The sequence below is a fragment of the Erinaceus europaeus genome, chromosome 10 (assembly GCF_950295315.1).
Source record: "Erinaceus europaeus chromosome 10, mEriEur2.1, whole genome shotgun sequence".
Lineage (NCBI taxonomy): Eukaryota > Metazoa > Chordata > Mammalia > Eulipotyphla > Erinaceidae > Erinaceus > Erinaceus europaeus.
In genome coordinates, this window is record NC_080171.1 from 26,926,994 (window position 1) to 27,068,341 (window position 141,348).

The 141,348-nt window shown below is 50.8% G+C and overlaps 3 protein-coding genes and 2 long non-coding RNA genes across 13 annotated transcripts; 2 read left to right on the plus strand and 3 right to left on the minus strand.

The window, feature by feature from the left end:
• Positions 1-31,826: 31,826 nt before the first annotated feature.
• FAM163B (family with sequence similarity 163 member B) lies at positions 31,827-57,992 on the plus strand. Of its 2 annotated transcripts, none has more exons than XM_060199354.1 (3): positions 31,827-32,079; positions 55,301-55,438; positions 56,004-57,992. In XM_060199354.1, the coding sequence occupies exons 2-3, from the start codon at positions 55,346-55,348 to the stop codon at positions 56,430-56,432; spliced, it is 522 nt and encodes a 173-aa protein (XP_060055337.1). In that variant the 5' UTR covers positions 31,827-32,079; positions 55,301-55,345; the 3' UTR covers positions 56,433-57,992. The 2 variants fall into 2 exon arrangements, with proteins under 2 accessions (XP_060055337.1, XP_007521498.1); XM_007521436.3 differs by having other exon boundaries at positions 31,828-32,079; positions 55,323-55,438.
• LOC132540721 (uncharacterized) lies at positions 40,786-42,848 on the minus strand. The gene is made up of 2 exons (XR_009551881.1): positions 42,664-42,848; positions 40,786-40,998 (listed from the first exon to the last, which is right to left on the minus strand). It is a non-coding gene; the product is annotated as an uncharacterized LOC132540721 (long non-coding RNA).
• A 958-nt stretch (positions 57,993-58,950) lies between the features above and the next one.
• On the minus strand, positions 58,951-91,178 carry ADAMTSL2 (ADAMTS like 2). 7 transcript variants are annotated; one of them, XM_007521437.3, is made up of 19 exons: positions 90,991-91,178; positions 89,653-89,807; positions 88,986-89,125; positions 88,135-88,210; positions 87,033-87,135; positions 86,378-86,523; positions 86,111-86,234; positions 84,228-84,308; positions 81,728-81,903; positions 75,960-76,314; positions 73,693-74,059; positions 68,970-69,067; positions 65,007-65,133; positions 64,082-64,295; positions 63,848-64,003; positions 63,202-63,372; positions 62,378-62,554; positions 60,213-60,357; positions 58,951-59,548 (listed from the first exon to the last, which is right to left on the minus strand). In XM_007521437.3, exons 2-19 carry the CDS (start codon positions 89,758-89,760, stop codon positions 59,430-59,432), a joined length of 2,883 nt encoding a protein of 960 aa, XP_007521499.2. In that variant the 5' UTR covers positions 89,761-89,807; positions 90,991-91,178; the 3' UTR covers positions 58,951-59,429. The 7 variants fall into 7 exon arrangements, with proteins under 7 accessions (XP_007521499.2, XP_060055333.1, XP_060055334.1 ...); XM_060199350.1 differs by having other exon boundaries at positions 89,653-89,812; XM_060199351.1 differs by having other exon boundaries at positions 76,140-76,314; positions 89,653-89,826.
• A 7,510-nt stretch (positions 91,179-98,688) lies between these two features.
• Positions 98,689-108,850, plus strand: MYMK (myomaker, myoblast fusion factor). Of its 2 annotated transcripts, none has more exons than XM_060199355.1 (5): positions 98,689-99,123; positions 102,992-103,106; positions 103,702-103,766; positions 107,175-107,291; positions 107,688-108,850. In XM_060199355.1, the coding sequence occupies exons 1-5, from the start codon at positions 98,989-98,991 to the stop codon at positions 107,835-107,837; spliced, it is 582 nt and encodes a 193-aa protein (XP_060055338.1). In that variant the 5' UTR covers positions 98,689-98,988; the 3' UTR covers positions 107,838-108,850. The 2 variants fall into 2 exon arrangements, with proteins under 2 accessions (XP_060055338.1, XP_007521501.1); XM_007521439.2 differs by having other exon boundaries at positions 98,699-99,123; positions 103,702-103,850.
• LOC132540722 (uncharacterized) lies at positions 100,579-102,004 on the minus strand. Its single transcript, XR_009551882.1, has 3 exons — positions 101,901-102,004; positions 101,691-101,801; positions 100,579-100,783 (listed from the first exon to the last, which is right to left on the minus strand). It is a non-coding gene; the product is annotated as an uncharacterized LOC132540722 (long non-coding RNA).
• Positions 108,851-141,348: the final 32,498 nt, after the last annotated feature.

Below are 141,348 nucleotides of genomic sequence, written 5' to 3' on the forward strand. Positions count from 1 at the left end.
CTGCAACCCACAACGACCCTGGGTCCATGCTCCCAGAGGGATAGAGAATGGGAAAGCTATCAGGGGAGGGGGTGGGTTATGGGGATTGGGTGGTGGGAATTGTGTGGAGTTGTACCCCTCCTACCTTATGTTTTTGTTCATTAATCCTTTCTTAAATAAAAAATTTAAAAAAATAATAATAATAAAAAAGAAAATGAAGACACAAGCTATCAAAATATTAGGGACGCAGTTAAGGCAGTACTGAGAGGGAAGTTCATAGCTATACAAGCACATATGAGGAAACAAGAAAAAGCACATATAAACAGCCTGATTGCACATCTTAAAGACCTAGAAGAAGAAGAACAAAGGAACCCTAAAGCAACCAGAAGGACAGAAATCACTAAAGTTAGGGCAGAAATAAATAACATTGAGAATAAGAAAACCATACAAAAGATCAATGAAAGTAAATGTTGGTTCTTCGAAAGAGTGTACAAAATGGAAAAACCTTTAGCCAGACTCACAAAACAAAAAAGGAAGAAGACCCAAATAAATCAAATAGTAAATGAAAGAGGAGATATCACAACAGACACCACTGAAATTCAACATATCATGTGAGGCTTCTATGAACAACTATATGCCACCAAGCTAGAGAACCTGGAAGAAATGGATGATTTCCTAGATACCTACCAACTTCCAAAACTAAGTAAAGAGGAAGTGGATAACATGAACAGGCCCATCACAGCTAATGAAATTGAAACAGTTATCAAAAATCTCCCCAAAAATAAAAGTCCTGGACCAGATGGTCGTACAAATGAATTCTACAAAACCTTCAAAGAAGAACTAATACCTCTACTTTTAAAAATCTTCCAGAAGATTGAAGACACTGGAATACTTCCTGCCAGCTTCTATGAAGCCAACATCACTCTGATAACAAAAGCAGACAGGGATACAACCAAAAAGGAAAACTACAGACCAATATCTCTGATGAACATTGATGCTAAAATATTGAACAAAATTCTAGCCAACCCGATATAGCAGTATATTAAAAAGATTGTTCATCATGACCAAGTGGGGTTTATCCCAGGCATGCAAGGTTGATTTAATATATGTAAATCAATCAATGTGATCCACCACATCAACAAAAGCAAGAACAAAAACCACAGGGTCATATCAATAGATGCAGAGAAAGCCTTTGACAAAATACATCTGTTTATGATCAAAACACTACAAAAAATGGGGATAGACAGAAAATTCCTGGAGATAGTGGAGTCTATATATAGCAAACCTATAGCCAACATCATACTCAATGGTGAAAAACTGGAAGCATTTCCCCTCAGATCAGGTACTAGACAAGGCTGCCCACTATCACCATTACTATTCAACATAGTGTTGGAAGTTCTTGCCATAGCAATCAGGCAGGAGCAAGGAATTAAAGGGATTGGATTAAACAGATTGGAAGAGAAGAAGTCAAACTCTCCCTATTTGCAGATGACATGATAGTATACATAGAAAAACCTAAGGAATCCAGCAAGAAGCTTTTGGATATCATCAGGCAATACAGTAGGTGTCAGGCTACAAAATTAAGATTCAAAAGTCAGTGGCATTCCTCTATGCAAACACTAAGAAGAATTGAAATCCAGAAATAAATTCCTTTTACTATAGCAACAAAAACAACAAAATATCTAGGAGTAAACCTAACCAAAGAAGTGAAAGACTTGTATACTGAAAATTATGAGTCACTACTCAAGGAAATTGAAAAAGACACAAAGAAGTGGAAAGATATTCCATGTTCATGGGTTGAAAGAATAACATCATCAAAATGAATATATTACCCAGAGCCATCTACAAATTTAATGCTATCCCCATCAAGACCCCAAGCACATATTTAGGAGAATAGAACAAATGCTACAAATGTTTATCTGGAACCAGAAACGACCTAGAATTTCCAAACCAATCTTGAGAGTAAAAGAACAGAACTGGAGGCATCACACTCCCATGTTGGTATGCTTCTAATTCTGCTTCTAAAAACCCCTTCTGTTTCATTTGGTTTAATCCCCCCTGCTTAAAATTGTATTCTATTTACATAACCACTGCAGGGCATTGGTTTAATCCCCACTGGTTCATGATGTGTTTTTGCTCCGCCCCCTCTCCTTGTCACACCCTGATTTTCACCAGTCACTTTTCTCTCCACCCTCTCTACATCACGTCCTGTTTATACCCTACTTGGCAAGTATATATAAAGACAGCATTGTTAGTTTTAGTTTAGTTTAGTCTAGCTCAGCTTAGATTGTGCTGTGTCCTGCATGAATAAAGAGATACTGTCTACAGCTCAACCATGAGTCCCGGGTCATCTGTCTCCTCTCGCAAAGCCAGCCCGACACTCCCAGATCTCAGATTATATTATAGGGCCATTGTCATCATAACTGCTTGGTACTAGAACATGAATAGACATACTAACCAGCAGAATAGAATTGAGAGCCCAGAAGTAAGCCCCCCACACCTATGGACATCTAATCTTTGACAAAGGTGCCCAGACTATTCAATGGGGAAAGCAGAGTCTTCAACAAATGGTGTTGGAAACAATGGGTTGAAACATGCAGGAGAATGAAACTGAACCACTGTATTTCACCAAATACAAAAGTAAATTCCAAGTGGATCAAGGACTTGGATGTTAGACCACAAACTATCAGATACTTAGTGGAAAATATTGGCAGAACTCTTTTCCACATAGATTTTAAAGACATCTTCAATGAAACGAATCCAATTACAAAGAAGACTAAGGCAAGCATAAACCTATGGGACTACATCAAATTAAAAAATTTTGGACAGCAAAAGAAACTACTACCCAAACCAAGTGACCCTTCTTTCTCCCAGAACGGGAGAAGATCTTTACATGCCATACATCAGACAAGAGGCTAATAACCAGAATATATAAAGAACTTACAAATCTCAACAACAGGACAACAAATAACCGCATCCAAAAATGGGGGGAGGACATGGACAGAATATTCACCACAGAAGAGATCCAAAAGGCTGAGAAACACATGAAAAAATGCTCCAAGTCTCTGATTGTCAGAGAAATGCAAATCAAGACAACAATGAGATACCACTTCACTCCTGTGAGAATGTCATACATCAAAAAATATAACAGCAGCAAATCCCTCCTACACTGCTGGTGGGAATGTCAATTTGTCCAACCTCTGTGGAGAACAGTCTGGAGAACTCTCAGAAGGCTAGAAATGGACCTACCCTATGATCCTGCAATTCCTCTCCTGGAGATATATCTTAAGGAACCCAACACACCCACCCAAAAAGATCTGTGTACACATATGTTCTTGGCAGCACAATTTGTAATAGCCCAAACCTGGAAGCAATCCAGGTGTCCAACAACAGATGAGTGGCTGAGCAAGTTGTGGTATATTTTGGGGTATCTCTCTCTCTCTCTCCAGCAGGGTGTTCTCTAGGGGAAAGGTAATGGGCTGGTTCTTTCTCGCTCACGACAGGGGTGACACGAAGTAAAAGACACCAGGGGACTCTTAGCGTGCCTAGAATCTGAGTCCTAGAATCCCAGAATCCTAGAGTCCGTTTATTAGCAAAGTGGACATGAGTTAAATAGAAAAGCAATGGAGGTAATTATTGTTGAAATATGTCAGAAAATACAGGTTTCTTAACAGTCAGCATGCCCCTAAGGTAGGGGGCTGGTATGAAAGGAATTGATGAGATACAAGACAGTTATTCTCCATGACACAAGCAACTTAATTATCCAAAGGTATTTGAGAGAAGCATAGGGGTTAAACCCATAGGGTGAGATAGAGAGAAGATGAATATCAAAAAGCCATATAGTGGGGAGTCGGGCTGTAGCGCAGCGGGTTAAGCGCAGGTGGCGCAAAGCACAAGGACCGGCATAAGGATCCCGGTTTGAACCCTGGCTCCGCACCTGCAGGGGAGTCGGTTCACAGGTGGTGAAGCAGGTCTGCAGGTGTCTATCTTTCTCTCCTCCTCTCTGTCTTCCCCTCCTCTCTCCATTTCTCTCTGTCCTATCCAACAACGACAACAACAATAATAACTACAACAATAAAACAACAAGGGCAACAAAAGGGAATAAATAAAATAAATATTTTTTTTAAAAAGCCATATAGTTTGGAATTTCTCTTGTCTGAGGGGTCTGAGGTGTGTGATGAAGTGTGTGATAAGGTGTGTTCTTCTGTGATCAGAAGGTGACTTTGAATAAGTGAATCTGTGGCCATGTGGCCTGCAGTTAATGCAGGGAAGTACTGGGGTATCTGTGGGCCTGAGAGTCAAGAAGGAAAGAACCAAGTCTGAGTTTCTCCCCTTATGCTCACCTCGGTTGAGAGAGACTTACCAAGAGGTTATCTTCTCAGACCTCCATCCAAAGATGGGGGTGGGGGAGTCGGGCTGTAGCGCAGCGGGTTAAGCGCAGGTGGCGCAAAGCACAAGGACCGGCATAAGGATCCCGGTTCGAACCCCGGCTCCCCACCTGCAGGGGAGTCGCTTCACAGGCGGTGAAGCAGGTCTGCAGGTGTCTATCTTTCTCTCCTCCTCTCTGTCTTCCCCTCCTCTCTCCATTTCTCTCTGTCCTATCCAACAACAACAACAACAATAATAACTACAACAATAAAAAACAACAACAAGGGCAACAAAAGGGAATAAATAAAATAAATATTAAAGAAAAAAAAAAGAAAAACACTTAAAAAAAAAAAAAGATGGGGGTGGTTCTCCCTAAGCTCTATCAGGCTTACACATGTTCCCAACAGGTATATACACACAATGGAATACTGCTCAGCTATAAAAAATGGTACTTCACCGTTTTCAGCCGATCTTGGATGGACCTTGAAAAATTCATGTTAAGTGAAATAAGTCAGAAACAGAAGGATGAATATGGGATGATCTCACTCTCAGGCAGAAACTGAAAAACAAGATCAGAAAAGAAATCACAAGTAGAACCTGAACTAGAATTGGCGTATTGCAACAAAGTGAAAAACTCTGGGGTGGGTGGGTAGGGAGAATATAGGTCCAAGAAGGATGACAGAGGACCTAGTGGGGGTTGTATTGTTATATGGAAAACTGGGAAATGTTATGCATGTACAAACTATTGCATTTAATGTTGAATGTAAAACATTAATTCCTCAATAAAGAAATTAAAAGAAAAAAAAACCTAGGAGGATGACTGGGGTCACAGACTACAGGTCCTAAAAGCCTTTCAGCAAAACTGCCTCACTTGACAGATAGCCCCTTGCTGGGGAAGTGGGAAGTCAGGATCCAGAGGCTTCACAGAGAGGGTGTTCACTCTTCCAGATTCTTCCTGAAACTTCTCAGTGCTGCATAAGCAGGTGCCTGGTCTCCAAAACCACATAGCACTCTGGGATGAGGTGGTAGCCGCCTCTAAGGGGTTATGGGGGCCCTTCAGGTGGGAGCCAGGCTTCTCTCAACACACAGTGAGTGACACAAGTCAGCAGATGGGCTGGAAGGTAACACATCCAGTTGAGTGCACATGTTACCATGTACAAAGACCCAGGTTCAAGCCTCATGCCTTGACCTGCAGGAGGGAAAGCTTTACGAGCAGTGAAGTAGGGCTGCAGGTGTCTTTCTTTCTCTCTTCCTCTCTATCTTCCCTTCCTTTCTCAATTGCTCTCTGTTCTATCTAGTAAAATTAAAAGAAAAAAAAGGGAGGGGGACCAGGCAGTGACACACTGGGTTAGGTGTTCAGCACACATACACTAAGCAAGGACCTGCTCAAGGATCCTGGTTCGAACCCCGGCTCCCTACCTGCGGAGAAGTCACTTCACAAACATTGAAGCAGTTCTGCAGGTGTCTATCTATCTCTTTCTCTCCCCCCTCTCAATTTATCTCTGTCCTATCCAATAAAAATGTAAAAATAATGTCTGCCAAGAGTAGTGGATTTTTAGTACTGGCACCAAACCCCAGTGATGACCCTGGAGGGGGAAAAAAAAAGGAAAGAAGGACTGCTGGGAGTGATGAAGGATTCATAGTGCTGACACTGAGCCCCAGTAATAACCCTGATGGCAGTTAGAAAAAAAGAAAGAAAAAAGCCAGCAGATGGAAAGTGGTGGCAACGGGGGTCTCCAAGCAGTCTGCAGTCATGAGCAGACAGAGCAGCTTTCTGTACCCCACTGAGAAGTGCGTCTCAAAAGCCTGACAGTGCTGAGCTCAAACCCCACTCAGCCTCTGTGGCCTGCCCAGCAGGGTGTGCTTGGAGAAGAGCTTTCCAGCCCAGACTCCCCCTGCCCACCTGCAGGAGGAGGTCTGAGGCAGATGATTGAATCCTCTGGTCTCTTCAACTACATAGTTGGGGGGAGGGAGGCGGTGAAAGGAGGCAGAGGCAGGGAGTAAGGTCCTTACTGGGGTCCTGCCCTGGGAGAGCATCTCAACCCAGATCGAGTGACATCAGCTCTGCTCCTCTGAATCTAGAAAGACCCAGAGTGGTCCTAGTTCTGAGGAGTGGGCATTGGCCTGGTATACAGGTTTGTCATGCATATTAAATTAAATGTATATATTAAATTAATTATATTTCTCATTTTTATTTGTGATTAATAATGGGTTATCAGATTACAGGATATAGTTCCACGCCAGGCCCACCACCAGAACTCTGTATCCCCACCCTCCCACCTTCTAAGAACCACCAGAGTTCTCACAAGTTGTAGAAACAGTTTTACTTGCTTCTGCTTTATTTTATTTTTTTCCAAGTTCATGTGTGTCAGATTTCTAGATTCTGTATAAGTATCGCACGCTGACTGATCGAACCACTGGAGCTCCTGATCTCTAAATTCTGCAGATTAGTGAAGCCATCTGGTAGTTGTCTCTCATCTCTTTAATTATTTCGCTAAGCATAATTACCTCCAGTTCCATCTATTTTTGTCCCAAAGGACACAAGATCATCTTTTTTGATTGCAGAGTAGTATTCCATGACATATATATATATCATAACTTCTTTATCTAGTCCTCTGCTGATGGGCATTTAGGCTGCTCCCATTCTTTGGCTAAATTTGATCATTTTTGTATTTATTGCTACCAAGCTTATTGCTGGGGCTTGGTGCCTGCATAATGAATCCGCCACTCCCTAGCAGCACTTTTTATCCGTCTTTCCTTCCTCCCTCCCTTCCTTCCTTCCTCCTTTTTTATTTGTCTTTTTTCTTTTTGATAGAAAGAGAGAAATTGAGAAGGGGAGAGGGAGACGGAGAGGGAGGAGAGAGAGTTTTGCAGGTAGGGACTAGGGACTTGGACATGGGTCCTCCACATGGTAACCTATGTATTCTACTGAATGTGCTACCACCTGGCCCCTACACCCCTAACCAGGCTTGTTTTAAACAGGATTCTGAGGCATCCTTTTCTCTAGCTCAGATACAGGCTGGAGTACTGGCCTGTCCTCACATTTAACAGACAGAAATGACTCAGTGGATTTCAGAACTGACATTTAGGATTCTCAGCAACAATCCCAAAGGAAACATTGTGTCTCCACCTAGAGCTTCACCTGCTTTGTTTCACCTCAGGCTGACCCACCCTGGAAGGCCAGGTCTGGGGCTCTCCTTAGACCCCAGGTGTTGTTTTCGCTGGGCTGGCTTCACGGCGGGTAACAGACGACCAGGGACTCATGGTTGAGCTGTAGGCAGTATCTCTTTATTCATGCAGGACGCAGCACAATCTAAGACGAGCTAAGTTAAACTCAAAGTACAGTACTGTAAAACTCACAATGCTGTCTTTATATATACTTCCCAAGGAGGGTGGAAACAGGATGTGACATAGAGAGGGTGGAGAGAAAAGTGACTGGTGAAAATCAGAGTGTGACAAAGAGGGGGCAGATTAGGCGAGAATCCTATCACTAAACCACAAATGCCCTGGAGGGAAGGTGGTACTTGTTAACAGTGGTTATGTAAATAGAATGAAGTGGTTATGTAAATATAATGGTGTTAAGCAGGGGGGATTTAAACCAAATGAAACAGAAGGAGTCTCATGCATACCAACACCCAGGAGACAAAGATTCAGAGAGGTCAAGCCATGCACCCAAAGTGGCACAGCCTGTGACCACATCAAAGACCCCCAAACATGCTCTTTGTTGTGGATGGGGTTCTGCACTGGAGCCAGATCGGGGTGAGGGAAGTCAGGAAGAAGAGCACTAAATCCAACCAGTGGAGGAAGCTGCTGAGGGGACCTGGGGGCGGCCTCTGGGGTGATGTGTTCTTTCTGTCACTTGTGGATTTTCAGGCCTCCTCCGTTGTCCCTCAGCTCCACTGACCTGGTGTCCTCGAGCTAGGCCAGGCGACTGTCCCCTGGCCCTGGTACAGACCTTGGTGCTTCCCACCCGGCTGGCTCTGCTCTGGTGCAGAGGCAGGGGGTGGGCTGGGGGTGGCACTGGGGTGTCACCCCAGCTTGTCAGGAAATAAACAGTGTGCACGGCTAGGTGGCTGGCTTTCCTCCAAGGCGCTCCGACGGCTGACCTCATTTGGAACCAATTTCAGCATTTTAATAAGCCCTTTGCTGCTCGCCTCTCTGTGACGCTGTCATCCTCTGCACTGTAATCCCCATCGCCTCTGCCACGTGAGGCTGCTCCGCCAACCCCACCCCCAATCTCCAGTGCTGGGCCTGGAGCACATGGCAGGACTGCTGCTGAGCCGGAGGACTGAGCCAACCAAGCCAGGCAGATCCCCAGGTACTGTGGGCAGCTGCAGCACCATCCCTAGGCCTGGGAACCTCCTCCTAAGTGGACCAGCCCATCTGGCTGAGGAGACTGGGGGGGACACACTTTCCCCCAGGAACTGGCTGAGGTTCCCACAGGCTGGACAGCTTATGGCCCCAGCAAGCCTCCTTTAGCCTCTGGCCACGCTGCCTGAGGCCACAGGCCAGGATGCATCAGAATGTGCATTGTGCACCCCCCCAGGAGTCAACCATGGTAGGGAGGCAACCAGCTCACTTAGCTTTCACCCTTCTATGGCGGGAGACCACCGCAACCCTCTCCCTCCTCAGGTCTTCCAGCTATATGGGGAGGTCAGCACCCAGCCAAATGAATTCACAGGGGTTGGATGATCTGGAACATTCAACCACTAAGCACACCCCACAGTCAGGACCCCCAACCTGGGCCACTCAGTCACAAGTCAGGCTATGTGAGCCTGGAAGCCTGCGGTTCCTGGCTTCAGCTGAGACAGAAGGAATGACTGGAGGAGCCCACCTTCCCCCAGGCAACTCGGAATCAGCCCACCCATGAGCTGTGTTTACTGGACTGTATAGCCAACCTGCTCCCCAAATGATGAGCCTTCAGACTCCTGCTCAGATCCCAGAGGCTGCCCCTCTGAGCCTTGAGAGGCACCAACAGTCACTCTTGGCTTACTGTGCACCCAGGATAGATGTGTGCGCCTAACCCTCCTTCACTCCTTATGCCTCAGCCAGAAAACACAACTGAGTGGCATGATCAGAGTGAGCCCCGCCAGCCTCACATGTGTACACAGCACAGCCGGCTTGGAGTCAGATGGGAGATTTTGAGGGTAGAGGGTACCAGGTGGGAAATTCAGCTTCACTGGCCTCTATAGGAGGACTCTGAGGTCCCCTGGGCACAGGTGACGCAGAGCAGCTGCACAATGTCACATCTGAGGGACCTCAACTGACATTTAATGAGGACAGAGAAGGGAAGAAGCACGTCTCTAACTTCTTTGCCCCTTGTTCTTTCATCTCTCAGGAGAGCCCAGAGCCACTCTCACAGGGGACCCAGTCCTGCATTCCAGAGAGACCCAGTCAACATGGGTCCTGCTGCTGCTATTCAATCACCCACATTTTGTGCCAAGGAAAGAGAAACTCCCCAGGACACCAAACCTTGAAGCAGAACTGCTCAGCACCTAGTCTCAGAATTTCTTCTCCATTTAGAAAATAATAATAATAATAATAATTTTGCTCATTATCTGTTTGTTCATTATGTAGATTGCATAGTGTGCAATTTGCCATCTTAACCACGATCAGGTGTGCCACTGGGTGTCATTAAGCAATTTCACACTAAGCACCTGCCCATTCTGTTCCCAGCCCGCACCCACCACCCACTCTCTGCCTCTAGGACCCCTGAGGAGTAGGAATCATGTGGGATCGTGTGGGATTTGTCCTGGAATAACACAGCAGAGTGTCCTCTAGCACCTCCAGGCATGGGGGTCCTCTGCCTTTGAAGGCTGAACAAGAGCCTTCAAATGGACATGTGGTCCAGATGGCCCATGTTTCCTGGGTCAGCTCATCTGTTGAACCACATGTGGTTTTTATTCATCCCTTCCTGGTTTGTGCCCAGACAGGGAACCACTGGACCATATGGTTAGTTGGCGGTTAACTCCTAGAAGAGCCAGCCGCCTCTTTCTGGCCTCCCCACTGTGATTTTCCCACTTCTTATATGGAACATCACTATGGAGGGAACTTGCTCCTGTAAGCAGCTCAAGTATCCTCTGTGGGGCTGAGCTCTGGTTTATTTGGTCAGCTCCCTGATGCTGGCTCAATCTCTGGGTTGTTGGCTTTTTAGTTTTAACCAGCAGTGGCAGTGGCCTGGTCACTGTCATGCACATGTGTGTGCCTGCACAGAGCCTGTGATCCTATAGGATAAAACCTGGGACCACCGGCAGCTGGGTTTCCTAGTTGGAGTCAGTCCCTAGGTCCAGAGAGCCTTGATCAAGGGGAGTAGCAGCCTTTGGCTGCCTGGCTGTCCTCCATGGAACAAACAGTTTCTCCCAGGTAAGTAGGTTTTCAGCTCACTGATGGCCAAATGTGCTATTGAAGAGGGCAGCTGCCCTGTGGCTACAATCAGCTGCGTCACATGCATAAGGGCAAATCCAATCAAGCTGAAGGCTCACCATCTGCCTTTCAGAGACAAGGCTTGGGACGCAGGTCTCCTGCCTGAGGGCCTGTGACATTCACCGGCAGAGTTGGTGGGGGGCTGCACTCAGAACACCCTGATCCAATTTCTCTCCCACTGATCAGGTTAAGGAGAGACACATGGTAATAGTTCCTGGGGGGGAAAGTCCAATTAAGGCAATGGGGACAGAGACGGCTGGAGCAGGTAGGCGCTGATGCAGTGGCATGGACTGGAGTGGATTAGGACAAGGACAGCTCCCCACTGGTCGTTGACATGGTCTGGAGTCAACGGGGGTCTTTCTGGGGGCAGGCTCTGCATTGAATGACCCTGCCAAGGGCTGTCTGATCTTCCTTTGAAATCACCCAGCTGCTTGGTCACTGTAAAGGGTCCCTTCCAGGAACTGGAGAAGAACCCTATCCTGGTCTCTGGGCCCAGTCTCCTGTGAATATGATTGATGTTACTGCCCCAAACTGAACTCCTCAGTGGCCACTAAAACTCTCCCAGCTTGGGCCTGAGGTAGGGCCCTGGTAGGGCTCATACCTCACCATGAAATAACCCAGGCTTGAACCCTAGCACCATGTGGGAGTGAATCAGCACTAGGGAGAGCTCGAGTGCAGTAACATCTCTCCTTCCTTATGTCTCTATTTGAATGCAAAAGCAAGGCCGAGAACAGTATAATCACACAGGCATAAAGTTTAGAACACACACACACACACACACACACACACACACACACACACACGGCAAAAATGATCTCAGCTGGTTAACTCAATTGGTTAAACATCAACTAAGCTTCCTCACATAAGATAAAGAGGAGTTATAGGAAGGTACTTAAGGGGAAGTGGGGGAGGGGGGGCTCCAAGTAAACTGGCTTCTCAGTGAGTGAGGAAGCCACCATCCCTGCCTCAGGAAACTCCCGTGGAGTGAGCCATCACTCCACAACTTAACTGTCCTCTGTTCTGTACCCTCAAAGCCTCAAGCAAACTGCAAACTTAAGCTCTGATCTGAAAACATCATTTAAAATGCAGAGCTGTTGCTGTTTTGAGAGCCCTGGAGGAGAATCCCTGGGCAAACATTCCCCTCTGTGTGTTTTAGACCTTTCTGAGGCTTCCATCAAATGGCAAACTGAGGGCATTTCCCCATCCTAATAGGTGTCAGAAAGATGTTTTTGAAAGAAAAAAAAATGGAGGGAGGATATTTATGCCTGAGGTTCCAAGGCTCAGACAGCAGCATTACCATATAGCAGTGCTGAGCACTGCTCTTCCTCCCCCTCTCTTTCATTAAGATAAATAAATAAATATTTAAAATTTAAAAAAGAAAGAATAAATAAAGAAAAAAATCAAGGGTCAGGAGACAGCTTACCCTGTGTGCCCAGTGAAGCACAGATCTTGTGTGTAAGGTCCTAGATTCAAGCCCTGGCACCCCATATAGGAGCACCATGAGCAGCACCAATGGTTGCTTCATGGGTGGTGGAGTGGTGGTGCCGTGGTGTCTCTCTTCCCTATACCCTTTCCCCTCATAAAATAAAAGATGAAAAAAAAAAAAACTGGGCTAGGATGGCTACTCAGTAATGATATTTCAGATGTTTGAGTCCCTAGATACATTCCCCAGTGCTGCATAAAAAGAGAAAAACATAATAGAATTGCTTTTTGAGAGAAAAAGAAGGAGGAGGAGGAGAAGGAGAAGGAGAAGGAGAAGGAGAAGGAGAAGGAGAAGGAGAAGGAGAAGGAGAAGAAGAAGAAGAAGAAGAAGGAGGAGGAGGAGGAGGAGGAGGAGGGGGAGGGGGAGGGGAGGGGGAGGAGGAGGGGGAGGGGGAGGGGGAGGAGGAGGAGGAGAGGGAGGGGGAGGAGGAGGAGGAGAAGGAGAAGAACGAGAAGAAGAGTTTTAGGCCAGAGAAATAGCTCACCTGGGAAGGCATCTGCTTTCATGCCTGAAACTCAGGTTTGAGATCAGCCCCTCACCATATTGGGGGAGGTTTCAGTACAATGTTGTCTTTCTCTCTCTTTCGACTTCTTCTTTCCTTCTTCTTTTTTAATATTTAATTTTTCAAGACAAAGACAGAGACTGAGAGGGGAGGGGGAGATAGAGATGAAGAGAGAAAGAGAGACACCTGCAACCCGGCTTCACTACTCCTGCATGTGGGTAGCAGGGGACTGAACTCAGATAATGACCTGACTGTAACATGCTCATTGCAACATGGATACTACTGGGTGTGCTACTGCCCATTCTCACCTCTCTCTATCTAGAAAAGCCAGCCTGGAGCGGTGAAGTCCCAGCCACAACACCACCAAATAAAAGAACCTTTTCTAGGGGTAAGAATTCTGTAGGGATCGGGGGCTGGGAAGTAGTGCAGCGGGTTAAGCGCACGTAGTGTGAAGCACAAGGACAGGCTCAAGGATCCTGATTTGAGCCCTCAGCTCCCCACTTGCAGGGGGGTTGCTTCACAAGAGGTGAAGCAATCTTTCTCTCTCCCTCTCTGTCTTCCCTTTCCCTCGATTTCTTTCTGTCCTATCCAACAACAACAACAAGAATGGCAACAACAACAGCAACAACAACAAGGACAACGAAGTGGATAAAATGGCCTCCAGGAGCAGTGAACCCTGGAGGAAAAAAAAAATCTACAAGAATCACAGAAAGGTACAAAGAAGCAAGCTGTAGGGGACACATGCCAGCAGGTGTTCAGAAGATCTGGCAGTAGCAGCCCTAATAGGAGGCACCAAGAGAGTTGTGGGTCCCCAGATGCAGAACAGAGTGTTAGTTCACCGTGCACAGCAGTGACAGGATGTGACAGGAACCTCTGATCTTGCTGAGAGTCACCTAGTCAAGATGGGCAATCTCCCCCCTCCCAACCTGAGGCATGTGCCTACTTCTGTTCCATCAAAGGCTGAGGACAGACCTGAAGCAGTAAGACAGAGAGACAGGGAGCTATGGGAACATTGGCCACACTGTCCATGTGACCAAGTATGTGGGGAGGGGGAAGCCTGAGCGCAGAAACAGATTCACAGGCTCCAAGGAGGCAGCGAGTCAACAGGAGACTTTAAAATAAGCATAATTACTATCTTTATCAAGATAAGAGGGGTTATCTTATTCATGAAGCAAGAATGGGCTTTTATATAAAAGAACTAATTAGAGAGCTTAGAAATTTAAAATAGATGAGCAGAGAGGAAAAAGAAAGGAGACATCCGAGGAGCAAAGCAGCCAGTGGGAGGCTAAACCAGAGCCTCGAGGAACAGGCTAAAAGGGTGCCATGGTGGGGTACACTTTGAAAAGTGGGGGACCTAGGAAGATGCCCCCAAAAGATGAGGGAGGGTAGAAGGAAGAAAAGTGGCCGGTGACCATAGTCACAGAGTGACAACACTCCTTACATTTACAACTCAGCCTCCAGGGCTGATCAGAGTGAGTCACAGAGTGAATGAACACAGAGGGACATTTCTAGAACACCAGAGTCATGTTCCTAAAAAAGATAGAAAGAGCAAGACCCTGAGAGCCAGAACAAGCCAGAAAGGGAGGAAGGGGACACTAACCAGTTGGTCAACAGAAGCTAGATGTCTGTCAGTCTCCTCCTCCTTTTTTTTTTTAAAGATTTATTTATTGATGGGGGGGCAGATAGAAAGAACCAGAGCATCACTCTGGCATATGCAGTGAATTCTGGCAATCAAACTCAAGAGCTCATGCTTTAGAGTCTAACACCACTTCTACTGCATCACCACCCAACCTGAACGGTCAGTTGCCATCTTCCTATACTCCTCCTCTTCCTCCTCCATCCTATTCCTCCTCCTCCACTTCCTCCTATTCTCCTTTTAAATAAGTTATCTTTTTAAAAATATATATTTATTTTGAATGAGAGAGAGAAGTGTCCAGAGCACTGCTCAGCTCTGGCTTATGAGTGGTGCTAGAGATTGAACCTGGGACCTCAGAGCCTCAGACATGAAAAGCTTTTATAGAAGCTTTGTGCTGTCTGCCTAGTCATATGAGTGTTCTTTCAGGAAACAGGTACCTGAAAATATTTGTGTTGTTGTTTTCACCAGAGCCCACTACTGACCTATGGCTTACAGTGGTGTTGGAGGGTTGAGCCTGGAACCTCTGAACCTCAGGGATGAGAGTCTGTTGCTTTAACCATTGTGCTAACTCCTCAGCCCCATGCAAAATTCTGAAAATGCTCTTCAAGCTACCATTTCCACACCCAACATTATTGATTAAGAGCAAAGTGAAAACATTCAAACTTTCAAGAGATCTTCACATCACTGTCCTTTTGGGAAGAATTATTTAAGGGTAAGGAGCCAGGCGGTGGCACACCTGGTTGAGTGCACAAGTTACAATACATAAGGACCCAGATTTGCGTCCCCAGCCCCCACCTGCAAGGGTAAAGCTTTGCCAGCAGTGAAGCAGAGCTGCAGGTGTCTCTGTCTCTCATCCTCTCTATCTTCACCCTCCCTCTCTATTTCTCACTGTATCCAATAAATAAAGATAATTTTAAAAGAATTATTTAAGGGCATATTCTGATAAAAGAAAACAATCAATGACAACAACAAAATAAAAATAGTAATGAGGGAGATGGGGCAGAGGAAAGGATGAGTACAATGTCAAGTGAAGTCTGGGTGCTTGTATTGTCATCAGGAATAGCATCTACTTGGGAGTCAGGTGGTAGTACAGTGAGTTAAGCGCACATGACGCAAAGCACAGGGACTGGCATAAGGGAATAGCATCTACCAATAGACTGAGATATTGCAAACACTAGTAAAAGACAGAGACTGATTCTACAAGTATCATAATGTCCTGTTGGTTTTATTTAAAAAAAAAAATCCCGCAGGCTCAATTAATCCCCCTTTTACCTCTCTTCATATTGAATTGATTTTTCATCACATATCTCATTGGGTTCTGGTGATGAGTAAAAAAACATCGATTTTTAAATATGTTTATTTTGTATCTGGCGAGCTTCCTCAACTCATAATTGTCCCAATAAATCTCCGTCAGGTCTGTGTGGATTTACTGAATGGAATTTTCCAGAGTGTTGGTGAGTAGCTCAGATTCAGGCTAGTCTGCCACTGCTCTTCTCTCTCTTGCATGGGTCCGTCAGGGTGATGGCAGCTTGGCGTGTCCCTGGAACCTTGCTGTGTCACCCCCCCCAAGAGAGTGCTGCTCAGTGCCCTGTCACAGGCTTGTCAGCTTCTCTCTCTCCCTCTCCCTCTCCCTCTCCCTCTCCCTCTCCCTCTCCCTCTCCCTCTCCCTCTCCCTCTCCCTCTCCCTCTCCCTCTCCCCCTTCCCTCCCCTCCCCTCCCCTCCCTCTCCCTCTCCCTTTCCCTCTCCCCTCCCCCCCCTCTGTCCATCAGCATTGGGCACTGGCTTTGCTCAGCTGCTGCTTCAGAACTTCATGCCACGCTCCTAAGATTTCCCTCTCTGCCTGTGCCCTTCTCAAAATGACGCCAGAGCCTGAAGAGCATGTTCTGCCCTATGGCTTCACTGAATGACAAGAGATGGAAGTCTAAAGAAATAGCGAAGACAAGCACACTTTATGGCTGGGATGACAGTGAGACAATGGACAGACAATGCCAGAAAGACACCGGATCAATTGTCAACATTGGAAGGTCACCAACATGGAGGTGCTGTACAGCTAAGGGCATCTCCCAGCTTACCTGGCAACAATGTCTCCTCCCCAGGAGCCCAGCAGAGGTGGCTTCTTTTTTTTAATTCCTCTTCTTAATTTTTTAATTAGTGGTTTAATAATGACCCACAAGATTGTGAGATAAGAGGGGTAAAATTCCACACAATTCCCATCAGAAGGGTTCTGTATCCCATCCCCTCCATTGGAAGCTTCCCTAATTCTTTATTCCTCTGGGAGTATGGTGGGAAGTCTGGCTTCTGTAATTGCTTCTCCACAGGACATGGGTATTGACAGGTTGATCCATACCCCCAGCCTGTTTCTTGTGCTGCTATGAACATAGGCATACACATACCTTTTTGGATGGATGTGATTGAGTCCTTAGGATATATCCCTTAGAGAGGAATTACTGGGTATAAGGAATGTCTGTTTATAGCCTTGTGAGGGTTCTCCAGACTGCTCTCCACAGAGGGTGGACCAATTTACATTCCCAACAACAGAGCAGGATGTTTGTCCCCACAACATCTCCAGCATTTGTTGCTGCTGTCATTTCTGATGTATGACATTCTCACAGGGGTGAGGTGGTATCTCATTGTTGTCTTTATTTGGATTTCTCTGACAGTCAGTGACCTGGAGCAATTTTTCACATGTCTGTTAGGCTCTTGTATCTCTTCTGTGGTGAATATTCTCTTCATATTTTCTGTCCACTTTTGGATTAGGTCATCTGTTTTATTGTTGCTAAGTTTGGTGAGTTCTTTATATATTTTGGTTAATAGCCTCTTGTCTGATATATAACTTATAAAGATCTCCTATTCTGTGAAGAGTCTCTTTATTTTGGGTGATGGTTTCTTTTGCTATGCAGAAGCTTTTTAATTTGATTTACTCTCTTGGTTTATTTATCATTAGTAGTAGTATTGGTCTTCCTTGAAACTGGGTCTGTATCATCAAAGATGCTCTTGAGATTTAGATAGGAAAGTGTTCCACCAATATTTTCCTCTAAGCATTTGATAGTTTCTGGTCTAACAACTAGATCCTTGATCCATTGGATTTTACTTTCGTTTCTGGTGATATAAACTGGTTCAGTTTCATTCTTCTGCATATTTCAAACCGATTTTCCCAGCACCATTTATTGAAGAGAACCTTCTTCCTCCATTTAAGATTTTGGGCCTCCTTTTCAAAAATTAGATGTCCATAGGTGTGGGGGTTTATTCTAGGCTTTCAGTTTCAATTCTGTTCCACTGGTCTGTATATCCATTTTTGTTCCAGTACCAGGCAGTTGTGATTTATGATGTCTTTATAATATAGTTTGAGATCTGGGAGTGTGATACCTCCAATTCTGTTTCTTTTTCTCAAGATTGTTTTGGCAATTCTAGGTGTTTTCTGGCTCCATATAAATGACTGTAATTTTTGTTCTATTCTCTTAAAGAAAATTGGTGGGACCTTGATGAGTATCAAATTAAATTTGTATGTGGCTATGAGTAAAATATTCACTTTGATGATATTAATTCTTCTAATCCATGGACATGGGGTATCTTTCCACTTCTTTGTATCATTTTCTATTTCCTTGAATAGCAACTCATATTTTTCAGTATATAAGTCTTTCACTTATTTGGTTAGGTTTATTCCTAGATATTTTATTTATTTTGCTGCTACAGTGAATGCTTTCTGGATATCTTCTTATGACTTAGTGTTTGTGTAAAGGAATGCCACTGATTTTTTTGTATTTTGATTTTTGTAGCCTGGCACCTTTACTATATTGCTAATAATTTCCAGAAGCTTTCTGCTGGATTCTTTGGATTCATCTATGTATACTATCATATCATCTGCAAATAGTGAGAGTTTGACTTCTTCCCTTCCAATCTGTATTCCTTTGATTCCTTTCTCTTACCAGTTCTTGCTGTGGCAAGAACTTCCAATACTATGCTGAAGAGTAATGGTGGCAGTAGGCAGCCCTGTCTAGTACCGCATCTGAGGGGGATTGCTTTCAGCTTCTCCTCATTGAGTATAATGTTGGCTGTAGGTTGCTGTATATGGACTCCACTATCTTAAGGAATTTTTCATCTATTCCCATTTTTGTAGTGTTTTGATCATGAAGGGATGTTAGATTTTGTTGAAGACTTTCTCTACATCTATTGAAATAATCATATGGTTTTTGATTTTGCTTTTATTGATGTATTGAATCACATTGATTGATTTACATATTTTGAACCAGCCTTGCATTCCTGAGATAAATTCCACTTGGTCCTGATGATCAATCTTATTATTTATTTATTTATGAGTCTGGCTGAGGATTTGGCAATTTTGTTTATTTTTTCTAAGAACCAACATTTGGCTTCATTGATCTTTTGTATGGTTCTCTTATTTTTGATGTTATTTATTTCTTCCCTCATTTTAATGATTTCAGCCCTTCTGGTTTCTTTAGGTTTCTTCTAAGTCTTAAAGGTGTACAGTCAGGTTATTTATGTAAACTTTTTCTTGTTCTCTAATATATGCTTTGTATGGCTATGAGTTTCCCTCTAAGTACTGCTTTAGCTGTATCTCAAATATTTTGATAACTCTAATCTTCATTTTCATTTGATTCTAGGAACATTTGAATTTCTTTCTTGAAATGTGTTGTTGAGTTTCCACATTCTGGGACTTTTACTAATTTTCTGTTTGTTGTTAAGTGATAGCTTAATTCCATTGTGTTCTGAAAAGATGCTTGGGATGATTTCAATGCTCTTGAATTTGTTGATACTGTCTTCATGGCCTAACATATGATTTACCCTTGAGAATGTTCCATGTGGATTTGAAAAGAATGCATATTCCAATTCCTTGGGGTGTAGAACTCTGAAAATGTCCAGAAGATCTAGTCTATCCATCTTTTCAATTAATTCTTGTTTCTTTGTTGATTCTGTGCCTAGATGATCTAAGTGTGAGACTGGGGTATTGAAGTCTCCTACTATTACTGTGTTACTGTTGCTGTATCTCTGTAGCTCTTTCAGTAAGTATTAGACATATTTAGATGGGCCCTCACTGGGTACATACACGTTAATAATTATTAAGTCTTCTTGTCTGATTGATCTACTAATCAATATGTAATGTCCATGCCTATCTTTTACTACTTTATTTATTTTAAAGTCTATTGTATCAGAGATGAGAATAGCTGTACCTGCCCCTTTTTGTGGTGCATTAGCTTGTATGATAGTTTTCCATCTTTTCACTTTGAGTCTGTATTAGTCTTATTGGGTGGGGGGGTCCTGCAGTTAGCATATGGTTGGATTGTATTTTATGGCCTGTCTTCTTACTCTTTGCCTTTTAATGGGTGAATTTAGGCCACTGACATTTTAATTTTTTAAATTTCTTTATGGGGGGATTAATGGTTTACAGCAGACAGTAAGATACAATAGTTTGTAAATGTATAACATTTCTCAGTTTTCCATATAACAATTCAACTCCTTCTAGGTCCTCCTTTGCCATCATGTTGCAAGACCTGAGCTGTCCCTCCCACCCCAGAGGACACTTATTGATATTATGGATTTAAGGTATTGAAGTGCCATTACTCAACACTTTTTAGAGTTTATGTGGAGAAGTCTGCTGATAGTCTTATGGGTTTTATCTATAAGTGAATTATTGTTTTTCTCTTGCAGCCATTAGGACCATTTTTAGTTTTTTACTTCTTTTCATTGTAGCTATGATGTATCTTCATCTGGTTAATCTTGTTAATTTCTTGAACCTTGATTTATTTTCTGTTGTTTAGGCTAGGGAAGTTTTCTTCTATTATTTCCTCTAGGGTGTTTTTTTCCCTTTCCTCTCTTTCTTCCTCTGCTAGGCCAATGTATATATTACTTCTTTTGAGGTTATCCCATATGTCTCTGTTGTTGTTTTCAGAATCTCTCTCTCTCTTTCTCCCTCTTAGCTCTTTTACTTCTTTCTTAGTTTTTTCTAATTTATCTTCTAGCTAATTATGTTTTCTGCTTATGTTATTCTGCTCTCCCTTCCCTCAGCTTCATTCTTCAGTTAGGCTATTATTATTACTTTTTTTTAACCTTGTTCAGTTACAGGTTAGCTTGTTCTGCCAGTTGACCTTTTAGCTCAGCTATTTCAGCTTTCAGTTCTCTGATTACCTCATGATAATCCATGTTTTCTTTCAGGGTCTCATTTGTTATTTCCCTGTTTCTGATATATTTCCCTCCAAAGATTTCCTCACTCCTGTGACTAATGCATCAATTAATGTATGAAAGCTTTCCTCATTCTCAGTTGCTTCTGGCTTGCTTGGAATTTATTCTGGGCTCCTGTCCTGGTTCATTGTTGTAGATCTTTGTTGCTGAGGAGTTATTCTAATGCAGTCTCCGCCCCCAGGTTTTACTACGCCGAGGGAAACCCTAGCATTGCCCCCTTCAACCAATCCTGGCCCTACACGTCACCTCTGGTTGTCGCCCAATAAAAAGCCCCCTCACCCCCCCCTCTCTGGGCTCTCAGCTCTCACTCTCTGAGGTCTCGTTCCCTGCTCTCCCCCCCCCCCCCCCCCCGTGGTCGGCCATTGCTGGCTGGCTCCACGTGGTCTGAACCAACCCCCCCCATCCTATAATAAAGATTTGTGTACCCCTTTGCTCTGGACATCCGCTCTCTTCTCCGCGGTGCAGCCTGACACCAGACCACCACAACAACAGATCTTTTTGGTTTAACCATTATTCTTAGTGTCTTTTGTAGTTTGTGTCCTCACTTTTGATCATTGGGTATGGCTTGTGGTGATCTCTAGTCTGTTCCTAGACAACTGAAGCCAGTCACCTTACGGTTTGATTCAGTATTGACCATAGCTGTTCTTCTTCTTTTTTTTTTTTAATATTTATTTTATTTATTTATTCCCTTTTGTTGCCCCTGTTGTTTTATTGTTGTAGTTATTATTGTTGTTGTCGTTGCTGGATAGGACAGAGAGAAATGGAGAGAGGAGGGGAAGACAGAGAGGAGGAGAGAAAGATAGACACCTACAGACCGGCTTCACCGCCTGTGAAGCGACTCCCCTGCAGGTGGGGAGCTGGGGTTCGAACCGGGATCCTTATGCCGGTCCTTGTGCTTTGCGCCACCTGCGCTTAACCCGCTGCGCTATAGCCCGACTCCCCCATAGCTGTTATTCTAATGTGACACCACTTCCACTCATTTGGAAGATGATATGAAGTGTCTTTTGTGTTCAGATTAAAGTGGGGGAATATATGACTAAAATAGTTGTAAAATATATTAAATAAATTAATTAATAAAAAAGACATATCAAACAAACTTAAGTCCTCTTATAAAATAGAGCACAACTAATCACCAGCAACCAATACAATCAACAACAGGATCAAGTCTTGATCAAACCAGAAAGAAGGAGAAAAGAAAAAAAAAGTGAAAACAACAAACAACCTGCAATTAGTACTAAAACAGGTCAACCAAGCAGATCCCCTCCCCCCCAAAAAAAAAGAAAAAACAAAGTAAGGGCAGACTATTACAAAAACCAGTTATCAAACATAAATTCAAGAGATAGTTGGAAAGAAGAAAAGAAAGAAATCCACACCAAATCAAATGCCTACCAGAAAATAAATAAATTGCAACAAATATAGGTGACTACAACAATAGCATCAGCAAAACCAAAGATTGTTCACATCAGAAAGGAAGAAAGAAAAACATACAAATAAACCACTAAGCTCCTCTCCTAACTAAAAGCACAAACAATCACCAGGAATACAACAACAACAGCAAATCTTGGTCAATCCAGAGGGAAGGGCAAACAAAGAAACCAAACAACAACAAACAAAGAAGCAGAAAAATCAAACTATCAGCCTATAGATTAAACTATCGCAAATCAAATACACGAAATTTCCACCAGCACCCGCAAAACAAAGCAACAATACACAATTACAGAAAAGCAAGTATCAAACATAAACTCAAAAGATAGAGGGAGGAAAGAAAAAAAAAAAACGTAAAATCACTAAGTAAAACCAAACCATGATCCTCCACACAAGAAATCACAAGCACCCCTCAAGGTATACAGCAACAACAGAGGCAAGGACTGATCACATCAGCAAGAATTTATTTATTTATTCATTTTAAAGAGAGACTTATTTATTTATTTCCCCTTTTGTTGCCCTTATTGTTTTATTATTGTAGTTATTTTTGTTGTTGTTATTGATGTCATTATTGTTGGATAAGACAGAGAGAAATGGAAGGAGGAGGGGAAGACAAAGAAGGGGAGAGATAGACACCTGCAGACCTGCTTCACCTCTTGTGAAGGGACTCCCCTGCAGGTGAGGAGCTGGGGGCTCCAACCGGGATCCTTACGCCAGTCCTTGAGCTTTGAGCCACTAACTCGCTGCACTACCTCCCAACCCCAGCAAGAATTTTTTTAAATGACAATAAAAATTTAAAAAGAATCTAACAAACAAGCAGCTTGTTAGCCGACCAATTTTTTTTTTTTTTAAAGTAGCTTGGAAATTTCTTCTGTTCAAAGTCAGTAAGTTCAGATGGCTTCCAGCTGAGCTCTGACAAAAAGTTCATCTTTGGAATCTTGCTTGATGAGTTTAACTCCCCAGGAGGGCCTCTTTGTCTGCAGCAGCTTCTCTTAAACCACTAAGTCACGTCTGGCCTTGGGGTGGGGGGGCATAGGGGGCCCTGGGGGGCTGGGGGGGCTGCAGAGGAAGAAAAAAATAACTCATGGCCAACTTATTTGTCCTTTATGCAGCCTCTTACCAACTTATAAATGAGTTTTATGATGTTCCACTGTGGTTCCTTTTTGTCCGTGCCGCTATGATTTCTCTCCTACTGGCCTGGAAATCCTGCTCTTAACCTGGAATTCCCAGGTTTAAAGCAGCTTTTTCACGGAGAGTATGTCAGGTGTTGTCCTCAAGCTGCCATCTTTTGGTGGTTTATTTTTGAAGAGATGGTTATCTCTGGCAGGGGAGATAACATCATGGTTACATAAACAGACTCTAATGCCTCAGGCTCTGAGTTCTAGGTTCAAATGCCCTACCCTGAAGCCCCACCCCCCCATACCACCGTAAGCCAGAGCTGAGCAGTGCTCTGGTAAAAAAATAAAATAGGGAGTCAGGCAGTAGTGCAGCAGGTTAAGCGTAGGTGGTGCAAAGCGCAAGGACCAGCATAAAGATCCCGGTTCGAGCCCCCAGCCCCTCACCTGCAGGGGAGTCGCTTCACAAGCAGTGAAGCAGGTCTGCAGGTGTTTATCTTTCTCTCCCCCTCTCTGTCTTCCCCTCCTCTCTCCATTTCTGTCTGTCCTAACAACGACATCAACAATAATAATAACTACTACAACAACAAACAATAAGGGCAACAAAAAGATAATAAATAAATATTTTTAAAAAATAAAATAAAGTGATGATAAATAAATAAATAAATAAAGTCTGATCTTGCATGTGATTTAAAAAACTGGGGGGGGGTGTTATTACCTTTATTGATTTATTGGATAGAAATCTCCAGAAATTGAGAAGGAAGGGGATGCTAGGGAGAGGGGAGTAGATAGCATAATAGTTATGCAGAGACTCTCATGCCTGAGGCTCCATAGTCCCAGGCTCAACCCCACACTCCACCATAAGCCAGAGTTGAGCAGTGCCTTGGTAAACAGTACAAAATAAAAGTAAAAATAATAATAATAATAATTTTAAAAAGCTTCACCACATGCAAACTTTCTCCCCTTCAGGTAGGGACTGAGGGCACAAACTGGGATCCTTGCACATTGTAATATGTGCACTCAACCAGGTGTGCTACCACCCAGCCCAGTATGGGCTTTATTTACTTAAGCTCACTTATTGTTTTGAAGACAATAGATAGATAGATAGATAGATAGATAGATAGATAGATAGATAGATAGATGATTAGATAGGACAGAGAGAAATTTAGAAGGAAAAGGGAGATCAAGATGGAGATAGACATGTGGAGGCAGGTTCCAGGGTTGCCCCATCCCATTTCATGAAGTTTTTACCTGTGACATCAGGCAGATCAACAACTTAGACACTGACCTTGCCTGGAAGCTGGAGGCTGCAACACTGGAGTTGGGCTCTGCAGGGTGCGTAGGAGTTCATCAGAAGATGACGAGGACGGCCATCTCTGAAAGCCAATTTCAGGGTGTAATGGGCAGGGTACCAGCCTGCACTGACAGGGGAGACAAAGGGTCATCATGGGGTTCCTGTGGATGGGGTGGGGGGTTCCTTAGCTGTGAGCTCTGCAGACAGGTAAACTGGGCTAGGCAGTGGGTGGGGGGGGTGAAGGGTATCCAGTGGTCCCCAGGGAATGTGAGGAATAACAAGCCCTTTCTCTCCAGGGAGTCTGAGCAAGAAAGGGCTCTAAGCAAGAAATCAGTCCTTCATTCTGAACCATAGCCAACCAGTGGCCCTCACTGCCTTGATTTCCCTGCCAGTTCAACTGGAAGCCCCCCTGCCCCCGTGGCTGGCAGTCTCTGGTGGGGTGTCAGGAGCTGGAGGAAGCTGCGGTCTGCCTGAAACTCCAGGAGCCGCCCAGAAGCTCAGGTCAACACTTTATCGAATGAAGCTTATTCATTGATTCAGCAAACAGCTGCCAGCACTGGCATGGAACACAGCAGACTGAAGATGACACTCTGGCCTCGTAGCAATGAATCCATCTAAGGACTAGCACCCTAAAGGAAAGGAAAGGAAGGACACTGGCCAGATAGAGGGGACAGAAGGCCAAGGCCGAGGCCTGTCCCCCAAACTCTAGGGGTTGGGGGGTGCCAGGGTGTAGTCCAGCTTCCCTTGCACCAGGAAGGAGACTGGCCAGGGCAGCTGAGGCATTTGCCCCAGCACAAAGTCATGGCCCATGCTGCAAAGGCTGGCTCAGGCCACTCAGACAAGCAAAGTAGACCTGCTCCCCCACACTTCACCCCTGCACTCCTATTCACCTGCTACCTGTCAGCTCATGCCTGTTTTCCTTACTGAAGCCCACTGTCCCCTCCTTTCTCTAGCCCCATGTTCCTCCTCCTCCTCACCCCAAGACAAACCCACTCTCACCCCTGGGGCATCGGGTGACAATGAGTGAGAGTGACAGGGGCAGGTGGATCAGCCCAAGTTGTCCTCTGTGCCCCACAGAGGTCAAACACTGTGGGTCATTGGTGGCACAACACGTGACACCACAAAGACTCCTGAGGGAGGAGTCACCCTCCTTGGGGCCATGAAAGGGCTCAGACCTCACAGGCATATCAATGCTGTGTTGTGGTGCTCAAAAGTGTCCGTCACAGAGGACATCCATCTTCATCTGCTTATTAGGGTGGACAGCCCGCTGCACCCTCTATAACTCTGTGCCAGCAGGGGTGGAAAGGTCACAGAGAGATCACTGTAATTTGGGGTTCACACAGTCTGAAGAGACAGGCTCTCATTTCTGTCTCATCCTTTTCAGCAGGATGGATGGAAGGCCACGCCACAACAGAGGACAGGCTCATGGGGACTCAAATCAGCTGAGCTTGGTCATAGCACCGCCTTGTGTAGGCCACGAGCCTCTTCAAGTCTTAGGTCCTTTACAGTGAAATGGGTAAAATGAATAGCAGGTCTTGGTCTAACTGTGCTGCCCAGAGAGCAAAGTGGTGACAAGCTGATAAATGTTTCTCTAGGAGGACAGCCCTGGGCAGGTCCACCTGGCCAGTAGGCATCCAGAGAGGAAGAGGCTTTAGTGTTTGTTTGCTTCTGTGCCTACAGTGCATGGCACATAATATTGAAGGAAGGAGGGAAGAGGTGGGTGTAGTAAAGGATGGATGGATGTACTTTCTGGATTTACTAAACTGGGCAAGCAGTTTGATTGGAACAGAGAATATAAGATCAGGATCTCTATTAAGATTAACAAATTAATCTTAATAAGATTAATTATAAGATTAATCTATATCTAGGGTTAAAAAGATAATCTCTGAAATGGAAGAACAACAGCCTTATACCCAGGCACCTACCACATGCACACACACACACACACACACACACACACACACACACACACCACATACTTGTCAGGGTGAACCATGATTCACACAGGATCCCTGAGGGGCCCTCGACTGATTCCAGGCACCTCACTCTTCATCCATCCTCCTCCTAGATTCTTAGAGAATGAACACATCAGACTCACTGTCACAACTTTTTTTAAATGTTGCAGTAATTAAAAACCACCTGGGAGTTGGACAGTAGTACAGTGGGTTAAGCACACGTGGCTCAAAGCGCAAGGATTGGCGTGAGGATCCCGGGTTGAGCCCACCAGCAGGGGAGTCACTTCACAGGCGGTGAGAGGTGGGTCTGTAGGTGTCTGTCTTTCTCTCCCCCTCTCTGTCTTCCCCCACCTCTCTCCATTTCTCTCTGTCCTATCCAATAGCTACGTCAGTGACAACGATAATAACTACAACAATAAAACAACAAGAGCAACAAAAGGGAATAAATAAATAAATAAATATTAAAAAACACCAGAAATTTCTGCACCAGCAGCCAAAAAGCTGTCTTTTGAAATTAGGGCAATGGGAACACCCCCCCCCCCACCCACCCATGACACCCATGCACCAAGAACTCACACACACCCCTGGCACACTAAGCTGGCCAGTCTATTGCTCTCCTCCTGCACACTTACTTCCACATATTATGGCCAATATGAGGCCAAGAGGTGACACATCCCACAGAGCACACACATTACTATGTGCAAGGATCTGGGCTCAAGACCCTAGTCCCCACCTGCAGGTCGGAAGCTTCACAAGTGGTGAAGCAATACTGCAGGTGTTTCTCTCTCCCTCTCTCTCTCTGTCTTCCCCTCCCCTATCAACTTTTCTCTGGCTTTATAATAAATAAATAAATAGACAAACAAACAAATAAAATGTATAGAATGATATTTAAAACAAAGAGCAAGACACCCAATCCGAAGTCCTTGATCTAGCCTGTGAGTTCTCTGCCCGGCAAGTATCACAATAGTACTGAATCTTGTGATTTTGCCCATCTCTTGATATTGAAAAAAAAAAAAAGTTCCTTTGTTGTCTAGACGAATTTGACCTGGATGGACAACTGTGAATTGAGTAAGATACAGCTTTAATGGCACGAAAGAGCCCATTCAATTACCAACAGAATCATTCAGGAGTACAGATTGGGGAAAGGCAAATAATTCAAACAACAACAACAACAACAAAGGGAGTGGGGGGAGGACTTAATAGTGGCCAGCGGCACAGACAATTTCCACAAATAGGGTGGGAACAGCTGCTTGATCATTTGGACAAGGGCCCTTTGCGGAAAGGAGAGCTTGGAAGACTCAGTGTGTGTGAGGAGGTCCTCTTTGTGCCCTGAGGTCCTTCAGATAAAAGGCCAGAGAATAAGGCCACCTATTCTCATGGGCTATGTCTGAAGCCTCATGGATACACTCCCCACCCTAACCCCTCTCCCCCAACACACATACTGGAGACGTCCCTTCTTGGCCAGATCAACTAGAGCAGTTCCACAGCCTGTGTATGCCTGCAGGTGGTGCATTCACCATTTTTCTGGGGGTTGGAGTGAATTTTCCAGAAAACTGGAGAAGCCTCAGGGCCATTGTACTGGTGTACTTTGATGTTTCATCATCATTATTACTATTATTACTATTACTATTATTGTCCTCCAGGGTTATCACTGGGACTCAGTGCCTGTACTAGGTAGGAATCCACTGCTCCTGGAAAACATCTTTTTTCCATTGTTGCTGTTGTTGCTATTATTGTTGTTGCTGCTGCTGTTGGTGGGTAGGACGAGACAAATTGAGAGAAGAGGGGGAAATAGAGAGGGGGAGGGAAAGATAGACATCTGTAGACCTGCTTCACCACTTGTGAAGTGGCCCTCCATGTAAGTGGGGAGCTGGGGGCTCAAACCAGGATCCCTGCACTGGCCCTTGTGCTTTGCACTATGTGCACTTAACGTGGTGCACTACCACCTGACCCCTTATTTTATTTATTTCTTTTTTTTTAGTGAAAGAGAGAGATACCAGAACACTGCTCAGTTCTGGCTTATAGCAGTATTGGGGGTTGAGCCTGGGATGTCAGAGCCTCAGGCATAGGAGTCTTTCTGTATAATCACTATGCTTTCTTCTCAGCCCCGCTTTGAATCCTTTTCTGTGGGAGTAGACTAGGTCAGCAGCAGCAGCTGCCACATACCTTTGTTCCCCAGAACTGAATTCACGCCCATCCCCATGGACATACTATGTGTGTTTTACCCTACTGTGATCAGGAGGTTCTGGTCCCTCTGTGTTAAGTCTGAAAGTGTGAACTAGGCACACACATTTGCCATGTACTGAAGAGAGACAGATGTTGGTCAAGCTGTGGTCCTTCCCCAACAGGCCACCCACACTTATTCCTCCAGGCAACATGTGGATTTAAAAGGCCCATGTGTATTGCATAAAGCAGACCTCACCAAAACTCCATTTTCCCTCCCGGGAAAGTTGTAAAGTGCCAGGGATTTTCTGACGTGTTGGGTGTTTTGCAACTGACCTGGCCATCTGTTAGATGCAAGTTATGTCCATTATGCTCTGCTTTTGGAAGGGTACTGGTAACAGGACAGGCTAGCCACCACAGCTGGGGGGTTGCCGCGCAACCTAGGAGCACATTGTAGTGGAAGAGATGCCAGGAGGATGTCGCAAGACTGTTCCTCCGCCCCCAGGCCCATTTCTGGCCAACCTGAAAGAACTGTGTGTAGTTCCCAGGCTGCTCCGCATGCACTGAGAGGACTCGCTATTTACAGCAACCTGATGGAAAACTGTTCCTATAAAATCAGACCAGCTGCTTCTCCCCACCCCCCATTTTATTTTTGGAAATAACATTTTTTTTTATTTGAAGTCAGACTGCTTTGGTTGCACAATAAGCAAATTTGGCGGGTGACCATTTAAATGCACCCTGAACAGTGCAGCCACCTCCTTGCTAGAACTGGGTGAAACAGGTCAGCCACTTGACTATTCTGTCATCACCTATGAAGTATAGACATGAAAGGCATGACCTGAGATATTGAGTGGGAACAGGTGTTAGTACAGTGGTCTCAGACCACATCCCTTAGGCATCCAGAAACCACTTCTGGATTTCATGGGTGGGGGTGGGGGGGTTCCAGATGTCTGCAACTGCCCAGCCCCACAGCTGCAATGTGTGTGGCATGAGTCAGACATGAATATAAAAAGCAGGGAAGGGCATCTGAGCTCATTGGTGAAGCCAGGGGTTGGCAGAGATGCTCCTTTTTAAAATTCTTGGCACACATTTGCTGAGATATAAGCAATCCTGAAATTAAAAAAAGCAAGTTGTTCAATTGTTATCATGGGGAGGTTGATAGGGGGGGAAATGTGGATTTAAAGGATTCCTATGCCAACTCCTCTGGCCTTGATTGACTGGCTGGTGTGCATCTCTACGGGTGTTCTCTCTCTCTCCTTCTCTCTCTCTCCTTATATGGAATTCCTATTAACGTTCCCATCTTTTTTTTCTAGGCTGGGGAGAACATGGGGGATCTGGAAGGAGGGTGTTGGGAGTACATGCTTAAGAGTCAATCCCACCCAACTCTGGACTGCTTTTCTGAAACCTGAGAATGCAGGGACCTGAGCATTTATTTCATTGGGTTGTTGAAGGAGCTTAATGGGGCTGCACATGCAGAGCATTTAGCTTTGTGCCTGGAATGTAGTAAGCATATAATGAGTGATGTTTATCTTGGAATAAGTGCCTGGTAGAAGCAGGTACCATGCACAGCTAATTAATGAATTGAGCACAGCCACCTGTCCCCTGGGAAATGGAGCAGGTGATGTTTAATTATCTTGCTTGCAACACTCAGAGGGGCAATACTGGCTTTTCCCAGCGGTCAGAGGAATGGGGTGCTCATCTGCTTTATCAGGAAAAAACACTCCAGGGTCAAAATGGCTTGAGTAGCTCTGGGACTCTGGGAAGTGATCCTGTTCAGGGGAGACAGCAGGAAGGGGCAACAGGCAGGGCATGTAGAACAGGGCTGTTTGGAGGGTACATAACCTCTCGAGCCAGAGCATGGCTCAGCCTTTTGCCCTCCGCCCAGGCATAAAGTGAGAATAGACTCCAGGCAGGTCTCTTCTCTGTCAATCCTCAGTAGTCTCAGCTCTAGAATGGGAATAAAGGGATGGGCTTTTCTTGCTGGAATCTAGCTTCTTGTTTAAGGAACCCTTTGAGCAAAAATAAATGTAGTGTTTCCCATCTCCAAGTTTATTCTCCTGGTGCTTGACAGATTTGACAGAAGGCCCTTTCATTGCAGTTCTGTTTCAGTTCAGGATCCCTGCAGTCTGCAAAAACAAAAACACCCTTCTGACGTATGCACCCCTATGTTCATAGCTGCATTATTCACAATAACCAAAGTAGTCTAAATGTCCATCTACAGAGGACTGAATATATACTCCATGAAGTCCTCTTCTGCAAGCAAAAATGATGAGATTGCATCCTTTGGGACAAAATGGATGAAACTAATGGTGGTTATGCTTAACAAGGTAAGTAATTAGATGAAAGACAACCACCACATGGTTTCACTCATATGTGGCATCTAGAGAACTGATACACATAAGCTTGCAGAAAGGAAAAATAAAAAGACAGAAAGGAAAAAGCAGAAGCAAGAAAACTGTTTCTCAGGCTTGAGAGAACTATAATGGTTCTCTTTGGGAAGTAGGAGGCCGGGGACAGAACTTTGGTGGTGGGTGCGGTGTGGAGCCATACTCTGTAATCTTATAATCTCATAACCCACTATTAATCACAAATAAAAATGGATAAACAAAATGAAAGCACCCTTCTGGGGGGAGGGCCTCACATCAGTTCTCCATGGAGCACAATTCACATCTGCTCTGACATCCAGCCATCGGCCCTAACTCTGCTTTGGAGTCCGGAGGAAGAGGTCTGTGTCCTTCCCCACTGATGCTGGAGGAGACACAGAGGCATTTACAAACCTGCCAGCCCCCAATAGAGTGAGAATTAACCTGTCCCTACTTGCTGGGAGGCTGGTCAGAAAGAGAATGAAAACAAAGTGTGATAAAGACACATGTTTATTAAGCACTCCTTGTGTGCCAGCCCCCTGGACAGGGCTGAATTTCATTCTCCGTCCAGTCTTCAAGACTCTTAGTAGATACATTTTAAAGAATCAGAGAATCAGAGATTCCCCCCTCCCCCCTCCCTCTGCCCAAAGAAATAAGGGACTTGCCCCTAAGGTTGCTTGGGTGATAAGCATCCTCTTGAGCCTGACTCCAAGTCCCAAAGCTGGGGAACAGGAGTGGCTTGCAAACTGGCAGAGGGCAATGGGAAGCCCGCGGTGGGGCCCCCCAAGGCCGGCAGGCCTTCAGCACTAGGGACAGCTCCCGGGCTTCTGCCCGCAGCCCCCACGACTGCGCTCAGGAAGGGGGCTGGAGGCGCGCTCCCGACGCGTCTCGGGCACGCGCCCTCCCCACCAGCGCGCGCCCCCGAGCCCGCCCGCCTGGGACTGGGCTGCAGCGCGCGTGCAGCTCGCAGGGAGCAGCCTGGGAGTCCGGAGCCGCGGCCGCCGAGCTAACAGGGGGCTTCCGCCAGCCCCATAGCTGCCTCCCTCCCAGGGCCTCTCCCTCGCCGCCTCGCCCTCCGGCATGATCGGCCACTTCTAGCTGCGCCCTGCCCGGGACGGACGGTCACGTGCGCCAAGTCCTGGCCGGCCGGGCAGCCACGTTCCCATGGTTCAAGGTAAGGGCAGAGGGGTGCGCGGGGCACGGGGCACGGCGGCACCCCACACCTCCGGAGGCAGGCGCAGTCCTCACCTTGGCTGAACACACACCCCAGCCTGCTGGGGCCGCCCTGAGCTGGGTGCCTGCCCCACGTAGCTGCCAAAGGCTGGTGTCACCCACTAGATGCCCAGCCAGCCTCAGAGGGTGCCTCTTCAGGGGCCTGTGGATGCACAGAGGCAGACAGGCAGCACCGGCTGGAGTGGGGCCAGGATCCCCACTGTGCCAGGGGCACTCTTCAGCTCTCAGCTAGCTTGGTCATGAGGGAAATTGGGGAGGGAAAGTTTTCCCCAAGAGCCTGGACCCCATTCTCTCTGCTGCTGGCTGCAGAGACCTTCCATTTCAAACCACTCCCCTTGTGCCAAACACTTCAGACACTGGCCTCTCCCCCACCCCTGACCATTGACCTTCCTGCATGGCCCTTCATAGACCTGGTGTCCCTGAGAAAGAGGCATTGGTCTTATTTAACAGAGGGGGAAACTGAGGTGCAGAGAAGACTGGTCACTTGTCCAAGGTCACACGCCGAGCTGGGACAGAGCTGGCCCCAAACACACCAGCCTTGGTGCCTGCCACTCACCCAGCTTACACCGACCTTTGTCTGTTTGAAATCCTGGATTAAGTAGGAGTAGGGGGAGCTACAGGATGCCACTGGGGTCCTTCTACACCCCAGAAGCCCAGGTGGAGGTCGCTGTCCACCCTCCCACACACTCTGTAAATCACCCCACTCAGAGTCCTAACCCCCTCAAGGCCAGCTACTTCCTAGGCCACAGCAGTCTACACAGTTTGCCTCAAAGTGGCTTCTGGGACTTCAAGAAAGGACCCCCAAGGGCCAAGCTCACTGACCCTTCTCAGGGATAAGAGAATGCCTTAGGCTGGAGAGGGGTTGGTTGTGATCCTTTGTGCCCTGAGTACAAACTTCCAGAATGGCTTGGATGCTGGGAACTTCTGATGAGAGCATTCTGGCTCCAGAAGCCTAAACTCAGGAAAGATGGGTTTGTGTCCATTCATTCTTTCATGTGGCCAGTGCTTGCTGACTATCCAGACAGGGTGCGAGAGGTGTGACAAAGGAAGTGGGCAGGGATCCTTGTGCCCCTTGTCCTGCTAACTTCTGGCCTCCTTGTCCAGAGGGCTTCCAGAGGGCTGTCTGATTTGGATTCCCTGGTAAACTTAGAAATAACTTAATTATTTCTAAGGGCAGGACTCTCCCAGTCTCACTGGGGACACGTGAACCTCCAGGGTATAGAGTTCAAGGAGTGTTTGCTTGTTCCTCTAAAAGTGCTGACACTTTTGGAGGTGTTTCTGCACCTCATTTTTGGGTTTTTTTTTCTGTAGATGGGAAATGGCGCCCACCCCAGAATCTGTAGACAGGCACTGCTGATGCCAGGGACAGGTGGGCACAGGTGGAGGAACCATTACCTCTGTGACTGGTTCCCTCAGAGTAATTTCAGGCCAGTCATTCTGCTTCTCTTGACCTCAGCCTCACATGTGTGAAATGCAGGGCTGGGTTGTGTCTTGTCCCTAATGGGTCATTGTAAGTTTGTTCCTCTAACCCCTAAAAGGACTGGGGAAATCTGGGAGAAACCCCAGGACCAGAGGAGCGTGGAGGGAGGTAAAATCTGGCCTAAGCCCAAGCCTCTGTGATGCCCATCCCTCTATATGCCATTCAAGCAGCTGTGCCATCTTGCATGCTTGGTGGCTGGCTCAGAATTGAAACTGTGAGTTAGCTCTGGGTGGCCTGGGGACCTCTCCTGGGTGGCCTCCTGCAGAGATGCCAGGTGAAGATTAACTGTGGTGCCCAGGATGGGCAAGGAAGTAGGTGAGGCTGTGGGAGAGATTCTTTGTGTCTCAGAAAATGACAACTGACTCCAGGTTCTGGGACAGGAGGCAGGTAGAACTGCAGCAGCAGGGCCTTGTCCTGCCCTCTACACACTCAGCCAAAGCAGCAAGTCCAAGTCTGCATCAGTCAAGAGCCCTAATACAGCAGCAAGTAGATCCCAATCACTCAGCCTCATGTGCTGAACTGGGCTTGCTCCTGCCTCCTGCTGAGCAAGGCCAGCTAGAAGCCTGCAGCCCCAGACCTGGGCACCCAGCTCTGTGCCCACCGAGGCTGGGGCAGCTGAAGGCTGGCAGCCTGATGTGCTCTTTTGCTCAGGGCTGGCTCTCCTGCCAGTGGCTCAGTCCCTTTGGCTTTGCTCCAGAGGGGCCCTGATAAATGTGGCAACCTCAGCGTCTGCCAGCTTTGCTCCTGCACTGCTCAAAAGGGTCTCCTGGGTGCCTTTGCTTCTCTTTCCAAAGTTATTTGTTCCCTTTGGAACACGCACATTCTCTCTCTCTCTCTCTCTCTCTCTCTCTCTCTGGAGAATCAAGGGACCCAGTGAGCTGCATGCAGCAGGAGCCCCTCAAGTCTGATGAAAGCTTGGTTTGCAAGCCCAGCTCAAGGCTTCCTGGTGGTAGGACAGGCACTGTGACCTCAACTTCCCTTGGGAGGGAGACAACAAACCATCCAGGCAAAACTCTGAAGCCTTGGGATGAAGGAGTGGGTTTTCTCTTGGGTTCACAGGCACCACAGTAAGTGAGCCTAGAGGAGTGTGGTCAGGCCTGGCCTTCAGCCACCGCTCTCAGGCTGTAGCAAGGAGGTGACCTGGAGAGGTGAGACCTGAGACTGGGAAGTTGTAGAGAGAAACTGCAGCATCTGATCCGAAGGGAAATGCTGGACTCCTGGGCCAGCAGAAGACTGTGGCAGTGGGGAGACATCCCAGGACCTGAGGATATTGTTTCTATCACTCTACACTGAGCCAGGCAGACACTTGTAATGGCAGGAGACAGGGTTCACCAGAAGTAAACAGAGAGCTGGCAGCCAGGGGGTTTTGGGGACTTTCTATTCCGTTGGTCACATGACATCAGAGCTGCTGATCCGGGCCCTGACTTGGTATCACCTGCTATCCACACTGGGCCCCAGTCAGGCCAAGCACATCACCTGGGCTCAACTTTCCCAGGTGGCGGAGATGAGTGCAGGCTAGACCAGGTCAAGGGCCCAAGCAGTGGCTCCAGAACAAGTCAGGCTTCCCGAACCTCACCTGTCACTGTCCCAGCTGCACACCTGGCTTGGTGGGATAAGACTGCACCTTTTGGGCCAGTCCCAGCTGCTTTGATGTCTAAGCTGTGTGTCCCCAGTGAAGCTACTTAGCCTCTCTGGGCCTCAGCTTATTCACTCATAAAAATACTTTTTTTTTTTTTTTTCTCCAGAGCACTGCTCAGCTCTGGCTTATGGTGGTGCAGGGGATTGGACTTTTGGAGCCTCAGGCATGAGAGTATCTTTGCATAACCATTATGCTATCTACCCCTACCCTAAGAATACATATTTTAGGATACACCAGGAAGGGAATCTGTGCGCTGCTGAGCCCTCTCCCAGGCCTGGCTGCCCTCACCCCCAGGCAGCCCCTGCCTGCTCCACTTCCTGGATCATCACAGGGTGGTGCTGGGTACACAGGCTCTGGGGCTGCCCTTGAGAGCAGGCAGGCTTCCCCCTGGGTGGGCCACCCTGGTTCCTGATGGTCACCTACATCTCTACTCTTCCTAGGCAGGTCCACAGTTTCTGCATTTGCTGGAGGCCAAGGTGGCCCACTGGGCACATCAGGCAATAGCCCCCGGCCCTCCAGAGAACAGCATCCCCCTCCCCCCAGCCCCCCGCCTCTGAGTGTGACTGTCACTTACTGCATTTAGCTGCACTGGATAGGTGCCAGTCTGGAGCAGCCACACTGGGGGTGATCCACAGACTGGGGACTGGCTTGAAATGCAGATCACCAGGCTCAGCCTTCTCCTCTGAGCTCCCCGCTGGCTCCAGGCTAGGTGAAGCTTGCTGCTCTATCACGAAAACACACTCCACTACCAAAACAGAAAAGCTGTTCCACTTTCCTCAAGCTCCCCCATGCGACTTTGTCTCTGCAGTGTGATTTTAATTAATATACATTAAACCTCAGTGCAGAGTAAGGGGCTGTTAAGTAAAGTGAACATGGGCTCGCCAAAGAAGAGAAGCCTTGTGGCTCAGCTTCTGTTCACCAGGGAGTGAATGAAAGCCCTGCTGAACCCAGCTGTGACCACCATCCCTGCCTATCTCCCAGTCATAGGCTTTCTGTCCTTCCTGTCCCTGTGCTCAATGGATCTCCATTACCTCTCCACATCAACACCTGACTCTCATTTGTAGGGTGTGAAGAACATCCCATTCTGTTGGGTGGGTACTATCACTCTGTTTCCCCTCCTCACAGACAAGGCTGTCATGGCAGGGGAAGGGGGAAGCTGAGGGATGGGAAGTGGGGGGCATATGCTTGTGCACAGTTAGACATCAGGGAGGAGCACTTCCTGACAGAGGGCAACAATGTCACCAGGCAGCATGGATTGGGAGGAAGCTTCCCAAGGACCAGGTCAATCAGTGAGGACTTCCTGGGAGCAGAACCAGAGCCTCTACAGAGTGTAGAGCCTCTACCAGAGTGTAGAGTGGGGAGGAGCTGGTGTAGTGGAGAGATGAGGTGTTTCTGCACTTGTTGGGGTGCAGAGGTACCCTGGGCTTTTTCACCAGCTGGGCTTCTTCCAGTGACCTCCTTGGCTTTGAGTGCTCCACTATATGTGGTGACAGAGCCCAGTGGGTCACCCCACACCTTGAAAAGGCTCCCCCCACCTCCCAGGACCAAGGGCTCACTGCACACCTGCCCTGTGCCCAGGACCCAGTTCTCAGAGCAGCACCTGTCCATACACCCCCAAGCTTGAGGTCCTGCTAAGCTGCCCTGAGTGGCGAGAGGCAGGGGAATGTGGAGACTTTAGGGCCCAGGGCACAGGGGACACAACCTTCCTGTTCCTGTGCTCAGTGGTGCCCCTTGGTAGAGTTCCTGGCCTGGGGGGGTCTTGATAGGACACATCTTTTGTGGTATGAAGTGCCAGGCTTCCACTGTTTCCTTCATCCTTCCACCAGGCCTTGGCAGGCACATGCGCACCTGTCATATTGTCATATTCAGGGACTTTCTTAAAGCAAACAAAGCTGCTTATTTTTACTGTTCAAAGGTGGCATTTCATCAGGCTTTCCCTCTCTCTCTGCAAGGGACCTTGTCACTGAGGCACCCCTCCTGGGAACCAAACACAGTACCTTCTTTCCACCAGGGTCCTGCTCCCCCTCTCCAAATACTGCCAGCCCAGCAACAGCTTTGACAGCACTGAACTCAGGGCCCAGTGAGTTAGCCAGCACTGGCTCAGAGGATGGAGAAGGATCAGGTCTCCCAGTGAAGCAGCCCTCTGGGTATTTATCTGTGTTTTCAATGTGTTTATTCAAGTACTGATGGTGCAGAAGGCTTCCAGCTCAGGGTAAGCCCATCCACTGACTATATTAAAAATATAAACAGCTATAATTTTACCTTCATGGAACTTCCCACATGGGAGTTCCCTCTAATTACTAAACAGATTTCTATTTCAACATTGTTATATATATATATATATATATATATATATATATATATATATATATATATCATGGTGTTTTGAGGTGGCTTTGATCACTACTAGGCAGAGTGCCTAGCTTTCTTCCCAGGATTGTCTGTGTCACTGAACGAGGCCCCAGAGTGAGGGCTTGATCTGGGCCACTGGCAGGGGTGGTGGGGCTTCCTCTGGCTGCAAAGTCTCTGCAGAATGGCTCCAAACACAAGGCACTGAGGCAGCTCAACCCAATTACTGATATGGCTCCTACCAGCTGGCGAGCTTGGGCACACTACAGAATGTCTCTGTGCCTCAGTTTCCCTGGTCCACATGACTGGGGCAGAGCTGTGGTCCCCTTACGTTGTATTGGTGAAGATTCATCATCGTCTTCATCATCATCATCATCACCACCACCACCCATTCACAACCTCTAGACAAGCAGAGGAACCCCGCCATGAGGCCTTGGTGTTCGATCTTGGGGTCTCCAGCATAAGGGGGCAGGAGCTGCTGTGTAACCCTTATGATGTGAGGTCAGAGCTCCATCGCCTGCTTTGAACCTGGGGCAGTTGAAGATAGTACCCAGTCTCCTGGTGCAGCCCCAGGGGTGAGGGCTGCATCTTAACAGATCATGTTAAGCCCCCAACCCTTTTTCTTGCCCTGATCCTGCAGGTTGACCTCATTTCTTCTTTTTTATTTTATTTTTTAGTTTTAGATATATCATTCATGTATTGGATAGAGACAGGGAAATGGAGAGGAAGGGAGAAAGAGAGATACCTGCAGCGCTGCTTTACTGCTTGTGAAGTTTTTACTCTCCAGGTGGGGAGTAAGGGCTTGAACCCAGATCCTTGAGCATTTTAAGATGTGCTTTCAGCCAGGTGCACCACTGTCTGCTCCCTGACCTGATTTCTATTTCTGGAACATTCTAAGACTTTTCCTCCACAAAGGTGTTCCCTGCCCTAAGCTGAGATGCCATTGTTAGAGCCTGGATGGGGGCAATCTCTCCCCTCCAAGCCACACCCTCCTCCCAGAAGCACTCAGAATATTCCAGAAACAAGGAATGACCCACCCACCGAGACAGAGCAAGGAGCGGAACAGCTAGGGATGGCGGGGTCTGCCATGTGCATGGCAACCCAGCTTCCCACTGCAGGAAGGGTGTCTTCCCAGCCTGGCTCCAGACCTGCCAGGCCTGGCCTCGGGTTCATGCTGCCTTTCTTCATTGGCAGTGACAACAAGGACAGGTTTTTAAAAAATCATGTAATCTGCAAGACGGGCGCTTTCAACAAGACGCCCACACTCACTTAAAAATGGCTGAGCCCAATTTTTCAAAAAAAAAAAAAGAAAGAAAGAAAGAAAGAAAGGAAGAAAGAAAAGGAAGTTGATGGAAAACAAATGGCTTTGGGCAGGGTCTTTGCAGAAACCAGGAGGGGGCTGGGTAGTGACAATGAAATGAGCTCCATGGTTGCAGTGTCCTGGGCAATGCTGAACCCCACCAGGAGAGTGGAGGTGATGGGAGAGGTGACCCCTGACACTGTGTGGGGCAGCATGCAGGCTCCCCAGAATGTGATAAGGGGATTATGCAGTGAGGGAGCCAGGACTGATAGCTGTGGTGGTGGGGGTGGGGTGGGGGGTTCTGCTGTCCCCAACGTCACATTTGCACAGAAAGGAATCCTTCTCTGGAGCTAGATGTGGAAAAAAACTTGAGGTGACCCTAGGAAGGAATAAGGAACCTGGAATTTGGTCAGAGAGGATCAGCCCTGTCCCTGCGGGAGCTGGAGCCTCTCAGACTGATCATTCTGGATGAGTTGTGATGTCAAGAGAGAAAAGGTTCTGTGGCTTTGTATCGAGCAGATGATTTTGCCCAGCTGCTGTCCAGGCCTCTCCTGAATCCAGGGGGAAAGGCAGGGAGCGTTCTCCAAGGCTGAGTGTCCATCATGCCAAGTTTCTGACTCCTCAAGACACTTGTGGCCCTGGATTCTGGGCACCTGTGGTTTCCCCTGAGGGTGATCTGCCCTCTGCAGACCCTTGGGCTCTCCAGTCATCCCCACAGCTCACCCCCTTACAACTATACCAACTAAGACAAAGGTTGGGGTCTAGGTGGGTTTCCCAGATGGGTGCCAGACCCATGGGGTTTTGTGGTTTAAACAGGAGTGTCCCCACTGCTGGACAAGCTGGCCAGTTTCTTTGAAATAGCCAGGTTACTGGATTAGTCCATCTGCTCTTTATGCAGTATCAGCACTAGACACACACACACACGTATATGCTCAGATACACATGTTCTCACATGTGTGTATATACATGCATGTCCATGCACACATGTATTTATGGGCAGGCACACACATCACTATGTCCAGTAGGGTGGACAGGCCTGGCCTCTTTGACAGGACAGACAGGGACTTCAGGATAGCCCCATGTGTGTGGAGCAGACAAGTGGAACACTAAGTCTGAGGGGTTGGCAGGCCCATCCTCGGTGTCCCCTGGGAAGAGGACAGAGCTCATGTCCTGCTGACCCCCTGGGGATGACTCTCTGGGTAAACACTACACCTGAATTCTCAGCTGTGCAGATGGCACTGTTCTAACAGGACTCTGCAGAGGGACCTGGGGAGAGTGAGGAGAGGGCCCTGCCTGTCTCCCACCTTCCCGCCCTCCAGTCCTGCAGCTGGGCCTAGTTCCTGGGTAGAAATTGTCGGAATACCCTAGTCTGTGGGTTCAGGGGAGCCCCACCTCCTCACCTCAGCACGCAAGCACACTGCTGTAGCCATGGAAACTGCCTGAAACCTTGTGAACAGCTAAAATATAGATACATTTGTGGGTTTTTTTTCCTGTTTTGTTTTTTTAAGACATGATACAGCTTTCTCTTTGTCTTCTGGCACACCTTTGTGTGCAGGGGAGTTGAAACAAGGCAGAGTGTGTTTTGTCGCCCCATTCCCTATACACCCCAGCCAGGGCTTTAGTCCAAGGCATCAGGGTCTCCATGGGGCATCACCCTGGGACTGAGCCCCCAAGATAAGCAGATCTTACTCCAACCCCACCCAACAGCAACCTGTCTCCCCTGACTACTCAGAGAGCCCACCAGCTGGATTTCCTGAGATCCAGAGACCCCAGAGAAAGCCCACAACTGGCCATTATCCACTGGGTCATTATCCACTGCTCAGACTGGGCACAATGGATCCAACCCCAACATAAAATGAGATCAAACACACATCATGGCTAGGACTGGCATGTAGACCTCCAAGACCTCCAGGAGAGGTCATGCCAAAGAGTGCTTTATTTCACCCCAGTATCAGAAAGCTTTCTTGCTGGATGGGGATTCTAGGTGGTTTCCTGAGGGCTTGCTCCACTGTCTGCTGGTTTCCATTGTCTTTAGGTAACATCAGCTGTCAATCTTACCTTCCCTCCTCTCCACATCCAATGTCTCTTCTCTCTGTTTTGTTTAGTTGGGTATGATTATTATTATCATTATCATCATTAGTATTTCAGATTTTCCCTTTATCCCTGTTTTTAAAATGTATTTATTCATTTACTGGATAGAGACAGAGATAAACTGAGATAGAAAGGGGAGATATATATAGAGAGAAGCCTGCGGCACTACTTCACCACTTGTGAAGCTTTGGGTGGGGATGGGGACATGAACCCAGATTTTTACACATGGTAACACATGCACTCAACCAGATGTGCCACCACTCAGCCTCCCTTTACCTCTGGTTTTAAACAAATTGCTTAGAAAGCTTAAGCAATTTGCTCTTTCATGTGTTTGTGGCTGATCAAGTATTTTGAATCTGCAGGTTGATATTTTTCATCCCCTTGGATAAATTGCTGCTGCCGTGTTTCTAACCTTTTCCCTCTGGGAATCCTAACCACACGTCTATTAGGCCATTTGAAATGCCCACGTTTCCTCATCTCTGAAGCTGTTTAGTCACTTGTGTCTTGTCTCTTTTCTCTGTTTCATTTTGGATGGTTCCCATTGCCATTTTCCAATTCACTTACCTTTCCCTCTGAGATGTTAATACCCAGTGTCATTTCATCTCAGGCATTAGTGTTGTTTTATTTCTTTCTTTTTAATCTCTAGAACTTTAATTTGAACCTTTTAACCATTTTCCATGTTTCTGCCTAATATGCTTATTTTTTTTTCCTCGAGTGTTTTCAACATGTGGAAAATAATCATAATAGCTATAGATATTTTAATGGCCTTTTTGTCTAGTTCTACCATTTGAGCTATTTCTGGTTTAGTTCTAGTTGGCTGACTTTTCTCCTCAGTGTGTCTAGCACAGTGAATTCTACTCAGTAGGTTGTTAGGTCCCATGTGTATTTGTGAGCTTGTCCTGGGATGCACTTGTTATTGAAAAATTTTAATCCAGTGACCCATGAGGCAGCACAGTGGGTAAAGCATTGGCCTCTCAAGCCTGAGTCCCATGGTCAGTTCCCGACACTAAGGTTGAGGCTTTACTTCTATTTCTCTCCTCCCCCATCATTCTCTCATAAATAAAATCTAAAAATAAAAATAACTGAATTATTTTTTTAAATATTCCTATTTTTTAAATTTTTATTTATTCCCTTTTGTTGCTCTTGTTGTTTTATTGTTGTAGTTATTGTTGTTGTTATTGATGTCATCATTTTTGGATAGGACAGAGAGAAATGGAAAGAGGAGGGGAAGACAGAAAGGGGGAGAGAAAGACAGACACCTGCAGACCTGCTTCACCACTTGTGAAGTGACTCCCCTGCAGGTGGGGAGCCGGGGGCTCAAACTGGGATCCTTAAGCCAGTCCTTGCTTCACGCCACATGCACTTAACCCGCTGTGCCACCACCTGACTCCCAATAACTGAATTCTTAATTCAGTTCTATCTGCTATACTTTGTTAGGCAAACGCCCTTTGAGTGGGGAGACCTATGGAGTTTTGCTCACACCCAGGCTGATAAGTGCTCACCAGACCATCCGGGGCCTCCAGCTCATCACCCTGAGACTGTCCACGTATCCTTCTTGAACTCTCAGCAATGTCTCCTCAGGGAGAATCACCTGGATTCTCTGGCTTTGCCACCTGGAAACTTATTAGGCAGGAGTTTGCAAGCCATGGGCCTCCTCATTTCTTACCTTTTCTTGTCTTTCAATCTCCCAAGAAGCTCACCCTCCTCCAGCACTGAGCACCAGGGCTTCGTAGATTCCTGTCATGGGTATCAAGTGGTTTCAGCCTGGAGGCTCCATCTGGACCCCATTCCTCCATCTGGGCTGGAACTAAGCACTGAGGCTTAGTGCTCCCAACTACAGGGGGACTCCTAGGGTCAGAGACAGAGGAGTAAGTAACTTACCTCTTACCTCTGGGGAAACAGAGCCTGGCAGCCAGTCATTGTCACACCCACTGTGACACAGTGCAGAGCTTGGAGCCCCCCTAGGCTCATCTGTGTCCCCACCTCTCCCATCCTATCACCCTGAGTCCTGTTAATGCTCCCCCTGGTCAGCTCTACCCATACATCCTCCCTCTCCCACACATCTGGCATTGCAGCAGCCTAAACCAGTGCTCTGCCCTCCTTCTGGCCACAAGGTGTCAGTGTGTGTGTGTGTGTGTGTGTGTGTGTGTGCGCCCTCCACCTGCCCTCCACCACCTTGCTCCCACCCTGCTCCCTTTTCCTCTGGCAGCTTTGTTATCCACGTCCACTGGTTTATTTTACTTTGTTTTGCTTGTTCACCTGCTGGTGTCCTTACATCACACACATAAGAGAACTCAGCATACAGTATTTGTCTTTCTCTGACTTACTGTGCATCACATAATCCCCTTACGTTGCCTCCGTTTTGCTGCAAGTGACAAACTCTTTTCTAGTCTATTTCTTACTGTGCAGTAGTCCATAGGGAGTGTGGTCCTTCATGGGATGTCATTGAAAGGCAGAGCTGGGCAGCACATTTCTGTGCCTGCCTGCTGGGCTCACTCAGTCTCCTTTTCCTGAAAGCCAGAATGCAGCCAGGGACAAACAGCCAAGCCATGTCTTTGGTGACTCAAGTGCCATGTGGAAGAAGCAGGTTTGGAAAAAAAAAATACTTAGACTGTCAAGTGACAAAGGCTAAGAGCAGACAGGCAGCCAAGTAAAGGAGTGAGGGGCAGTGGTGGATGGAGTGGGGGGGGTCCTCTTTTCATGAGCCAAAGAAGCCAGAAATGGCACTCCTCTGCCTTTTATACCACCCTATCTGCATTGTCTTTTTTTGGTAAGTAGATCTAAAGACTGAAGCTAGTGCCTCACATGTGCAAGGCATGTGCTCTGCTGCTGAGCTATCTCTCTGACTCTTGGTATTGTTGGTAGATGGCCAGAGGAGGTCTCTGAGGAGACATCTGAACAGAGACTTGTGTAGAATGAGAGGACAAGCCAAGGCAGAGGCAGATGGGATAGGCCGGGTCTGCTGTGAATGTAGCAGTGAAGGCAGAAAAGCCTGCTGGGGCATCTGCAGAGGAAACTATGGCTCTGGGTGGGCCACCATGGGGTAGAAGTGGGGGGCAAGGTACCATCTCTTAAAAAATATTTTTGGGGAGTTGGCCAGTAGTGCAGCGGGATAAGCACACGTGGCGCAAAGCGCAAGGACTGGTTCAAGTCCCTGGCTCCCCACCTGCAGGGGAGTTGCTTCACAGGGGGTGAAGCAGGTCTGCAGGTGTCTATCTTTCTCTCCCCCTCTCTGTCTTCCCCTCCTCTCTCCATTTCTCTCTGTCCTATCCAACAACAATGACATCAACAACAATAATAACTACAACAACAAAAAGCAAGGGCAACAAAAGGGGATAAATAAATATTTTAAAAAACACATTAAAATACTTTTATTTATTTATTAGATAGAGACAACCAGAAACTGAGAGGAAGGGGATGATAGGGAGGGAGAGAGACTGAGAGACACCTGCAGCACTGCTTCACCACTCATGAGACTTTCTTCCTGCGGGTCGGGACTGGGAGCTTGAACCTGGGTCCTTGCACATTGTAATATGTGTGCTTAACCAGGTGTGCCACTACCAGGCCCCACAAGGTACCATCTCCCTGCTGTGATCTCGTTCTGTAAAAAAGAAAGAGAAAGAAAGGGGAAAGAGAAAGAAAAAAGGAAGGAAAGAAGGAAGGAAGGAAGGAAGGAAGGAAGGAAGGAAGGAAGGAAGGAAGGAAGGAAGGAAGGGAAGTCAAATCACTACCAGAAAGCTTGGGGAGATAGCACAGAGGTTATGCACTAGACTTTCATGCCTGAGTTTCTGAGGTCCCAAGTTCAATGCCTAGCGCCATCAATAAGCTAGAGCTGAGCAATGTTCTTCTCGTAAACAGCACTGGATCTTGTGTTCACAAAACCCTCCCCCCACACACATACCTAGTGTCCAGAACCTGCCCACAGTGTCCACATGTGTTCATAGATGCTTATCCTGAGTGCAGTGTGCTCTGTTAGGGGACATGGAGACACAGCTGAGACAGCCTAGCCCCAGTGCTGGCAGCCCAAGTGACAGGAAGTCAGGCCATGGTTTCCTCTGTGTGTATGACCTGCCTGAGACTGTACCTCAATTTCCCCTTTGCAGGGGACCCCCCTGCGCTAGCCTGAGTGCCCTGAAGGCTAAGAGGTCCCAGGGTCCTGCACAGAGTATGTGCTTCATAACTGGAAGTAAGCTCACGGAGTCCAACAGGTCCCCATCTCCCCTCTCAAGAGCCACTGGGATTGAGGAGCTGAGTCCAGGAGCCATTCTCAGTTCTTGGACACTGATGGACAGAGTGAGTCAGGTAGCAGCGGGGTGTTTGGCAAATCCAGCCTCTGCACATTGTTATCGTGAGGGGAGAGAGGATGCCAGCTCTGTCTGCAGCAGAGCAGGGGCTCCCCTGAGGCAGGTGTGGAACTCAGGCCTCTCCCATCCCTTAAATGCAACCCTAAAAAGTTCCAGAATGGTGTGTCTCACCCACCTCTCTATGGACCTCACACCACACTGACTCAGCCTGCACTTTGTTTGTTGTATCCCCAGTTCCACTTGCCCAGGAGACAAGGGATGGAGGCAACGGAAGTGGGGGGGGCAGGGTCAAGGTCCCTCTCAAGGCCCACCCCCACCCCGCATATACTCCAGGACCTGTTCCATGCAAACTGGCCAAAAGAATGCCCCATTCAAACCAAATCTGCCCACATTTGGGGTCCTCAGCTGTCTCCTTGGGATGTATTGACCCCTGGTGGCGGGAGGACCACAAAACACTTGGGGAGCCTGTTCTTATCTTCAAGGGACTTCCTCTCTGATGGGGCACGGGGTGGGGGGGGGAGAGGGCAGGACAGAGAAGGTGAGGGCACCCCTGTCCCACTCTAGCCAAGCAGAAGACTAGCAACAGAAGGGAAATGGCAAGACACGGGCTTTAGAGTGGCCACCAAGATCATCTCTTCCTCCCAAGAGCAGCTCTGGACCAGTCTCCTTTGCTGTAAAGCAAAGTTCTGATGCCTTCTGAGCAGGTGGTACTGTGTGTATGTGTGTGAGGAGGGGGATGGTTTCACCCCTCCCTCCTGGCACAGCAGTTGTTCTTCAGTCAGGACTGTGCACTTATTCATGGCACTAGTGGCCACTCAGGGTGTTTGAGGGAGGCAGTAGCCTGCTCCTGCTTCTGAGGTCCCTGCTGGCATGATGGAGGTTGCCCAGCTGCCTGAAGGACCAGAGAGACCCTGGCATAGTTCCTGCATGGAGGGGTCAGGAAACACTTCTATGTGCCAGTCTCTGCCTTCCAGAAGGTTCCAGGGGAGGCCAGTGACTGCCTGTGAGTCACTGGCCTCTGCCCCCATCATGTGTTCACAGCTCACCTGGGCACGTGCTGGGCAACTCGCTCAGGGCCAAATGGCCAGCGGGGGGCAGAGGGCTGAGTCACAGCCAAGGTCTGCTGGGGAGGGGGGTGCTTACCAGGGGGAGAGCTTCCGGAAGTCTGAAAACCCTTAAAATGGGCAAACCTCCATGTTCTCTGGGCCAGACCTCCAGGCTTACTGGATGTCCAACCCAGGGGTATTCAGAAGCTCTCCCAGACTGGCAGCCCCATATCCCCCGACCCCTATGGGTATTCTTGGCTTCCAAGCCCCAGGTGGGCACAGGCACAGTTGACGGGGCCTCTTGTACTTGGCTGTCCTGAGGAGCTGAGTGCCACCTGGGCTGGGGATGCATGGGGGACACCAGGTGCTACTGGAGATCCCTGCAGCTTCAGCCCTCTGCTGCCTCCCCCCCTCCCCCCAGCTCTGGATAACATCTCCCAGACCGAAGCCCGCTCCGCTCTGCTGAGCACTTCCCCATCTATTTATTAGGGGAGGCAGAAATCTGGGAGCCTGTGGAGCGTGAAATGAGGAACAAATGTGGAGGAGGTCTAGACAGGAACTCTGCGGGCCGTGCGGGCTGGGGGCCCGGGGGTGTCCAGGTAGCGGGCGGCCCTGCAGGCAGACAGATGTGTTTGTGGAGGGAGAGGCAGCTGGCTCCCCAGAGCCCCTGGGGAGGCTGGGCACAGCAGAGGCCTGCTGGGGAGGCAGTAAGCCCGGAGCCCCAGTCAGGACACGCCCCGCCTCGGTTTCCCCGTCTGGAAACATGCGCCACTGGTGGCCACTGGCTTGGCGTGTTTGCTGGTTCAGCCGGCAGATTCCAGGACTCTGCTTGGACCCAGCAAGGGCTGGGCATTTGCATACCCAGCCTGGTGCCCCAAATGCCTAACTAGAGCCTCTGAGCTTGTCTCTGGCTTCTAGGGAGCACAGGGCAGCTCAGAATTGGAGGATGCCCTGCACCCCACTGGGAGTTGGGGGCATTAAACACTGTCTACACGCAGTTCTCAGCCACCTTGGCAGCTGGAGAAGGACAGGGCAGGAGGAGTGAAAGAAAATAGGAGCATCTCAGCCCAAATGCAGGGCATATGGTCCAGATGGCAGCCTTGTGAGGGGCCTCCAAGCCAGGGGGATGCTGCAGTGGGGAAGGGGCTGTGGTGGGGGAGGCAGGTGGAAGGTCAGTGTCTGGCCCCACTGCCAGGTGTTTCCTGGGCCTTGTCCTCAGAACCACCCCACACCCTGCCCATCGGTGCTGGCAGACTGCTGCCTGCTGCCCTCCTTCTCTGCCAGCTGGGGGTAATGGTGGTGCCCAGAGTGTCTCTATCTCACATGTTGACAGGTTTTCCCAGCAGGATAAGGTGGGAACAGGAAAGCAAAGCTGTTTATAAAGCTTTAAAGCTGTTTATGGTCCTGGGAGGCTGATTAACGATCCAGCGCCCTCCTTGCCAAATTGCCTTGGCTGATGGCGCACCAGGGACATCCGGGAGAGCAGTGAAGGGATGTGTCACCTGGCCTGGGCACCTGGCCACCTCCCACCCTGTGCCTCTGCCTATGCTGTGCCCACTGCTGTCTCAACCTCCTCCAGGAAGTCCTAGCCACTACCACCTTGATCCAGCAGCCCTGAGCTCCAAAGGCCTGCTCTCATCTCTTGGGTTCACCATAGAGCTATTCTTAGGTGGCAGTGTCTAGGGAGTCTCTGGATCAGCCCAGCTTCTCTCTGAGACCCCTGGCAAACTAGGGATGTCACCTTGACTGACTGCTTAGACCAGCACCTGGCACTGTTTGACATCTGTCACTCTTTGCCTTTGATGAAGTCTTGGTTGATTTACTTAACTCTGGGGAGTTAAACTTATTTTGCCTGGGATTGAACCTGGGACCTCAGAGCCTCATGTAGAAAAGTCTTTTATGGCACCATTCTGCTGTCTCCCTGCTCTGCAAGGGCAGAAAGGTACGAGGTTAGGAAAAGGGACTCTGATTACTGGCCTTCCACCAGCTCACTGTGTGATGTCAAGGAGTAATAACCCCTGTCCTCCCTCTACTGACCTCAGCTTCCTTCCACCTATCAGTGGAGAGTGCAACATGGGCTCTCATGGCACCAGCCTTTCAAGATTCCAGAAAAAGCCTTAGAGAAACACAGAGGGCTTCCTGGAGGGAGAAGCATGCTCTGGGCAAAGGGAAGAGCATCTGGGGTGTAAGAACACAGTCATTTTAGATGGGTGGCAGGAGGGTGGTGCTATAGTGACCTTGTCCCTCTCAGGGTGCTTTTGGAAATTAGCTGGCCCAGTGTCAGGCCAGGATGCCAGCAGTGTGCATGTCTGCTGGCCCGTCCGACTGTCGGCCCCGTGCCTGTGGCAGGCATTGCCGCCCCGGCGTGCGCGTCTCCTAGAGCGAGCAGGGCCGCTCCAGCTGGCCAGGGTGTGGGTGTTGGAGCCATGGCTGCTGACAGCCCTGGGCGCCCTGCCTGAGCCAGCACTGGCCTTGCCTTCCGCCAGGCTGACTACACCAGAGCCTGAGAGAGCCGGGTGGAGTGGTGTGCAGCTCAGCCAGCACCCCTGGGGGCCCTGCCAAAGGGCCTAGAGCAAGGAGGGGCCAGACATGGGTGGTGGCAGTGTCTGCACCCTCTTGACTTGCTCCCTGTCTACACAGAGGGGAACTGAGGCAGGGAGCAAGGACACTGGAAGCTTTGGCCTATGGCTTCCAGGGAGAAGCATGGCTGGATCAGGGGGTAGGGGTGGCAGTGACTGTGATGATCTTTTCAGGGTGCAGGGCATACACTGTGGGCTCCAGAGGCCTAGAGGAACTGGAGCCCACTTTCTTCAACATCCCCCATCCTTTCTGTGTCCCTTGAGACTGTCACCTCAGGCCCAACATGGCCTGGTTTTCATTCCAGCACCCATTTTGATGCAGAAGACTAAGTAGCCAGTGTGGACCAGCCAGCACCCCTGGGAGAGAAAGGGGCAGCTAGAACAGCAGGACACACAAAAAGGGCAGGACCTCAAAACCCAGAAGCTGTGGTAGCAGCTCCCACAGATTTACTGTGGACTTTGGGGTGTTTGCACCCCACAAAGCAGAGGCTTGGGGCTCAGCCATGGTGGAGAGTTATCTTTCCATGATAACAGTAGCCTTGACATTGCCTCCCAAGCCTCAGACTGAGGATGCTAGGACTAGGGTGCTACTACTTCCTTTTAGAGATGTGGCCCACACCCCAAGGGATGTGGGGAGAAGGTTTCAGAGGGGACATGGCTGGACTTGGAGGAAAAGATCCTCACTGGTCAGGTCCTGGGCCTTGGGGTGCCAGCCAAGGGGTGCAGTGATGGCTGTGAGTGTGATGGGGCCTGTGGATTGGGATGAGGTGGGGGACCAGTACCCTTAGGGGTACTGTGTCTGTCTATGTCACTGGGAACCTGACTACCTTTCTCTGAGCCTCAGTCCCCTCATCTGCCAAGCTAGTGATCTCTGCCACCAAGATGACTGAAAGAGGGCCTAAGGTTCATTCTGTTGGCTTTCTGGGGTGACCCCTGGAGTCTTCAAGAGCACCCTCAAGACAGTGACTAGGGGCAGGGCTCAGTACACTGCAAGCAGCTGCCTGCTCTGTTTTGCCGCCCCTCCACAAAGAACGTGCAATGCATCTGGACAGCAGACCTTCCCCCACTGTCCCCTCTGCTCTCTGGACCTGGATGGGGTTGCCTGCACCCTGAAGGACCCGGCAGGCCAGCTGGCCTCCTTCTTGCGGGGCCATGGCAGGTCAGAGCTGCCGGCAAGGCGCCCAGGAATGTGGGGTCCCCGGCTCCTGCTATCTGTCTGTCTGTCTGTCTGTGTGGCCTGCACTGTCTCAGTCCCTGCCATCCAGCTGTGTCCGCATCTGCTTGTCTGCACCTCTATCTGAACTTGGAGCTATTTGTGTGTCTGACTGTGTCTTGTCTCAAACTCTGGGGCTGTCTGGGTCTGCCTGCCTGTCTGTCTGTTGGGGGAGTCCCTCTCTAGCTTTGCCTCTGATAAGCAATACCCTCATGTCCCTCCACATCTACTGTGTCCCCTCTACTTCTTGTGTCTGCTACAGAGTCTCAGGAAATCGCTGTACCTCCCAGCACACCACATACCTTCCTTGCACCCCCTGCATCCCACCCCCCAACCCAGCTCAGGGGCTCAGCCCCTCTCTCAGACCCACGGCGCTGTCTGTCAGTTACTCTCACACATTCCTGGAAGAAGAGAAGTTGGCCCGGCTTCCGTGAGTCTCTGGCAGGCTCTGTACGCGGTTGAGAAACGTGCACTCCGCAGAGCTGCTCGCTGCACATTCCTGCCATTGCAGAAAGTGAGGACGTGCCTGGATGCCCACCCGCAGGGCTGCTCCACGTGATGGGTGCTGTGCCACCAGAAGGAGGGCTGGGCAGGCCGTGGCTGAGGGGCTGGGGGGCTTCGTGGGGAGAGTCGCAGGCTGTCTGCAGAGACAGGCTGCCTGGCTAAACCAGAGCAGGTGCATATGGAGGAGTACAGGTGGCCACTTTTGCTATCTGGGGTGGGGGTGGGGAGGAATAGGCATTTGCGTATATTTTTAGAAAGGAGCGATGGGAGAGTAAACCCAAAAAGGAGATTGTGAACATGGATCAAGCAAGCTAGGGGCAGAGAGGGAGCAAAAAGCCTTTGCCTTTGGAACCAAGTGTTAGCTGTTGTAGAGAGAGAGGGGAAAAAAATGATGATTAACAAAGAAAAAAAAAAAACAATCAGAATCAATGACTCCCTGAGCTTCAAGTAGCAGAAAAGTCATACTAAGAATTCAAAACATTCTTTTCACTCTACATGCCCAAGGAAGATAGCAATAAAGAGAAGAAGATAAAAGTCAAGTAGTTACACACCTGGTTGAGCACACATGTTACAGTGCATAAGGACCTGAGTTCAAGAACCCATCCTCACTTGCAGAGGGGAAGCTTCATTTATGATGAAGCAGGTCTATAGGTATATAGGTCTCTCTCTCTCTCTATATATATATATATGTGTGTGTGTGTGTGTGTGTGTATGTGTGTGTGTGTGTGTGTGTGTGTGTCAAGGGGAAGCTTCATTTATGATGAAGCAGGTCTATAGGTATATAGGTCTCTCTCTCTATATATATATGTGTGTGTGTGTGTGTGTGTGTGTGTGTCTCCCCTTCTCTCTTGATTTCTCTCTGTCCTATCAAGTAAATGATTAACTAAAATCATAAAAAAGAGAAAAATGTGAAAAAAGAAGCAAACATGTATCCAATGCCACTCAGCAAGTTTATCCTTAAAAATATTGTTCTTCTTCTTTTAAGAGCATGGCACAAAATGAAAAAATGTAAATAAGCAACAAGGCATGTATTATTAGGAAAGAGTTTTCTTGTAAAGGTCACATAAACCTTATTTTAATAAGCAAAACCTTGTCTCTCCTTGTAAGTGGCAGTAGCAGTATGAATGTATGTTTGACTTTTCCCCTCCTAAAAAATAAAAAAGAACCTATTAACTCCGGCTACTGAAAATACCTAGACATGAGGAAACCCAGGAGTTATGAGCACCCCTGGACCCCAAACTGTGTTCTCTTGCTGCATGGCTTGGGGTGTGGAGAGAGGTCCCATTCAAAGACCATTACAAGATTACCCCAGACCTATAGTGCTTAAAAAAATCAGGACTACATTAGAAATCAGGGGCCCCCAGCAAAATGACACAGGAGCCCCCTTGGAAGGGCTTCTGAACCTAGTAGGGTCATTTGAAGCCCAAAGAGGACACTTTCCAGATCAGGTTGAAATCCACCAAGACACGAAGGGCAGGGTGACCACTCACAGAGACACTTGGCCTCAGCCTCCTCAGGGCACCAGGTACTCTGACAGCTTGTAGGTGCTGTGGGTGTCAGGGCTGGGGTGTTGGTGGTGGGGTGACACAGCTTTAGGAACTCTGCTGTGCAGAAAAACCATCCAGGCAACCTGGGAAATTTCACAGAGCATGAGTGTGGAGAAATGACAGATGTGCAGAGTCACTTTTTGCAGCCTTTCATGAAACACTGGGTCCAGGCAGTGGCCCCAAGGCTGCTCCTGAAATGGAAGGGAAGTCAGCAGGCCATGGAAGAACCGGGTGTTGACCGTGAAACCACAGCTTAATCCCCACATCCAGACGAGAGAGACAAGCGGTCTCTGTCTCCAAGAGTGGTGCAACAGGAAACCAGTTTAAGGGACAGAACGGTGACAGAAGGGCCTGTTAACCGTCCCAAGAGGAAATTCAGTTAGCTGCACGACATGGAAAAGTCTGGAAGATTGAGGACCCAGCTGCATCGTTCTTCCTGGAGGTGACTGGAGAGGGCTTAACGACAGGCTATTTTCCTAAAGGTCATCTGTCATACCATGCACTGAAGTGTTGGGGAGTAAACGGGCTCTGGCATTTCCTTGGTTGCTTTCTCCTCCTGCTGTGCCCACGCCCTCAGCCTGCAAAATACAAATCAATGGGAGAGGACAGAGCCATTGGTGCAGGGGGCTGGGGTCTGGCATCCCTGGCCTGTACCAGGAAGCTGCTGGCCATCTGAGGATTTGTAAGTCAGTCATTAATCCTTGTCAACTTGAAACAGTGACCCCACAAAAGTCAGACAATACTCCTTCTTCTGAGGGCTAGTATCTCACCATCAGTCAGACGGACGGCCCGGTGACAATCCTGTCCCTTCTTTTGGTGTGTGTGTGTGTGTGTGTGTGTGTGTGTGTGTGTGTGTGTGTGTGTGTGTATAATTCTCCACAATAAGGGTGGGTCCTGAGGCCAAGGATTTCCCCCCTTTGGGAGTGTTTACCCTGAAAACTCTATTGCAATGGCTGTTACAACTCAAGAGCCTCCAAATGAGCCTGTGTTGGCTACAGCAGGGCTTTCATGCTTTTAAAAAAATTTAAGCGGGGGGTCGGGTGGTAGCACAACAGACTAAGCACACATGACGCAAAACGTAAGGATCTGGATTCAAGCCTCAGTTCCCCAGCTGCAGGGGAGTCGCTCACAGGCGGTGAAGCAGGTCTATCTTTCTCTCTCCCTCTCTGTCTTCCCCTCCTCTCTCCATTTCTCTCTGTCCTATCCAACAACGATGACATCAATAACAACAACAATAATAACTACAACAATAACAAGGGCAACAAAATGGAATAAACAAATATTTTTTTAAAATGTAAGCAACCTAAATGTCAAGAAGGAGCTGGGGGGGGGGCTGTTGTCTTGTTTTTCAGTTTTGTGAGATGAGAGAGTATTGTGGCGGAAGGTGGGGACAAGTGCACAGGCGTGTGGACACACTTAGTGCCAGCAAGCCAGTCACTTGGATGGTGAGCTGGCACATTGGACATGATGTGGATTCTGCTGCAGTGGAAACATCCAAAGGGGTCAGCTATAGTATATAAAGTGGAGTATGAGTGGAAGTGGTGTTGCAGAGGATAATTTACAATATGGAAAAAAATAGGCCCACTTCACCATGCTTGAAGGCTACTCAAACCCCTGGCACCACAGGAGAGCATCATGCAGCGGGGAAGCTTCATCAACTGTGGGGCACTGCTGTGGTGTCTTTCACTATCTCTCTCTTTAAGAAAAAAAGGAGTCTGGCAGGAACAGTGGAATCTCAAAGTTGCAAAACTCTTGCATCAAAAAAGGGGATATTCCCCCACTTTGTTTGGGAGGTTAGTGGTTTACAGTACAATTGTTGACACAAAGGCACAATTTCTTGTTTTAATATTTATTGTATTACTTTTTACTTTGAAGGGACAGAGAGAAATTGAAAGGGAAGGAGAAAGAGAGAGACCTGCAGCACTTCTTCACTTCTCATAAAGCTTCCCCCTGCAGGTGGGGACCAGAGGCTTGAATATGGATATAAGTTCTCATTACCCATGGTAGCTGTCTGCAAAATGCTCTCACCCCCAACTTAGGTCCCTTTCCATCATCATGAACCAAGACCCCTCTCCACCCCCCCCCACTCCCTTCCTTTCTCAGAGTCCTTTCTTTGGTGCAATATACTACATCCCGTCCAAGTTTCACTTTGTGATTTCCCTTTCTGTCCTTGTTTCTTAAAGTTTACCTACAAGTGAGATCATTTTCCCTTCTCTTTCTTGGCTTATCCTACTTACTATGATTCTTTCACTTTCCATCCAACTCATCAGAATGCTAGAAATGAACTTACCCACATGACCCAGCAATTCCTCTCCTAGGGATATAACTACAGAAATACACCCATCCTAAGAGATCTGTGTACACCTATGTTTATAGCAGCATAATCTGTAATAGTTCAAACTTGGAAGAAACCCAAGTCCTCAGTGGCGAATGAGTGACTAAGAAAGTCATGGTATACATACACAGAGGACTACTACTTAGCTGTTTAAAATGATAGTCATCTTTGCTTCATCTTAGATGAAATATGAAAAGGGGTAGAGCAGTCTCATTATGTGAAAAAGCTGGTTAAGAAAGCATAGGTTGGGGCCAAAAAGCTAGCTCACTGCCTAGCTGCTCTGTGCCTTGGTTTTCTCCACCTGCACTGGGTAGGGCATGTGCCTTGCCCTGTGCATGACCCAGATTTGAGCCCCAGCACCATGGGGGGAGGTTCTACAGCAATGGAGGAAATTTGGGTGCTGTGTTCTCTCTCCTCTCAACATTCTGTCTCTCAATTTGAATGGAAACAGAAGAGCAGCAATTGGGAGATTTTTAATGCAGGATGTATAGAGTCGGGCTGGAAGGGTGCCATCCATGGGGAGGCAGGGGCTCTGCATACCCTTCCTGTGAATGGTGGGGCACATACATGTGATGGTGCACAAGGACCCAGGTTCAAGTCCCTGGGTCCCCCCTGCTTGATGAGTGGTAAAGCAGGGCTGGAGGTGTCTCTCTTTCTCTCCCTCTCCCCTCTCAATTTCTCACTGTCTCTATCTACTAAATTAAATAGAGACAGTGAGGAAGAGGGTCTTGCCCCCAGGCCCCCCCACACCCCAGCCTCTCACTGGGGTGTCCAGGGTACTGTGGCTTGTGTTCCAGGCTGTTGATGGAGAAGGGGGCGGATGACAGCCGGGACAGTGGTCATCACCGGGGGCATCTTGGCAACTGTGATCCTCCTGTGCATCATTGCTGTTCTGTGCTATTGCCGACTCCAGGTACCAGGGCTGGGGGGCTGGGCAAGGGCACCCGCAGAGGGAAGGTGTGCCACACACACACAGGGGGTTGCCGGGGTGCACTATCCCAGGAAAGGGGCAAAGAGTTGGGTCTCTGGGAAGAAGCAGAAGCCACTGGGCTGGTTCCCCATGGGGTGCCTGATGCAGCCCTGCCAGGGCTTCCTAGACACCCCACTGGGGCTCCACAGGGGGGGTAACCAAAGGGATTTTGCCAGTGGCACCTTGCTTCCTGGGCAAGCATGGCACCTCATGATCTCTGCTTTCCCATTCCTGTGTTCGGCCATCCTTTCTGACAGAGGCCAAAAAGCTAAAGGAGTCTGGCCTGGGGCCCAGGTACCAGACACAGACCAGCTCAACTGCTTTCAAGCTGTCTAGCTGCTCTGTGCCTTGGTTTCCTCACCTGCAAAATGGCACCTGCACTGGGCTACTGCCTGGGGCCAAGTGCTCAGCAAGGCCCAGCCAGGCTCCCCAAGTGGGGTAACCAGAGATGGACATACTCCCAAACTCCTCTTAAGGGGGTGCAGGAGTGACAGCCCTCTGCCCACAGTACTACTGCTGCAAGAAGGAGGAGTCAGAGGACGACGAGGAGGAGCCCGACTTCGCAGTGCACTCGCACCTGCCACCCCTGCATTCCAACCGCAACCTAGTGCTCACCAACGGGCCAGCCCTGTACCCCGGCGCCACCTCAGCCACTGCCTTCGGCCACAAGTCCCCACAGGCTCGCAGTGCCCTGTGCCGAAGCTGCTCCCACTACGAGCCGCCCAGCTTCTTTCTGCAGGAGCCCGAGGAGGAGGAGGAGGCAGCCATGCGCAACGGCGGGGAGCGTGTGCTGGGCTACCGCAGCATCAGCCAGGAAGACTTGGAGCTGCCGCCAGCTGCCGGGGCCTTCGCTGGGCTGCTGGCGCTCAACCCCAACCGCCTGTCGGCCATGCGTGAGGCTTTCTCCCGCAGCCGTAGCATCAGCACCGATGTCTGAGCCGATGCGTAAGCCGGCTACTTCTCAGACCATGGAGGGGGCCCTGGGGCCCGCGCCTGGGCCCCAGCCAGCTACCCTCAATTCCCTGGCATCACAGGGGACCTGGGGTTGGGGAGCCTTAGGGCCCAGCCTCAGGGAGTTCCAGGGCTCCCCACAGGGCTAAGGCAGCCTAGCCACTCTCCGGGCTGTGACAGATGAGCAGGTGCCGGGAGCTGAGCAGTGTGCTGGAGCCATTGTCCCTTTGCAGCTCGGCCCTTCCAGAACAGCCACTGCTGGCTGCATGGCTTGACTATGTCAGCTGTCTCTGGACCTCAGCGGATGCTCTGGCTCTCAGGAGGGATGACTGCAGCCATGCATGATGTGTCTCCTCCCTCCTGGTTTCAAGTGCCCAGTGCACTGGTGGAGTAGCCCTCTTTGCAGATTCCCCTAGAAGGGGAGGGTTCCAAGGAATTGGAACTCCGGGGATGCCCAGCTCCAAGTGGATTGGGTTTTTTTTTTGGAGGGAGGATGGGGTGCAGAGAGAAGAAGAGGCTGTTTCCTTGCTCTGTGCTATTGTCCACATGACTTTGTGCCACCATCTGGGGGGATCTGCACAGCTGTGGACAGTGGCCAGAGTGGCCCACCATCTCCCCACAAGGTCTGGCCCCTCCTGTTCCAGGCCTTGACTTTCCCCCTCATGCAGAGATGTGTGGCTGGCCTTGGAAGCCCTGCCAGCTCTGACCCCCAAGGGGCCCCAGCCTGAAAGTGAGGTCCAGTCCCCCCATATCCCCTCAGCCCTGCTGAGCCTTCTATCAGCAAGCTCCCACCTGGGCTAGGAATGATCCTGGACTTCCTTCTGCAGCTCCTTCCCTGTGGCTGGGGAACTCATGTCCAATGGGTGTTCCAGAGAAGCACCCCAGACCCATGGCTGTGCAGCTCCCAGGTCAGAGGCAGCATCTCCTCCCCAAGGCCCCCTCATCTCAGGAGTGCTCTGCTCTAGACCTTGCCATGGAACCTCTGGAGCATGGGAGTCCCCACAGGACCAGGGAGGCTGGCCAGACACCCCAGCTAAGCCCCCTTCCTGAAAGACAGCATCTACAGCATGTGATGTCCCAGCCACACAGCCCTGGACAGGGAAAGTAGGGGACTGATTTTCCCTGTTCTACCTTCAATACTGTTTCCCCTTCTTCCTCTCTCCCCCTGCCACAGTTTGGATATACTAGTGGAATACACACACACACACACACACACACACACACACACACATACACACACTCCAGCTTCCCCAAGAAGCCCCCTTCCTTTGTCAAACTTCATGAATTTGTTTCTAGACACATTAGCTTGGGGGGGGGGTTGTGGGGGGGAGAGGCTTGGGCTAGGAGGTGGGGCATCCTGTGGCTGTTCTGTTTCCGGTCTCCTGTTTCCTTCCAGTCTCTTCCCTGTGCACTCTTAGATCAATCTGAGATGAAACCAGTGCTCGGCCACACCAAGGCTGCCTGGCTTCTCTGTGGGCACCTGTGGGATGCCTGCCTTGTCCCCAAGAAAGCAAAGGCCAATAAAACTCATCCCCAGCACCATGAATGTTGTGGTCTGCCTGGGACTCCAGAACTTTCTGGAGGGGCCAGGTTCAGAAGAGTCAGCGTTCCTGGCCCAACCAGCAAGAGCTAAGGGATCTGCCACAGGGGATTTGCCACAGGGGATTAGCCACCCACTTCCGAGTAGCCCAGGTGGGGGGCTGGCTCATGGTCCAAGGCTGGAACCCCTGCCTGAACTCAGAGCTTCTGGTGAGCCCCATGAGGGTGCCTGGGGCAGGTCACCGATCTCTCTGGGCTTCAGCCTTAGCTGGATGCTGACACTGGCTTCAAAGGAGCCTGGGAAGCCAGGTGGGCATCGCCAATAAAGCTCCAGGCACAGAACCCAGTCTACAGTAAGTACTCAGAAAGTCGATCCAGGAAGCAGGGTGGGGAGCTGAGGCTGAGGGGGGAAGTCAGGGGGGGCCTGGACACACATGAGTGGGTGCAGTGGGGAAGCTCGTGGAATCAGTGACTCACATCTGGACCAGAGCTGTAACCCTGAACTTCTGAGTCTGTGAGCCAGCAGCAGCCCCCCTCAGATCCTTCCTAAACACAGGAAGCACCCCAAGCCCTTGCACCTCAAGATTATGAAGGATAGGGCAAAATGAGGTGCATAATAATGGGTATCCCCCCAGAGCTCAGGGTGGATCTATACCCCACCTGACTCCCTTACACCTGAGGTTTAGATTTAGTCTCTCAGGGTCCATCAGGTCCTGTCAGGCACCCCAGGACTTTCCAGGCTCCCCAGGACCCCATGTCACTCAGTGGGTTATAGAATTCAGCTCATCTTCCCCTCCAGTCTCAGAGACAGAGCCCTGTCCCTCCCTGGCTGCCACCTTCCCTTTCTCCACTTGTCTCCCTCTCACTGAATCCTACTGCCGAGTCCCAGACCCCAGAACCTGGGCACCTACAGAGAGCAGCCACAAACATCCTACCCCACCAAGCCAGAGCCATGGAGGCCCATGGTGCCGCCATAAATACGACCATTTTATTGACCCACACAGAGGAGCACTGGCACTCCGGGATGGCCCCAGGTGTGAGAGAAGGGCCCTCCTCCAGCATAGTGTGTGGGTCCCAAGTGTGCACAAGAGCTTTGCGTAGGGGGCCAGGATGTGTATAGACTGTGCCTGTCCCCCCTCCCCATTTTCCCACTCCTTCTCCAGGACTCCACAGTTCTGAGGGGAAGAGAGGACTGTCCTGGATACCTCATGCCTGACCCCAGGGGCAGGGCTGGGGGCCAGGACCCATAAGCACCCGGGCTGAGTGGCTCTAGAAACAGCTTCCCATGGAGGGGCGGCTCTATCTGGGGAGGCAGCAGGCTCTGGGGCTCTCCTGCCCGGGAGAGGGCTGAGCCTCCTTGTTTCGTCTTCATGGTCCCCTGCCCAGGGACGCCTGCAGTGGCCCTCCCCAGGCTCCGCGCTCGGTCTCTGAGGTGGCAGCCTGGCTAGGAGTGGGTGGGCCTGCAGGAGCGGCAGCAGGCCTTGCTGTAGTACCAGTGGCTGCAGAGGTTCACCTTGATGGCCAGGGCGCAGTTGGTGCCCGGCTGGTCCTGGCAGCTGTCGTCTGGAGGTGGGGTGGGGTGGGAGTGCCCAGTGTTAGGAGGCCACCCAAGGCAACACCCTGGCCCCCTCCCAGTCCATCACCTCCTCTCCCAGTGCAGGGCTTAGTCTCCATGGGGGAATTCTCAGGGGCAGAGTACCTGGAAGCAGGTGACCCCTCCACTTCTGTTCCTGGTGCACTGCTCCTGCTCTCTCTGGACCACTGTTCTACCTCCAGCCCCTCCCCAGGGATGGTTTCCAGATCCTTCCAGGAGGTCTGGTTTGCTCTCAGGCAGGAGTGATGCCCAGGAGCCTCAGATCTTACCCCCAGAGTCCTGGGCAGCCCTAGTCACCCCTTTACTCAGGAGGTCCCCCACTGCCTGCCACTTTGGGCCAGAGCAGCCCGGTCATCTTCCAGATAACAAAGTGGTGGACCTGCCCAGCCTCACCCCCACCCCTGTCTGACTCTCACTCAGCCCAGGTGCCTGGATCCTGAGCGCATTACCTTGTAAAAGTAGTTCAGCTCCTGGGGATCCCGAGTCACCATGGGTGCTCTCCTGCCACCTCCCACCCTTTCTTCCAGGGAACTAGTGTCTGTTTTGTGAGCCCCTGACCCTCTGGTGTCTAGTCTTCCCTAGACCCCCTGCCCATGCCCCTGAACCTCTGGTGCCCCTGGTGCCCCCTCTCACCCGGTGGCTCCGTGGGGCAGGGTTGCAGGTCACAGGCCTGCCTGCCGACAGGCTTCACCAGTGGGTCACAGCCACGCACGATGTCGGTGCCCTGGTAGCACTTCACGTCCCGCATTCGCACGCCCACCCCGCAGGTCTTGGTGCACTGTGTGTGGGGGGGGGGGGACAGCAGGCATGGCCAATGCTCCAGCCCAGTCCACAGGATCACAGAGGCAGGCAGGTGGGGGATGCTGGCCTTCCTGCCCACTAAGGTGGACACCCTCCATCCTCTGTCTGCAGGGTGATGGGTCCCCCCCATCTGCTGCCCTCCAGGGATCTCTGGGTGCAGAGCACCTACCTGCTAGCTTCCCCTCCTGTTTAGAGCTGAGTTTGGTGCAGGCCAGTTGAGCAACATCCAATGCCACCCTCACCCCCCCCCCAGATCCCCTTCCAGATATTCCCTTTGGAACCCCCAGAGGAGACACTCAGAGTGCAAGGCTGTCTGCTGACCCTGTTTACCCTGAGGGGGTGACCCCACCTCACCAAGATGGGCCCAGGACCTGAGCCCTCAGCTCTCCCAGGGGGTGGCATAGGGGCTCCAGCCGGGCCCACTGCCCAGTCAGGCTGGCAGAGGCCCAGGGGACAGAGGGACACTGAGCACAGACAGATGGGCCCCCACTGCAGGCCAGGAAGGGCTGAGTGACCTAGGTACCAGCTTCTGAGGGACACCCCAGGTGCCTGTGGACACATTCCTGAGGAAACCTGCTCTGTCAGCCCTCTCCTGCTACTCTGCCCCTGGGGAACTAGAAGGACAGAGCCCTGATGGTGGAGGGAGCACTATCTCACCAGAAATGAATCAACAGGTCCACACCTGCCACCTCGCCACTGCCATCAAGGCCTGGGTGCCTTTCCCCAGTACCCCTCCACCACTATCTTTTCAGGGTGTTCCCCCTCTCCACAACACCCGCAACCCCACTTAGCACCCCAGCACAGCACCTGCACCCTTTAAGACCTGCACTGCCCAAGGGAGCCCCATCTTCAAAAATGGGGTGCTCCCAGCACAGGTGTTGGTTCCTAGGAGTCCCAAGAAGTTGTGAGGACTCAGCCCACCTCCCCGTTCCTCCTCCCAGCTGGTCCCAATTCCAGGGAGGACGCCTTACTCGCTGACCCCATGGGGGTGTGTGGAACCACTTGGCCTCCTGGACAAGAACCTGTGGGTAAGCAGCAAGGCGAGGAAGCCTGGGGCTGGCTTCCCACTGGGAGTCCCAGGAAGGAAGCAGAGACAGACACAGGACATGGGCCCAGGTGGGTGAGGTGCCCCCTGGCCTGATGCTCATCTGAGTAGTGACCCCTCACCTCCAGATGTTCAACCCTGCCCTGCTCTCACTCAGGTGGGCTGCTTTAGAGTCCCCTTCAATCTGTTGTCTCCCCACCACCCACTGGGACAGCCAGTGTCTGCTACTCCCCACAAAGACACACACACATACACACACACACACACACACACACACACACACACACACACACACCCCTCTTGAAATAGCACTTTCTCCCTCTGTGGAGCTGGAGCTGATGGGAGGAGGAAAGGAGAACCCCCCCCCCATGTCTTCCCAGGCCTGCCCCTGCAGGTTCAAGTGAGAGGCCACACCCCCACCCCCACAGTGAAGAGACAACAGAACCCTCAGGCAACACTGACCAATGGCTTGAGACCAAGGAGCCTCCAGTGCCGGGGAAGGGTCAGGGGAGTCGTTGCCTTTCCCTCTGGCTCCACTCAGGCTGAGTCCCACCACCCTCCCACACACCCAATTCTGCCTTCAGTTCCACTCCTGTGCAGAGCCCATCTGGCTCAGCCCCATCTGCCCATGGCTCTCCTAGGATCTGTCTGACCCATGGTGGCTTTCAGGTACACATTCTGTGAAACACACAACTGAACAAATGGAAACAGTATAAGGCCAGAAGCCATGTGGACTGACCCTGGCAAAGGACCCCAGAGGTGAGAAAGACCCCAGAAGACTTCCTGGAGGAAGTGGTATAAACAATGACTGAATTAAGAAGCTTCCCCCTAGAAAAACTCTGCCAGAAGCTGAGAAGCAGGGTTTGGGGTGAGGAGAGTTTACTGGCATAGAGGACCCAGAACCAGCCCCAGCCCCAGACAGCCCTTGAGGGGCCAGAGGAGAGGTGCTCACCTCGGACCAAGGGCTGGTGTACCATTTGAAGCAAGGCCTCTCGAAGCACGTGCTTTCCTCGGGGGGCTTGCTGGCCAGCCCACACTCGGGGTCACTGCGTGTCTGCAGCTTCCCATTGGTCAACTCCATGCACAGGACCAACCGCTTCTTTACTCCACGGCCACAGGTGGTATTACACTGGGGGGGGGGGGGCACAGGTGGGAAGGGGAGGGAGCAGGCATCAGGGAGGCCTGGAACGGACTTTGCAGAGTAAGTCTTGGCCAACGATGATTGGGTGGACATGCAAGATGGGAGGGGGCTGGGAGTTCCCTGGCCCAGCAACAGTTGGCCTCAGATGGATCTGCTCAGAAACCATTTAGCAGAACACTATTTCAAAGCAAAATGGCCAATAGCCACTTGGCCCAAGGTGGCTGGACTAGCAGTGAGCTACCTGAAGCCAGTAGAGTGATCTGACTTGGGACAGCTCATCTGAAGTGGCCTGGTGGTGACCATGAGGAGTCTCAGGGAAGACTCACAAGCCATGAGAACCAACACTCACAGGATATAAGGCCAGAAGCTGCACAACCCTGATGCCTCCCCCTTTCCTAGCTCCCCGTCGTCTGGAGACAGGCGTTACAGTGGGTAGAGGAGAGGAGGGGATGCTATCTGTAAGAAGCTTGTTCTGATTCAGGAAGGTTTAAGGGGGTTTCCTGCTTTGGGGGTTTCTTTCTAGTCCAGATAAACTGTCAGTGAGGTGAGCTGTCATAAAATATGATTTTGTCATCCTTGACTGCTGGGATCCCAGCTCTGTGCTCCCTCCCTGACCCAGGGTTTAGGGTGCTCACCCGCTCCCAGTCTTGGGCCAGCCAGTGGGCAGGGCAGTTCTTGTCTCCACAGGGATGAATGGCCAGGGGCTTGGTCTCTGTCTGGCACTGGGACTCGGGCACCACGCGGCCATCACTGGTCTTGCAGTACACATGTCGGATCATGCGGCCCTGCCCGCAGCTTCCACTGCACTATGTGGGGGTGGGAGTGGAGACACTGGGGTTAGAAGTGAGACCTCTCCTGGGGGGGGGCAGTGATGTCACACAGCGTGGGGGAGCCTTTGCTGCAGTAACCACTTTTTAAATAACCTTTTCTGTGCTGACTGCAGATGTACTGCACACAGAGGCAGGCACACCTAGAGAGACTTGAAAAGGTTGTCCCAACCCCCAGAAGGGAAACCCAACCCCCCATCCCCAACTTCACATGAGACAAACACAGATAGACACAGAGGCTCCCCAAGGAGTGAGTGATCTGGGCCATGTGCTTAGGTTAGCAATTTTGATTTCTTATACTAATGGGGAAAGTTCATGGCAGGAGGTGGGGGTGGTATGGGGGAAGATTTCCTCTAGTGTGTTTTAGCCCCCTTCAGAAAAGTGGGGAGAAGGGCCCAGTAAGGGAAGGTCTAGGGCCGGTCATCCCTACTCATGGCCCATCAGGCCTGCTCACCGGCCCCCAGTCAGAAACAGTCCACTGGCGGTCACAGGGGGGGCCTGTGCAGTCCTTCTCCCCCACGGGCCTGGTGTTGGGGTCACACAGCTTCTCATCCTCAGAGCAGCGGATGTCCCTGGTAACCACGCTGTGCTCCCCGCACTTGGCTGTGCACTGCAGGGAAGTGGGGTCCAGCTGTCTGGATGTCCAGCTGTGGACCCCCAGCTACCCCCATCCACCTTGCCCACACACCTCTGACCACTCAGACATCTCCCACTGTGGCCCACAGGCCGGGTTCCGGCACGTCTTGCGTTCCTCAGGCCGCACAGCCTCGGCCGCCTCGCACAAGTCACTGTACACGGAGCTGTCCAGGCCAGGCGACAGCATCTTCCAGCAGCGCACGATGCGGAGCTGGTAGCCCTCCCCACAGGTGCGGGAGCACTCGCTCCAACTGCTAGTCTCCCACCTGCCTCAAGGGGAGCAAGACCATCAGTGACCCCCCACCCCCAACATGTGCTCCATCCCACAGCCCTCTGACCCCAACTCACAGAGCTGAGCATGAAGGGAGCATGAGGCCATGAAGCCCCCCCAGAATACTAGAAAATATCCATTGGCTGGTACAAAACCTCCAGCTTCCTCACCCAGACCTCTGGCCCCAGGCAGCCAGAGCCCAACCTTGCTCCCCTGCACACATATCCCCGTCTCCCACAGTAACCTCCCAGGGTCCAGAAGAAACAGAGCCCACCCCTCCCTTCCATGGAGCAGAACCCCAACCAAGCATGGAACCCCCAGAAGCCCTTGATGGAGTGAGTCAGAAGGAAACAGGTCACACAGCTGTGGAGGGGAGCTGGGTACCCTTGGCCTCCAAGGAGAATGGGCTCCTGCATCTTGGGACAGGGAAGAAGGCACAACCACTGGCCTGTCTCTGACTCTCTCTAGCCTCCTGGGAGGATGAAAGGTGAGACCTCAGGCATCATCCTGGCAGGTTTATAAAGCTCCAACAGGTGCCCTGCAGGGGCTGGGCTACAGCTGTGTCACCAAGCTACTGAGTGGCCAAAGGTACCAATCAAGAGTCAGAACTGAGGACAGATGTCATTGAGGATGAGGAAAGGCCATAAAGCCCAGAGAAGGAGCAGGGCACTGTCTCCTGCTGTTCCCAGGGCCTAAGTGAAGGTACCTGGGCTGGCACTCCCTCCCAGCGCAGAACTCTTGGACTGGCTCAGGACGGGTCAGGGCATCACAGTAGCTGTCATCCACCTCGATGCCATCATAGCGGATGCACATGGCGTAGGTCGACATGACCCCTGGGTTCAGGACAAGGAAACAGCCCATGAGCCTGGTGGCATGCAGACAGGTTATGTGACAAGTCACCTCAAGCCCCCAGGTTCCTGGCTTGTTAATAGGGAACATAGACAGTAAGCAGCTCAGAGAACTGTGCTGAGTCCCCAAACTGAAGACAGCCAGTGCAGCTGCTCTCTCTCCCTGCCCATGTCCCAGAGTCGCTTCTCCTTGTACCCGTGCCTGTTTAAGCTGGGAACCCAGCTCATAGGTCACAAACCCAGGGCTTTCAGGAAACTCAAATACACCTGCACAAAGACAACAACTTCCAGGTGTCACTAGCTTCTATTCATTCAGCAACTGTGGGTCAGTGGTCATGGTAGGTGGGTAGATGAATGGGTAAACAGACAGATAGATGATGGATGGATGGGTGAGATGGATAGGTTGGTGTATGAGTGAAAGCATGAATGCATGGATGGATGGATGGATGGATGGATGGATGGATGGATGAATACACAAAGAAAATCTCACCATTAAGACCCTTTCTGGCCTTCCTGGTTGTTATGCTACATCTTCCAAGCCCCACCTGCTGAGGTATGTCCTAGTGCTTGACACATTCTCTCTTGAATCTCTTCAGTCATTACTATTTGTCTTTCTTAGCTGCCCAGAACATTCTAGATCCCATCAGGGGATGTTACGTAAAGGGCCAGACTCACCTAATACTGCTATTCCCTCACCCCCTCCACTTTCTCCTCCTGGCCCTGCACCCTGTGCCAGGCTCTGAGTTGGCACTGGGGAGAAGGTTGCTGAATAGCGGGTGGCTCCACACCCAGAAGCCCAGATGAATCAGGGAGAGTTGTAGGCCTTGGCAAGGCCCTGGAAGGGGTGGGACTGGCTATTATTGCATTGTGTGAGCTGCTGTTTTGTGTGTAGGAGAGAAAGGCTAGGTACCCAGCCTTCTTGAATGATAGAGGTAGTGGAACCCTTCTGGCTGAGATTCCCTGGGCCAGTTGCCCCAAAAGGAATTCCGTTTCCCCCCACACAGGTGAGTACCAGCCATGCCTTTCCTCCCAGTTTGCCCTGCCCCAGCCCTGAACAGAGTGATGTCACCTTGGAAGCAGTCCCCAGTTTGTTTATGCCCACCCCACCCCCACTAACCCTGTCAAGGACAAGCCAGGCAACAAACTCCAGTTCCTCTCTGCCAGCACCAACCCCTCAGGAGATGAGACTGGGTCCCTGGTCAGGTCTGCTCAGAATGTTCCAGGTCTCAGAAACACCAGTTCTGGAGCCCAAAGAGACTGGAGCCTGAGACTTGCAGAGTCTTGTCCTTGTGGACTGTTGGCCCAGTTGTCTCTCCTTGGTGGAATGGTGTGGATGCTGCCACCTTCACCAGAACTCAGGACATTCCCCAGAGAGTGACAGCATCTTGTGATACCAGCCCTGCAGGGGCTTTCAACCTCCATAGACCCAGAGAGCAGTTGATACCTTGGGGAATGTCCCCACAGAGCAGAGAGTGTGAGGGAGATAGGGACAAAGCAACAGTTGCAGGGAGGGTTGAAATTCTGCCCCTGGGATTGTCTGCTTGGTGCCTCTAATGTGACAGGAAACCTACTCATGCCTTTCCTGAACAGTAGAGGCAAGAAGAAAACCCTTCCTCTGAGCAGAGCCAATGCCTGTATGTCTGCTTTGCTGTCTCTCCTCCTTCCTCTTTCTTTTCCTCTTCTTTTTCCTTCCTCTTATCCCTCTTCTTCTTCCTCTTTCTTTTCTTCTTCCTCCTTTCCCTTTTTTCTCTCTTCCACTTCTTCCTCTTCCTATCTTTCTCTTCTACCTCTTATTCCTCCTCTTTGCTTTCCTGCTCCTTCATTCTCTCTTCCTTCTCCTTTTTCCATTCCTCTTCCTTCTTTTTCCTTTTTCCTCTTCTCCTTCCTCTTCTCCATTTTTCACCTTTCCCCTCTTTTCCTTCCTCTCCTTCTTCTGACCAGAGCACTGCTCAAACCCTGTTTTACAGTGGTGTCAAGGATTGTCAACCTGGGACCAAGAACCTCAGGCATGAAAATCAGTTACACAAATCACTATGCCCCCCATCCTAACTTCCTTTCCTCTTTTGCCCTGCTTTGTATCTTGAGCCACTAGGGACAGACCCAACTCATCTGATGCCTGCAGCTCTCTGAATGTTGAAAGGCAGTGCTTACCCCCTCCACACACGCTCCCAGTTCCAGGGCCAAACATCAGCCCCTGTTGCTGAAGCTGCCTTGCCCTGGAGACATATCAGGATAGTGTGTGAGACAAAAGCCCCAGCCCCAGCCCCAACCCCATGTCCTGTGAAAATCCCAAGTGCAGAGAGCACTTGAGGGTCCTGTCCACTGACTGGGGTGAGCTCTGCCCTTGGCAGGTGTGACTGATCCCTTCACACAGACCAGGTTTTGTTCACGCACCCCAAAAAGTTTGCCATGCAGCTGGGAGGAGGCAGAGGCAGGCACATTATATGTTATCAGTCTCTGATAGTGTCCAAACCCAGACACATCACTCAGGGTCTCCCTACAACACATGCCTGGGCCTGGGCTTGGATGTGACCTCTGACCCTGCAGTAGCCCACCGAGGAGGAAGGAAGAACTGGCAGCAGATGGCCTCCAGCCCCCACCAGCTGATGCCATAACATCAATGCCAATGACCAGCTTGTGGGCAAAGAGATGGGCTCAGACACCACCAGTGTCTCAGTCCCTCTTGCCCCCCTCCCCCAGGTCCCAGCATCCCACCCATCCCTGGGGCATAGCCCATGTGGTTCTATTTTATCCTCCCCACAGTTGCTGTAAACAAAAATAAAATCCCTGCTACCTTAGATGTCTTACTTTTAACCCCAAAGGCCTTTGTTAGAAGGACCAGGCAGTGATGCACCCAGTAAAGCACATATGTTACAATGAGCAAGGACCCCAGTTCAAGTTCCTTGTCCTCATCTGCAGGGGGGATGCTTCATGAATAGTGAAATAGTATTTCCGGTCACTCTCTCTCTCTCTCTCTTTATCACTGGATGTCTGTACAACAAATCCACTATTTCTGGATGCCATTTTTTTCTTTTATTTAGTTGGAATTACAGAGAGAAATTTGAGAGAGGAGTGGGAGAGAGAGTATGAAAGAGACACCTGCAGACCTGCTTTGCACCTTGTGAAGTTTCCCCCTGCTGGTGTGGAGTGGGAGCTCTAACCCGGGTCCACGCAGTATCATTTGTGTTTAGCCAGGTATGCCGATGCTCAGCCCCTTCACTCTCTCTGTCTCCCCTTCCTTTTCACTTTCTCTCTGTCTCTATCCCAATTCAGTCCATCAGTCAACATTTTTTTTTCTTCTTCTTCCTCCAGGGTTATTGCTGGGCTCGGTGCCTGCACCATGAATCCATCGCTCCTGGAGGCCATTTTTCCCCCCTTTTTTTTGTTGCCCTAGTTGTTGCAGCCTCGTTGCGGTTATTATTGCCATTGTTGATGTTGCTTTGTTGTTGGATAGGACAGAGAGAAATGGAGAGAGGAGGGGAAGACAGAGAGAGAAGGGGAGAGAAAGATAGACACCTGCAGACCTGCTTCACCGCCCGTGAAGCGACTCCCCTGCAGGTGGGGGGCCGGGGGCTCTAACCGGGATCCTTACGCCGGTCCCTGCGCTTTGTGCCACGTGCGCTTAACCCACTGCGCCACCGCCCGACCCTCCAGTCAACATTTTTTAAGAGGCCAGCCTCACTGTGCCTCCACGAATTCAAGGACGCCACCTCCCAGATCAGCACACCAGCTCCCCAAGGGCAAGCAGGGGCTGGCAGCTCAGTCCTGTGCTTCCATGGAGGGTTTTCTGCATACCCTTCCCCTGCAGCTTGGAGCCTTACCTGTGGTGCAGGTGGCACTGCAGGGCTCATGGGAGGAGAGCTTCCACCGGTACATGTCAGCGGGACTCACGCCCTGCTTGCGCGCCTTGGGTCGGGTCCTGGAAGCCAGAGCAAGCAGAGGAGGAGGTGAGAAGTGGGATGCTCACCCTAGGCACCCTGCTGACATTAGTGGAGGTATTTTCATCGGGGGGAGAGGGACTGGTAGTGGTGTACCTGGTTGATCACACATTCTAATGCACAAGGGTTCAAGCTCCCAGTCCCCTGTGGGGGGAATGCTTTCATGAGTACTGAAATAGTGCTGATGTTTCTCTCTCTCCCTACCTTCTCCTTCCCTTTTAATTTCTCTGTCTCTATTCACTAAATAATAAATAAAATATTCTCATCAGGTGGACAGCTGTGCTTTGGGGTGACACAATGCTTCTCCTGAGCCCCAAAGGGACATCCAGATGTTGGGTTATTGTGCTTTTTTCTGTCAAAGGTAGAGAGGGTGGGGAGGATGGACCATCCTGTGGGGAGGCACATTGGGGAGGAAATGGCACCACTGTTTCCCATCTCCATCCTCACACACTACACTGCAGTTGTCAAAGGGCCTTCTGGAACCAGAGGAAGAGCTGGGGTCTCACCAATCTCAGCCTGCACACTCCACACACCTGGGCCACCCAGTGACACCTTGGAGCATCAGTTACTGTGGTCTTCCTCTCCACTGTGCCTGGGAGGGACCTCAGGGATAATGTGTGTACCTGGAATGTGTCAGTGCTCTCTGCCATTGTCACCACAGGGATTGTGACTGAATGGGACCCTGAACCATCTGGCCTCCAAGCATCAAAAGACAGAATGTCTGGCGACATGGAGTGTGGACTCTCCCCTTTGCAAAGGTCTCTAATAGCCACCATGCCATGAAAGGCACACAGGGTCCTCATCAATGACCAGCTTAGCCAGAACTAAAGAGACGGGAGCCAGCATTTGCTAGGACGACTTGTTTCTCTAGACCATTGGTGTGCTGAGGCCCAAAGCCCAAGACTAATGTATAGGCTCCTTTGAAACTCAAAAGGTCAGTGGCTGGGACATTTTCTCCAAGACACAACTGCTAAAATGTAACCCTGGGTCCTGCCACCCCCCAGTCAGAGAAGGTGACAGGGTGAGGCCTCCCTGTCAAGTGGACACCAGGCAGGCTCCATGGAGTGATTCCATGTCTTTTTGGGCCCACAGGGACTGGTTGAGAATGACTTTGCGTTAGCTCCCTCCCACAAGGATTACACTTGGGCATATCCTCTGGGCCATTCCTTGGGACTCCCATCCCCTCAGAGGTGAGACTGACAAAAAGGTGAAGGACAATCTATTTAATAGTTACCCCCAGTAGTAGAGCCCTGTGTTAGGGCTCAAATAGGAGTTCATTGTTTGCTGGGCAGCACCCTTCCCTGAGTTTCACAAATGGGTGAGAACTGGGTTCATGGCATCCTGAGGACCAGCAGCTAACCTGCCCAGGACCTGAAGTGCTGAGGCCATTGGTGTGTGTGTGTGGGGGGGGGGGGGGGTCAAAGGTGAAGGAAGCCAGGGAAGTGACATTGGTGGCTAGTTTCAAGTCTATTCACAGTCTCTGGGACACTTTACCTGGGAACCTGACTACCTGGCCTGGCCATTTCACAGACTTCCAGGGGAAGGGGACAGTCTCCCACCACACACACCTCCTTAAAATGGAGAGACTCCCCCCCCACCAAAATGCCCTCCTCACAACCACCATCTCAGAATCAAGTACCCAGCCCCTATGGGCAAGGCCTCATGGGTTTGGAGAATCTGGGAGACAAACCCTGAATTCTGCCATGGTGTCCCCCACCCTCCTTTCAGCAACTTCCTACCCACCCTGGGGGAGAGACAACCCACCCAGGGAGAAGCCAAGGCATCTTCATCTAATTACACCCTGGAGCCAGCAGTGCTGTGACTCATTCCTGACTAGGGAGAGTGGCCCCAGTTCAAAATAACACTTCAGATTTGAGGCACAAAAGGTATTTCCAGGGGGGCTGCAAATACCTCTCTCTCTCCCTCTCCCTCTCCCTCTCCCTCTCCCTCTCCCTCTCCCTCTCCCTCTCCCTCTCCCTCTCCCTCTCCCTCTCCCTCTCCCTCTCCCTCTTTCTTTCTCTCAGCAGTGCACATGACATGCACCGGACTCTTGAAAACCTTCCTGTGTATATTTTCACACTGACATGTCACCTGCCAGGTTCATTACAAAAGCAGCTTGGAAGGGAAAGACACCTGGGAAATGTCCAAACCACCCCCTCCATTGGGAAAAGACAAAGAGCCCCCTCAGCTGAGAGAGACAGCAGGCCAGTGACCAACTGCCCAGTGGCCCAGAGAACCACAGTCTTGCTCAATTCTAGGCAGTGAGGCCTAAATGCCCGAAAGCTGGTTTCTAAATGAATGGGAACATGCTCTTTCTTTTCTTCCCCCTAAAGTCTCCCTGGGGGGGACCCTATGTCTCAGACGTCGACAGTCCGGTCCCTAGTGTCTGGTGACCAAGCCCCTCCCTTGATTGTTTGAGTCTGTTTCTGAGCTGATGAAAATAACCTTTCCTTTCTGAGCCGCCCCTTTGATCTCACCCTCTCCCCAGCAGACACAACTTCCTGTGTTTGGACAGCAGACCCAGACGTAGCTATTTTGGCCTGGCGGTTTCCCCAGTGGCCTCCCCCGGCCCTTTATCTGCCCAGACCATCTTTGGTGTCTGCTCAGCAGCATCTTTGATGACAGCTGGGATGGCAGGGTCTGCCCCATCTCACCCAGGCGAGAGGCTGTCTGCAAGCTGACAGTCGATCAGAATGATCCCTGCTTCCCCATGGGCACCGGAAATCCCCACTGCCACATGGGGCGGGGTGGAGTAAGAGCCACCAGGAAAGACTTGAGTGGCTTAGGAACACAAACTTCTGCCCTGATGTTGTCCCAGGGCACCAGAACATGTGGGTTGGGAGGCCCTCAGGAATCTTCCATCAAGTCCTTCAAATGAAAAGACAAAGTGGGGGGGCTACAAGGATCTGATGTGAGATGAGTCCAGGGAAGTGGGGGTGGGGTAAGGGGAAGATTGGGGTGGTAATCCTGACATAGTGGGCAGCATCTTACATGCCTTTTGCTGACCTCCTTCAACACCCTGAACCAGGGTCCCAGGAGGAACCCCCACTCCTCAGAGAGTTCCTGTGTTACTGTTTCCACTCATGGAGTCCTCATTAGATGAATCAGGGACCAATAGCCCCAGCTACTGAAAAGATCAAAATGGGACTCAGACCCAGGAGTGAGTAGGCTCTCACAGACCTGGGAGTGAGTAGGCTCTCACAAGGGGAGCCTGAATCTGAACCCCTGCCCTCTTCTGCCTGTGAACCCCCTTCTCAGATTCAGACCCCGCATTCCCAAAGCAAAATCTGATGTCTCTTCCTCCACCACTCTGAGAGATCCTGCAAGTTTTTGGATCCCAGTTGGCACAGAAGACTCTGGAGTCTTCACTCTGTTTGCCCACAATGTGCCTGAGCCATATAGCCATAGTATCAGGCACAAGCCAGGCTCAGAAAACAGACTGATAAAAGGGAGTCAGCACCCACCCCTTGGACCTCCTGACTCCCAGGGGCCAGTGTCTCTGCCTTTGTCCTCTAGGGAAAAGAGAAGGTCATCCCCAAACATGACACCTTGAGAGGCAAATCTTCCATCAAGTACATCTCTCAAGGACTCAAAAGGTCTTGTGAGTCCGCAGAAAACAAGGTGAAGGGAGTCCGGCGGTAGCACAGCAGGTTAAGCTCATGTGGCACAAAGCGCAAGAACCTGTGTAAGGATCCCGGTTCGAGCCCCCGGCTCCCCACCTGCAGGGGAGTCGCTTCACAGGCGGTGAAGCAGGTCTGCAGGTGTCTATCTTTCTCTCCCCCTCTCTGTCTTCCCCTCCTCTCTTCATTTCTCTCTGTCCTATCTAACAACATCAATAACAATAACAATTACAAAGATAAAAACAAGGGCAACAAAAGGGAGAATAGATAAATATAAAAAATTTTAAAAAGAAAACAAGGTGAAATGAAACCTCACAAGCAGGTCTTGCCTCCAATTCATCTACCACTGGAGCTGGTGAACCCCTCAGCTGCTTAAGCCAGTCTCGCATCGAGTAAGTTTCTGGGGGCCAGGAGAGGGAGCATTGTGGTGTGACCATCTTCCCCAGGGAGTGACCTCTAGTGTGGAGTGGCTGACCCACCTCTAGCAGCCCACCCCCCCCCCACCTTAAGCCTCTCCTCAGGATGCTAGTTGTGGCTAGGCCAGCATCTTTTTTTTTGTATTTTCTTTTTTTTTTAATATTTATTTTTTTATTCTCTTTTGTTGTCCTTGTTGTTTTATTGTTGTAGTTATTATTGTTGTTGTCGTTGTTGGATAGGACAGAAAGAAATGGAGAGAGGAGGGGAAGACAGAGAGGAGGAGAGAAAGACAGACACCTGCAGACCTGCTTCACCGCCTGTGAAGCAACTCCCCTGCAGGTGGGGAGCCGGGGTTCGAACCGGGATCCTTATGCCAGTCCTTGTGCTTTGCGCCACCTGCGCTTAACCCGCTGCGCTACAGCCCGACTCCCCTGGGCCAGCATCTTAACTGTCACCATCCAGGAGTCCCCAGGTACACCTGCCTGGGCACCCCCAGTAATGACAGGCCCCAGGTCTGACTGCCCAGGTGTGCCCAGCCTTGGGGATTGAAGGGCAGGTGAGGATCCTACCTGGCCTTGTGTGTCCTGTTCCCCGAGGAGGCTGGGAGGCTGGCGTTGGGGAATGGAGCCTCTGCTGAGGCGTTGGTCACTCTGTCACTGCTCAGCTCCAAATAAGACCCATTGAGCAGGTAGCCACCGGCCCCCTCATTCTCCTCGTAGTCCACATAGAGAGTCTCAGAGAGGGGGCTCCTCGGGGCACCCTGAGCAAAGATGCTATTGCTGGTGTCGTTGAGAGTAAGCTCCCTGGAGTCAGACCCCATGCCCCGCAGCTGGTCTGAGATGGCATTGGCCGACAGAAGCTCCTGGGAGGCGAGGTGGGCAGTGGCCTCCTGCTCATCTTTGTCCCCTGGGAGAGCTGTCCCTGTGACGTTGTTGTCTAAGGGGGGAGACAGGAGCTCAGCCTCCAGTGCTCCCCAAGTTGGGGCAAGGGCAACCCTAAGGGAGGGTCTCAAAGTTGGGCTGGAAGCACAGAGATAAATGGGGAAGCTTCCAGAAGGCAAAATTCTGCTCAATGAAAAGACTTGTTTTGAGGCTGGGTATATAACTCAACATGTCAAAGAACAGGGTTTGCATCCCTGGAACTTCAGAGGCCCATGTTCAGTCCCTGGTGTCGCCATAAATCAGACTTGAGCAGTGCTATAATCTCTCTCTTCTGTAAAAATAAATGGGTAATTTTTTAAAGATAAAGATAGAGCAGAATGGTTATGCAAAAAGACTTTCATGCCTGAAGCTCCAAAGATCCCAGTTTCAATCCCCAGCCACCATAAGCCAAAGCTGAGCTGGAGATAGATAGATAGAGAGAAAGAGAGAGAGAGAGAGAGAGAGAGAATGAGACCACTACACTGAAGCTTCCTTCACTGTGGTGGGTGCTGGGCTCAAACCTCATGCACAAGACAAAGCAGTGCATTATTCAGGTGAGCTATTGCATCAACCCCATAGTAATCCTCAAAAGGAAAGAGAGAAGGGCCAAGTGATGGTGCACCTGGTTTAGTGCACATGTTATAGTGCACAAGGACCCGGGTTCAAGTCCCCGGCCCCCACCTGCAGGGGGAAAGCTTCACTAGTGGTGAAGCAGGGCTGCAGGTATCTCTCTGTCTCTCTCCCTCTCTACCCCCTTCCCTCTCAATTTCTGGCTGTCTCTATCCAAATAAATAAAGATAATTTTTAAAAAGTAAAAAAAAAAGGAAAGAGAGGCCTGAGAGCGAATAAAACATTGGACTCAGGTGTGGGGTCCTAAGTTTGATACCTGACATTACATATACTAAAGTGATGTCCTAGTTCTCTCTCCTCCTCTCTCATAAATAAATAAATCAGAGAGAGAGAGGTCAAGTGCAAACAGATAGGCCAGCCTGGACTATATCTTTTAGGGAAAACTGCTTGACTCTGCAGTGGGTTGAACAGGCCCCTCAAAATTCATGCCCACCCAGAGCCACAGAATGGTCTGATTTGGAAGTGGGGTGGCCGTAGATAGAATAAGCATAAGTGTCGTGACATAGGTAATCCTGAGTTTAGGGTGGACACCAGGCCAGTGACTGGAGTCTTTGTGAGGACAGGACAATGACACGGAATCAGGGACACAAATGGACACCTGAAGCCCCAAGGAGCTGGCACAGGTAGAAAGAACCCTCCCTGGAACCTCCAAAGGGATCCAGCCTCTGTCACACATACTGATCAGACTTCTTGCCCCAGAATTGAGAGAAAGGAAACGTCTTCTTGTTTTAAGCTCCCCACCACCACCTCTACTAAATCTAAAGAACCTTCTACTTGAAGGGTCTGTCATGGAAACATGTCCTTGGGTTGGTAAAAGGGTTATGCCCATCTGGTCTCCCTTTGCCCCTTGGATTGTGCGATGCTGCAAATTAGCCAAAGGAGCTCTACCTTCAGTACCACTGGCCTAACCTTTCTGCCTGCTGCTTGCCACCTCTCACTGTCCCTCTCTAATCTCCTTGCAACCCCACCCATGCAGCATGCCCTGTCCAGGAAGCCTTCACTTGTGCTCCAATACTCAAGTCAGGAGTCACCCTCTCTGAGAGCCCAAGGTCTCCCTGTGCCTTTTAAATGTCCATCATCCCCTTTAACCACAAAGGTTGGCTCTCTCTCTCTCTCTCTCTCTCTCTCTCTCTCTCTTTCTTTCTCTCTCCCTCTCTCTCCAGAGTGAATAAGGGTTCAGCTAAGGGGCCAGCCCCTCGAGATGACTCCCAGCCCCTCCACACTGGGACATTCATTCTCTGAAAGCCTCAGTCTCCAGTGCCCATGCTGCCACCTCACCCTGTTACCTCGGAGACCTTGGTTCTGGGGGGTCCCCTCGCAGGCCCTGCCACTGGTCTGCAGGCACAGCTCATTGATCTCTTGGCCCTTCCTCAGCCCTAGCTCCCTCCCCGGGCCCCGGGGGCCCAGCAACCGATGGTCCAGGCCCAGGGTCTCAGAGGAGGCCTGGCTGTAGAGGGAGAGGGAACCGTTGTGCTGGAGGAAGGCGGCTAGGCCGGCCCCGTGCAGCTCCTGGCTCTCGGCGCTGTCAGAGGTGCCTTCCGAAAAGCTGTAGAAGATGGATGGGAGGCCGCGTGCATGCTGTGGCTGTAGCAGTGTATACTCAAAGGTGATGGACGGGCTCTTGCCATTCTGGTTCCACACCTGGGGAGGAGAGCATGTGGGAATGGCCCTTCCTCACCAAAACCCCTTCCCTGCAATTGCTGAGACTCACTGCTCACAGCCTGGGAGGGCTTAGCCCTAGGAGTCTTCCCTGTTGGGTGCCCCAGCTATATACTTCAAAAGCACCAGGTAACAAGGCACACAAGGCAGGGGTCTGGGTGGTGGTGCACCTAGTTGAGCTCACATGTTGCAGTGCTCAAGGAGCCAGGTTCAAGTCCCCGGGCACCCCAACCTGCAGTGGGGGGAAGCTTCATGAGTAGTGAAGCAGGGCTGCGGGTGTCTTTCTCTCTCTCCTTCTCTGTCTCCCCCTTCCATCTCAGTTTCTCTCTGTCTCTGTCCAATAAATTAATAAATGAACAAAACTATTTTTAAAAGGTGCACAGGACAGAAAAAATGCTTGACAAGTCAGCAAACACTTGGTAGCAATGGTATCTCACGCCCAGTCCCCACTGCTAGCCAGGGTAGGAATGCTCAGGCTCAGACCTCTCAGGCTCCCCACTTGCTAGGAGATGGACTGAAGCCTCTGCTGAGAAGCCTCCCATTCAGCTTTTCCTCTGCCTGTCTGCTTCTCCTCCCCTGCATGTTCCAGAACCTTCTCTGAATGGGCACTACAGGGAGGAAAGCATGGAAAAGGATTTTTTTCAGGGGAAATTTGGATCGGGATTCCCCGGCCACAGTGCACAGAACTCTGAGACATCCTACTCCCCAAGGCAAATTGGGGCCTCACGGTTAAAGTAGAATGATCTTTGATGGTGGTGTCCCAAAGCTCGAGAGCTGGTGGGGATGAGTCAGGTGTAGAACTGATAAGGGAGCAGAGAACCCAGGCGGTGACAAAGACTGCGATCAACCCAGAAGACAGTGTGTCTACTTCAATTATGGCCATGCCAGAGGCCTTCATGATTTAGGTGAAAAAAACATTCATGTTCCCATCAGGTGCAGAAGAAAAGGTAGACAAAAGAAAGCAGGCCTCTCACACTGTCCAGCCCACAGCACCAAGAACAGAGCCCAGCTGTGAGGAATGGGGTCTGGGATTGCGGGGGGGGGGGGGGGGGGGGCTGAAGAAAATACACCTGGAAAGCTGAACTTTCTGATTCTCCCAAAATATTCCAGATCCATGGCCATTCCTCCCTGAGAGAGCTGCTGCCTGCACCTTGCTGGGAGAGGTGCAGGAACCTCCACCTTGGGACTCCTTGGGCCCCTTGTCACCTTGTCTGATCCTAGTCAACATTCCAAGACCTCAGGATAAAGCCCATCTTCATCAAGTCAAGGAATATATACAGCCCACTCAGTTAGAAGGGATAGCTCACTGGTGGCCTGGGGACTGAAGCCAGGGAACTCCAGCCAGGTCAGGGGGCCAGAGCCAAATTTGGGGGGGGGGGGTTGCAGCCAAGATCTAAAGTCAGAGCAAGGACAGGCCTATATGATGGAGCAGCAGGAAGGCCAGACAGTAGGTCAGAGGGCTAACATGCTGCCAGATGGCCCAGGAAACCTAGGGGAACCAAAGGCTGATGGGAAGTAAAGGACGAAGGCAGAGTGGCCCTGGTGGTGATGGAGACAGATGGGGAAAGAATGGAAAGTCCACTAGGGAGACATTTTCTGCAGGAGGGCCTGAAGGGCATCCTCATCACCAGCGTGATAATAAAGTGATGAGAAGTAGGCACTGATATGAAAAGGAACAGCTGAGTGTCCTCTGAGGCCAGGGTTGATGCCATCATGGAATCAGCTTCTCCTAACAATCAGAATGGAAAACTCAAGTGTTGTACCAAGCAGAAAGGCTGATGTCATGGCCAGGGATCATCTGGACCCACAGAGGCCTTTAAAATAGATGCTGAGACCAAGGACTCTCAGGGGACAGAGATGAACCCAGAAAGGGGTACCTCTCAAGCTGTCCCATCAGAGATGTCAAGGGCAGATGATCAGGAAACAGAGTTTTCTGTTCCCAACCCTGCCTGCCCAAAGGTCTCCTCTCAAACCAAAAATCCAAGTGCTAAAGAGACAGGACCCTGGGAGTGAGGCATGTGCTCATGTGCTCACAACCCGCCCCCCCCTCAGTTCTTCATCCAAGAACCTGTAGCCAAGTATTGGGTTTGCTGTTCACTGGAGAAGGGTAGACATTGTGGAACTAGGGCCCCAGTGGTCACTGTTCAATCAGGAAGGCAAAGCATTTCTACTGCCTAACATTGTCACTTCAATAACAATGTGCATGACAAGCCACCATTCAGGTAGGACTCATAGTAAGTCTACTGGTTCCAGGCCCCTGGCTCCCAATGCTGGTGGCTGGTAGGACCTATGATTGACTCCTTGCCTTGGGGAAGGGGGGGAAGAGCTGCCATATTGGCGAGGGCTAAGTGGGATCTTTGAGCTTGAACCCAACTCCATCCAAGAGAGTGGATCAAAAGCAATGCGCCAGGGGGGCAAGCTGGTGGTGCACCTGGTTACAAAATACAAGAACCCAGGTTTAAGGGCCTGGTCCTCACCTGCAGGGGGAAAGCTTTGTGAGTGGTGAGGCAGTGCTGCAGTTGTCTCTCTGTCTCTCCCTCTCTATCATCCCCTTCCCTCTCAATTTCTGGCTGTCTCTATCCAATAAATAAATAAAGTTTAGAAAGCAATGTGCCACATGGGGCAAACAGGTTTGTACTTCTCTAAAGACCTAAGGTAGAGGGGCAGAGGGCAGAAGGTGGTGTATCTAGTTGAGTACACATGTTACCATGGACAAGGATCCATGATGAAGCCCCTAGTCCTCTTTATTTTCAATCTGTCTCAACCTATAGTAAATAAATAAATATCAAATGTTAGAGGTCATATCTTATTTAGAAGAGACAGAGAGAGGGAGAGACCACAGCACTGGAGCTTCCCCCAGTGCCATAGTGCTTCCATGTGGCATGCCTGGGCCTCAAACCTGAGTGGTACACACAGCAAGGTAGACAGCCACCCTCATGAGACATCTCACAGGCTGCTAAGAATTTTGGACAGCATGCAGTCCATCGGTGGACACACTGGTCCAGCTCACACAGAGCCTCACAACAGAAGCTGCCAGCTTGGCACAGGCTGTCACACAGGTAGTGACAGCTCACTAGTTAATGGGGCTGGTGGACAGAGATGTCCCCTCTCTGGGGAGGCCTGCCATCACACAAGTGAGGCATGGGCTAACATTGGGCCATATCTACATGGGAAGTTCTGCCTTCCAGATGGAAACTCCACCCAGGACACAGCCCCTCCCTGGAGGACATCATCAGCTTTCTGGTGGCATTAGAGCCCTTCTCTCCTGAAAGGAGAACAAGTAACAGGCTAAAAGTGAAGCTGCCCATTCTGACCCAGGGCCTCAGCCAGAATGTTCCTGAACCCTCAGAGCCTTTGATCCCTGAGACAGACACTGTACTGGATAAAGGGGGCATAGGATAGAACAGGGGTATCCCAGTGTGCACAAGACCTGGATACCCAATGAATCTGTCACCCATTTCATTGTCCAGAGTCCACTACCCCAACAGAGCCTTGCAGTCAAAGCCAAGGTACAGCTTAGAGACACCTGTGCCCTGTGAAGGTGGGGTCCTCTGGTATCCCACCCCAGTCATGAGCACCCCAAGTTGGTCACTGTGAGCTGGTGCTATACCCTAGTAAGTAGACTTCTTGGGCCTAGGAACTAGCATTCCCAGGAACCACCTTAATCCCTGTAGTTCTAGGGTCTGTGATCATAGAGGTGCTGAGCCCAAAGAGGACATACACACACACACACACACACACACACACACACACACACACCCTCAGAATACACATCCCAGTGCCATTGAATTTTGAGGCTTGCCTGCCATGTGCTCTGCTAGGCACCCTGTGCCAGGAGTAACAGACAAAGGAAGCTCCATCCTGGTAGGGTAAGAGGGAAACTTTAACCTGGGTCCCTGCTAATCAAATTGGCCATTTCTTGGGGTCCCTCTGCCTAATTCAGATGGAAAATGCACACACAGACTCCAAAGGACCCAGAGTCTAGGACTCCGGACCCCATAGGTAGGAGGGAAGGGGACACCTGGCCAGGAAAGCCACCTAGATAAACAGAGGTGCTATGAAGGATGGGGTGCTCAGTATGTGGAGCAGGGGAGGGACTCATGGGGTTCAGCAGCAGCTCCCACACTGTCCCACTGTCCAGGGAGCCAGGTCACACAGGGTGTCCTTCCTTGGCTGATTCTGAGCCCAGTATGTGCCTCCTGGGTGCTGTCCTCTCAGTTCTCCCGACTGCTAGCTCACCCTTCACAGCCCCTGTGGGCTCTGAGAGGTGACCAGAGGGAGAGGGAGAGGGAGAGGGAGAGGGGGAGAGGGAGGGGGAGGGGAGGGGGAGGGGAGGGGTGAGGGGAGGGGAGGGGAAGGAGATGGGAAGAAGTGGGAGAGGGAGAGGGAGCACACCACATGGGTTGAACACTAGGCAAAGCAAGCATACTATCCTGGTGAGCTATTCTGCTGGCCCAAGTCTCCACATCCACAAAGTCAATAGCTCCATCATAGTGTAGTCTAGCAACCAAACAGCTTAGGTGAGTGGACCTTCCCTGCCCTGCCCTTCAGCCTGGGGGCCTTCAGGACCATCTACTGTCACGTGATCTCAGGGTGAGCCCTCTTGCACTGTCCTGGTGGGGGGCAGGGAGGAGGGGCACCAAGTCACCATGTTTTCCATTCCTTTCTGGACACCAGTCATGGGAAGCTTTCAGAAAGCTGGCACACATGCTCACCCCACCTTCCACTCACACTCTGAGCTCCAGAATTTATGGGGGGAGGGGGCCTCATCACTACCTGGTCCCTAGCACTGAGCACATGATGGAAGTGCCACAGTGCCCCTGGGTGGGGTCAGGGAGCTATAAGAGGCAGAATGGCAGAATGTGGTGCGGACAGTGGGCCTCTTTCTCTGCTCCCCCATTCTCCCTCCTATCTTATCTCCCCTTGCCTGACCCTCCCAGATGAGCAATAGAGAGTCAGTGCAGTTTCCTGGCATAATGTCTCTGTTCACCAGGGTGCTGACAGCCAAAGCTGAGTAAGTGAGTGAATAAATGTGTGGATGAATAAATGAGTGAGTGAGCGGGTAAATGATTACATAAGCAAGAAGGTGAGTGTTTGGGTAAAAGAGTGAGTGGATAAATGAATTAATGAAGTAGTGAGTACGTGGGAGACTAAGTGTAGAGATGAAAAGCTCAGTAAATGGATGAGTGAATGGATGAATTCAGTCAATCAATTAATGATGGCAGGAATTCATGAAGGAGTGAGCCTGTGAATGAGTGAATGAAGACACTGACAATGTGGATCCCCATGTGGCGTTGCTGGAAGCCTCACCCCCACACCCCATTCCAGCCATATGTGTTCTGGGGGAGCCCTACACACACACACACACACACACACACACACACACGACACCTACCATGACGTTCAGGCCCTGGTTGGTGGGTCCCTGTGCTACGATATACTCGATGCCAGTTTCATAGACATCCATGGGCCGCCGGTACTTAACCACAGTGCCGGCAATGTTGAAGTTCTTGGGGCTGTCCACCTTGAAGTTGCCGTTGAAGAAGTAGAAGCCAGCTTCATCTGCCAAGGCTGTGAGAGGAGAGAAAAGCCATGGGGGATCCTTGAGGAGAAGCCAGAGGGTGAAGCCACCCCTCACTGGAGAGGGAATACACCCCCACCCCCCACAGTCCATCCCTGCCCCATGACACCCCCTCCCTACCTGTGCCCAAGGACTGGAAACTGTACGTGTCTAGTACGTGACTCTGGCCAACAAATGCCGAGGAGTCGCAAAGGCGCTTTCCTATCTGCCTAAAATAAACTATCGAGGGCTTGTCTAGACAGCTAGAGAGAGCTGGCTGGGGGCCCATAGGGTCCTGTGACTCTGGTCACCTCTCAGAGCCCACAGGGGCTGTGAAGGGTGAGCAAGCAGCCGGGAGAACTGAGAATACAGTACCCAGGAGGCACATACTGGGCTCAGAATCAGCCAAGGAAGGACACCCTGTGTGACCTGGCTCCCCTGGACAGTGGGACAGTGTGGGAGGGAACCCACTCTGATGGGCTGGCCCAGAGCCACCTCAACAGGCACCTTAGAACACTCAAACTGGTGGGAGTCTGGCATTCTGGGGTCACCTGCCTGACCAGTGGTCATGTGGTCCATTCTCCCAGGTGCAACCCAGGGCATTACCTCTGCTGTGGCCACCTCCCAAAGGTGTGTGTGTGTGTGTGTGTGTGTGTGTGTGTGTGTGTGTAGGGGAGTGAATGCAGGAAGGAAGGTTCACAGGCGACAGTTCCTCCCTGCTGAAGTGCATGTGACCCCAACTGCCTCTCCTGCCCAGAACTTTGGGTGAACTCTGGCCCTCCAGGGATGGCGAAGGAGGCACTTCCTGGTCGAGGCTGGGGTGGGGTGGCTGGGAGGGGGTGTTGGAAGAGGCAGAGGGCAGCAGCTGGGGAGGCGCATTCTGCATTTGGGACATCATATCTTCTGGAGGGTTCCAGGAATGGGCCAGAGGGAGGGAGGAAGGGAGGGAAAGGAAGATCAAGGCTTCCCAGGCTTCTGGTGCACTGGGAGCCCAGGAAGAGGGCGGCTCTTTTTTATCAGACAGATGCAACAAGCAGGACATGTCTGCTGGAAAACTACCCTCAACGTCACCACGACAAGCGGTAACGTGACAGGCGGCCTTCCTTGGCCATGCCAGGTGGGGCACGTGCCGGGGCGCTGCTCTCAGCCCGGTTTCCAGATATGTGCACAGGGTGCTCTCCCAGCCAAGACTTGTTTCCTGACAGTGATGGCCTTCCTTCCTGTGGCTTCCCCAGTGCTCCAGCATGCCTGGCTATTTCCACGATTCTGTTTCAAGAATGAGCTTGCTCCACAGCCAGCTCTGGGAACACGGCGTTTCCTGGCCTCCAGCTCATTCGCTCACTTGCTCGGCAGTGAGCCTGGCAGGGTCACTAAGCAAGCCCTGGGGTGTGTCCAAGGGCCTGGACTCTAAGACCTACTGGTGGTGGTGTGTGTGTGGGGGGAGACTGCAGCTCCCAGCTGCTCTACTGGAGCCAGAGAGTTTGAGTTTAAAGTTCTATTAGCAACTGCACCACCCCACCCCCAGTGTCCCCTTCTACAGGTGGGTTTCACCCCATCAGACCTTCCTCTAGTGCGTCTGCCCTGGGGTACAGAAAGAGGACCCAGATGTCAGGGTCAGCATCCCTCCCTGGCCACCAGGTGGCCAGCATGTGGCAGGGCCCAATTCAGAGCAGTTACCACCTGCCCACCCCAACCAGAAGGCACTCAGGTGCCCTCTCTCCTGGGAGTCTTAGCAAGGTGCACAACCATCCAGTGTTCTGAGGACATAGGAAACCCTGCAGTAGGTGTCACTAATATAGGCTTTACCACCTTGGCCACATGCAAACAATTTCAGAATCCTCAAATTAGGGCAGGGAGACAGCATGATGGCTCTGCAAAAATGACTTTCATGCCTAAGGCCCTGAGGTCCCAAGTTCATTCCCCAGAGCTGATCAGTACTCTGGTAAAAACAAACAAACAATCCTCAAAATGGAAGAACCCTCCCATGCTACACCCCATTGAGACCCAGTTTCCCACCAAAAGCACCCAGCAGAACCCAGCCCTAAGTTAGACCCTACTTCTGCTTCTCATCACCCATGGCCTCTAATGGGCCACTTACTTCCTCTCCAGAACCCTTGGCCTCCTGGATCCCACTTCTTGGGTGCCAGAGGGTGCATTCTATCTCCAGGAATGGGGGATTCACTACCCAACTTTGCAACTCCCTCTATAGTCAAGCATCTCTGATTATAAGACCTTCCATATATGGGATGAGGCCTCCCCAACACACACACACACACACACACACACACACACACACACACACACACCACCACCACCACCACCACCACATACATACCCAGGACATCAGCGGATTTCTTCCGCTCGATGATCTGGATGTCCCTGGCACCGGCTGGGATGTGGGTAACCAAGGAGTAGCCTGGGGAATGAGACAGCAGTGAGAATCAGGCCCAGCCCCTGGCCACCACCTCAAAACCTGGAAAGGCAACTCTTGATATGGGTCACTGTGCCCCTGGTGGGTAAAGGGAGGCTATCTCAGGGCTAGCCCGTCGCCAACAGCTGTCCCCAGGTCCACAGCAAGTCCCAGGCCCTGCAGAATTCCTGTGCATCTGAGAGCCACTCCACCACTCAGGCCCAGCCCAGGCTCACCCCTGTGCCATGGAGCTTTCTCTGGGTGAAGTTAGCCAATACTGACTCAGCCTCTCTTGAGGGCTACAAAGACCTCAAAACTGCTCAGCCCAAACAGACAGACTTGAGGACTACTCTGCCAAGCATCACCAGAGTGGCCCTGAGCAGATAGCTGTAGCCCTGAGCCTCAGTTTCCCCATCTTCTAGGGGATAACAACTACCACTCTAGGTCACTCTGGGAAGCCTCTGCAGAGCAAAGAGCCTGGTACTCAACACACTGTCGCTGTCATTATTACAAAGTTCATCTTGCTTCAGCATTGCCTTGAAGTTATTTTATTATAATTATTTTCTTAATGAGAGCTCTGTTCATCTCTAGCTTATAGTGGCACTGAGGACTGCACCTGGCACCTCAGAGTCTCAGGCATGAGAGTTTATGATGAAAATAACTTGGCCTAAATATCATTCGTTTAGGGACTAGAAAGCTAATTCACCAGGTTGAGCACATGTGTTGCTGTGCTCCTGGCTCAAGTCAGAACCTGGACTCCATTTGGTGTTAGGGCGCTAGGAGGAGTGGGGGGGGGGTAGGACAATCTGGTGCTCTGGTATCTGTCTGTCTGTCTGTTTGTCTGTCTGACTATATGAATGAATAAAAAAAAAAGCAGCCTAGGAGCAGTGAAATTGCACATGCCTGTGGCCACAGCTCAACAACAACAAAAAATTTTAATTTAAATACTAGTTAATTACTTTAATTTCTAGGTTATAAATGAGCATATGAGACTGCTAATTGGCTCTCCACATTGCAAGCCCTCAGCATATATTTGCTGCTATGGTGTGGGGACCAGAGACTAGGGGATCCTGATACCTGGGTTCAGAGCCTGTGCTGCTCTTTCCTGCTGTGTGGCCTTGAACTTACTGCTCAACCTCTTTCTCTCTGCCTGTTTCTGCTTCTTCACTGCAGCTCCTGCCTGAGTCTGCATTGTGGGCCTTGAAGAGCTAGTGCCCCTTGCAGAGTGAGTTCCTGGTACTTAGCTAAGATGATTTTTGTGTCCACGGACCCCCTTGTTACCCCCACATGCTGAGCATCCCCTGAGGATGGGACCCCCAGAGCCATCCTAGCCCTCCATCCTCTGAACTCAGTTCTGAGAGCAGGTCCCAGCATCCACATACCCAGAGAGGCTCCAATCTCATAGTAGTCATGGGTTGTGGGGAGGAGATGTCTGCCTCAGTTTCCCCTTTGAATATATACTTTATCTTATTTATTTATTATCTTACATAGACACAGAGAGAAATTAAGAGGGAAGAGGGAGAGAGATGCCTGTAGCACTGCTTCACTGCTCGTGAAGATCAAGATCTTGAACTCAGGTCCTTGCTGACTTAACATGTGCACTCTACTGGGTGTGCTACCACCCAGCCCCTCTCAGTTTATCCTTTGTAAGAGTGTCATTGGTACTTCCTGTGAACTGACCCTCCAGGCCGAGAGCAGTGAAGCACCTGGGGTCCAGTGGGACCTCCACAGAGCTGCTCCCAGCTCCCAGCTGGGGCTCCTAGGAGAGAAGTAAACTTCAAGGTGGTTCTTGGGGCCGGTGCCCTTACCCAGGTGGGCATTGCCCTTCCGGTAATTGCCGGTCACATGGGTGCAGCTGCTCCCGTCGCCCTGGCAGACACCACACTTGTCCAGCGTGTGGGTGGAGAAGAGCACCCCGTCACAGCCGATGGGCTGCAGGAAGGGAGGCGGAGAGGGCTGCTGGAGGTGCCGAGGCCAGGCCCCCCCTCCCCCCGGGGTGGGGTGAGGGGGCCGCCTGCCGGGGCGGGCGGGCAGTGCAATGTGACCAGTGTACTTTTGCTACAATGGTTAACAACCTCACATTTTCCAGACACGCAAACCCCTCGCAGGTCGGTGAGTTTGCAAGACGTCCCATCACGGGCCGGGACCATCAGCTGCCGCTGGCCGTCCAGGGTGGTACAGTGCAGGTCACATGGCTTGCTGGAGATGTGCACGTAGTCATCTGAGGGAGGGCACAACGGGTCTCAGTGGGGAGCAGAGCCTGGGGACTTCCCTCTCCTCCCACTGAGACTGAATTCTTCTTCATTGCACAAAGGGTAAATGGAGGCTTTAACAGGGCAACAAAAGGGAATGAATAAATAAATAAATATTTTTTAAATATTAAAAAAATAAAACTGAGACCTTAGCTATGCCAGTGGTTTGCCTGGGATCTTGGTGGCAGAAAGGACCCAAGAAGTAGTAGCTCCATCCAGCCCAGACCCCATAAATTTCAGCTGCAACTCTTCAAGATTGGGAGGCCAGCCCCCCTTAACAGAGCCAACCCCCATCCTGGGACTGAGAGAAGCCAATTCATTTACACTGTGGCTAGCTTGCTGCCAGGCCTTCTGTTCTGGGCCTCAGTCTCCCACCTCCCTAAGCAGTGGTTCCCTGGAGGGTGACCCATCCGGGCTGGGTCCTTCTGGAGCTTTGGGGGTACTTTGCTATTATGTGGAATGGGGAATGATTGGGTACCAGGGTAGAGGGGCTTCCACTGATGCGTGCGCCCATTGTAAACATGCGAGTTGAAGGAGATGCACTGCTCCTCGCGGAAGCTCCTGCCGTTGGCCGGACACTCCTGGGAAATAAGAGTCAGAGCGGGGCTCTGGGAAGAGTGGCCCACAAAGGCCTTTCTGTGCTGTCTGAGCAGGAAGTGGCAGCAGGCAGGACAAGAGGGGCCTCTGGTGCTTGAACATCCCTCCCTCACACCCTGGAAGCAGCAAGGACACTGGACGGCCAGCCCTGCAACATAGGCCCGTGTGTGTGCTGGGCCTGTGGTGCCCTGGAAGCACCCCACTGCTCCCCACCCACCACCTCCCACCCTCGCTTCCTCAGCAGAAGATGGCCATGTGTCTGTGGAGGCAGAGACACAGTGCTCTGAGCCACGATAGTCTAGGCCACACAGCAGAGACCCCCAGGCAGAGGGTAAGCCTGTGTGTGGATTCAGCGAGTCCAGGGGAGCTGGAACCCAAACTAGGGTGATTTCCCTCTGGAGCTCACCAGCTACCAAGAGGGCAGCAGATGAGTGATGTCAACACAGGAGCTGGAGCTCCCACACCCCTGCACATATGCACTAAGGACACAGGGACACAAGGACAGAGAAGCCTCGATCCCAAAACAGCTGGCCAGTTCTCTGCCTCATGCCCTGGAGTTCAGCTTCAGACTGGCTGAGGCTGAGGTGACAGATGCCCAGAGGCTGAGCCAAAGCCAATACACATCCTGTGGAGACGCAGGAGGCTGTGGGCAGTGGGGCTGGGCACCAGAGGACACTACTGACTGTCGGGGCAGGGTTTGTCCTGAGCATAAAGGGGCTGCAACCAGGAACCCCAAGCCCTGAAGCTACCCTCCCAGCTCACCAGCAGAAGCCAGTACTTGTCCATTAGCCTGAGCCTGCAGAGAGGGGCTGTGAGCCAACAGCAGGAGGGGGCATCTCGGTCAGGGTCACTTGCATCCTTCCCTTCAACCAGATGGAAGCTGGCAGGCTCCAGACAGAGTGTCCAGAGGACCTGGGCCACCAGGAAGATGTCTCAAAGACACCTAGGAAGGGCTGGGTCATGGTCCCGGTGGGAGGCCTCACCTGAAGGCTGCATAGCTGATACCGTTTGGATGTGCCCACGCAGGTCCTGTTCCCTGTCCCAGAGACTGAAGTCCTCCTGGAGAGAGGCAAGACTCTGAGCTGCTCTGGGCTCAGCCCATCCCCCCACTCCTCCACCCTTCAATTCCTTTGCCCAAGGTTCCTTCTCACTCCACACCCCCAGAAGAACCTGCCTCCTAGCTGTGCATTCATGGGGGGAGGCCGATTCGTGGGTGACTCACTCCTGTATCCCTCCACCCACCCATACACACACAGGTCTCAAGATGCAGAATTCACATTAATAATCAGTGTCAACATCAACCACGTGTTGATGGGTCTGCACCAAAGAACACACCACTGTCACCCACTGTCTCAGATGTTCTCAGAAGTGCTGACTGGGCACAGACATGAGCTCCACACCACAGAGAAGGAAACTGGTGCTCAGAGAGGTTAAGGGGCTGACCCAAGGTCACACAGCTGGAGAGGGGGAGGGCAGAAGCAAGATTTGAACTCAGATTTGCCCAGCAATAAACCCCACATGTTCTCCTCCTCCCCACAATTATTCCACTCATGACTTCAGAAGGGAAGGACAAGATGGGTTCCAGTCCTCCTTTACAGAGCCTTAGAAATGGCTGACCCCAGGTCCCCTAGAGCATGAGTGGCCCATAGCCACTATCCCAGGGTCCTATGTGGAGCCACATCCCCAAAAACAAGACCCAGGGACAAGACAGAGGGGCCCACCCGGCTGGTACAGCTTCCAGCTTCTGGTCACTCTGACCAGCAGCCATACTCTCTGACCCCCCTCTCCTGCACCAGCTATCCTGCTCTCCTCCCAGCTAATGGCATGTACCTACCTCTGCTGCAGGCAGTGACGTTCCTGAGATGTGACCCCAGCCCCACAGCTACGGGAGCAGGCCGTCCACTTGGTCCACTCCCCCCACCAATAGGCGGTGGCATCCGAGCCCTCCAGGCTGTTGGAAGTGGGGCTGTTGTCCTGGGTGAGAGGCCAACTAAGGATAGGACAAGGACCAGCAGGGCAGCCCCCCCCCCAGGCCCATGTGTGCTGGGTCTCTTGTGCTTGGGGAGGAGCCCAGTTTCCTACCCACTGCTCCCAATCCTCAGTCAGAGGACTCTGCATGGCCACCATGGTAGGACAGTGCCAGGATTCCAGGGGTGGGGAGAGGATTGGTGGATGGGCAACTGCTGGTGCCCTGGTCCTGGGGTCAGATCTTTGGGGCAATCTCAGAGGGAACCCGCAGAGACTTAGTGCTCCTGGGCACTGAGATCTGGAATATTCTGAAAGCTGAGATCTAAGCTTCTTCATGCTCCTCCTGCTTCACTTGGGGCCTGATTTGGGTTCTGCACAATGTGAACTCAGAGGATTGTCCCCTGTCCTGCCACATGAGCAAGGGTCTGACTGCCTTCCTGGGATCAACGGCAGCCCTGGGTGGTACCCAGGGTGTGTGCACCAGCCAAACCTCACAACTCCTAGGTAAAATGAGGGAGCATCCTTCCACTCACCGTGGCCCCGCTGGATGCCATGCCCCCAGCCGCAAGGGCCATGGCCAGCAGAAGCCATGTCCAGTGCAGAGGCCGCTGCCTGCTGTCCATCCTAGGAAGCAGGGCCATGGTTGCTGCGGCTCCTCTTCCTCACCAGTGTCCAGTGACAGGTCCAGCTGTACTGCAGACAAGGTACTGAGGGCAAGGGCACCTTGGTATTTCTACCCAGTCAGGACTCAGAATCACATGGGAGAGACTCCCCACAATACAGGGGACCTGGGTAAGGGACAGCTGGACAATGGAGTCCCCTCCCTCCATGGAGAAGATGAAAGGGGGACATAGCTTGTGCTCCTGGAGCATGGGCATGAGGTCACTGGGCTGGCTTCTCCCATCTTGACAGCCCCAGGACAAAACATCCCTTGACCTCCATGCCTAGGGTCAAACTAAGGGGAGCCTAGTGGCCCCCCAGCTCCTCCATCTGCTTCCTGTACATGGACCCCACCCTCTATATAAGCAGAAAAGGGGCCTCTGTGCAGATTTTTCTCAGGCCCTTGTGTCACTTGCCAGTGATGTGGAGAAGAAGGGTATTGGATATACCTACCCACCCACCCTGTAACCTGGAACCCAGAGAGGGAAGCCCACTTGCCCAAGGCCACACAGCAAAGTGACTGACCACCCACCCCACACTCCCAAGCCCTAAAACAACCGAAAACTTGTCCTACTGCCTGCTGATTCTCAAGAAAGGTGATGTGAACAATACCCCTTCTCAAAAAAAAAAAAAAAAAAAAAAGGCAACCCCAAAAAGTCTCTTTCCCTCCAATAAGCCAGTGTTTCCTGGCAGCTCTGGCACCTGCAAGGGAGCTCCCCTAGAAAAAAAAAAAATCTCCACCCTGGAAAGGCAGCCGAGCTCCCTGGAGTTTGGAAGCCTTGAGACCTCACCTCACAGGCTGCTCCTCCCCAGCAACCCCAGCCTCAGAGCCCCTTCAATGTCCTACTGGCTAGTGGGTGCCCAGCTCCCGCCTGTGGGCTGAGGACAGGTGCTGAGGGCCTCACACCTGGTTTGCATTAAGGCTCCCAGACGTGCTGGCTCCTGGCCAGGTCTGGCTCCGGGATCCATCCCTCCCCAGGGGCCAGACACAGCCACCAGCCAGTGGAGAAGCTTGCAGTGCAGAGTAGCTCCAGGCTTGAAGCTGGGAGACTGGGACCAACCTCTAAGGCTCAGCATGCGACCCCCTCCCCACCGGCCCTTCCACTGTTACATAACATCTCCCAGACTCTATCCTCACCCTCAGGCCCTGGGAGCCCAGCATGGTGTCCAGCCAGCAGGGACAAGAGAAGGCAGCATTGGGGGTGACCTACCTGTCAGGCGTCAGCAGGTTGTCCTGAGCCAAAGGGCCTCTGCTGCAGCCAGGTGACACCAGGTATGCAGGTCCTGGGGAGACTGAGCCTCTCTGACTTCTCCTTCTGCCCTCTGTGGCCTCCCTGCTACACTTCAAAGAGAACCCTGAGAGGGGCTTCCCGGGGAGGCTCGCAGCCCAGTGGCGGCTTCTCCTCGCAGCTGCCTTTATAGCTGTCAGGCAGACAGGGAGGAACTCGCACTTCCCACCAGGCTGCTACCCCGCCCGCCGCGGCCGCCTGGCGCACACTTTAACCCGCTCCGTGCCTCTGGAGCCCCGCCAGGCCAGCCCAGCTGCCTGCTGCCTGCTCCCACCGCGGGCCACCTCCCCAGGCAGGCGGGTGGGACTAGGGAACTCTGGACCCCACATTGGAGAAGCCAGGTGCCTGGGGTCACAGAGGAGCTGGGCGGTGCCCTGTCCTCAACCTGTTCCATTTCTGCCTCCAGAAGGGCTCCAGACTCTCACACCCGAGAGAAGTCTGGGAAGTTCGCAGAGGCCCCATTGCAGCTCCGTCTCACAGATGCAAAGACCGAGGTGGGGGGCAAGGAAACAGCACTGCAGGAGGCAGGGGCAGAGTAGGGGACAGAAATCTCCCCAGCAGGAAGGGGCAGAAGCGCCCCAGCAGAAGATCCACAGCAGGAAGGGACAACCACTGACCAGGACCAGGCAGGCTGTGGGGGAGGAGTGGGGAGCTCTCTGCAGATGCTCAGCACCAGCTTGGCAGGGCACTGTGGCCTGGCAGGGACTGGGCCAGCTGGGCAGCCCGTGTTCCTGCTGAGTCAGTGTGCAGACCCCAGAGCCAGACAGACCCCAGGCTTTCGGAGTGACCACCCACAAGACTGGGTGCTCAACCCCAGGCACACTGGGTGCCCCTGGAACATAGAAGCACCTCCAAATGCTGGGGGACACGGTACCCTGAGCTATTCTGTCTCCCCCACTTCCCTCCTCTGTTCTGAAGACAGTGCAGGCCCTGGGAAGCCCCTAGGGAGCGCTCTCCCTCCCTTCCCCCCAAGAAGGCCCTGCCTGAAAGAATTCCTTCAGTGGCTTCCTTGGGCAATTAAGTTTTATCCACCACTGCCACCACCACCCCCTGGGGAAGTTCGGTCCTGTGTATGACCATCCTTAGGAATGGTCCTCAGGAAGGACAGAAATAACAGTAAAAACAGAGTGCCCATGACCTGCACTGAGCTTTCTGTGCTGAGACATGCACATTTTCCCATTTGATAGTTGGAGAGACTGAGGCCCAGGGAGTGACACCCTCAGCTTCCCCCAAGGCCATTGACTATTGGTCCTTCTCAGGACCCTTGGGGAGCCAGGTCTTCTTTATAGTCTTCCCTTGGGACCTCTGGGACCTTCTGTGGAATCAAGACTCGAACCCAGATCCACACTGCCCCCTGGGGTTTGCCATGCTGAAGTACAGGCTTGATAGTTAGTACCTGTTATCTGAATCTTCATGTACTCTCGCACTTGGGCTCACAAGCACACTTGTTTACAAGTGTGTGCACACAGCCCACTAATGCACCTGCAGGCACAGACACACACACAGGCATGTGTGAACATGGACACACATTCACAGATGGGCACATGACACAGGCTCAGGGATGCAACTTGCTCATACTCACCGCCCTGCCATGCACACCACAGATGGTGCTCCCCTCCCCTCTAGTCCTGCACACCCTGGCACAGTCCAGCTTCTTTCTCCTAGCATGTCTGGCGCCACAGCCAGCCAGGCACAGGGTGACTAACGGTTTCCCTAGGGAGGGACCCTTTGGCCGCCCGACACAAACACCCCGAGACTCTAGGCTCAGCAGGGCACAAGTCTACCACCCCCAGGGTTTATAACTGTCTGCAGGTGTGTGAATCCAGGCCTGCCCGGCTCCACACCACCCTCTGTCTACTACAGCTGCCTGCTTGACTGACACAGGGGACTGGGACCACTGCTCAGGCCAAGGTGGCCAGGGCTTTTAGGGGAGGCTTTGGGACACAGAGGATGACAGCCAGAATTTGAGGAGGGCAGGGATGAAAGCACAGCAGATAGGTTCTCTGATGGCCTGGTGGACTGTGGCTGTGAGGGGCTGTACCTGGCAAAGAAGTGGTGGCTTCAAAATGCCCTTGAGTCCGACTGTGTGGCCCCAGCTGAGCCTGCGGCGCAAGAGCCCAATATGCCCAGCAAGTGACCAGCACACTGGCATGGCCCTGACCAGAGGGACTGCCCTTAGACTGCTGGATTTGATGTCTTCACAATGTTATCTTTGGATCTGTCTTCTGGAAGCACATGGGACAGCAGCAGAAAGCCCCAGAGCCTGGAACCCTGGCTGGGACCGGCCATTCCTCCTTCCACCTCCCAGATGGGCACTTGGCCACCTCCCCCACCTCCCAGAGTCTCATCAGACTGAGCCTCCAATGGCCTCTCACTCTTCTGTTAAGCAGCAAGTCAGAAATGCCACCACCAGTGGTTGCAGGGACAGAGAGCAGGCTCCATGCTGCCTGTGAGCAGGACTGTGGAATCTTACACTGACTCCACAGGTCACCCTGCCAGCTGTCTACACTGTCTTACCTGTCCTAGGGACCTGGGTCCCCTGATGACAGAGTTCTCACATCTTAAAGGAAAACCAAGGATCTGCCTGCTCAGCTTGGAAGAGACCTATCAGAAGACTAGGCTCTAATGGGTGATGATGGCCTGTACCTCAGGGGCACCAGTGAGCCCTCCCATGAGCCCCTGCCCAGCTGGGGACAGATGCCAATGTTTTCTGCCTGTGCCCAGCTGTACTTTCCTCCTCTGTCTTGATAATATTCACAGGTGGCAGAGAGGAAGAGATCACTTCTGAGCTGGCGTCAAGCTCTCTGAAAAGAGCCCCTATCTCTCCATCATCAGCTCCGAACCCAGAACTGGCGGGCCAGGGTCACCTTGTACCATGGAACCAGCAGCAGGACTCCTGCCTGAGAGGGCCTCATGGCACCTCAAGTTCTCACTCATCTTCCTTCTTCCCAATAAGGGGCTGACTGCTCTCACCTGGGGGCCAGGCCACAGGACAGCAAGATGAAATGGAGAGAGTAGGTAGGTAGGAGGTTGGGACTAAGGAGCTGAGGTCCTGTAACAGAACCAGGGTGGGGTGAGAAGCCTTTGGTTTCATAACCCCAAATCTGAACTGGGTGCTCCCCCACACCTCCCTGATGGACCCATGCTGACATTTCAAATGTTGGACTGACACTTGGTCCGTTCAAGTTCTCCTTCCCAGCATCAAACCCAAAGAGGCCCCACTAGGGATCAACTACACCCCAAGCTCCCCATCATAGTCTGCAGGGGACTGAGGTGTGTCAGGGTGGTGGATGGAAGGCCACAAAATAGGCGTCTTGATCTTCTTTCCCTGCCATCTACCAGGCCACTGCTCCATGTTCAAGTGGGGGAGCCCAGAGGTGTTTGAGTCACTCCAGGTCTCAGTGTCTGAAAGCAAGAGGTTCTGTCACCCCAAAACCTTGGACAAGGAGTGGGACATACCAGCTATGGTATACCAGCTAGGACATAGAGCCCTAGGAGATAAGGCCACACACTTCGACAGATTGAAAAGTGGTACAGGCCTCCATCGGATAATAAGACTGTGCACACACCTGTATTTGAGCCCCCGCTCCCCACCTGCAGGAGGGAAGCTTCACAAGCAGTGAAGCTGGTCTGCAGGTGTCTCTCTGTTGCCCTCTGCTTTTAACTCCCCCTCCCATCTCAATTTCTATCTATCCTATGTAATAAGAAGAAGAAACTAAAAGAAGAAAAGGAAGGAAGGAAGGAAGGAAGGGGAAGGGAAGGAAAGGGAAAGGGAAAAGAAAAAGAAAGAAGATAAAAAGGGGAAAGGCTGGCCAGGACCAGTGGATTCATAGTGCTGTCACCAAGCCTCAGCGTGGGAATAAAAAAAAAATAAATAAATTTTTAAAATAAAATAAAGACAATGAGACTAGCAGGAGCTGTGATCTGGCTGGTGTCCTGGATGTCACAGGGACCTGGCTCATGGGGACAGCTTCAGGGGGAACAGTAGAAGCCTCGAAGGCCACATGGTAGGGTCTTCTGCCCTATGGAACCCCCTGACCTGTGTCTGCTCACCCTGCCCCCTGCCCCAGGCCCCCAGGAGCTCAGTCCCCTCTTGATCTCACTCTCCCCTCTGATGGTTAGGGGAGGTGATGCAAGGTGGCAGGCCTGGGTGCCCTACCTGCTCTACCGAGCTCCAGGGTGACCCAGAACTTTGGGCTGAGTGTCCAGAACTGGGAGGGCACAACAAAGCAGCTGCTTGGGCCCAGGCTGGGCAGAGCAGACAAACAGCTGACCGGGAGGGGGTGCTGGGGGGGGGCATTCCAGGCATTTCAGCACCTCTATAAAACCAGCCTGCTGCTCAGCCAGGAGGAGGTGGGGAACCTGGTCAGTTTCCTGTCCCTGTACTGTGCCCCCCTCCCCCACCGCAAGGTCCTTTTTGAACAATGCCCCCTGGTGGGGAGAGGAGGAGATGCCTGGGTTTAAGGCCTGAGAGGGAAGGACAGGCTCCCCAAAGGCCCTGGGCTGGAAGCCATCCTCCCTCCTCCTGGGACTTGGTCTTGCCCCCTGTAAAATGGATTGAGCAATGACACCCTCACCCCCATCTGCCAGCAAGGCCCAAGAGGGCAGAGGAGGAAAAGCATTTGGCCCCAGGCCCACACACAGCCAGGCTGAGCACATGTTTGAGCGTAAGTGCTTTTCAAGACGCACATGGTGACGAGAGGGCAAACGGCAGGGATCCCCCCACTGTGAGATGAGGTTTTGTAGGGACAAAAACTGGGACACAAATAAGGGGCACGGCAAGCTCAGTGAGGGGGTCCCTGCATGTGGCGTCCAGGAGGCCTTGAGATCTGGTTTGATGGCCCACCTACCAGCAGGTGTGTGGGAGGTGCTGGAATGGCAGCATCCACAGCCTCCAGGGGCTGGCAGGAAGGAAGGGGACATCACTCTACCTAGGCTATGTCATCTCCTAACCTGGAACCCGCCCCCCCAGATCCCTGCCTACACAGTCAGCAACAGCCGCCAAAGCAGCCAGCCCAGTCTCCCTATCTCTCCCTCTTGCCCAGCTCCCCAGGACAGTCACTTCCCCTGAAATGACCAAGGGTCATTCCAGTCCCTGTGCAGGCTGGATGCCATCCCAGTCCCCTGGGCCAGCTGCTCTGCCTCCAGACAACCAGTTCTCAGACAGGAGCCACCAGAGGCCATCACCCTTCCCCACCTCCTCTCTGCACTTTGGAGGTGGCTCAAGGTTTTCAGGGTACTCATCGCCTGTCTTGAGCCCAACCACCTGTCTTCCATTTGGGGGCAGCCCCTCCAGTACCCCCTTCCTCCTTAATACCCATAGCACATGTACAACCCTTTCTGCCCTGCCTTGGCGGCCACCCCCACCCCTCTCTTCTCTTTCCCTTCCCCGAGCTCACCACACTGGCCTAGGTCTTTACAGCTGCAAAAAAGCACATGCACTCATGCACAAAACCAACTGTGGAATGTCTTCCTGCTTCTGAGTGGGTTTATGGCTCCAGAAAGTGCTCCACTAGCTTCTGACATCTCAGCTTACTTCCTCAGCAGCCTCTGCTACATGGGCTTGGGGCTGAGCCCGGGGGGGGGGGCCTTCAGGATGGGATGTAGGGGGCCCTGCCTCCCCCCCTGGAGCTATACACCAGCAGGCTCTGCTGTTCCCATTTGGAGCAGCCCCACCTCCTTGGGCTCCCATTCATTTCCCTTCCTTTCCTTCTTCCTCTCCTTCTTTCTTTTTTTTTCTTTTTCTTTTTCTTTTCTTTTTTTTTTTTTGAACAACCATGTGCCAGTTGGGAGCTGGGGATGGGGGCTAGGTGAGCTGGCCAGCTGACCCCAGTGGGGACACAACCCAGGCACCATGCACACACACACACAGCAACCTGTGGGGAACAGGGCAGGTATGCCCATGCTGCCTTTAAGCCCCACAGACACCAGAGGAGGAGGCTGTGCATATTTTCTGGGGTGGATGAGGTGGGGGGAGCAGGGCTAGACCAGGGGACCCAGGGGTCTCTGTAAGACTCGACTTCACTGTAAAAGTCACAGGGACCTCAGAAGGAATGAAAGCAGAAGAATGACATGACAGTATCAACAGGATCTTAAGACTCGACTTCACTGTAAGAGTCCCAGGGACCTCGGAAGGAATGAAAGGAGAAGAATGACATGACAGTATCAACAGGACCTTCCTGACAAATAGCTGGAAGGGACTCTGGCCAACTTCAGACAAAATAACCAGAGCCAGGTGGTGGTGCACCCAGGTGAGCACACACGTTATCATGCTCATGGACCTGGGTTCAAGCCTCCGCTCCCCACCTGCAGGGAGGGAGAAGCTTCATGAGTGGTGAAGCTGGTTTGTAGGTGTCTCTCTGTCTCTCTCCCTCCCTATCCCCCTTCCCTCTCAACTTCTTTCTGTCTTATCAAATAAAGTTAAACAATTTCTTTTTTAATTTTAGAAAGGTACATGGGGACTCCTGGGTGGAGGGAAGCTCCATCAGCCAGAAGACACTGCAGGTCTAGCTCCCACTGCTCCCTCCCACCCCCCATATTCCAAGTCCCAGGGTGCCAGGTGGGGCCCATCTACATGGTGGACGCCTGCCCACCCAGCAGCCAAAGGCATGAGTCACTTGCTAAGAGGTGGACGCATCCCATGGTTGTTCCACAAGGGAGTGAAAGAAGCCAAACTCAAAAGAAATCATCCCCTGTGACGCCATCTGCATGGCATTCCAGAACAGTACTGTCAGCTCTGGTGGTAGGAATCACAAGAGTGGCTGCCTTTGCGTCAGCAATTTGTGCCCTCAAAGTCTGTGTGTTTGTGTGAAATAGGTCACATGCATAGTGTGCTGCTTTGTAATGTGTGCAAACCGGGTTCAAGCCTGGTCCCCACTACACTGAGGGAAACTTTAGTGCTGTGGTGTCTCTCTATCCGATAAAACATCATCCCAGAGTGGGAAGAGAGAGAATTAAAGTGAAGAAGGAAGGAAGAAGGGAGAAAGGAACAAAGGTAGGAAGGAAGAAATGGGAAATGCAGGAATTAAATAAGGAAAGGAAGAAGGAAAAATAGAGGAAGGAACAGAAAGAGGTAGGAAGGAAGAAATGAAGGGAGAGGAAGAGAAATAGGAAGGAAGTAAAAAAGGAGAGGAAGAAGGAAAGATGAAAGGAAGGAAAGAAGAAAGGAAAAGAGATAAGTAGGGAGGTAGGAAGGAAGGATGAGAGGAAAGAGGGAAGGAAGGTAGGTGGAGGGAGGGAGAAGAGGAGGAAAGGGATAGAGTTAAAGTAGAAAGGAAAGAAGGAAGGGTGAGAGGCAGGGAAGGAGAGAAGGGGGTAGAGGAAGGTAGGGGAGAAAGGACGGAGGCAGGGAGGGAGGGCAGCAGGCTGTGCATTCTGTCGGGGGTGAGCTGTATCATGGGAGCAAAGCGATGGCAGTTTCCCTTAGTCTGGTCACCAAGCAGGAGGAGCAGAGGTGATGCAGGAGACCTGGCCACATGTGACTCTTAGGGCTGAGCTGGCTCAGCCAGGGTATCCCATCCAGCCACTGTGTGTCAAGTAGAGGGGTCCAGTGGTCTTATTTGGGCTCCTGATCACCCAAAGGAGGAGACCAGGGTAGAAAATGGTGGGAGGGGAGGGTCATACTCATGGGGACCTCTCCCCAAGGCTGCTGCCTCAGGGAAAAACAGAATAGTCTCCACCAATCAACAACTCTGGCCTCTCAAAAAAAAAAAAAAAGTCAGAGCCAAGTACTGCTCACATAGGCATCAGCTGTTGGCCCCTCTCCATGTGTTGCTGGGCATGTGTGCTCCTCCGGGCATTTAAAGCACAGCTGTCATCTGAGCCCTGAGAAGGGGAGCCCGACCTCTCCCCTCCTGCTGTCTGTCCTGGGAGTCACCACCACTCAGCCCTCATCCCCAGCCGGAGCCTCCTCCCCAGCCCATGGGGACGCTCGTGGCCAAGCTGCTCCTGCCCACCATTAGCAGCCTGGCCTTCCTCCCCACCATCAGCATCGCAGCCAAGAGGCGCTTCCACATGGAGGCCATGGTCTACCTCTTCACCATGTTCTTTGTAGCGGTGAGTCTGGGTGCCCCAGAGCACCCATGTGGGCCTCTCTAAGAGAGAGGGGACTGGGGTGGGGGAGGGTTTGGGGAGGTGAGGGCCCTTCTCAGTGCTTTCGTTAGGACAATGAAACGTGGCGATTTCAGTGTGTGCAAGGGAGCCCAGAAGACAAGAGGGTGAGGGGAGCTCTCCTCTTGGGGCCTGGGCTTCCTTCTCTGTGGCTCTGAGTGACGGAGACCAGCCCAAGCCAGGGACAGTCAGGCAAAGCCCAGACCTTGTAGGGTGTTCCTTCTCCTGCTACAGGCCCCACGCCTCTTCTTTTGCTATTTATAAGTCTGGATGGCTTACATTTAGTGCTCCCCCCACCAACACACACACACACACACACACACACACACACACACCCCTCTGAGATCTCTTTCCCTTTTAGCCTTTCTCCTTGGTTTTCTGTGTCTCCTCTTCTCTCAGCATTTGTCTTTTCTTTCTCTCCACCTGCATTTCATTCTCTCTGGAGTCCTGGAATTACACCCCCTTAGGATTTGCTTTCTAAATTCCATGGCCTCTACCTCTCTGGTTTTGTTTCCCTGACCCCCTGCATATTCTCTCTCTCTCTCTCTCTGTCTTTCTCTCTCTCTCTCCCCCCCCCCCGTAGTGTACAGCTCAGCTCTGGCATATTATGGCAGTGCCAGGGATAGAGCCTTGGACCTTGGAGCCTCAGGTTAAGTTGTTTGCATAACCATTATGCTGTCTCCCCAGCCCTCACTCTGGCATCTGTTTGTAAATTGATCTCCCTATTTGCCCATGTTCCTATTGAGCTAATCAGTCACCTTTCTGCCTAATCATCCATCCATCCATCCATCCATCCATCCATCCATCCATCCATTCATTCTTCCATAATTGATGATATGTGCCTTCCTACCTCTGTTGGTCTGAGTCTCCACCCACCAGCCTTCACTGCTGGGACCCAACTCACCCCATGTTTCCCTGTTCCATCTTCCATAGGTCCCACCTTTAATTCAAGCCCAGCTCCCTGTGAGCAGTGTGGATTAGGGAGGTGAGGTTCCCCTGGACACCCTCTCCAGGCAACTTGGCCTGTTAGAGCTCATGTGGCTGAGACCCCAGAGACTGTGAGTTCAAGTCCAAAACTGCCTAAAACCAGAGCTGAGCAGTGCTCTGTTTTCTTTTCCAATGAATAAATAAATAAATAAACTCTTTTATTATCATAAGGTAATCAGGGCCAGGAAGATGATAGCTCAGTTTATTAGAGCACAGAACACGCATTCCTGAAGACCCCAGTAGTCACAGGTTCAATCCCAGGTATGACCTTATGCCAGAGCTAAGCAGGGTTCTGGTCCTTTTCTCCCCGGTGTTATAGCCTCAATCTCTCTTTCTCTCTCTCATAATAATAACAATGATTTTGTTTTCATTTGTCAAGAACTAGCTGGCTCCCTGGCAGCAGGGCCTGTGGGTGAGCACAGGGGCAGGGAATTGAAGCTTGCAAGCACAAGCATTTGTGTGCTGCTGTGTGTCTACCTGTTGTGCTGCGACAGGAGCACCAGGAGGTGGCGCTCCTTCAGAGGTGCTCTCCTCAGTGGCAGTGACATGGGTAGCAGCCTCCTCTGAGAAGTCCGATGTCCCGGGGGTGGGGGAGAATGCAGAAATGCACATGGGGCTCCTGTACAAGGACAAAGGCCTTTGAGTCTGGGCGAGAAAGAAGCTGGGGGTCTGTCTGTCCCCTGGGGCTATGGGAACCTGGCTCCAGAAACCACAGGCATCAGGAGGCCCCCTCCCTGGCCAGGCGGGGCACACAGCTGCCCCACAGCCTCCAGGGCCCACCCTACCCCACCCAGCCCTGCTCAGAGCGGCAGGAACAGCTGCCTCCTGTGACAACTGTCCTCCCACCTCAAAGCCACACTCCACCCCTCCCTCCCCAAACCTCAAATGGCACCACCACAAGCTCAGTTCCCTTGGGCTTCTGTGCCTGGTGGTGCCTTCCTGTGCCAACCGTCATTCTATGTGGAAACAGAGCCCCCTGGACCCTGTGCGTGTCCATCCACGTCCCCAGCTGGCCACACCATGCCATAGCTACTTGGCATTCTAGCAGGTAGCTACTGCCCACTCAACCTTCCTGACCAGTCCTTCAGGTGTGTGCTCACACTGGCAGGATGGTGCAAAGGTAGTGGGAGGGACTCCTCCTGGACCTACACCCCTTTAAACTGCTCCACACCCCTGACCTTGCATTCACATGGCTCACAATGAGTCCCTAAGTTAAGTCAGTCCTTCCTGGGATCTGGGGTCCCAGCAGAGCTGGGTCAAGTCATTGCTGCTCTGAGTGCAGGCAGGACACAGATGGCACCCAGAGTCTCTTCACACACACACACACACACACACACACACACACACTGAAACAAAGAGTGAGTCCCTTTGCTGACTTGGTATGTGGGGGAAGTAGTTTTGGGGAACCACTCAGGAACATTTTTGTGGCTCAAGGGACCTGGATCTGCCTGCCAACGTTCTGGGGAACAAGTCTCTTCCCTGCTTCTGTATCCCATGGAGAGTTAAGCACCTTGATCAGACCCTACCTGGAGCTTCTAGTTCTCAAACTAAGCAGTCCTGTTCACCATCCTGTTGACCTCCTCCAGTCTGGCCTTTGTACAGTATCCAAGGCTCTGCAGAGTTCTTGGCATGGAAGCCTGACCAGAAGAGAGGAAACAATGCCATATCCTCCTCTGGTCTGGACCCTCCACCTCTACTAACACCTCCACGGTGCACCTTAGCCTTGATTCACTCACAATTGTCCCCTGGAGGAGCCCTCATTTAATCAATGCAACAGCATGGGACATGGGGCCCTGCTCCCCCAGACACAGGCTCCAAGCCTGCCTCCCTCCTGCCAAGCCTGCCTCACCAAGAGCCGATTGTGTGGTTCCCAAGCTTGTTTACGCTGGTGGACCTTGTCAAAATAATTACATCACGTAATTAAACATTGCTTAAAATGATGACATGTGAACACCAGAGGAATGGTTGCTGTTTCCTGTAAGAAATAATTCAGTGGCTTTGAAAATGCTCCACAGAGACATTTGGCTTAAAAAAAATAATAACCTTGAAACCCGGATTGGGAGGACAACAGTGAGAATGTAGGGGAGATGCTATCTTGGGGTCTCGCCAGCCTGCCTGCACTCTGAGAGCACTGGAAAGCTGCAGCCCAGAGTCCTCAAAATATGGTTCCACCAGCAGTGATGGCATCAGCCTAAGAGTTTTTTGGTTTATTGTTTATTTGTTTTCACCGGGGTTATTGCTGGGGCCCAGTGCCTACACAACAAATCCACTGCTCCTGACAGACTTTTTTTCCTTTTATTTTTCCTTTTTTTTTCTCCCTCTCTCTTTTATTTGATAGAACAGAGAGGAATTGAGAGGAAAGGGGGCGATAGAGAAGGAGAGAGACACCTGCAGACCTGCTTCACCACTTGTGAAGCTCCCCCCTCCAGGTGGAGAGCGGGGCTCAAACCTGGGTGGTTGTGCATGGTAATGTGTGTGATCAACAGCATGTGCCATCACCTGCCCCCGCCCAAAAAAAGTCTCTTAAACACTCAGTCTTGGCTCCCAGCCCCAAGTACTGAGTCAGCAGCTACACTGAGACCCTGACTTGGTCTGGGCACACCCCAGGGAGCAGGGAGGGTATGGTCTCCTTCTAGAGACCTTGCCTAAGCCCAATCTCTACCCACAAGACTCCTGTGAAGGAAGTAGTCAGTGGCCATACCCAATTTCCAGAAGGGGAAACTGAGGCACAAAGCTATCGAGTGCCTAAGGTCTCAGAGTCGGTGGGTCCCGGCTCCTCAGGAGCCTCCTCACCACTGGTCACTGACCACTGCCCATCAATCTGCAGGTCTACCACGCCTGCCATGGGCCTGGCCTGTCGGTGCTCTGCTTCATGCGCCACGACATCCTGGAGTACTTCAGCGTCTATGGCACAGCCCTGAGCATGTGGGTGTCACTGATGGGTGAGTAACTGCCCCCTGGAGAGCCCAGCCCTGATGATGGACGGGGTCCAGGTCCCCCACCCCTCAGCCTGTCCACCTACTGATGACTCCACCAGCACCACCTCCTTCTCCTGGGTTCAATGCAGGCCATGTAGCTCTTAAACACTCTGGCCCCACTGTCTGTCCTTACTGAATCACATACCCCATGGGTGCCCCTTGGGACTCCCCAAGAACCACTCATGAGGGGGCTCAGACTCCTGAAAACACTCACATGCTCTCTCTCTCTCTTTCTCTCTCTCTCTCTCTCACACACACACACACTCAGACTCACATTCTCACACATACACATGCTTGCTCTCTCTCTCTCTCTCTCTCTCTCTCTCTCTCTCTCTCACACACACACACACACACTCTTTCACACATACATTCTCTCACACACACCTTTCAGCAGCAGGTTTCTCAAAGACTGATCACTGGGAAGCACTTGCCCCCCAGAAACAGCAGCTGGTCTGTCCTATCATACCAGCCAGGATTCAGCCCTCCCGGTGGCTGGTGGTGATGTCTCCTGGGGACAATTTGAGCCTCCAGCTTCCCCTTCTCTCTCCCATCCCTGCAGCCCTCGCTGATTTTGATGAGCCCCTGAGATCCACTTTTGTGATGTTCGGCGTCCTGACCATCGCCGTGCGTATCTACCACGACCACTGGGGCTACGGGGTGTACTCAGGCCCCATTGGCACTGCAGTGCTCATCATCGCAGCAAAGTGGGTGTGTATACATGCAAGGGGGCCAGCCCTTGGACTCTTCCTATAACCCCCTGCCAGGTGGGCAGACAGGCTGGATGTGGGTGTCAGTTAAGCACAGGGAAAAGGACTCAAGGCACTGAGTGCTGACCCCCCTCACTCACTCTGGAGTGACTGAATCTCCTAGTTTCTGCACCTCCCTGCCTCAGTTTCCAGTATCTATCCAGCAAACACAATAATGGTGGGTTAAGTGAGATTTTGCATCTACGGTCCCCACACAAAAGCTGGCTTCTAATGCCCTCAGCATTAGAAACTAGCTCACTCATCACCATGCCTGAAGACCATGATGCTTTATTTTTTTTAATTTCTTTATTGGGGGATTAATGTTTTACACTCAACATTAAATATAATAGTTTATACATGCATAAAATTTCTCGGTTTTCCACATAACAATATAACCCCCACTAGGTCCTCTGTCATCCTTTTCCAGGACCTGTACTCTTCTCTCCCACCCATCTTTTATTCTGGTGCAATACACCAATTCCAGTTCAGGTTCTACTTGTGTTTTCTCTTCTGATCTTGTTTTTCAACTTCTGCCTGAGAATGAAATCATCCCATATCCATCCTTCTGTTTCTGACTTATTTCACTTAACATGATTTCTTCAAGCTCCATCCAAGATGGGCTGAAAAGAATGAAATAGCCATTTTTAATAACTGAGTAGTATTCCATTGTGTATATATACCACAACTTGCTCAGCCACTCATCTGACACCTAGGTTGCTTCAATGTTTTGGCTGTTACAAATTGTGCTACTATGAACATAGGTATACACAAATCTTTTTGGATGGGTGTGTTGGGTTCCATAGTATATATCCCCAGGAAAGGAACTGTAGGATCATAGGGTAGGTCCATTTCTAGCCTAGTCTGAGAGTTCTGCAGACTGCTCTTGCCATGATGCTTTAGAGATGTACCGTCAAGGGGAAAATGGCCTCCGTTAATCCAGGGAGGCAGTCTGAAGGAGGTGACCCTCACTCCAGTTTCCATTGAGGAGGCCCCTGAGCACTCAGCCTGAATCAAGTTCTCAACATTGAAGCCCTGAGGCAGAGGTCTACCATCTAGCCTCCAAGCCTCCCGGTGTTCTCTATTGAGTCTTCCTGGCTGCAAGGCCTGAGATAAAGAGAGATACAGCAGGGAAGGGGCTGACCAAAGAAATCACAGCCCCTAAAGCCAACTGCTGTTCCCACCCCCTAGGCCTGCAGCCCAGGCTCCACAGAAATATCTCCTCACCATACTTTGCCCCTTGGAGCCCTATCCAGAACCTCAGAGCCCTAACTCCAAACCCCAAGAGAAGAGTAAGCTCAGCCCAGACTATCCACCCCTTGAGGTCTGTGAGTTGAGGCCAAGATGGGGACGTCCAGGGGCAGGGAACCCTAGGGGGCCATGAAAGAAGCTCTAGAGAGATAGGGCAGCTGGGCAGAAGAGGCAGGAGATGTCCAGTGACCTCTCTTCCAGCCATGGAAAGAGAAGGCCAAGTTCTAGGGGGCAGCTTTCAAATTCCCTGCCCCTCAGAAGAGGGGGTGTACTTGGCCATCTGGTTAGTGAAGAAGCTGGGACTCAAAGTGAGCGGCCCACGCAGAAACCACTCAGGACAGTGCAAGGTCGAGGTCTTGACTCTTCCAGAAGTATAAGAACCATGCCTTGTGCCCCCTCCCATAAGAGAAGCAAGACTGGCTGGCGTGGGGCGCCCTGGGGAGAGGAAGTCCACCGGGTTAGAGGCGTCTGGATCTCAGTCATTAGCAGGCTGGAACGCAAGACCCGAAGTTGAGGTCCTGATAAGGTTGCCTCTGGGCAGGAAGTGGGGTCCTGGCTTTTTGTTCTGGCTCTGCATTTTGGCCAGTCCGAATGCAGGCTGGAATTTAACCAGCCATGATGGGAACTGCCCAACGGTGTCCAGATGAAGTCATGCAGGACTTCGGGACCTGTGGGCTGCATGCATCTGGTCATCAGAACAGCAGAGTGGCCAGAAGCCGCATTCTGGGGCTCAGGTTGGGTTTTCTAGCCCATTGAGCATGGAGTTTGTTTTGAATTTTCAAGGGCAGTTGTTTCCTGGAATGAGGGTAGATTTTTTTTTTTCTCCTGGAGGCTCATCCCTTCTTGAGCCAGATCTGGAAATGCAGCCCTCAGGGGGAGGAAGTGAGGAGTCTAGGGTGACTGATTGTGGGCAGAGCCAGTCCAGGGCAGCCCCGGGCTTCACACCCAGGGTCACACCGCCTGGAGCACCCTCACACTGCCTCCGGGTCTGACTCCTCATAGGTCATGGCAGTTTCCAGGAACCTGAAAAGCAGGCATCAGTTCAGGATTCATTGAGTGTGGAAGTCTGATCCATGTGAGACACACAACTGATTTTCTTGCTGAGGTCTCAAGCACTACACTCTGAAGCACCTTATACCCAGCATAGGGGAGATAGTGCAAGGTTATGCAGAGAGACTCACATGCCTGAGGCTCTAAAGTCCCAGGTTCAATACCAACCACCATAAGCCAGAGCTGAGCAGTGCTCTGGAAAAAAAATGGGGTCTGGCAGTAGCACAGCGGGTTAAGCGCATGTGGCGCAAAGCACAAGGACTGGCATAAGGATCCTGGTTCGAGCCCCCAGCTCCCCACCTGCAGGGGAGTCACTTCACAGGTGGTAAAGCAGGTCTGCAGGTGTCTATCTTTCTCTTCCCCTCTCTGTCTTCCCCTCCTCTCTCGATTTCTCTCTGTCCTATCCAACAACGAATGAACGAACGACAACAACAACAATAATAACAAGGCTACAACAACAAGGACAACAAAAGGGGGTGGGGAAAATGACCTCCAGGAGCAGTAGATTCATGGTGCAGGCACTGAGCCCCAGCAATAACCCTAGAGGCAAAAAAACAAATAAACAAACAAACAAAAAACTATGTGCCCAGGTTGCAAGTTACAGGCAGATGACCTACCCTTATCTTGTTGACATGGAGATCCATTTGCACAGCAGCAGCTGGGTAAAGGCCAGTGTCCCATGCCTGAAGCCTGTATAACCAACACACTGCAAAAGCGATTGCCTGTTAAAGCACCCACATGGCACTCAAGCTGACAGGCAGGCAGGCCAGGTACTCCAGCATTCTCTCTGCAAAGAATCACTACTCCCCCAGTCTCCCACTCTGGCTAAGGCAACCTTGTTACACCCCAGAAAGGGAGAGAGGTATGGAACAGGACATCCTCGGAGGACTAGGGGCAAGTTGGCCTGCATCTATAGCTACAGGGCGGGGAGTCCCTTCTCAATGGGGTGCATGCCCCCTAAGTCATCTGATTGTCATCCTTCCTGCAGCTGCGGCAGATGAAGGAGAAGAAGGGTCTATACCCTGACAAGAGTGTCTACACCCAGCAGATAGGCCCCGGCCTCTGTTTTGGGGCACTGGCTCTGATGTTGCGCTTCTTCTTTGAGGTACCTGGGGGTGAGGGTGGAGTTACCTCACAGAGCTGGGCCTCAGAGACTGAGGGCCTGGGGCTAGAGGAGGAAGGGGAGGGAGTAGAGCAAAAGAGGGAGGAGAAATGGTGACCATGAGGAAAGGCAGAGTGGGGAGGGGGGTGGGAAGAGAGGTACATATGGAAGCAGAGGGGAAGGCCCCAGCCTCATGTTCAGCCATGTGAACAACCATGGTTGGACAGTGAAGGGTGCTGTCTCAGAGAAGGGCACTGGTTTGGGGGGAGCCAAAGGCCTATGTCGCAAACATGCACACACACTAGACAAAGACATAGAGTCAGAAGACATGGGACTCTCCAGGAGGCCTGGAGGGGTGCAAAGAGGAAATACTGACCCCCCCCTGTACCTGCCCCACAGGACTGGGATTACACTTATGTACACAGCTTCTACCACTGTGCCCTGGCCATGTCCTTTGTGCTGCTGCTGCCCAAGGTCAACAAGAAGGCTGGTTCAGCAGGGGCGCCCGCCAAGCTGGACTGCCACACGCTGTGCTGTGCCTGCATCTGACCTAGCGCCCAGCCCTCCCTGCCTGCCCCCGCTGGAGCATCCAGAAAGATGGACACATGCTGCCTCCTATCCTTCCCCACCAGGTGTCTGGGAGAGGGAGTCCTCTGAGGGGTCCCCAATGAGCGAGATAACCACTTTGCTGAACTTGAGACTTCCCACACACACACATACTTGAGCTTCTCCTCAGGGGTCAAGCTGCAATGCTGGGCAGAAACGAGCTTCTTCTTCCCCAGCCTGGGTCAAGCTGGTAGGGATGTTTCCCTTCTTCGATCTAAAGCCCCGGCCAATCTACACCTTGCCTCCAGGTCCCTGTCCTCTGAGTTACCTGCTTTCTGTCCAATGTTCCAAATTTAGGAAGCTGCTAGGCAGGGAACCAGTTCTGCCTCTGTCTTGGTCCACCTGCCACCTGGACCCAGGTCAGACACCCAAATCAGCTCCTCTGAATGATGATTTTTGTCAGATTTGAAGGTAAAAACCCATTAATAGGGCTGGGAAGACAGCCTTATGGTTCTGCAAAAGACTTTCCTGTCAGGAGTTGGGCAGTAGTGCAGTGGGTTAAGTGCAGGTGGCACAAAGCCCAAGAACCGGCAGAAGGATCCTGGTTCAAGCCCCTGGCTCCCTACCTACAGGAGAGTCACTTCACAGGTGGTGAAACAGGTCTGCAGGTGTCTATCTTTCTCTCCCCCATATCTCTCCATTTCTCTCTGTTCTATCCAACAACAATGACATCAATAACAACAACAATAATAACTACAATAATACAACAAGGGCAACAAAAGGGAATAAATAAATAAATAAATAGATAGATAGATAGATAAATATTAAAAAAGACTTTCACGCCTGGGGCTCAGAGCTCCCAGGTTCAAGCCCCAGCACCACTGTAAACCAGAGCTGAGCAGTGCTCTGGGAAAATAAATAAATACCCGCTAAGAAGCACCTCAGACATGAGGACCTCACTGCCTCTGAGCACTGAAGGTCCACTTGAACTCTGAATAAAACTGAGTAAAGTCTGATTGCGACATAGCTCCCTCTTTGCCGCCCACATACAGAGCCTGGGGTTCTTAGAAGGCTCCTATGGGGCCCACTATGGGGGGCGGGGGTGGTTAAAACAACCCAGTCCCAGTGCCCTTGTTCTTTCATGTGCCCAGGCCCTGCCCAGGGCCCCCAGTCTGAGAGAAAGCCTCAGTGTGGGGCCTCTTGAGCAAAGCTCAGGCACATACAGTGCATTGGAGGCTGCCCCCCACCCACCAGATCCTGTCTGCACAGGGCCCAGACATCACCTCACACACCTGCACCTCCCCCTGCCGCCCCCCACTGCCTTTCTGGATGGAGGGTTCAGGCACTGGTGTCATGCAAGAAGTTACCTACACTTGTCAGCTGTCTGTTTGTCTTTCCAGGTGGCTCCATCCACGCCCTCTGCCTGGGGGGGCCTGCTGTGTCCTAAGGCCCCTCTGGCCACCTTGGGGGACTGGCAGAGGGCTGGCTCCCGCTCCCCCGGGTCAGGTGGCCTCCTCAGCCAGGGCCCCCGCACTGACTGCCTTCCCACGGCGAGCCCAGAGGTCTTGTGTTTGTGTCCTGTGTCCCCAGACACCCCCCAGCCTACTGGCCCTGGCCCTGGTACAGCCACTGTCCATCCCCATGGATGTGGGGCAGGGGGAACCACAGAGCTCCTGACAGGCCCTGGGGAGGGAGTGACCATCCTGAGACTCCTCCACTTCAAGCCCCTCCATCCATGTCCCCAACCCCATGGTAGAAAAACGGGCAGGTGTTGGGGGCTACAGGAGCATGGATCCAGAAACAGGCTCAGGCACAGCAGCTGAATTTCCCCAAACCATGTTCACCTCTCCTCACCCCCACCCATCCTCCTCCTGCCCATCAGCTTCCCCACACGCTGTGACCTCCATCCCCCTCATCTCCCATCCCATCTGTCTGCCTTCTTTATGAGCACACCCCTTCCTGGACCGCACACGCCAGTTGCAGGCAGTGGACACTTGGGAGCAGGGAGGAGGTAGGGCCTCCCTGGCCGCTCATTCCAGTCACTGATTTATGAGGCCGTCTGGGAGCCCGGCCAAATCTGTAAGTCACAGACAATTAAGAGGCATGCTCCAGCCCTCAGCCCTGCCTCCTGGGCCCCAGGCCTGCCATGCCTGGCCTGTGCACAGGCAGCATCTTGGCCACCCCTAGTAGGGCCCTGGGGTCCCGAGTACCCCTTGAAGAGAAGGATAAGATATGGGGTGAGGGAGTCAGGACAAGGCAGTTCCTTGGATAGTGGCCCTAAGTGGGTGGGTGTCTTAACCCCACCCAACACCCTGGCTGGAAGGCTACAACATGTAGAGGCCCTCTCTACTTATGAGTGAAGAGGGGAGTAGAAGGGAGAGAGACAGCCACAGCAATACCAACCAGCCTGACGCCCTCAAAATAATGGCCTTCAGACCAGATACCTCTATCCATCAGCAACCTTGGCCTCTGGGGGGTCTTTAAGAGCCTGGAATCTAAGATTCCAGGCACCATCCAAGCCCCCCCTGTGGGCTCCAGGATGACAGCCACAGGGACATGGGAACTGTAGGTACCTCTATGAGGGTCTGAAAACGTAGTTCTGGAAGGCTAGACTCTCTGGAGAAATATGCAACAGAATCCTGGTGCTTCCAGGCCTCTGAAACAGGGCCCATGCACTAAGCAGAGCAGCAGGACTCTGAGCGTCAGCTGATTTTAATCAACTTCAACTGAAATAGCCACGGGTGTGAGACTACTGATAAAACTCAGGGTGCCAGGTTGCGTTTGCAACCCAGGCAAATAATAGGGTGTTGTTTCTCCCTAGTGTATCTCACACAACATTCAGGACATGCTTACACTCAAAACAGTCATTGTTCAGCTGAAAGCCTCAGGTCACCTGGTCCTGTTTCATGGTATGGCTTTACCTTGTGGCCTGCGGTGGTTAAGGAAGCGGGGGGTGGACAGCTCCCAGGACACATGGGTTTGGGGGTCCTGGGCTAAGCCAAGTGCTGCAGCATCCAATTCTGCCTGTGGTCTCCCTGCCAGGATTGAGGAGGCAAAGGAGGCAGGATGGTGCCTCCCCAGCTGCTGAATCTGAAAGTGGAAGTGGGCACAGGGTTCCCCAGCAGTCCCCCAGGGTGGGGCCTGGCTTCCAGAGCCCCTCAGACCACACGTATGTTCACGGCTCCTCCTGGCAAGGGAGAGTATTATAAACATTTACAACAACGTAGACAAAACAGTCTATTGTAGTGACTCCTCACCTCCCTGGAGCTGGGGTAAGGCTGGCATGGCGTGAGGAGCCTGGGCCCCTGCCAGGCCTGGCTGAGGTGTTTTTGTCTGAGGGCAGTCTGCGTGCCGTGGCCTTTGTCGTGTCTGCTACTGAAATTTCCTGTCTCTGTTATTCTCTTCTCCAGGCAGACCATCTGTAACCCAAAACTTTTATTGCCCCTTTTAAAGAGCTCCTAGCTCCCATCTACTCGGCCCACACTGTCTTGCTCTTCTGTGAGTCTGCTGGCGGCTGCCACTTCAGCTAGGTGAGAGTGTTCACTGCAGGGAGCCAGGTATGTGGGCAAGAGAGCATCCTACTGAGCAGGCAGGAGCCCGGTGCAGGGCCTGGCTCGCTAGCTACCTGGCTAGCTGGTTTACAGCATGAGCTCAGTGTCACTGGGCAGGCACCACCTCACAGCCGGTCTCCTCCCATCTCTGCACCCCACTTTCCTCACTTGAATGGGAGCTGTAGCCCAGTTACCCCATTCCCAGAGAGTGGGGTGAGTCAGAAGCGACTGTACTGGGAAGGCCTGGGAAGGCCTGGGAAAGCCGGAAAGGCAGAAAGAGGAGGGGTGAGCGTGGAGGCAGATATCAGCAGCTAGGAAACCAGCCCCAGCCACCCAAGCCCCCCAAAGTAGAGGCACTCATCCTGCACACTCTCAAATCAGTGTCCGCACTTGTGAAGGTGTCTCTGACATGGGACCTGCCAAGATTCAATGAAAACACTGGATACAAAGCACTTAGCACAGCACTTTTTAAAAATGTTATCACTGAGGCTTCTCCACTCCAGTCTTTTCAAATCAAGACAGAGATAGATAGAAACAGAAAGAGACACCACAGCAGCATACCTATCCCCAGTGTGGTGGGAGTCTGGTTCAAGCCTACATCATGGACATGACAAAGCAGCTGTACTGACCAGGTGAGCTACCTTGCCAGCCCTGCTCCCTACTTTGAATGCCATTAATTTAAACTATTATTTATTCAACCATTCACTCATTCATTGGAGACAGAGAGAAACTAAGAGAGAAAGGGGAGAAGAAGGTGGGACAGAGAGATACCTGCAACACTGCTTCACAGCTCGTGAAGCATGGGGGTCAGGGGCTTGATCATGGTAAAGTGTTTACTCAACCAGGCATGCCGCCAACCACCACCATCTTTATTTTCATTAGAGCTTTCACGAGCAAGCGAGGGTCTGCAGGATGTAACAGAGGGGCGCTAGCAGTCAGAGGGCATTGACCCCATTTACACCAAATGCCTCCACTTGCCACAGAAACACGATAATTCAAACTGGGCTGGCAATATAGCTCAACTGGGAGAGTGTCTACACCAGCCTGCAGGCAACCCAGGTTGAAGCCTGACCCCCAAGGCAGCCAGGGGAAGCGTCAATACTGTGATGTCTCTCCCTGTGTCCCTCTGTCTCTGTCTATCTGTCATAAGAGTTGTTGTTGCTGCAATTTCACCACTCCAGGCCAAATTTTTCACATAGATAGAGACAGAAAGACACCACAGCCCCAAAACTTCCTTTGGGGCAATGGGGACAGAGCTGAAACCTGGGTCATTCACATGACAGATCAGGTCATTCACATGACTATCCAGGTCATTCACATGACAGATCAGGTCATTCACATGACTATCCAGGTCATTCACATGACAGATCAGGTCATTCACATGACTATCCAGGTGAGGTTTCTTGCTGCCCAGGTGAGGCACAGGCTGCTTCTGTCCTTACCCACAGTCACCTTCAGCCAAAGGTGGGGGTTGGGGGGGCTTCTCCTCCCCCCTTGGCAGGGATTGGGATAGGTGAGAGGAGCTTCAGGGTACACATGCACCAGCCTGTAGCCCTGTCTTGCAGGCTGGGAGGTACTGGATGACCCTGGAGACTCTGTCCACTCCTCTGTGAAATGTCACCCAGCCCTCTCTAGGGTTGCTGCCACTTCTCAGTGTCTGACACACAGGGCAGGGAGTCTGTGCCTCAGCCCCTATGAGTCAATTAAAACATCAACCCCCTATGCCCAAGAGGTGATATAGTGGATAAAGTAACTGACTGAAAATTTGAGGTTCTAAATTTTACCCCTAACAGCGCATTGCCAGAGTAATGTTCTGGTCCTGTGCATGTGTACACATGTGAGTGTGTGTGTGTGTGTGTGTGTGTGTGTGTGTGTGTGTGTGTGTGTGTGTGTGTGTGATGTCTTGTCTCTCCCTCTCTTGTTAATAAGTGACCTGAGAGGTCACCAAACATGAGTGGTATTTCTGACCCCAAATACACAAGGCATTATCTCCAGCTCTGCACCATCTGGTGGCCCAAACCAGAGGGAGGGAGGGTTCAGGAAAGGCTCTGAGCCCTGAAGGCGAGGAGGTGGCAGTCCAGGGATAGATAAGGGACGGGAACAGTCTATCTGGGGACAGCAGGGACCACTGTGACTTTGGAGTGATCCCAGTAGATCTGGGGGAAGATTCAGGACAGGAGACCACCTAGTCAGCTCCTATTGCTTAAGAGGGTAGAAAGTTCTGCAAAGAGACCAGAAGCTGATGCCCCCAAACTGAGAAAGAGGCCAAGCTTTTTGCATGACTGACTTGCTTTATAAACATCATAGAGCTCAGACCACCCCACTTCCTTGGTCACTGGCACCCCTATGTCCTTTGTGGGGTTGTAGGAGGAGAGACAAGGACCCACAGACAGTGAGCACCACGTACTAACTTCCTGCTCAGTAGGACACAGAGCCTCTCAAACCCACGCTCACCTAATGCACTTGTCAGAGAGAGAGAGAGAACAGGTGTGTTTCCATGTCTGTCTTGGAGAGAGCAGGCTCAAGACCCCTGAGTGTGTGGAGGGTTGGGGCAGGAGCCATAAACAGCACTCTGTGACCTCAAATGCCTTGACCTTGGGGCTGGGTTCTGGCACACCTGGTTGAGCGCACATGTTACAATGCACAAGTGCTGGGAGATCGTGCCGATGCAGTCACATCTGCCATGTCCCCTCAGGCTACTGCTAGTTCCCGCGAGAGTTGGGACATTCTCGGAGTGCCTGTTCAGCCATGTTGTGCCCTCAGGGCATTGTCTATATCCCCGCGATATTTGGAGTGCTTTGGTTACTCCTCCCCTCTCCCATTCTCACAAGAGTTATTATCCTATCCTGGAGTGCTATGGTTACTCCTCCCCCTTCCCATTCTCGCGAAAGCTACTCCTATAAAATCCCTTCTTCTTCCGCACCTTGCTCTCTTGCCAGCACTTCACTCCGGTGTTCAGACGCAGGAAAGGTTACTGCATGAGGCGGCCATTTTCGCTACCTCCACGTGGCCCAACCTGCTTCTCTAGCACCCAACTCTGAGGTGCCAGCGCAAATAAAGATTTGTGTTTCCTCTTCGCTCCGGACCCCCTCTCTCTCTTCTCCATGGCCCGCGCACAACAACATCTGGCACCCGACGTGTCCCGCACTCATGCCCAGCCTGAGGTCCAGATATCTTCCTGGTACATGTGCTGCCAGGGATCGAACTTGGGACCTCACGCTTGAGAGTCTAATGCCTTATCCACTGCGACACCTCCCAGACCATGGTACTATAATTCTTAACAAGCTCATGGCCTTTTTGCGGCAACAGATTGATGCCATAAAGATGCAACCTATACAAACTCACTATCATAGGCTGGACATGGCAGAATATTGAGTTGCTGTGGAGGATTTGCCCCCCTCCATCAGAACGTCCACCATGTAGAGGGCTGGCTAGCCAATGACGGGTAAGAGGAAACTAGCGCTATCCAGTCAACCTAAGACAGGGCACCTGGTACTACTGGGCAGAAATGACCAGGTGTTCCAATGACGGGTAAGACGGAAGGCTGATCCCCAACCTAAGACAGGCACAGTCCACCCTGCCACAAAACAAAGTCCGCCAAACATCAAAACATGATATAAGACAGGGGGACATGTGGGGAGCCACATGTGCTCTCAAGGTTGCTATTGGCATGGCCATAGAGTTTATGTTAAAAGACAGTTCCTGGGAATCAGGCGATGGTGCAGCGGGTTTAGCGCAGGTGGCGCTAAGTGCAAGAACTGGCTTGAGGATCCCAGTTTGAGCCCCCGGCTCCTCACCTGCAGGGGAATCACTTCACGGGTGGTGAAGCAGGTCTACAGGTGTCTTTCTCTCCCCCTGTCTTCCCCTCCTCTCTCCACTTCTCTCTGTTCTATCCAACAACCACAATATCAGCAATAACAACAATATAATTACAACAATAAAACAACTAGGGCAACAAAAGGCAAGATACCAAAAAAAAAAAAAAAAGGGATAAGATAGTTCCCTACACCTTAGAGTCTTTGTTAAAAGACTTTGTTAAAAGTTCTTTTTTCCCATGAATATATAATAATAAATTAGTAGGAAAGATACATCCCCCAATACTCAGTTGGCTAAGGCACCAGACCTCTTTTTCTATAAAGCATTCAAATCAGATGCCCTGCTAACCACGAGAAGCAGATTGTTTGTGTTTCTTCCACAGGAATCCCAGAAAAAAAAACATCTGGACCCCTGCACACCCTGACATCACCCACAAGATGGCACGACTACAGTGGCACACACCCCTGAAACCCTAGATGTCACCTGATGTCATCTGAAGAACCTGATTCACAGACTCCAAGGACAGAACTTTTTTACTGTCTGTCTGCCTTTCCTGCTTCTGCTTTGCCTGTCACGTTTTGGCAGTTCCAGCTCACAATCTACAGAAAAGCGGAATTCCAGAGGCTGACCTTCCTCATGCAGCATTTCATCCCCTGCCATTTCTCCCCCCTAGTCGCCTACTTTGGACTGAGACTTCTATCGGACTTGCTGGTATACCCTTTGGACACTTTAGACAATTTTACAGCAGCTTCCTTCCCTTCACGTTGCTGGTTTTTCATAGACTGACCCTGAGTATTTTACACACTGTTGCCCTGGGCATTAGATAAAAGGAAAGGGGGAGATGCTGGGAAATCGTGCCTATGCAGTCACATCTGCCATGTTGTCCCCTCAGGCTACTGCTAGTTCCCGCGAGAGTTGGGACATTCTAGGAGTGCCTGTTCAGCCATGTTGTGCCCTCAGGGCATTGTCTATATCCCTGCGATATTTGGAGTGCTTTGGTTACTCCTCCCCTCTCCCATTCTCACAAGAGTTATTATCCTATCCTGGAGTGCTATGGTTACTCCTCCCCCTTCCCATTCTCGCGAAAGCTACTCCTATAAAATCCCTTCTTCTTCCGCACCTTGCTCTCTTGCCAGCGCTTCACTCCGGTGTTCAGACGCAGGAAAGGTTACTGCGTGAGGCAGCCATTTTCGCTACCTCCACGTGGCCCAACCTGCTTCTCTAGCACCCAACTCTGAGGTGCCAGCGCAAGTAAAGATTTGTGTTTCCTCTTCGCTCTGGACCCCCTCTCTCTCTTCTCCATGGCCCGCGCATAACAACACACAAGGACCCAGGTTTGAGCCCCTAGTCCCCACCTGTAGAGGAAAAGCTTTGCAAGTGGTAAAGCAGTGCTACAGGTACCTGTCTCTCTTCCTTTCTTTTTTTCTTCTTTTTCTTTCTTTCTTATTTTTTCTTTTTTGCCTCCAAGCAAAAAAAAAATCTGGGGCTCAGTGTCTGCACTATGAATCCACTTTTCCTGGAGGCTATTTTTTCCCTTTGTTGCCTTTACTGTTTATCATCATTGTTGTTATTATTGTTGTTGTTGAATAGAACAGAGAGAAATGGAGAGAGGAAGGGAAGACAGAGAGGGAGAGAGAAAGATAGATACCTGCAGACCTGCTTCACCACTCGTGAAGTACACCCCTGCAGGTGGGAGGCTGGGGGCTCAAACCAGGATCCTTGTGCCAGTCCTTGCACCATGTGTGCTTAAGACACAGTGCTACCACCTGACCCCTGTCTCTCTCCCTTTCTTTTTTTTGTTATTATCTTTATTTTATTGACTTGATAGAGACAGCCAGAAAATGAGAGGGAAGGGGGTGATAGAGAGGGAGAGAGACAGAGACACCTGCAACACTGCTTCACCACTTGCAAAGCATTCCTCCTATAGGAGGGGACTGGGGGCTTGAACCTGTGTCCTTGTGCACTATAACATGTGTGCTCAAATAGGTGCGCCACCACCCAGCCGCCCGTCTATCTCCCTTTCTATCACCTCATTCCCTCTCCATTTCTGGCTGTTTCTATCAAATAAATTAATTAAATAAAATAAAAAATTTTAAAGAAGCCTTGGCCTTGACCCCTGGCTGGCCTGCACACCAGGCACAGGAGGAGAGGCTTGTGTTACTGTGAGCAACCTGTGGCCTAAGGACTCCTGCCAGCTTGGCAGAGACCATCCGTGGTACAGTCCAGGATAGCAGACAGGAGCCCCCCACCACCAGCATCAAAGGGCTGTCTGGAGACGGGGAGTAGAGCATCAGTTCCACATCAGGCACCAGGAACAGTGTCCCAGGTAGCCCCTTTATCACAGCTCCCCAACAGGAGGTAGCCAGCAGAGGGCCAAAACCAACCCAAGTTCAGGGCCAGAGCAAGCTTTGAGGTCTCTGCCCTCAAGGCTATGCCTGGGTCTGAGTATCCAGCCCTCCCCTCCTTTCCCTCCTTCCCCTCCCTCCCCTCCCTCCCCTGCCCTCCCTTCCCAGAACCTAGGCCTCTTTCATGCCTTCATTTCATTTGTTTTCCTAACAGCTCGGCTCACAGGAGCTGCTGGCCTGGGTCTGAGGCGGGAGGCAGGCTATCGGGTAGCTGCAGCCACATCTGGAAGATGTTTGGCAGAGACTGGGGCCGCGCACAGTGGCAGAGGCCTCAGAGCAGCAGCTGATAAGCGCCTGCTGCCGGAGCTGCTGTCTCAGACCGGCAGGCCATGGACAGGGTGGGGACAGGCCCCAGGGAACAAGGCGTTCTCTAGTCCTGGGCCTGCCAGCCGGCCCCAAAAATCATGCCATGGCAGAGCCCACGGCGTTGGCAGACACCAACAGCCAACACCCACTCTTCCATGCTGGCCCTCAGGACCTCAGTGAGGTGATGGCCCTCCAGGACTCATTTACTGCAGACAGGGGCCCTCTCTCCAATACTCCTTGTCCATAGCACCAGTCAATAAACTGGGATCAGTAAATGTGGGCATCCGTCTGTGCCTGTGGCCCTCTGTGGGAGTCAGAGACCCCATCTGCTGTGGGGTATCCTGGTCTCACATGCTCTCTGAGGCCACGCTGGAAAATGTTTCTGGGGACCCCCATGGCACTGGGTGCTGGCTCTGGGGATTTGGCATTGGGCTTATTGCCCTAGCTGAGGGGGGGCCTCTTCACACATAGGAGCCTGGGCAGTCCCCAGCAGCCAAGCATGATGAACCCCCCTGGAGATAATACTTAGCACACAAGTGAATCAGAAAGGAATGGGCCAGGGGCCAGGTGCTGGTATAACAGGTAAAATGCACAAGTTATAATGCACAAGGCCCTGGCTTCAAGCCCCCACTCTCCACCTGCAGGAGCAAACTTTTCGAGTGGTGAAGCAAGTCTATGGGTGTTTCTCTTTCTTTCTTTCTCCCTATCTCCCCCTTTCCTCTCAATCTCTCTCTGTCCTATCAAATAAGATGTGTGTGTGTGTGGGGGGGTGTTAGCCACCCAGAGCAGCATATTTGTCATGCAGGTACCCAGCTCCAACAACAACCTTAATGGCAATTTAAAAAATAATAATGAGAGAGAGAACAAGACATCTTATCCAGGGAGTAGTTTCGTTCCCTTATAGTGATTTCATTCCCTTATAGTGCCCAGTTGAGTGTACATGTTACCATGCATAAGGACCCAGGATCAAGTTGCACCTGCAGTGGGGAAGTTGCACAAATGATAGAGCAATGCTGTAAGTCTCTCTCTCTCTCTCTGTCTTTCCTTCTCTATATCCCCTTTTGATTGTGTGTGTGTGTGTGTGTGTGTGTGTGTGTGTGTGTGTACACATATATGAAGAGAGGGAGAAGGAGGAAGAGAAGAAGGAGAGGAAGAGGAAGAAGTGATCAACAATTTGTTTGGCTTTGTATGTTAACTCTCTTTTCAGCCACCAGGCTCCAGATGCTAGTAGGATATTGACCAGACTTCCCTGGACAGACAGTCCCACCAGTGTGTCCTGGAGCCCCGCTTCCCCAGAGCCCCACCCTACTAGGGAAAGAGAGAGGCAGACTGGGAGTATGGACCTGTCATCACCCATGTTCAGCAGGGAAGCAATTACAGAAGCCAGACCTCCCACCTTCTGCAACCCACAATGACCTTGGGTCCATTCTCACAGAGGGTTAAAGAATAGGAAAGCTATCAGGGGAGGGGATGGGATACGAGTTCTGGTGGTGGGAATTGTGCAAAGTTGTACCCCTCTTATCCTATGGTTTTATAAATGTTTTCTTTTTATAAATAAATAAATAAATGAAGGAAGGAAGAAAGAAAGAAAGAAAGAAAGGAAGGAAGGAAGGAAGAAAGAAAGAAAGAAAGAAAGAAAGAAAGAAAGAAAGAAGAAGAATTTTGGGGATTTGCCTGGGGTTAGGTGTGGGGTACAGATCTTGGCTATAAATGAGCACAGAACTCTTGGGATATTGGAAATTCCCTAAACTGAGTCACACTGAGGATTGCATATGAGGCCATTTTTCAACAATTCATTGGCCTGGGGGCTGGGCAGTGGTGAATTTAGATGAATACACATATTGCCATGCTCAAGGACCTAGGCTGCAAGCCCCTGGTTCCCAGCAAGGGACAAATTTCACAGGTGGTGAAATAGTATTACAGATGTCTCTCTGGTGCTCTCCTTCTCAATCACCCCCTCCCTTCTTCATTTCTCTCTGTCATATCAGATATAAAAAAAGTAAAAAAATAAAATGCTCTATTCTCAGCTCTGACACCATCTTCCCAGACAATATTTTTGTCCACCTCCATGTTAGCTATCAAATTCAAACAAAAACTATGAAAGTCATGGGCCCCTAGGAATATACCTAAAATAGACTTCTTAGTTTCTTTCCACCCTAATATCCCTATTCTTATCTGCTCTATTCCTGCTTTTTGGTTCCTGTTCATAAATCATCTTTCTCTGCTTTATTTCTTACCACCTTTCATCTTCCAAGTTACAGATGCTATAATGATTCCATTTTGACTTCCCTGAAAGATGACCTCACCAGTGTGTCCTGAAACCTCACCTCTCCAGAGCCTTACCCCAGTAGGGAAAAATAGAAACATGCTGGAGGGTAGGTGGGTGGGTGGACAGTAGTGCAGTGGGTTAAGCACACATGGCACAAATCGCAAGGACAAGGCACAAGGTTCAAGCCCCCACTCCCCACCTGCAGGGGTGTCACTTCATGGGCAGTGAAGCAGATCTGCAGGTGTCTATCTTTCTCTCCCTCTCTCTGTCTTCCCCTCCTCTTTTGATTTCTTTCTGTCCTATCCAACAACAACAACAATGCAACTATAATAATAATGACAAAGGCAAAATGGGGAAAATGGCCTCCTGGAGCAGTGGCTTCATAGTGTAGGCACTGAGCCCCAGCAATAACCCTGGAGGCAAAAGAAAGAAAGAGAGAGAGAGAGAGAGAGAGAGGAAGGAAGGAAGGAAGGAAGAAAGAAAGAAAGAAAGAAAGAAAGAAAGGAGCCTACCAGAGGTCATGTCCAGCAGAGAAGCAACTACAGGAGCCAGAATTTCCACCTTCTGTACCCCAAAAAGAATTTTGGTCCATACTCTCAGAGGAGAAAAAAAAATTAGGGGAAGATAACCAAAGGGCTCTGAACTCCAACTCCATCAGGACCCTGAGAGAGAAAAGAAAAAAAAGGACATTTGGAAGTAGTTATAGGTGTGCATGTAACTTAGGAAGAAAAGGCAGGGGTAGTTAGTATAATGATTATGATTATGCCGAGAGACTCTAGTGCCCAAGGCTCTGAAGTCCCAGGTTCAATCCCTCATAAACCAGAAGCCAGAGCTGAGCAGTACTCTGGTTAAAAAAAAAAAAAAAAAAAAGGAAGAGAAGGCAGAACTATAGAAAAAATGGGTGAATATAAACAGATAGTTATAGAAATAATAGTCATTTTGTGTTTTTTTTAAATATTTATTCCCTTTTGTTGCCCTTGTAGGATAGGACAGAAGGAGAGAGAAAGACACCTGTAGACCTGCTTCACCACCTGTGAAGCAACTCTCCTGCAGGTGGGGAACTGGGGAATCGAACCAGGATTCTTATGCCTGCCCTTGAGCTTTGCTCCACCTGCACTTAACCTGCTGTGCTAATGCCCGACTCCCAGCCTTGTTCATTTTTATAGGAGACCAGATAAATGCTCAGTCCTGGCATATGCCATATTAAGAGTTACAACTGGGATATGTATATATATCTTGTGCTCGGTTGCTGAGCTGTCTTCCCAGTCCCCAGATTCCTTCCTTATGTTGTTTGACATTCATGGGGCTTGTGAAATCTGTGAGTTGCTGTGTTTGATTATATCTGGAATAAGTTCAGCCTTTAAAAAAATATTTACTTCTTGCAGAGAAAGAGGAGAGAGAACCAGAGATTTACTCTGGTATCTGCAATGCCAGGGAATGAACTTGGGAATTAGCAGTTATAAATCCAGTGCTTTAGCCACTACACCAACCCCCAGGGTGCCCAGTTCAGACTTAATCCTCTTCAGATATTGGCTCTGAACAGGATCTGCATTGGCTCCATTTTTGGAACTTCCAGTAGCAACGTATCTTCCCTCTCACTCTATACTCCATGGTTTCTCACACTTCCTACATCTGTATATCTAAAGTGGAATTGTACTCCGCTTATTCTATGGTCTTATCAATCATTACTGAATCAATAAAAAAAAGAGAAAAAAATTAATTTTGTTTTGTCTTTGTTTGCTTGCTTGCTTATTTTTTGCCTTATTCTTCAGTTTTCAAATTCCTCCTTCATTGGCTTCTAAGTTGTTGTTCAACTATGCTCTTTTTTATTCATTACTGAGAGAGATCAAAGAGAGAGAGAGAGTCAGAACGTTACTCTGGTGCATGCACTACTGAGGATTAAACTGAAGACCTCGTGCTTGAGAGTCTAACACCCTAACCACTGCACTACCTCCTAAACTACCAGGCTTTGAGTTTTCAACTCTCAACATGTTATTATTTCCTAGAGCATGTAATACTTTTCCCCAAAAATACATGCATTCTTGATGTTGAAGTTCAAGTTCCTATTATTTCTCCCACAAAATAGATTCTGTTTGTTTTCTGGTCTGATGTTTTCCGTTTCTGGGTTGTTTGCTGGTCTGATTCTGCTGCTGTTTCTATTGGAATCTGCTGATGGTATCGTGTCCCCTCGAACACCTGGTGACATCTTCTTTTGCCTAAGGGACTGAGATAGAGGTACACCCCTTCAGAAAGTCTTCACAGATACTTACACAAACTGAGTGTTCTCTCGGCCTGAGCACCACTTAAATGAAGCTCCCTAGTTTGAGCTGTAGGCATCATTGAGAGACTGTGATGCCAAGCTATCCACACATAGGAAAACCAGTGGATGTTTATACATTTTTAAAGCATTGTTTCTCCTTTCCTGAGATCCCAGGCCCAGAGTTGCTTTGTGGCCTGAGAAAGTCAGAGGCCAAGCTACCAGAGGCTGGAGTTAGGTAGTGTGGAAGCAATGACCAGAGGATGAATGCATTTTCTAGTTTCCCTTGACCAAGAGATGGACCCGTTGAAAGTACTAGTTTCATCTAGTCTCCCATCAGCCCCCAATATGACCTTCCTCTTCCTCCCTGGCTTCCTCTTCTATACCCTCACCCCGAAAGGGACTGAAAGATGATGCCCCTGGTAACCAACAAAAAGGGAAAATTTTCAGCTCACCTGGATAGTCTTCCTGCTTTACCATGTAATCAACCCAGGCTCCAACCCGGCCACCCCACTGCACTAGGGGAAGTTCTGGTGCTTTGGTGTCTCTCCCTTCTTTTGTGTCCCTCCCTGTCTGTCTAAATAAGAAAGTCTCCCCCTGGGACAATGGAATTGTGCATAATTGAGCCCCACCACTAAGAAGGGGCTGGGGGAAGCAACCAAGTAAATAGTACAACTCTTGCCTTCTTCCCTGTTACTGTTTTGTTTTTTCCTTTTTGTCCTAATTCATAATTGAATGACTCTGCAGGTCCAAGTTCCTTATTTCTGCTGCTCACAGAAAAGTCCACTTTTCTGGGGCTAGAGTTTTCTCCTCAAAAATATCCATGTGCATATCAGCACAATAGCTCACCTGGATAGTGTGCTGGCTTTGTCATGTGTAGTATGACCCAGGTTCGAGCCCAGTCTCTACCATGCTGATAGGAACTTCAGGGCTGTGGTCATTTTCCCACTCTCCTTCTGGATCTATCTCTGTCTCTCCTGTCTGAAAAAGTCAGACTGGAGTAGTGTAGTTCCAGGGCTTATAAAGGACACGAGAGAGAGGGAATTTTCATTCTCCAGATTTAAAAGTGACAAGATAGTGGCAGAGGAATATAGCTCATCTGGTAGAGGATAAGACTTGCATGCTTAAGGCTCCTGGTTCTATCCCTGGGGCCACATGTACTTGAATGGGACTCTGACTTCTCTCCTTTTGCAAAATTCTCTACCTCATGTCAAATAAATCTTAAAATAAAGACCTTTCTTGAGGTGATAGATAGCATAATGGTTATGCAAAGAGACTTTCATGCCTAATGCTCCAAAGTTCCAGGTTCAATCCCCCATACCTCCATGAGCCAGAACTGAGCAGTGCTCTGATTAAAAAAAATTTTAATTAAATAATAAAAAAATAAACAAGGCCTTTCTCTGACCATTACAACCAGTAACTGCCTGAACCAGCTTCTAAATCCATCTGAATCTATCAGTGGCAGTATGACATGATGAGTGACAGTCACTCATGAGCTGAAGACCAGCTAAAGACCATCCAGCCCCTAAACTCCACCTCCAGCTTCTGAAAGTTCTGCCAGACCTGAGCCCTCAGTTGCTGAAACCTTGTGCCAGGCCAGGGTCAGTTGTGCTTAGGGACGGGAATACAGCAGCAACTAAACTTTTTTCTTGTTTTAATATTTATTTATTGATTTACTGCATAGAGACAGAGAAATTAAGAGGGAAGAGAAAGCTCAAGAGAGAGAGTGGGCCAGGTGGTAGTGCACCTGGTTGAGCACATACACCATCATGTGCAAGGACCCAGTTTCAAGCCCCTTGTTCCCACCTGCAGGGGGGAAGCTTCATGAGCAATGAAGCAGTGCTGCAGGTATCTCTCTGTCTCTCTATTGTCCCCTTCCCTCTCAATTTCTCTCTTTCTCCATCCAAAATAAATAAAATGAAATTTTAAAAAATAAAAAGGGAGAGAGAAAGAGAGACTCCTGTAGCACTGCTTTGCCACTCATGATGCTTCCCTTCTGCAAGCGGGAAACGGGGACTTGAACCTGGATCTTTGTGCCTGGTAATATGTGTGCTCAGTCAGGTGCTTCACCATCTGGACCCTAAACTAAACTATTTTTCACTGTCACCAGGATTATCCCTGGGGCTCAGTGCATGCACTACGAATTCACCACTCCTAGAAGCCATTGTACACACACACACACACACACACACACACACACACACACACATCTTTTCTCCACTTACCCCCTTTCTTTTGTGGATAGAGGCAGAGAAATTGAGAGGAAAGGGGAAGACGAGCAGGAGAGAGAAGGAGACACCTGCAGCAGTACTTCACCATTTGTGAAGGGTTTGAACCTGGGTCCTCAGGAATGGTAATGTGTTCAGTCAACCAGATGCACCACCACCCAGCCCCATAAACTCTACTTCTTGTCTTGGGTGTGGTAGCCAACTTCTCTTCTATAGCTCAAAGCAAAACTAGCTTCCTCACCGCTTCCCCCTTTCCATCACCCTGGCCTGAAGAGTCCCCACCTCCCAGTCCACTCAAGGCCAAGTTCAGAATGGATATGGTTTAGTTCTTACTCCACAGTGGGAAAAAGAACCAGGGTCTCGAGCATGCAGGATACCAGCACTAGGTCTACTTTTCTCATTATTTATTTTAGAGATAGGAGAGACACTACAGAACTGATCCGTCATCCATAGAGCAAGATGGGTATTTTTCTTCTGTCAAGAACTATAGTTGTTTTCGAGGAGCAGGCTTTGTACCTGCTCACATCTCTAGGACCAGAAATCAGCTCTCCTAAGCTTGCAGGTAAGGAAGCAGAAGCCTAGGGACATGACTCACTCATTAAAGGTCACCTAGGCAGTAAAACCATAGACTTTCAGTGCTTCTTCCTGGGAGAGCTTAAATCCCTGGTACAGAGTGCAAGAGGGTAGGGGTAGGGGGCAGAAGGCCCCAGTGACCCACACCAGCCATTTAAACTGAGTGAAAGGCAGGGGCTTGTGCTGAGTGTCTGTGCCTCTGGCAGAGGCTGTAGGAGAGGTAGCCCTAACCATGGAGACCCCTGTCCTGTGAGAAGTTGGCAGCTTGACCAAACCATTGGCTGAGCTGACATTTGAACACATTCCCAAAGAGTATTCTCTACCTCCCAGGACCCAGGCAGAGCTCCCAGGCTGAGTGTCTGCATTCAGGGTGGCAGGAAGCACGGTGGGAAGCTGGCTTCATTTCAGTGGTCCTGGGTGTGACAGGGAGGGGCTATGAGCTGCCCCCCTTGAAGGGCAGCACTTCCCAATTGTAGAAGCCTCATCAAAGGCACGGACCTATGCACAAGGCTTCTTCTTCTCCTTCTTTTTTTTTTTCTTTTCTTTTTCTTTTCCTATTATATTGGCTAGGACAGAGAGAAACTGAGAGGGGAGGGGGAAGTAACACTCCTTCACCGCTCTCAAAGTGTCACCCCGCAGGTGGGGAGTGGGGGCTCAAACCCTAGTCCTGGCACAAGGTAATGTGTATGTTCAACCGGGTGTGCCACTGCCTGACCAGGAACAAGTCTCCTGAACCACCTAAGCAACCCAGGATGCCTCATGTGCCACCACTCTGACCTCTTACTCCAGGCCTATAGATCCCCCAAAAGGCTCCACACCTGTGTCAGCAGAGTGTCTTGGGAAGGGGCAGGCTCTGGAGAACAGCTGGGCACAGCTGTGTCCTGAGGACACTGGCCCAACCCCGCCTGGAACACAGTGTCAGACACCATTCCCGGAACAGGCCTCAAGCCAGACGGCTGGGCCAGGAAGACAGCATGTCCTGGGACCCGGCTGGCCCCAGCCCAGCCTGACAAAGCAGTCCCCCAGGCCCAGCCATCAGGGGAGGGACATCTCCAGCACTGAGCCAGAGGAATGTGTCAGCTCTGTCTTTGGAGTCCTTCCCAAGTGGGGTGCTTTCTATGGGGATGCACCGGCCTTCTGGCAGAACCTGGGGGAGGGGGGGAGAGGGGGAGGCGGAAGAACTCTACAGCTTCTGGAACCCTGGTGTGGTTCTCACCAGTCTTCTCCTGAGGAGCTGCTATTGCCTCTGGGGGTTCAGGGGATCCTGCCCCCACTGTGTGTCACTAGTGGGAAGACTTCCCCCAGGGTGAGAACCACTGTTTTCTCAGGGCTGCCCCATAGAATACTGTCCTTGGTCCCATGTCCCACCCCCTCACAACTTCCCATGGCTGTGTCCTCTGTTCTCTAGCCATGTCACACACCCCACAGGGGGTGTAGGAAGGGTGTAGTGTGTGTGTTGGTGTAGGGCGTGCGGAGTATGAGTCGGGGTGTGTGCTGAACGTGCCGGTGTGAGGTGTGTGGTGTGTGTGGTAGAGGCATCCGGTGTGTGGGTTTGTATTGGTGTGATGTGATGTGTGTTGGTGTAGGGGACATGTGGTCATCAAAATCAATACTATGATTGCTAGAATTAAAATTATAGTTTTCCATCATTCGTAATGTCATGTGTGGATTTTATGTTGGCATGTGCAGTGTGTGTTTAGTGTGTGTATCAGCAGAATTTATATGTTTGCTGTGCTGTGTGCATTGGTGTAGGGCGTGTGTGTTAGTTTTGTGTTGGTGTGTATATTGTGTGGTTAGTGTGTGTTGGCATGTGTGTCAGTGGAAGGTTAGCTGTGTTTGTTGAGCATGTGTTATGTGTGTCAGTACAGGGTGTGTGTACTGTGTGTTTAGTGTCAGTTGGGATGTACACAATATGCGTGCCCAGTAGCAGGTTGTGTGCTACTATGTTGTGTGCATTGGTTTTGCACTGATTTTGTGTCGGTGGGTGTTGTGTCTAGTCTGTTGATTGTGTTGTGTGCAATGTGTAGAGTGTGTGTGTTATTATGCTGTGTCTGGTCTGCGTTGGAGCATGTCATGTTGGTGGGTGCTAAGTTAGTGGGTGTCCTGTTGGTGGGTGCTGTGTATGGTCTGCGCTGGAGTGTCTCGTGTGCACCGTGCAAGCTGTGTGTTTGCACCGTCCCCTTGCCTGGATCCTCCTGCCCTCCCAGACCTGGCCCTCCTACCAATGCCTCCATCCATTCGCCCCTCATAGCTGAGGGGTCTTGCACCCACACACACATCTCCCCACCCAGAGGAGACCTCAGAGAGCCAGGGTCCACCCTATGACTCAGTTTCCTTCCCAAGTCTCCCTCCCCAGCCACTCAGTCACCACCACCCCTGTGGACACTAATGGACACAGAGCTTGGGGTTGAATGGACTCTCCTGCCTAAAGAGCACACACACACTCACAGCACCAGCTAGACCGTTGAAAGCAGCCATCTGTTGACTTTGGGCAGAGCACCCCAGGGCCCACAGGCATCCTAGAAGAATCCAAGCCTCCAGGGGAACAAAACACTATCCTGGAGTGGTGCACCTGGTTGAAAACACACATTACCATGTGCCCAGACCCAGGTGTGTGCCCCTGTTCCCCACCTGCAGGAAGGAAGCTTCTCAAATGGTGAAGCAAGTCTGCAGGTATCTTCCTCTCTCTCCCTCTGTCTCCCCATTTCCTCTCAATTTCTCTCTGTCCTATCTAATACAAAAGGAAATAATGGCTGCCTGGAGCAGTAGATTCGTAGTGCAGGCACCGAGCCCCAGCGATCACCTAGATGGCAATAAACAATTTTTTAAAATAAGATCAAAGTTCCCTGACCCCTGAAGCCATGGGTACGGTCCCCAGGGACACTGGCAGGGCTGTTGTCCGGCATCCACTCAGGTCTGACCTTGGTCACTCTAAAGGTCCTGGGCTGGTGGTGCTCTCCCACCCTCTGGCTGAGGGGGGCGGCATGCACAGGCCAAGGTCAACAGGCAAGTGACAGAGTGGGACTGAGGTCTCTGCACCTGTGACCTTGACCATCGTGTTCATTAGCATCTCTGTCAGAGCAGAATGGAGACTATCTCCCCTTGCTCTGGGGGCCCCCTTGTCACTTACACCCAAGGTTGGGGTGTTGTGCACATTCGGAAGTGGGTCACATTCCAAGCCACTGGTCAGGAGACGGTGGGCAGGAACTACAACCTCAGTCTGTGTCCCGATACCAGGAGCCCTCCACAAGCTGAGTGGGCTACATTCCAGTGTGGCAGCTGAGGTGGCAGCTTTGGGGGTGAAGGCCAAGTGTGCTGCAGGCTGCTTCCCAGAATCTAAGGCCAGACCCAGGCTGTGGGGTCAGCACGTCAGATCAGCTAGCTGCAGCAAGCTGGGGAGCATGGAAAACATCAGGGCACCCCCCAAACAGTAAGACTTCAGGCTAGGCATGTTACAGACACCATGAGAGGTCTGATGAGGTGAGTCCTCCACCACCTACCCTCATAAGCATCATGAGAGCACTGGGCAGTGGAGGTGGACCAGAGAGGCTGGTGGGTCTGGCCCACTCAGGTGGGTTTGGCTCAACTCGGAGTCTCTGAACTGAAGAGCATCCTGCAGCCTTTGGGGAGCCAGGGCAAGGGAGGCAGGATGAGGGGACATTTCTCGGTAGCCTCAAAGGGTAGGGGGAGGGCACTTAGCTTGGATTCTGAGAGTGAGCCTGTGGGGAGGGAAGCACCTCCCACTTTAAGGTGCGCCAGGCACATGGACAGCATCGGGGAACCCCACAGCCCTGAGCGTCCACTCATCACTGAAAGGCTTTGGGCACAGTGCCCAGCAGGGGGCTCAGGGAAGGGAGCCACATGTGCAGGCACCCCAACCCCTGAGCTTTGAAGCCGGCTTCCTGGCAAGACCCGTCCAACTACAGTGCAAGGTGGCACACAACTGCTTCCCCAACTATGTCCCCACAAAGGAGCACCCCACGACAGACGAGGCAGGACCTGGGGCGGGTGACAATCAGCAATCACCCACCCGCTCAGTGTAGAAGCACCTCTCCATAGGCAGCCCCCTCCACCTGGGAGCCCACACCGGAGCTGGACAGATTGGTGCCACATGCAAATAGTGCTCAGGACCACCCTCCCACAGGACCTACAACACGAGGATGGGGGGGAGCAAAGTTGAAGAATGACCACAGTGTGGGGGCTGGGGAAGTCCAGGGAGGCCCTGGCAGAGGGTTCAAGGCCATTCAGGACTCTGTGTCTCAACCACCAGGATTCGAGAACCCTCTAGGCCATTCCCAGCCCCACTCAGAGCCAGGCATCCCTGTGGAAGAGGATGTTGTGGAAGTCTAGGAAGTGGTGCAGGGGCTGGAGCACTGGATTTATAAGCATGAGGTACTGAGTTCAAGCCTCAGCATCTCATGTGCCAGTGATGCTCAATTCTCTTTCCTTTCTCTATCATCAAGCAATCAATACAATCTTTAAAAGGATGTTGTGAAGCTTCACGACAGAAGCTCAGCCCCCTCTCCCAGTGCAACTTCCAACCAGGCCTTATGAGGACAGCAAAGGCTTAACGTCCAACCCCAGGCATCCCAGAGGCCATTTCCTTGGGCAGTAGGCCTGGTGCTGGGGGCCTCCTAGCCATCTCCAAGTACAGAGCTCCTCAGACACACACTCTGCTCTTCTGAGATGAAGCCTTCAGGAGTTAGAGGCAGCTAGGACCCAGGCCCAACCATGTAGATGCAGGTGTCCAGGCAGTCACACCATGCCACAGATTCTGAGGGCTGGACCGCACGTGTTCACATGCCCCGCTCAGTGACATGATCTGGCCATGTCTGTTGCAGACCCTCCCCTTCCTGGGGCCTCTGGATTGACTTCCCTGCACCCCAGCACCTGGTCCTACACTGAGCTCCACCCCAAATACCATGGAGGACGTTTATGGAAATTAGACCAAGCCAGCACATCAAAAAAGACAATTCAGTGAAAGCCTGTGAGTGTGTGGGAAGACTGTGTGTGCACAGCTCTACACACGTGTGTGAGGGAGCGTGTGCTCCACTGCACTCCACACACGAGGCACATAGGGGACACACTCGTGAACCTGCACCATCATTCACACACAGACAAGTGTGTCTGAGCATGTGCACAGAAAGGCCTTGACCCTCAGGGAAGCCACAGGCCAGGTTGTGGGAAGGCAGTGCCCCCCAGAAGAAGAGGTAATGAGAGGAGGGGGCCGGTTAAGTGCACATAATACTAAGTGCAAGGACCCAGATTCGAGCCTCCAGCTTCCCACCTGCAGTGTTATGCTTCACTAGCAGTGAATGCAGGCCTGAAGCCTTCTCTCTCTCTCTCCCTCTCCCTCTTCCTCTCCCTCTTCCTCTCCCTCTCCCTCTCCCTCATCTCTCAATTTCTCTCTGTCTATCCAATAAAATGGGGGTGGTGGCTAACAGAAGCAGTGGATTCCTAGTGCCAGCACTGAGCCCTAGCCATAACCCTGGAGGAAAAAAAAAAAAAAAGAGGTAATGAGAGGCAAGGTAGTGTTACGCCTGGTAGAGTGTGCGCATTACCATGCACAAGGACCCAGGTTTGAGCCCTCAGTTCCCACTTGCAGGGGGAGGCTTCAAGAGGAGTAGTAGTGCTGCAGGTGTTTCTTTCCCTCTCTCCCTCTCTATCTCCCCCATTCCTCTCAACTTCTGTCTCTAAAATGAATATATATATATATATATATATATATATATATATATTTAATTTCTTTATTGGGGGATTAATGCTTTACAGTTGACAGTAAATACAATAGTTTGTACATGCATAACATTTCTCAGTTTTCCCCACTAGGTCCTCTGCCACCCTTTTCTAGGACCTGTACTCTCCCCCCACTACCCCAGAGTCTTTTACTCTGGTGTAATACACCAGCTCTAGTTCAGGTTCCACTTGTGTTTTCTCTTCTGATCTTGTTTAGCAATCTCTTCCTGTGAGTGAGATTATCCCATATTCATCCTTCTGTTTCTTATTTCACTTGACATGATTTCTTCAAGCTCCATCCAAGATGGGCTGAAAACAGTAAATCACCATTTTTAATCGCTTTTATTATTCCATTGTGTATATATACCACAACTTGCTCAGCCACTCATCTGTTGTTGGACACCTGGGTTGCTTCCAGGTTTTGGCTATTACAAATTGTGCTGCTATGAACACGGGTATACACAAATATTTTTGGATGGGTATGTTGGGTTCCTTAGGATATATCCCCAGGAGAGGAATTGCAGGATCATAGGGTAGGTCCATTTCTAACCTGAGAGTTCTCCAGACTGCTCTCCACAGGGGTTGGATCAATTGGCACTCCCACTAGCAGTGCAGGAGGATTCCCTTGTCCCCACAACCTCTCCAGCATTTGCTGCTGCTGCCTTTTCTGATGTATGACATTCTCACAGGAGTGAAGTGGTATCTCATTGTTGTCTTCTTATTTTGTTGTTGTTACAGCCCTTGTTGTTGTTCTCGTTGTCATTGATGTTGTTGGATAGGATAGAAATCAAGAGAAGAGGGGAGACAAAAAGGGGGAGAGAAAGATAGACACCTGCAGCCCTGCTTCACTGACTGTGAAGCAACTCCCCTGCAGGTGGGGAGCCGGAGACTTGAACCAGGATCCTTACGCTGGTCCCTGCGCTTTGCGCCATGTGCGCTTAACCCACTGCACTACCGCCCAACTCCCTCATTGTTGTCTTAATTTGCATTTCTCTAACAACCAATGACTTGGAGCATTTTTTCATGTTTGTCAGCCTTTTGGATCTCGTCTATAGAGAAAATTCTGTTCATGTTCTCTCCCCATTTTGGATGGGGTCATTTGTTTTCTTATTGTTGAGTTTGGTGAGCTCTTTATATATTTTGGTTATTAGCCTCTTGTCTGATGTATGGCATGTAAAGATCTTCTCCCATTCTGTGAGGGATCTCTTTATTTGGGTAGTGGTTTCTTTTGTTGTGCACAGGCTTTTTAATCTGATGTAGTCCCATTGGTTTATTTTTGTTTTAGTCTTCTTTGTAATTGGATTCATTTCGTTAAAGATGTCTTTAAAACTTATATGGAAAATAGTTCTGCCAATAATTTCCTCTAAGTATCTGATAGTTTCTAGTCTAACATCCAATCCTTGATCCACTTGGAATTTACTTTTGTGTTTGATAAAATATAGTGGTTCAGTTTCATTCTTCTGCACATTTCAACCCATTTTCCCCAAAACTATTTGTTGAAGAGACTCTACTTTTCTCATTTAATACTCTGGGCACCTTTGTCAAAGATTAGATGTCCATAGGCATATTTTTATTACTATATTTATTCATTTATTGACTAGAGAACATCCAGAAACTCGAGAGGAAGGGGGGCTAGGGAGAGAGAGAGACCTGCAGTACTGCTTCACCACACATGAAGCTTTCACCCTGCAAGTGGGGACTGGGGGCTTGAACCCAGGTCCTTGTGCATTGTAACATGTGCACTCAACCAAGTGCACCACTAGCTGGCCACTTTAATTAAGGGAGGTAATAGAGGGCATGGAAGTGCCAGCTCTGTGCCAGAAGGGAGACTCTGCCTCAGAAATGTAAGGGTGTAGAGGTGAAAGCTCACAATGGGGTGAGGTAGGGGTGGGGATGACATACTTGGTTGAGCACGCGTATTACTATGTGCAAGGACCTGGGTTCAAGGCCCCAGTCCCCACTTGCAGGGGGAAAGCTTTGAGAGTGGTGAAGCAATGTTACAGGTGTCTCTCTGTATCTCTCCCTCACTATCACCCCCTTCCCTCTCAATTTCTGGCTGTTTCTATCCAATTCAGATTTAATAAAGGGGATCGGGCAGTAGCGCAGTGGGTTAAGTGCACACACGCCGTGAAGCACAATGACCGGCCTGAGGATCTCAGTTCAAGTCCCCAGTTCAAGATCTCTGCTCCCCACCTGAAAGGCGTTGCTTCATAAGCAATGAGGCAGGTCTGCAGGTGCCTATCTTTCTCCCTCTCTGTTTTTCCCTTCTGTCTCCATATCTCTCTGTCCTATCCAACAACAATGTCATCAATAACAATAATAATAACAAAACAAAAACCAATAATAATAACCACAACGATGATAAAACAACAAGGCCAACAAAAGGGGGAAAACAGCCTCCAGGAGCAGTGATTTCATGGTGTAGGCACTGAGCCCCAGCAATAACCCTGGAGGCAAAAAAAAAAAAAGAATTTAAAAAAGAAAAAAAAAAACATAACAGGGACATGTCAGAGCAGATGGCCAGCCTGGGCTGGGTTCCCAGTAACCCTGTACACTACCTCTCCTGACCCCCACCCACCCATCCAGACCCCACCATGGAGCAATGTGAACCCTCCTGGGCTGAAAGAGTAACAATCACCAAGCAGGGAACATGCGTTGAACCCTTTGAGACATTTCCCAGGAGTGGGACGCTAGCAAGCAACAGAACAGCTCTGTGCATTAGTTTCCCCTTGGTGAAGTGGGAAGGACCCCATGGTGTTCATGTTCCTCATGGTGTCCCCAGGGGACAGTCATCAGCAGCACCCACCAGCACAGGCTGACATTCTGGAAGCACCAAGAGCCATGAGCCAATGGTCTCACTTGCCCCCTCCATCTCCATCTTGCCAGGGACCCCACCCACATTTCCTCCTGGGGGACCCAGCCAGAGCTCGGCTTCCAAGACCTGCTCCCCCCTTACCCCCAGGTACCCTGGGCTTCCGAGTAGAACATTTCAGATATATTCTAGGCCATCCGCAAAACAAGATGAAAATTCAGTCACTGCTCATCCAGAGGCTACAAAAGAGCAAAGGGAGCTGCTCGTAGGGTGTGTCTGAGTTGGGACCCAAGGGTCTCGACCTGACCCGCTGCCGGCGAGGACACGGGGTGAGAAGGGCTGGAGGGACATGGGGCCGGCCTGGATGGGGGAGCTGGCCTTGCACACATTGCAGGCCGGGAAGTATCCAGCTACCCAGAGAAATGTCTTGTCATCCTCCAGCAAGAAAAACAGCTGCCGGGCCGCTCAGCACTCCACACATAGTTGGCCGAGGCCCTGGAGAGGTTGCTGGCAACAGCCGAGAAAAGACAGAAACGCCAAGCTGGCCGGGTGGGGCTTACCCCAGGCCCCCAGAGCTTCCCCCTCCCAACGCCACAGGCAGGGCAGCAGCAAGGGGGACTGGCCCTCAGGTCAAGGAAAAGGGCAACCTCTGACTATTCCCAGCACAGAAGCTTTGTGGGGAGGGACTCACATCAGTGGGTCAGTTCAGACCTGTGTCCACGTGATAGGCACTGGCGTCCTCTCCTCCAGGGCCTGGATTCTGATCACCAAATAGGAGGAAAAACATGTAATCACGGGCAAGGAAACAGCAAAGTGATTAGGCAAGAGGCTTTCATGCCTGAGGCTCTGAGGGCTCAGGTTCAATCCACAGCACCACCATAAGCCAGAGCTGAGCAGGGCTCTGAAAAAACAAAACCAGTAGCAGCCCTACCACTAAATTCCCTATTATATTGGGGGATGGGGATGGAAGCCAGGCACAGCCAGAATGCAGCCCTAGGGAGACCTCACCTTGTCAGGACCTCAAGAGCACTCACCTGGAGGAGGGGCTGCTGGGGTCTGGAAGTCTGTGCAGTGGTTAGAGCACTGATTTGCAAGCATCAAGTTCTACCTTCCATCCCCAGCACTGCACTTGCCAGAGTGATGCTCTCATTAATAAGCTAATCATTTTTATTTAAAATACACATATAAAAAGGAGGATCTTGAGGGCCAGGTGGTGGCACACCTGGCTCAGTGCACACATTAAAAAGGAGGAGCTGCTGGCTGTGCCCTTACAGAGGATCCCTGGTGCATCTTGGAGCTACAAGCAAGAGGCACTGATGTAATGGGGCAAGGGTAGAGGGTGGCAATCAGGGAAACCCCCAGAAAACACCCCTGGGTGGTGTCTGACCAGGTCCTCAGTGTGAAGGAAGAGTCTGTGTCTCCCTGGGCCCCTGGAGTTCCCTCCTATTGCCTCATGGGAGCTGCTGGAGGGCTGAGAGGGACTGCATCTGGCCAGACCTAAAGCTGCTGCCTCCCACCAATAGCCAGGATGCTATCCCCCTCCTCCCTCCCTTCTCTACCTCCTCTTTCTCCTCCTCTTCTCCACTTCCTTCTACTTTCCTTCCTTCTCCCCCTTTCCCCCTCCCTCATCCTCCTCCTCCACTTCCTCATCCTCTTCCTCTTCACCTTCCTCCTCCCTCTCTTCTTCTTCCTCCACTATCCCTCCTCCACTTCCTCCCGCTTTTTCTCCTTCTCCTCTTCCTCCTCCTCCTCCCTCTCTCCTTCTTCCTCCCCCACCCCCAAAACAGCAAGGCCCCATCTATGCAGAGAACTGCCCACCTGCCCCTAAGGACCATTCCCAGTGCAGAAGGCAGAGGGCATCTCCTCCAGACACACCCAAATGTCAGTCCTTGCTGGTCACTGTCCCCACATAGAGGGCTCCTGTACTCTAGGGGACAGGGCACTCCAGACTCAGCACATATAAACCCTATTGCACACAGGCAAGCCCTGCCTCACCCCTTTAGCCTGGGCTCACCATTCTGAAAGGTGTGTGGCACCCCAGCTGAGGTGGCTGGCTGGGGTCTGGGTCCAAAGAGCTCCCCACCAGTAAGCCTGCCCTCCCAGCACCCCGTTCACCCCTCCTGCCCACACTTCCTGCTAGGCATAGGCCACCTGAGCAAAGGTGGTGCCCCAGAGGAGGCAAGGAGGAATGTGATATCCCTCTGCACCCCCCCCAGAACACCTCCCTGGTGTTTTGGGGAAGGGGGTTCCAAATACAGAGAGAACACAATGGTAAAATCATTCTCTGCATAACAGATCTGATCCATGATCTCCATGTTTCCCACTTTAAAATCAAAAGCCTTCGGGGCCAGGAGATGGTTTACCATGTAGAACACACACTGGACCGTGTGTGAGGAGCTGGGTTTGAGTGCCTGGCCACCACATACACGAGGGGCAATTCACAAGTGGTGGAGCAGTACTGAGGAATCTCATCTCTGTTTCTCGTTCCTGCTCTGTCTCTCATTCTCTAAAGAAAGAGTTTTCAAAAAGAAGTGGAATTGTGCAGGTGTAAAATCTGGGGACAAAAAGAACTGGCAGCAAAAATACATATAGAGTGAGGGGGGAGTAAATAAATAAATAAAAACATTAAAACCTTTCTTTCGGGGAGTCGGGTGGTAGAGCAGAGGGTTAAGCACACGTGACACAAAGCACAAGGACCAGCATAAGGATCCCGGTTAGGATCCTTATGCAAGGAGTCACTTCACAAGTGGTGAAGCAGGTGTCTATCTTTCTCTCCCCCTCTCTGTCTTCCCCTCCTCTCCATTTCCCTGTCCTAGCCAACAATGTCGACATCAATAATAACAATAACTACAACAATAAAACAACAAGGGCAACAAAAGGGAAAATAAATAAATAAATATTTAAAATAATAATAATAATAACTTTCTTTCCTATATAATAATAATAATAATAAATAAAACAACCTTTCTTTCCTCTCCTTTCCCCATGGGTCCTCCAAGGGCTTCATAGCCAATAGAGCATTCATCAGCCACCAGGTGGCAGCCAAGACCAGTGTATTTCCTTCCACCGGTTTAAACCTTCCAAATCCAAGAGTTCTGGTTCCCTGAAGCTAGAGAGCATCTGCCACCCAGAGGTATGTATGTCTCATGACTACTCCATCCTTCACACAGTGAATCAGTAGTAGGGATTGCTAGCCTCATTTGGTGTCTGGGGAAATTACAGCCCAGAATGGAGAAAGACTTCAGCACCACCACACAGTCCCACAGGAATTGGGCTGGAAATCTCATTTCCTGACTTGCCTGGAATGAAAATGTAGGGCACTGCAGCTGGCCAGGGTGTGGTGCATCTGAGCCTCCCGCCCCACACACACACCTGGGCTGCCTGAACCCCCAACTCACGATCTGAAGCTGGTCTGGGGCTCCAGCAGCAGCATGGCAGCAGGATCCAAGGCTCATTTGCATTCCTTCCCTCCAGTGGAGGACCTGGGGTTCTTCTGGAGCCCTGTAGAACTGCCAGAGACCAGGACAGAAGGACTGGCCACTGTCCCTGGCTCTGTTCCCTCTGTGCTAAGTCCAGCTTGGGGACACCCCCTTCCAGCTGAGGACTGATGTTAGCAAAATATGGGAGGACTGTCCTGTACCATCCAAGCTGTGAGTAGGATGAAGAGCAGAAGCAAGGCTACCGCCAGAGTGATGGAGAGTGCCAGGTCCGAGTCTCCAGGACCAGGGGTAGCATCATCAGGGTCATGGTGGGGGGCAGGAGGGGCACAACACAGCTGGGTGCCAGAGACCTTCTCCTGCAGGGGCCCTTGCCGGCCCATCTGTAGGAAGGAAGAGGTAAGGGAAGGCCCACTTTCACCCATATCTCCCACCCTCCTCCATGGGGCAGCCTTCTGAGCATGGTGGGGTTGGGGTGGCCCTCAAGGTTAGTTTTCTCTGCTGCCAGACAGGAAAGTGATCATGCCTGGTCCAGTGGCATTCCTCCCTCACCTCCTTACCTTGCCCCTCGATATGACAGTCCAGAATGGCAGGTTCAACCCTAATGTTCTTTCTCCTGGGTGACCTTTTCCTCAGTAACAGGCAGTCTGGAATGTAACTTGACTGAATTCTGAGCATGTGGGAACTGGTGGACTTGTCTGAAGAGCCTTGTCAAAGTGCAGAAGGCTCTGTGGCAAGGACCGAGCTGTAAGCTGCCTCTTCTAGGCTGAGGCATGGAGTGGAGAGTGATGCTGGGAGCAGGGAGTGGTCTCAGAGGGGGTCCAGCCCCACAGGCGTGGAGAGTAAGTGAGTGAGACCACCACCAGGGCAACCTGAAGACCAGTCCTTGGGTTCCTCTTCTGAATGGGGACCACCCAGTAGCACCTGGGAGCTGATAGTTCCCTACCACAGCCAGACATCTGTCTGCCTGCAGGCTTTTACCTTCCAGTCCTGGGGGCTCCCATATCCTGGCTCAGAGCTGCTCTGCACTGGTGCTAGCAACTGATCAACTGGGGGCCCCACCTCAAGAGCTGTGAGGCAGGGAAAAGAAGGGTCCGGCCTTACTGGGGGTGTGTCCAGGGCAGAGCAGGGTGCCAGCTCTCCCTGCTAGCAAAGGAGGCTTCTCCAACCCAACCCCAGAGGAGCTGAAACTTCCCACCTAGGGATAAGAGAACTAAGGAAGTGGGGGAGAGGCTCCCAGCACCCATAAAGTGTTAAGTGCTGTCCTGTCCAGGTATGAAGCGGGCTGGAGAGAGCCCCTACCTCTACCCCAAGACAGGTCTCCAATAGCTGAGGTAAGAGGGTGCAGGAGAGGATGCCAGCCACCAGGGGAAAGACTGGAAGAGGATTGGGGGATTCAAGAACACGCCCCCCAGATGGAAATGCATCCTTTAGAAACAGACACTTTTTTTTAAATTATCTTTATTTATTTATTGGAAAGAGACAGTCAGAAATTGAGAGGAAGGGGAAGACAGAGAGTGAAAGAGACAGAAAGACACCTGCAGCCCTGCTTCACCTCTTGCAAAGCTTTCCCCCTGCAGGTGGGGACTGGGGGCTCGAACTGACGTCCTTGCACATTGTAACATGTGCGCTCAACCAGGTGTGCCACCACCCGGCCCCTAGAAACAAAGATCCTTACCACACTGCTCACTTTAAAAGCAAGAATGTCTGGACCTAGGCAGCGGCACTTTGGGTTGAGCGCACATGTTACAGTTTGTAAGGACACAGGTTCAGGTCTCCACCTACAGGGGAGAAGTTTCACAAATGGTGAGGCAATGCTGCAGGTGTGTGTGTGTGTGTGTGTGTGTGTGTGTGTGTGTGTGTCTGCTTCTTCCTCTCTATCTCCCCCCTTCCTTCTCAATTTCTCTGTTTCTAAAAAAAGGAAAAATAAAAATAGAAAACCAAGAATGTCTAAAAGAACCTTTGTGCCCATGAAGATTCTGAACAAAGCCAAGACTCTTGAAGAGCTTCGTACAAGGAACTTTCATTTGTTGGTGGGGGGGGATCTGAAAATAGTCCATCAGAGCATGGTGACACTGTGGCACATGCATCACAGTCATCAGAAGAACAAACTGCAAAAACCCAGCACACAAGGGGTTGGGGGTAAATTGAGGGACATGAGGAGTCGGGCGGTAGCGCAGCGGGTTAAGTGCTCGTGGCACAAAGCACAAGGACCAGCATAAGGATCCCGGTTCGAGCCCCCTGGGCTCCCCACCTGTAGGGGAGTCGCTTCACAAGTGGTGAAGCAGGTCTGCAGGTGTCTATCTTTCTCTCCCCCCTCTGTCTTCCCCTCCTCTCTCGATTTCTCTCTGTCCTATCCAATGACATCAATAACAACAATAATAACTACAACAATAAAACAACAAGGACAACAAAAGGGAATAAATATATTTTTAAAATTGAAGTACATTGCCACAATGGAGGGCAGACTGAGCTTCCAGAAAGCTAACCCCCACTCACAGAAAGATCAGTACTTCCTGGAGGGGCGAGAAGGGTTGAATGGGAAGGACCACCAGAGAACCTTCTAGAATGGTGGATAGTTCTATATCTTGATGGATATATTTGTGGATACTTAAAACAGAGCTCAAGCCTGGCTCCCTCTACATTGAAGGAAGCTTCAGTGCTGCAATCTCTATCTCTCTCTCTCTCTCTCTCTCTCTCTCTCTCTCTGTGTGTGTGTGTGTGTCTAAAAATAAATAAATACTTTTACTGTATGTAAATTTTTAAGAGTTTTAAAAATGTATTCACTTCACAAGGACCAGCATAAGGATCCCAGTTCAAGCCCCCGGCACCACACCTGCAGGGGAGTCGCTTCACAAGTGGTGAAGCAGGTCTTCAGGTGTCTATCTTTCTCTCCCCCTCTCTGTCTTCCCCTCCTTTCTCCATTTCTCTCTGTCCTATCTAACAGTGATGACATAACAACAAGAATAATAACTACAACAACAATGAAAAACAACAAGAGCAACAAAAGGGAATAAACTACGAGCAGCAGATCGCTTTCTCTCCTCTCCTCTCCTCTCCTCTCCTGGATCAACTAGGAATACCAAAGGAGACCACCCGGGACCGAAACAAGACAGGACGAGAATGACCACAGGAACCCAGTAAATCACCCGTGAGTACAAACACATGTGGCTGGTGACAGAGAGGAGAGAGAAGCCTAAGGAGAGATTAAGTGACTGCTAACAGTTCAGCAGTTTATCAGTGGAGACACCACCTCCAGTCTTCTCCACCAACAAGGGGACAGCTTAAGGGAGGAGAGGACTCTCCAGAGACTCACCAAGTGCAACTCTGAGTCTCCATTGCAACTACCCTCAGAATCTGGAGCAGTGGCAGGAAGGGACACCAGGGGACAGAGATCTAACTGGGAAACTCAGGAGAAGACCTATACCTAGGTGGCATAGCTGAGGGGCTGTGAAAGTCTCTTTGCATAACCACTGGATTATCTCTGCCACACCCTGCTTTATCTCTTGGTCAGGAGTCAGTGATTAAGCTAAGAAGCCTATTGATAGTTTAAAAGCCCTCAGGCTCCCATAGCCTACAGGGAAGGAAAAAAAAAGAGGCTTTTAAAACACTGAGCTCCAACTCAGGGATTGAAAAAACTGTTAACTTCCACCACGGTAAACCCTGTAATTAACTTACTTAGACACAAGTCAATCCAGGCAATAGTGATCGATAATTTGAAAAGTACTGATAAAGGGAACTCATAACATAATATATAAAATGGTTAAAACAACAAGAAAAAATATTGGAGACTTGAACCAGGACAAGAGTCCAGCTAAAAGTCCTCCAGAAGGTGAAGCACAAAATAACAAGTTCAACATCCAAACATTAGCTAAGGAAATAATAACAGAAGTGAGTAAAGAATTTGAAAAAATTGTAATCAGAAATGCAGGAACAACAAATGAGAATATGGAAGAAAATTCTAATTATCTCATGGTTATTAGAGAGCTGAAAGCTGAAATCGCTGAGCTAAGAATGCAACTAGCTGAACAAGCTAAAACAGTATCAGAGCAGGACAACAAAATAGATGAACTCCAGAAAGCAGTAGAGGGCAGAGAGAATAGAATCTATGAGGCTGAAGACAG

Coding starts and splice junctions, on each gene's coding strand:
- ADAMTSL2 (XM_007521437.3), bottom strand. CDS start 89,760: ATGGCCCTGCTTCCTAGGATGGACAGCAGGCAGCGGCCTCTGCACTGG. Junction 64,004..64,081: donor AGATGTCTGAGTGGTCAGAG/GTGTGTGGGCAA, acceptor ACTTCCCTGCAG/TGCACAGCCAAGTGCGGGGA. Junction 60,358..62,377: donor ACACCAGCCCTTGGTCCGAG/GTGAGCACCTCT, acceptor CCCCACACACAG/TGCACCAAGACCTGCGGGGT.
- FAM163B (XM_060199354.1), top strand. CDS start 55,346: ATGACAGCCGGGACAGTGGTCATCACCGGGGGCATCTTGGCAACTGTG. Junction 55,439..56,003: donor TGTGCTATTGCCGACTCCAG/GTACCAGGGCTG, acceptor CTCTGCCCACAG/TACTACTGCTGCAAGAAGGA.
- MYMK (XM_007521439.2), top strand. CDS start 98,989: ATGGGGACGCTCGTGGCCAAGCTGCTCCTGCCCACCATTAGCAGCCTG. Junction 99,124..102,991: donor TCACCATGTTCTTTGTAGCG/GTGAGTCTGGGT, acceptor ATCAATCTGCAG/GTCTACCACGCCTGCCATGG. Junction 103,851..107,174: donor TCATCATCGCAGCAAAGTGG/GTGTGTATACAT, acceptor TCCTTCCTGCAG/CTGCGGCAGATGAAGGAGAA.